Consider the following 112,404-nt stretch of genomic DNA (forward strand, 5'->3'; position numbering starts at 1 on the left):
ACAAGGAACAGTAGCAGAGAAGACTCGTAAGGTCTGTGCTCCAGGAAACCGTCCACGTTTGCTGAAGGAGTCACCAGCCCTACAAGGAGCCCGACGGCTGCCGAGCATGCCCTGCTTCACACCACAGGGGAGCAAAACACCTCCTGCGTTATGTGCCACGATCGTGGGCCCAGATCATGGGACACAAGGCCCTTTTACCCCACCTTCTTTAATCACAGGGAAGGGCATGAGCTCAAATTCTGAGCCTCTGTGGGACTATCCTATCTCGCAGCCAAAAAGCCGATGTACAGACCCAGCTGGCAGGCACAGGCACAGACACGAGGGCACACAGACGCAGGCAGGACAGGCAAAAAACGCACAGAAACGCAGACAACACCAAGGGTGAAGAGAATTTGGAGGAGGCTAGTGATGGAGCTGAAAACGGAGCAGGCATCGGTGCGTGATCCCGAGAGGCTGGAGCAGCGGAGGGCTCTGGGGGTGCAGCAGGACAAGAGCTGTGCAGGTATGCACGCAGAAGGACGCCTGCAGGGGAGGAGTTCTGATGCAGGGCAGATTTGGGTACAGGAGAGAACATGGCACAGGCTCGGGGGCGGGGGGAAGGAGAATAGGGAGCTCCAAGGGACAGAAAAGCTGGGATGTTTCAGCTGTTAGGTGTTAGCGCAGAAAGTGAAGGATTTTAGCTGGGGAGTTCATGACCAAAAGTGGTGGAAGGAAGAGGAACGATAGGCGGGAAGATCAGCAGGATTTGTCCGTCGCTTGCCGGCAGCGAGGTGCCCGCCGGCAGCGCTGCGCCTCGCGGGGACTTACGGCGTGGCGTTGAACTTCCTGCGCAAAAGGTAGTCGATGACGTCGGGGTCTGTCTGAAACAGCCTCCTTAGGACATCACGTTGCATTTCTGGAGAGACCTGGGAGGGATACACAGACACGCGTGCTCATGGCATCGCCTCCTCTCTGGAGGAAGACGAGCAGAGGAGCCAAGGGCAGCAAAAGGACTCCGGGTCAATACCTGCTCACAGACCCACGCTGCCGGTGCCGTGTCCCGCACACCAACGGGGCTCTCGGCAGGATCTCAGCCCCTGCTCTTCCCCCGCTAACCCCGGTCCTTCGGCTCCCTGTAGACCTGACAGTTGCTGCAAGGCTTTTTGGGGACCTGAAATGTCACATTCCCACAGAGCTGTAGGAAACGGACGGTTCTGGTATTTCTCGGGAATTTCCCAGGTTTTAGGGAGGATCATGCCCTTGCTGACCCCGGGGGGTTCTGCTGGGCTTTCAAAACAGCTGCACGGCCTCCACTGGGTTGTCCCCAAGGACAGCAGCCACATCAGCTGCGTGACCGCCTGGCGCCCACCTACATGGCATCCCCTGGGGACTGCTGCAGAGTGCCCGAGTCCACACCAAGCACCCGTGGTGCTCGAGCCGGTACCGTGCTGCACATCCACATCCTCTCCCGCTCAGCCGCCATGCCCGCCTCCAAGTCACCCCGCCGGTGTTCAGGTACTGCACTGCACTGCTCTCATCCTCCTCCACCAGCATCTCCCAGAGCGGCAGAGAGACGCACGGAGCCTGGAGAGGCGTCCCCGGTCTGTCGTGCCTCCCTGGCATCCACACTGCACCAGGGCAGAGCGGAGAGTGCAACAGCGAAGGCTTGAAGTCCACCTGGACAACCATGCGGAGCAGGATTCGGCCCGGAGAAGATGCAAGAGGCTCTTGCTGCTGCCTGCAAGTGCCCCGCGGGAGGGTGGGGAGAGGATGGGGCCAGACCCTTCCTAGAGGTGCCTGGGCACAGACCGAGGCGCAGCGGGGACAAGCTGCAGCAGGGGCACCTCTGACCAGGAGAAAACCCTTCCCCTGAGGGTGGTGCGGCCCTGGGACGGGACCCAGAAAGGTCAGAGCTCTCCATCCTTGGAAATAAAAGCAAACCCCAGCTGGATGCAGCCCTGATCTAGCTTTGAAGTGAGCCCTGATCTGGCTGGTCTGGAGGCCCCAGAGGTCTCTTTCCATACAAACCTTGATGTGACTCTAAAAGATGCTTTTGGGAACCCCAGGTCGATGCATCCTCTAAGACAGGATGAGCACTCCCTGCCTCACACTGATGGTCCACATCATCCAGCAAAGAGTAGATCCGAAGCGATCCCGTCCTCACTGCCCTCACCAGCTCTCCCCACGTCCGCCCGAGGCTGTGGCACCTCCACCCCACGCCATCGCCTTCCAGCTCCTTCCCTCTTCTCGGGTCTCCCATTTTTTTTCTCTTCTTTCCCCCCTCACTGGGACTTTAGGGGAGAAACAGGACTGAGGTGCCACTCCTGCAATTGCTCTTGGCCAGTTCTTTCCTGTCCCAAATGAGCTCAGTCAGACGTCACCAGGGTGGAAAGCAACAGAGAAGACAGGACCTCTTCATGGCGTGACCCTCAGCTCTGCCTTTACGATGCCAGTAACAAGCCATCACAAATTAACATTTACACCTGGCATGAGGAATGAATTTTCAGCCGACTCGAGTCACCTGCTGCTAAATGGGGCTGTGAATATATCCTTCCTTCTGCTGCCACTAGAAATGAGTTCAGAGGGGAAGGCAAGGTCTAGAGAAGCCACCCTGAGAAAGCCTCACCTACCATGAACAAGGTCTGGTAGTGCTCAATCAACCGCTGGAGCACCAGTATGATGGCAGCGCTGTCTTCAAAGTTCATGGCACCGGCGTCTTTCTCTCCAGGCTTCTCTTTCTGAAGGATGTTGGGACCAAAGATCATGGCCAAGTTTGAAACTGTCATTTTATTCCCAGGAATCTAGCAAGCAAGCACAAAAAGAAATTGCAGATCATAGGTGCACCAGCATGAGGTGTCCCAGGACAGCCTCACCCACCCCAGAGCAGGGACACGAGCTGCTGAGTGAGGCCGGGCGTTGATCTGGGTCCAGGCTGGTCCTCTCCGAGCTGGTGGCAGGGCCAGCATGAAGGGTTTGTGGTGCCGGAGCGCGTGCTCACCCCCCCTCCTTGCATCAGGGCCTCCATTCCCATCTACCTCACTTTCATAACCCCTTCCAGAAGGTAACAACCAATATTTCTATATCGTCTTACAATATGGGACAAAAATCAGTCTCTTTGAATCACCAGGAGACTTGGAGCTCGAATTGTCCAGAGAAACCAAAATCAACCTCCACGCGTGATGGTAAGTCCTTCATGAAAGTTGGAGGTGGAAAAACAGAATTAGTCCACAAGAAATGCTCCTTGCGCTGCCTACGGACACACAGCCAGGTCTCTCTGGGGTTACTGCAACCCAGAAAATCACTTAGCTGGACTGAGAGCAACCCCGACCTGCCACGGACAAGGGCATTTATCAACAATTTGGTTTTGCCAAAGGATTCACCCAGGCTTGCAAGAAGCTCTGCTGGGTTTTAACCAACAAAGTTTGAGCAACCGTTTCTTCGTGCAGTCAACCCGTTCGGGCCAGCCTTACCTCCTGGCCGTCAGGGCCCCAGGAGCTCTCGGCGTGCCGAGCCACCTCGCCGAGGAACCGCAGGAGCCGGTGCAGCGTGTCACTGTGGCAGGGGGGCAGCAGGAAGAGCAGCAGCTGGAGGACGGCCAGCTGCGCCGGGCCCTCCATGGCTAGGCAGAGAGCAGCCCGTTAATTAGTGCGGTTCCCAGCCCGGTAGGCACTTCCAGCTGGACAGCCCTCGTTTACATCCACGGTAACGAGCTCTGGAGGGAGCCAGACTGGCGTCTTACCCTTCATCCCATCCATGCAGGGATAAGCTCTCTGGGAGACCCCAGCAAGGGCTGCGATGTGATTGCATTGGGTATTGTGCAGCCTCATAGTCAAAGACTGTCCTAGACCAGAGGGATTATAATCCCATTATCAAAAAAAAAAAAAAAAAAAAAGGGCAGACTGCAGGAACTGCACATGGCAGTGCCAGGCAGCACATCGCCAATCCCGCTGCTGTCAAGTGCTTTTGGCAAAGAAGGGTGGTGAGGAAGGATCTGGGAGCCAAACGTTTGAAAAATGGTACGTGGTGTGGTGTGGTGTGAATTCATGCAGTCCATTTGGCCTTTTTATTAACAGTGACGGCAAGGGGAAAGAAAGTCACCTCGCTGCAGCGACAGTGATGCTGCGCTGGCAAGGGAGGAGGACAGGGAGAGAGCAAACAGCCAGCCAAGGCTAGAGAGAGTGACAAAAAAAAGAGGAGGGTATGATGCAAGAGGGACGTTCAAAGCTTGCGTGATGGATGAGAGGTCAGAAAGAGCAGCGGATGGGGGACCGCGTGGTCCCGTATCCTGCTCTGCTGCTGGCTGCGAGAGGAGGCTCCTTAGATCACTTATACAGGGAAAATTGGCAAGAGCTTCTGGTTCGGGTGTGAGGATCACAAACCCGGCGTGAGCTGAAGATCCGCTCAGGTCACACACGCCAGCAGCGCCAAGAAAACAGGCAACGGCAGTAGCGTGTCATGGAGCACGTAACTAAACCACAGCCCTGCAACCTGCTGAAGGTCGTGTCCACCACACAGCTGGACGGGCTCAGAAAGCGGCTGGAATAGAAATCCTGTAAAGGCCACAAGACGCTAATGAGAGTTCAGGCTCAGGTTACCTGGAGACCACTGGAAGGTGGAATATTGGAGGAAACAACGCTGTTTTTAGACACTCCTCTGAGTAAGAGACCTGGCTGCTCCTGGAGATGGGACAGCGGTCCAGACCAACTTTGCTCCAGCCACGTGTGCCCACCCGTAGGCTAAGCCTGGAAGACACGGCTGTAGCCTGTACGCATCACTCCGAAAACCCTGTATTTCAGTATTGTGAATATTCTGCAGTTCTGCTTGGCTTTTTGGGGCAAATGGCAATGGCAATCTTTATTAACCTTCTCATCTCCCAGGAAGAAAAACATGAAGCCCATCTTCTAGCCACAGCAACACCAATTTCCACCGGGGAAGGCACAGAGAAGGTAGCTCCCAACCATTTGCTCCCAACCATTTGGGAACCTGACAGTTCCCAACCATCTGCTTTACGCTGTGCCCTAAAAGTCCTTGTATGACAAAGGTGCGTCATTTAGTCTTCTGTCTTTTAGACTGCAGACTTGTAGGAGAAATACTGTCACTTCACATTCAGAGAAAGATGAAAATATAACAGAAGTAACAGCTTGGCAGATCCGGACAAGGGTTACAGGCTCCTGACCCAGAGGGAGAACATCCGACGTTGCTGGGGCCGGGTCAAAGCTGGGGCCGGCAGCGACTCAACCCCGTCCAGGGCATAGCCACAGGCAGAGGGAAGGTGCCGCGGGGCAACGTGCCGGGCAGCAGCCGTCGCACAACCTCCCGCTCCTTCACCGCCACCCACGCTGGCCGACACCACCCCGGCCACGTCACACGCAAACAGGGAACAGAACCGTCCACAGACACAGAGAAACCAAACGGGGGTGACCGCTGCTAAAATACGAAGATGCCGAGTCAATGGGTTAACGCGGCTTCTGCAGAGACGTCCTGCTGTTCAGACCTCCTGCAGCTCTCTGGTGGGTCAAGGACAGGGGCGAGGGGGGCTGCTTCGGTCTCCCTGGATTTCTAGAAGGTTTTGGGCAAAGGATCTCATTTAGAGTTTTGAGGTAAAAGAAGCAGCTGTGACATAGGAAGAAGATCTTCTGGGGGACAAAGAATTAATTAAAAAATGGGAAACACAGGGCAGGAGCAACTCGCACAGTGTTTGCTGTTCGCAGCTTGTGCTGTTCAACGTGTTCCTTAATGAGCTTGAAAAGGAAGACAGCAGTGGCAGGAAGAAACCTTTGGAAGCAGCGGCCTGGCCTGGTCTTCTCTCCAGCTTTAGATGGTGGTTCCTTCCCTGCATCTTTCTTCTCCACGCTCTTTACAAGCAGTGAGACCGTCAAGCAGTGAGACCATCTTCTGAGGTCAGCGACCTCACCCCAAATGCCCTGTGCCCAGACCCTGCAGGTTCATCACCCTGCAGGCTTCTGGGGAGTGGGACACAGGCAAACACCCAGCCCTTGTCCTCCAAAAGCATCTGCCTCTCCTAAAAGGACGAGGAGGAGTGATCCAACTTGAGAGGAATCTCAGCTTTTGCTGACTCTTTCCTGGCAGACTAAGTTTATCCCTGTGCTCCAGGATCTCCTTCTTCATCACAGACTCTCCCATCTTGTCAGGTGTGGGCATCCCAGCTTCCAGATTCCCTCTAGAGCCTTTCTGTAGACGGCTCTTACAAAACACTGAAGGAGGTGGCAGCTCAAATTATTGTCGATTTGCAAACTAGCTGATTTGGAAGCTCCTACCAAACATAACGCAAATCCCACACCTAGGACTCTAAATAAAAGACACCAAAGTAAAGACAGCACAGCCGCTTCCAGCTGGGGTGCAGCACTGGCCTGCTTTTCCCGTGGGATGCTATCGTCTTCTGTTTCTCCCCTTCGATCCAGGTCTCTCCTGCCCCTGCAGAGATGCACAGCTAGAAGAGACGGGCGCTGCCGCCAGCCTTCCATCTCCACCACCAGCCAGGTTTCCCGATCTCCCTAAGGAGACCACGTGCCGCCAGTCTCAGGAGATATTTATCCTGAAGAAACTCAGTGCTACGTGCCCACAACGAGAAGACACACCTTTGCTCTGGGGCGATTTCAGCAAGGACAGGCTGGTTTACGCTCCTGCTTTGCAGTGCAGGTGTGCTGGATGCTCAAATGCCTGAGCTTGAGGGTGGAAGATTGCCTCGTACGTTCTCCTAAATCCCTGTACACCCCTGTTCCCCCCACCACGTGCCCTCTCTTGCTCCCTGGCATGGCACAGCCCGATGGCAGGCCCGTTGGTGCGTAGCTGCTCGCTGTTGATGTGGAAGCAGGCATTCAAGGATTTGGGTTTGGAGAATCAGCTCCGAGGAGAGAAGGATGGCAAAAGGGAGGCAAAGAGACGGTGAAGGAGACCAAAGAAAGAGTGATGCTGGAAGCTGTGGAGACTCCCTAAAAACTCAGTCACCCGAAATATGGAGGGTGGGGGACCTGGGTAGAGCGTTTGCAGAGACGCCCGTACAGGCAGTGCAAACCGCTGGGCTGAGCCCCTGCGCAGCACGCTGAATCGTGCTGGGACCCGGTGCTCAGCCAGGTCGTTGCACAAGAAGAAAATGCCCTTTTTTCCCGTACAAAACCAAACGCGGTGGGTGGGCTGTGCAGAGTGAGAACAACGCAGCCCAGGTACTCACAGGCTGTGCTGAGGAAGGCTGCATAGAGCTCTCTGGGAATCAGTGAATCCGGCATGTCCCGAAGAAACTCTTTGAGCAGAGCAGCCACATCATGAACGCTTTGATGCTCATCCAAGAAAACATCCAGTCCTCGGTCAAACTCTTCCCTCAGCTTAAAGATGGAAGAAAGGAGAAGAATAAAAGCAACGGTCAGTTCTTCCTCTTTCTACGAGTCACGCTGTCAGAACTGTCCCGTACAGAGCTACTGCAATGGCAGGACAGGAGGGCTGGCTACTCCCAACGTCCCCCTGAGGCAGGGCACCCCCAGAGAAGGCATGCCGGAGCCCAGGAGCCTGCTGCTGCCCAGAGGATGGGCCACAGGACCAGAAGGACCTGCTGGCTGGTGAAGGGAGCCCAGCGGGGCCTCTGAAGTGCCAGCCAGGGCATGGAGGCTCATCTGATAAAGGCAGCTTGGAGAGATGAAGCCTGCTTTCCACGGCTGGGAGAAGGACCCAGCAGCAGGTCACAGGCTGTGATCCAGCATGTGCCTGTGATGCTTGAGACCCCTCCATGTCAATGTCTGCTTTATTCATTCCCCGCCCATACAAGCATCTGTCCTTCGGACACGGTGCTGCTGCAGAGGATGCAGTACGTGTCTCACTTTACCTGCTGAACTCTTTTCTTGGAGCTCCCAACCCGGAAGATGCCCACGGTTTGGAGACCTGGGAGACAGACAGGTTAGTGCTCTGCATTTCCACAGCTCCCTGCCGCCCCGACTACTCCTTGGAGCACCTCAACATCATGGCAGTGGTTCTCTTGCGCTGCACGCGAGGCAGTGCGTGCTTCCCCACTCCTGGCAGAGGGGGTAAAAAGGAAGGTTTTGGAGCTGTAGGATCTTCTGGGGTTGATGGTCTGTGGGTCGGAGAGGAGAACTCACCTGTGCAGTCACTCGGAGCTAGATGCTGGATTTGCAGGGGGAGTTAAGGTCACAGCGCACCAGGAGATGGGTCGCTGATACCCGCAGTGACATTCGCTTCTCAGCCCAGACGCTACACCCAGCCCAGAGGACTCTCCCCGGGCAGCTCTTCAGGAGCGTGCCCTGCCCCAGGAATCAGCTGCCTCCTCCCACCTCGGGGACGGCCGGGCCCAAATGCCCCAGCCCACCAGGTATGATGGGTTTTACCAGCCTCCTGTGGGACAGGCCCTCTGGCTGGAGAGACACGCGTATTTACCGTGCGTTTCAATGTGTCTGCAACATCTGTCCACAATCCGCGGGACCTGCCAGGTGATGGGGTTGAGGCTCAACATCTTTTTCTTGCCCAGGCTTCTCCGTGGATCCAGCTCGTGGGGGTGCGACAACTGCAGTGCCTCCAGCAGCTTGGAAGTGTTGTCACTGAGGTCAGTGATGGAGTCCACGGACATTGCCCCCTGAGACGGAGCAGAGGTGATTCGCAGGGTGGCAGGAACAATCCCACAAGATCCCAGTCCACCATCATTGCTGTGACCTCAGAAGTCTGTGGAAAAGGGAGGCATCACCTCCAAACGTACACAGAGGTCTACAGAGCCTGTCTCCATGGTTCTCTTGCAACCCCAGACCTTTCATCTCCCATGCATTTGTTTATGCGCACTGCTCCTACTGTCAGGTGTTTCTAAACCCAGCCTTCCTACTGCACGCAGGCACGGGGAAGGAGGAAACGTCCCCAGACCTTTCACCTTCGACTGCGCAATATCCTGGATTTAGTTACCTGTATTGGAGCTGCTTTACACCGGGGGTTACAGACACTTAGCAAGAGGCAGGCGTGGGTCTCTACTCCAAAGAGATGAGGCAAACCACAGCCAGCCTAATACCCACCTTGCCTCGCAGGAAACAGGACTGAAGCCAAGAAGGTGGCCAAGGCTGACCAGCCACACCACCTTCCTTGCCCTTTGGTAGTCAATACAGAAAGCGGAGACCGGTTCAGCGGCACGGCCGATGTCCCCACGGCAGCGAGGGGTCTCTCCCTGCTGCGCGGCCAGGGACCCGACATGACCCACCATCGACGGCCACAACTTCTGGTGGGAATTCCGCAAGCGCGGGGCCCAGTCTCCACCTGCGACGTTGCCAAACAGGCAACGCCGTTTCACGGAGCAGTCATATCTGTTCACAGTGCTGCTCACCACGATGCGAGGCAACGGAGGAGCAGGAAAATCCACGCCACTGATGATGAATCTCCTCCTATCCCTATCTGCCTCTGGCTGCCTGGCCACGTCCTTCTGGAAACGTTGGCTCCGTAAGAGCTGAGCTAGTAAAGCCTGTCCCAGCCCTCACAGTCCATCTCTTGGGGGAAGTAGGGGCACCCCATTTCCCTGAGGGCAGACCGGGACCGACCCAGCATGCAGCACGAATAACTCACATTCGTTAAGAAAAGACCCTGGGAAACCATAGTTATTACTGAAGCCAGAGCCTCCCCCAACCTGCAGCACCATCGCAGCGCAGCCCGTCTTTGCAATCGTACCCTTCGCTGGCTCCAGGAGCTGTTGTCGAGAAAAGCTGGGGAAAGCGGCTCCTCCGGGAAGACCCCGGAGGGTACCAGGCCACGGCTCCTGCCCATCGGGGACCTCTTCTGCCTCTGAGCCCGAAAGCTCGTCACCGTCGCTTCCACCTCCAGGCAGAGCCGGCGGTTCTTCTTCAGTGCTTCCTGCAGTTGCTTGTAGGCACGGTCATTGGCGATGACTTGGAAGAGCGGGATCCCAAAAGTCTGAGGAGAGCAGTCTAGGGAAAAACACGGGAGAAAGGGAAAAGTATGGCTAGCAGGAAAATCAAGAGGGAGCTGCACCAGCACAGCCCAGCTGCCAGGGGCACGCATGCACGCCTGGATAAAATAATTAACCAACAGGAGGGAATACCGGGATACTGTAAAGGTAACCACCAGCAGGAGAGTGAAGAGGACAACGTGTAAAACCGATTGAATACGTGACAAGAAGATCTGTAGCTTGAAGCCAGGACGGCAGTCCTGTAACTATCAGTGCCCTTGCATGTCCTGGCCCCTCCTGCTCCTCATCCCGCTCCCCAGGAGCCAGGAGTGCCTGGGGTGGGTGGGAAGAGCAGAGCATCCCCAATGGCCCTGGGCAAACCCAAAGGGGAGCTGCTGCCCCTGGAAAGCCCCGGGGCATTGCGTGGTGGGACTCAGGGTGCAGGGCAGGGAGCTGAGCGGGGAGGGCACAGTGTGGGAGGCAGCGTGCTGGAGGAAGGGGAAGGAGACGCTGGGGAGGTGGCAGGAAAGCTGGCCACCATCAACGTGCTTGCTGCAGCCTGTCCCAGTGTTTCCTGAACTTCCCTTCCTTTTATTGGTTACAGCCTCATGAAGATGCCATAGCGTCTATGAAGCGGAGGCTTCATAAATCACCAGAAATATTTGCTATGAAAGATTCTTACCAAATCATAACCTCCAGTCTTCTATAGGGTTTGCGTCAGCTATGTCTGTTCGAGAGTGACAGTCTTGGTATTAATGGCATTTTTCCCAAATAACTTTCCCCCTCCATCCCTCCTTGCAGATGCAAGGAGAGCTCTCCTTACGTCCAGCCTCCACACCACCCTGGGCCAAGGGGTTTGGCAACCGGAGTACAAGAGAGAGAAACCCATTTTGTAAAGTATCAGGCTGCTGCCCAATAATTTCCTGGAGTGGACTTTGTACTGGTGTGAAGAAAATGAGGAATTGCTCATTCCCAGCTGGCTGCGCCCTACACTTCTGGTGTCCCCAGGTTTGCGGCTGATGTCCTTCAAGGGACAATAAAACAGAACTCGAAGCAGTGAGACCAGGGGTAAAATGGGCAGACAGAAATATTCAGATGTGTACGTCTTTACAAATGCACGTTCACGGACACACGCATTTCGTCCACACACATATGCATCCCTTCCAGACTCTGGCATGCTTGCGCGCGTCTCGTTACACCCCGCTCCGGAGAACAGCGAAACAACATGGGACAAAGCACCTTGCTGAGTTTGGGCACCTCCCAGCTCGGCCCCATCAAAATCCACCAATTCCGTTTGAGAGCAGGGACCAAAACCTGGTTAAAAGGGCGGCTGCTCACCTTTCTTCTCCTTTGAAAAGCTCTCCAGTTTCTGGCGGATAGATTTACTGCGCTTAGGTCCAACTACGAGGAGAAAAGAAAGCAAAGGTTCTGCATCATTAGGCTGTTTTAGCACAGTCTTCCCTTAAAGACATTTGCCTTTCTGCACCCTCGCAGGCAGAGCACGGCCACGGGCAGAGGGACGCTGTGGGCCTGACGTGGCCCTGGCCCAGAGAGGATGCATGAGGCCACGGGGGATGGCACGGTGGGCACCAGCTACCGGGGGAAACAGCCCCAGAGATGGGCCGCCATCCTCCCAAAGTGGAGGAAGGGACCCCTCCACGCTCAGGCACCTGAGCCTGGAGGTGTCTTTAACCCCATAGCCATGGGTTAAAGACACCCCGGCCGTGGGATTCACCCCACCTGGCTCAGACCACAGCCCTGCAAACCTCCCTCCCTCCCGGCTTACTGATGCCTTACTATCCAGATGAGCAACCCAGCAACGCACAAAACCACAGGTCAGGGCACGTGAACCATCAGGCGGCCAGCAAATGCTCTGGCGTTACAAAACAGAGGCAAAACGACCCGCAGCTGCTCTTCCTGGTGGCATCCTAGCTTGCCATGCCCCAGAGGAGACGCCTGGTGCTGCAACAGCTACCAAATGCTGTCTCTGTATTCGTATAGTCTATATACATGACTCTGGATTAATGACGACGTCCTAGCAATTACTTAATGACTCAGAAAGCTACGCTAATTCATCCTCAAGAGGTCTGGTCTCGACACTGGAAAAAGAAATAGAGCCCCAGAAAAGCTTTTGTGAGTGTGTTACAGAGCATAGACAAATAAAGTTAGACAAAACACATGCCACCAGAAATCCCGTACTGGTCCCAGGGAGGCAAGCCCTGCTCCTAAGCATTCCCCACGTTGCACATCCAGGGACAGCAGTCGGCAGCAGTGAACTGAAAACTCATTCACTGCCCACCCTAAATCCTTCCAGGACACATCACCCTGTTCTGGCTTGTGCTCCTTATTCCTGAGGAATTCTCTTCCTAGAAAAGGCTTATATAATTGTTTGGGTTATCTTGTAAGACTTAGAAGAAAGCTATGAAAATTGGTATGAGCAACATGTGCAGCCTACGTTAACTATTCTGCAGCACCGTACATGTTGTTTCATTCAAGTGACCAGATAGCAGGAAGATGAAGAAGAACAACATGGAGACAAAAACCACCCAGCGAAGGAAACAAAAGGCCAGCAAAACTCCACTGTTTCAGCAGAGAGTTAGGAGGGGTGACGCAGTGTGCTGAGGCTGAGCATCAGCATAACTCTCCACTCCTAAAGCTGTGCAGATGCTCCTACGGGAAACAAACCATGAGGCAGCAGGTAACAAAGAAACCGTGAGGATCCCCCTGCCCAGAAAGCCTGAGCCGGTATCTCCACGACAGAGTAACGCATATGAGCCACGACAAACCTAGGAGATGAGGACACCTTCTTTTCACTGAGATGCATTACAGCAAGCTTGATGCTGTGCATCCTTCAAAGATCTCGTTTTTCTTGGTCATCTCCTGCTTGAACCACAGACTTGTTCCTGCAGACTTGGCCAAAACGAGGTGTCGTGCCCATGCCGCGTTTGCTCTCTAGCTCAGGAGGGTCATCCTGAAGGAGGCTTGTTTGCTGTCAGGTCTGAGATGCTGCAGAAGTTTGTTGGGATTGAATGAGGTAAAGAGTCTCAGAAGGAAAAGAGCAGCCCAGAGGGTATCATCAAAGCTGAAGGTTGCCCCAAAGGATGGTTCACAAGGGGACGCACACCCCGTGATCCTCATCGTCTAGGTATCTGGAGATACGAGGATTAAAAGAGGTGCTGAACACCTTTTCCTTGAGGAAAACAGTAACAACTGTGCAATGGCTGTTTGTTAACGGAGGCAGGAACTTCACGTGGGTAGACGTTGGGGAGCGAGCACAGACAGGTCGATGGGCCCAAATGGAGACCGTGTAGCCCAAATTCAGGCGTTCCCAAACATCATGAACTTCCCTTTAAAACGCAGGGGAGGAAAATGATGTTGCAAGTGCAATAGTTTCATAGCTAATCCTCAGCATCTTACATTGACTCCCAGCCAACTAACCGCCAAAAGAGCAATTAGCAGGTAGAAATCTAAAGGATACAAAGGTGGACTAAAGGAAGGAGGGATTCCCTGACAGCAACCGCTTCCTTCAAACAGCAGGGGAGCATGAGAGCGATGTCCAAAATACACACAGCAATGAGATCAGGACTTTGCAGTCCCCCACGCTTATCCCGCAGGAAGAGAGGAGCCCATCGGACAAAAGGCAGCACACTTAACAGCAAGGAAGGAAATACTTTTTTTTTTTTTTTTTTGCAGTGTAGTGGTCCCTAGAGAAGCTACTGCTGTGGGGTATCACTGAAAATGGGATCACAACAGCTCAAAATAAGAAAAAAAAAGAAAAGGAACCAGGATGTTTGTGGTCAGAGTCCCGCAGGGACTTAAAGGCAGTCTGTGGTGACTGGTGCTGCAGCCCTGGGGGAACTGGGAGGTCTGGGAATGAGAGGGGAGCTTCTTCTCTTTCACTCTTCTTGAAGCCATTTCATTGCATGAAATCTTCCGAATAATAATTAAGACAGGAAGCCAAACTTGGATGTCGCCCCGAGCAAGTACTTGCTGTCCAGTGTGAGGCTGAGCATTAGGCAATGCTCCTCCCGTGGGACAGGTCCCCAGAGACGGGGGGGCTCCACGCGTGGGAGGTCCCAGCCCCACAGCCCTGCTGCGAGCGGCTGGTGGGGCTGGAGACCCTCGAGCCCCCTTTGCACCCGCACTGCTGGGACCGTGCGACCCTAGGGCTGGTGAGCTGCGCGTCTCCTGCCCTACTGGGATGCCAAAATACGGCCCAGGGCAGAGGAGGCATTTCAAGGTGGTCTGTCCACTCCTGAGGAACGAGTAAATTTGGGAAGGAGTCCGCTGATCCCCAACTCACTGTGGTCGCTTGGTTTGATGCGTAGACGTCGGGGGATGCAGGCAGCTATGGGAACCCAGACAACGCCTGTTTGTCTATGTAGGCCAGGACAGAGGAGCTCAGCCCCTGTGGAGCTTCTACATTTATCTGCCCACTCATTTCAGTAGCACATCTTCCAGCCTTGCATAAGCCCCATCCCAGCATCAGGACTTTGTGCTCGATATTAATCCAAAAAGCCACACTTGTCCTATCCCAATGGCATTAAGATAGTCCTAGCGGAAGACCTTGCCAAGTCATATTGCATCTGGTTTGGATTAGGGGGATCAGAGGCAGACAACAGGCAAGGTCATATTCTCACACTCCTACGGACACACAAACCCTCCTCAAAAGGCTGATTAGGCCTTCGAGACTCAGACCAAAGCAGGGAACAAAAAATAAAATGGACCAAAACGTGTCACAAATGTCTTTCCATAAACATCATCCCTTGTTACAAAGCGTGGGCACGGGGATGAGGATCAATAATGGCTCCGACCTCAGCCCTCCCTCGGCAGGAGCCGTCCTCTCCCATCCTCTACCTGTAGCCAGTCTGAGATCTCCAACAAGCAGCTTCTCCTGCAGCTGGTAGAGGGCAATCTCTTGCAGACTGGCTCTTTCCAACTCCGAAAGGTTGTGCAGAGGCACAGGCTGCATTTTGGTGCTTTGTCCTGGCAGAAGAGCTGAGGTAAAGGTCCTCTGAAAAACATACATATATAAAAATAAGAGAGTCAGGAGCACATCGCAGAGACGCCTGCTTTAGGGGAGAAGCTGCTGAAAATGCCACAGGGTGTCTTTGCAAGTGCAGGAGGCACCTGGCCCTCTTACACCTCTCCGAAGAGCCAGCCGATCTGTAGGTGCCCCGGCCACACCACCTCACTTTGACCTTCCAAGCAAAGGCCTTGGAGGCATCAGGGGGAACGTGAGGGACCTCAGCCCTGGCTCCCAAGACCCCACAAGCTCCCTGAGGCACCTCAGTGCTTGGCAGAGAGCTCCCTGGCCAATTCTGGCTGCCATCTGTTTTCACATGGAGCCCAACACCATCAGGCTCACGTACACAAGACGGGGCACATCCTGGCTAGCCGGGGAAGGGACTGTGGTCCCGATGCTGGGACTTGGCCATTCTTCACCATGGGAATATAGTTCCTGGCTGGCATCAGCCTTGAGACCACGCTCCACGTGAGCAAAGTCAGGGTGGAGGCAAGTCCGACCATCTCCTTACCAAACCTAGAAGGCACAACGTGTTCCGAAGCGCAGCGAAAGCTCGTGCGAGGGAAACGGCAGTAAGGAGCGCTTCGCCCCGCTTGGTCTGACACCTTGTCTAACGCATTGCTCGTCCCACCTGGGAGCTGCTCAGCAACACGCACACAGACGAAGCCAGGGGCTCCATCCCAGCGTGTCCTCACGTTGCGCGCGCAGACCCAACCCTCAGCGGCAGGTATTGGCGGCGGCATTGGGATCAACTCTGGATACGTTCAGACTTGGACTTCCTTTGCCTTCCTACCCCCCTAAGAAGCGGCACCTAACGAAAAGCTCCTCCTGCCTGCTGGGGCAACCTGAGCCTTTCCCAGCTCCCCCCAGACACCCCCCGCTTTGCTTCGCCCCTGCCCTCCAGCGAACTCCACCAAGTCAGGGGGCCTGAACCTTTTGGCATCACGTCAACAGGTCCCAGCAGCCCATCTTCACAGGAATCCGCTGAACGCTGCTCCCCGCTGCTCCCCGCCAGCCCGACCGCCGCTCACCGCAAGCAGCACCGTGGGCTCTGGGTGGAAAGGGCCTGGGACGAGGTACCAGCCTCAGACCGGCCCCTGGAGGATGCTGTGCAGATGCACACCCCTCCTCTCCCTCACCCACCCCCCACCACACACTGGGTGCCCCGGTACCGGGAGCAACTGAGGAGCAGTGCCCTCCTGAGACAGCCTCGAATGGCTCTGGCTCGGGCTGGTCCCTGGTGGCTGTTCAGGCGGGGACGCGGGGACGCCGGGGCCGTGCGGACGCTGCCGCTCCCGCGCTCCTCCAGCGTGCTCCGTCAGGCGGGGGGAGGCTGGACAGACGCTTCCCGCCCTGCAGAAAGGTGGGTGCAGCAGTTCCCCTCCAGTGTGGGTGAAGAGAAGAGAGCTTTGGGGTTTTCTTTTTTCAGTCATAAAAACTTCTGAAGCCTAAAAAGCAGCACACATCCCACTAAATAAGACTTACAGTCCCCTTTCATTCACAAGCTCTTCTTCTCTGCCTTTTCCCCCCATTTTAAATTGGTTTATTTCTTAATTTAATACTTAACACTGAGCTTCATCTCTTGTAAATCAGACACTTCCAGCACCGCCCGGTGCTGCCGAAGCCTCACCAACGCCTTTCCCCCAGCACCGGCTGGACCGCAGCCCACAGCCCCACGCAGGCCACGGCCAAGCGCCAGACGCCCCGTGCCCTCTCCCGCAACTTTGGGGAGCTCTCCCGGTCGTTTGCAGCCTCCCGGAGAGGCCACGCAGGGACCCGCGCCGGCTCCCGGCTCCTCGCCCTGCACCAACCTGTGTGCCCGCTCCGGTGCCGAGGGCAGAGAGGCTGCGGCCGCTCCCCCGGCCCCCAGCCTGCCGCAGCACACGACGCCTCTGCGGCACCCGGAGAACCCGGCCACGGTCCAAAGAGCAAAAAGCAGCAATAAACAGAAGACAGGACCAAGGTTATCAGCATGTGCACAGAAAAGATGTGGTCAGAATACAGGCTCCGAAAGGAGCCTTCCCAAAGAGGGCTTTAAGGCATTAATGAAAAATAAATGCCTGGAAATCTCCTAGAGCCAGCGATAAGGGTGAGAACAGCCAGGAGTGCGGCAAGGCAGCCTGCACCGGCTCGTCTGTCAGCATCACAGAACCACAGAATCGTACAGGTTGGAAAAGACCTTTAAGATCATCGAGTCCAACCGTAAACCTAACACTGCCAAGCCCACCACTACACCATGTCCCTGAGCACCACATCTACACGGCTTTTAAATACCTCCAGGGATGGTGACTCCACCACTCCCCTGGGCAGCCTGTCCCAATGCTGGACAACCCTTTCGGTGAAGACATTGTTCCTAATACCCAACCTAAACCTCCCCTGGAGCAACTTGAGGCCATTTCCTCTCGTCCTGTCACTTGTTACCTGGGAGAAGAGACCGACCCCACCTCTCTCCAGCCTCCTTCCAGGCAGTTGCAGAGAGCGATGAGGTCTCCCCTCAGCCTCCTTTTCTCCAGGCTGAGCAACCAGCCTCCGCACAGCACTGGCTGCCCACCTCCATCCCTGTGCTGGGGAGGGCTGTTTTCTGGGACAGTGTTTCTTTTGGCCAGGTTTTCAATTTCTAAAGATATTTAGAAAGTTACATAAATTAAAAAACAAAAAAAAAGTATAAAAAGAGTTGTTATGAACTCCCCAGAAGGGCACACCAAAAAGGGAACTCAGCTAAAGACAAAGATAGCCTTGAAACATTTGACGCGTATTACAAAAAGCACAAACCTCAGCATAGGCGCGGTGACAAACGTGCGCTGCAGCACAGCCACGCGCCTGGCACAGCTCAGCACCTCGGGACGATGAAAACTGGGGTACGCGGGTGCCTACGGCTGTCTCATACACCGGACGCAGGGGTGAATCACCCAGGAAAAGCCGCTGCGATCCTACCGACACGGCAGCTCGTTCTGCAGGCAGCCAGAGGCAGCACCGACCCCCCCAGAGCCTGGAGCTCAGGGGATGCGTTAGCGAAGGGGCCAGGGAGTCACCGTACCCGGTTACATTTTAGGTGAGGCACAGCCCACGGAGGCATCTGTGTCTTGCTTGAAAAGGGGCTTTTTCATTATTAAATCATTGAACAACACCAGGAGCTGTTCTTTAGGCTCTGCAGCTCGCTTCGGCCTCCCCTCAGCTTTCTGCCCCTCCACGCGCTCCCTCGCACGGCAAGCTCAGCGATCGGCATTGAATGCAATACATGGCTTTTTATAACTTTCATCCTGCAGGAAAAAAAAAATCTGTGGAAGGAAGAAGCAGCCCTTTGGGAACGTATTTTATTTACTTTCTCAACGCGGCTGCATGTAAGAGGTCCGTCAAGCTAAAATAACTCAGTGGTCCTACCAAGCTTTGCAGACGGAGATCCTGGGTGCGAGCTCCCCTGGGAGAGCCTGGGTGGGAGAAGGGGGCACAGGTAAAGTGTTGGCTTTGACAGGTAGGAACATCTCCACTTGCCAGCAATAGCTCAGGTGTTTCTGCCACGCCAGAAATGAGGGGCGAGCGGAGGCGGTGCCTGAGCAGGAGCCTCCCGGCAGGACGGGAGCCGCTCTGCTGCCAGCAGATGCTGCGGATGGACAGACAAGCCCCCGAGACAGACACACCGAAGGAAATTACCTTTCTGCAGATGAAGCTCACAGCCCCTGCCTCAGCCGGAGGGATGGTCGGAGCGGAGTCACGGAGGATGCGGCCGCCTTGGGGCAAGGAGGAGGAAACCCGGTTAGGAGAGGGAGCAGAACAGAGGGAAAGCAGGAAGGAGAAGTCAGGGCAAGCTGCTGCTTACCTGGCCCTACCGTAAGCGCTGGGAGAACAGCCCTATAAAACGCCACCAGCGCTAGCTTTCCGACAAACTCGTGCTTCAGCTGTTAACCCCGAAAAATCTGGCCTTACTTCTTGCAACAAGCGTGTATTTATGCTCACGGGAGCAAGCCAGATGGGGACCACCACCGACAGCTTCAAACTCCCCGACGGCAGCGCAGCGGCTCGGAGGGTGGCCCTGCGCCGAGAGGGCAACGCCCTGCAGAGCCCCGCTGGGCAGCGGGGCGGCCGGAGAGCTCGCTCCAGCCTGGGCGGGCACCGGTGCTCCCCGCAAGGAGGAAAACACCCACGGGCAGCGGGGCAAAGCCAGAGTGCCGCAAATCCTCCTTCAGAGGGGGATGCCGTAGAATGAATCTTACTAACTCGAAAACAGAAATAAAATGCCTTCCGCTGGGAGCGTTAACATAGCGATTCTTCTCTGCAATGACTTCCCCTGCTTATTTTTAGGACGAGGGCTTATTTAAGGAAATCTCATGGGAAAGGCTCAGCTCAGCCACCCCTTCTATTCCCAAGGAGCTGCAGTTGCTCCCCCATTTTCAGCAGCAAAGTCACCCTCTTCCCAAGTTGGAACGAAGGGCTGACGGTTACCTGCCTCATTTTCCTCTCGCAGCACGACCAGCGGCAGCCTGGGCTCTCTTCTCTTCCTTCAAGATGATGGTTTTCACGTGGCCCGCAGAGCAGCTGGGAGAACCTTCCCTGCCTGCTGGCGGGACAAGCGGTGAAGGGACGGAGAGGAGACGCTGCAGCTGAACGCGGCCGAGGGGAGGAGAGGGGTGATGAGAACGTAAATTTTCTGCCAAAAGAAATGAGAGCCAGAAACACTGCGCGGAGAGAGAGAGGGCAAGGTTAGATGGGAAGGAACAGCACTTCCCACGCCCGACAGCGTTTGTGCCTTGGCAGGGGATCAATCATTGCTCAATCTATCTCCTCTGTCTCCATGCTTTCCCCACCCTTACCTACCAGTCCCCAGGACGCCGACCGAAGCATCAGCTGTTCTGGCAAATGAAACCTGAATGGTTTTTGGTGCCTGGGTGCTGGCCGATGAGGGCCAGCGGATGATTTTCACCTTGGCTCTCCATGCAGACCTCTCAACCGCTCCATCACAGCATCTTCACGGTGACCGAGTCTCCAGCGCGGGCAGGCACGGGCAGGCTGGGCCATGCACAGGGCTGCCCTCCGCACCCACGATGGGGCTGAGGGACCGCAGGGGCCCCCTGCAAAGCTCTGGCACTGAAGAGCTCACAGACCTGATGGGACAGATGTACAGCTAGCATCTGGTACGACGTGTTGTACGTGGCGGTTACGGACCCCAAAGAGCCCTACAAATCTACGGCAACCCGCAAGACATGCGTGTTAACACCCAAAATTGGCACCTCCTTGCACGTCAACACGCCCACGAGCGCCTCGGGGACCGCAGCCGGGCTCCTGGTCCGTGCCATGGTGGTGATCGGGGCGCAACAGCGCGTTCCCCGGGCAGAGCCGTGCTGCCCCAGCTCTGCCCAGTCCCGCTGCAGCCTTGGCCGCAGCTGGGGAGAAGCTGAGCTGAGGACACGATGCAGAGCCCTGGGAAGCCATCCAGTGACTGCTCGGCGGGGGTCTGCATGCAGCACAGAAGAGGCTGACTGCCAGCACGAGGTTTAATGAAGGACTATCTCTGCTCCCACGCCCGAAGAGAAGGGAAACATATGCCGCCCCTGCCTTTGCTCCAGCCTTGCCCACCGAGACACACGCCAGGTCACAGCACCGGGGTGACAGGCCTCATCTAGGACTTGTCTCACTGCCGCTGATGCTAACAGGAGAGCTGTCCTCTCAGCAAAGGGTCCCCCAGCCCACCCGAGGACTCAGCTGTCCCTCAATAGCTGGAGCTGCTGTCCTGGTGCCAGGAAGAGTCCTGAGCGGGATGTCTGCTCACTGGTGGCCCTCCCGTCCCCAGCGGGACTGCTAGCACCACTTCCATCGCAGTTCAAACCCTGGGATGCTCCCACGCGCTCACTGACGAGCGCGAGGCAATTGCTGGCTCCTGCCCTCCGGGGCGTTGCAGTCCCTCACAATGTTCTGCTGGCGCTCGGATGCCCACACCGTGACGCATCCCATCCCAGGCCCAGCTCTTGTGCCTCCAGAGCATCTTTCTCCAGGAGGGTCTGGGTTATCCGCAGGCTCCCTTTTAAACTGGACACCTCCTGTTCATTTGGGACCCGGCTCTGCCGCTGCCGGCTGCCCGAGGGATCTCTGCATCTCCTGGCCCAGCAGGCACCGGTTGCCACCGGCCGTCTTGCCTCCTTCCCCACAGCAGCTGCGTTTTGAGAGGCCCCAGCCAGGCTTGCAGCTTCCTCCAAAGCGTGCAGCCATTGCACGGGAACCCCCTTGCAGGCTGCTGCACCTTTGTGGAGGCTGCTGCGTTCCCGTTTTCTCTGTGCATCGCCTCATTGCCCATCTTTGTCACCAAATATAAACTTGTGTTGCTGTGCTGCACCAGATGTCCGGCCCAAACACTGCCATGATCAGCAAATTCCATCTGCTTTAAAGAAGGAAGGAGGAGGTCGCAGACTGTGAATTCACTGCCTGTTGAGTAAAACCTCAAAAGAAGCTGGAGAGGAAGCAGGGAACGTTTCGTAGCCGTTTGCCACTGACCACTTGCTGGCCCGATATTTGTGAACGCTCTGGAAATTTACTACAAGGACGGTGAAGCCCCATGTTGGCAGAGGACTTGGGCTGGAGCTCCTCCTTTCCTGTAGCAGCCAACGTAAGCTAGGTGAGAAAAAGAAAGCAGCAGGGCCAAGATTTGCCCATAAAAAAACCCGTTTATTCCTTAAAAACACAATGTTCATCTGCAGTGACACAGCTATTCAGAACATTTCTTTAGAAGGGTTTTCATCTGCTTCCAGCGTTGCAAGCCTTCGGTGCCAGGAGCAAGGAGAGCGGGCAGCCCGGTCCCGACAGAAAGGTTCCTTTCACCCATTCCCGCTGCCTGCACCCAAGCGAGCTGCTCCAGGAGGCACCCGCCCCCAGAGCCCTCCGGAGACAGAGCGTTTGGCACCTGCAGCGGCATCCCGCTTGCCTCCTCGCTGTCCGGGGAGCCCAACGGCAGAACAGATTTCTCCTGGTGGCAAAGAGCACACAAGGTTTCAGGGAAACCTCCGTCCCTCTGGAAGGGCCTTGGTAAAGAAAGCCTGGAGAGGGGAAGAAGCAGGACCCAGCACCCATCTGGCCCTTCCTTGCTTTTCCAGCACAGAGCCATCGCTCCGTAGGTCCCAGCTCCGCTCCCTCCTGCTGCCCCACAGAACAACCTTGCCCGGTCCACCGTGAAACTGCAGAAGACAGCCTCGGCCACACCAGCTCCCACAGGATGGGTCTCTCGCTGGCCAAGGTGGCCTGTCCAAATCACAGCTCCCACCCCGCACCCCACACTCCGGAGGACCGGGGCATGACGAGTCCTTCTGCCGCATCAGCTTCCACGTTTTAGGTTAAATCCAGCCGCCGCGCCCCGCTCATCCAGCCGATCTCCTCTGCACGCAGAGTCAAGGACGTGCCTTTCCTGACTCCTGTGTGCTCTGACCGTGTCTGCCCTCTGGGCTCTCAAACAGTCCCGTTTTCTAAGGTTTCTTTCCTCATTTTCCTAAGGAGAGGCCTCTGCTGAACACGGACTACCCTGTCCTCTCTCCGCCCGGCTGAACACTGAAGGGATGGGGCAACGGTGACCAGCTCCTGCCCGGCGCAGCAGGCGCGTCTCCTCTGTGACTGCCCCACCTCCCCAGGTGCCCGCGCATAGCAGGTACGAGGCTCTGCAAGTGGAACCGAACAATGACGGGGACGATGGTTCATCTAGCTTGGGGGAGGCACCAAGGTTACATCGGCCTACGCGCTGCATCAAAACTGCTTCCATAAAGAAAAAAAGACGGGTCGTTGTCATAGGAGACTCTCTCCTGAAGGGAACAGAAGGCCCAATATACAGATCGGACCCACTTCTCGGGGAAGTCTGCTGCCTGCCTGGGGCCTGGGTTGAAGATGTGAAGAGAAAGCTTCCTACCCTGGTACGGCCCTCAGATTATTATCCATTATGGATTTTTCAGGTAGGCAGCAATGAAGTTGCAATAAGAAGTCCAAGGGCAATCAAGTGAGACTTCAGGGCCTTGGGACGAGGGGTTAAAGGATCAGTAGTGTTCCCCTCTACCCTTCCAGTTGCAGGGAACGACGAGGGGAGAAACAGGCAGAGCCAGCGGATCAGTACCTGGCTCCGAGCCTGGTGTCACCAGCAGAATTGGGGTTTTTCTGATCATGGGTGGGTCTACACTACACCAGGCTGCTGGCGACAGAGGGGGTGCACCTGTCTCAAAGGGGGAAAGGATCTTTGCACAGGAGTCAGCAGAGCTCACTGAAAGAGCTTTAAACTAGATTTGAAGGGGGAAAAGGGATAAAACCAGGCTCGCTAGAGATAAGCCTGGGGGTGGCACGCCAATGTTTGAGGGACGGTGTGCTAGCAAGGTCCTTCCATCTGCTCCACAATGTGCTGAGTACACTGGAGCACGTTTGAAACGTCCCCGTACTATTGTGCGCAGCACCTTAGCCATCTCGCTGGGGGTAGGGGATGGAGATCCAGGCGGCAGCAAAGACAAGGGTTGTTGATGTGTTAGAAACCACAGAAGTGCCCGAGAACAGTCACATAGGAATTAGGGCTTCTCCCCCCAAAAAGGTGGCGGGATCAACAGCCCAACTGAAGTGCATCCACACCAACGCACACAGCACGGGCAACAAACAGGAGGAGCTGGAAGCCGTTGTGCAGCTGGAGAACTATGATATAGTTGCCATCACGGAAACATGGTGGGCTGGCTCACACAACTGGAGTGCTGCAATGGACGGCTATAAGCTCTTCAGAAGGGACAGGCAAGGAAGGAGAGGCGGTGGGGTAGCCCTGCATGTCAGGGAGCGTTTTGACTGTCTAGAGCTTGACGATCCAGCTGGCGGCCGGTCACAATACAGGGCTCGGTGCTGGGGCCAGTCCTGTTTAATATCTTCATCAATGGTCTGGACCAGGGGATCGAGCGCACCCTCAGTGAGTTTGCAGATGACACCAAGTTGTGCGGGAGTGTTGATCTACTGAGGGGAGGAAGGCTCTGCAGAGGGACCTGGACAGCCTGGATCGATGGGCCGAGGCATTTTACCCTACATCTTACTAACCTTCTGCAGAGGGTTGGGGAGGAGCCTGGCATTTACCGAGAACACGAGGAACAGCCTTTGGGAAGATTCAGGAGGAGAAAAGTCTGTGCTGCTTGAAGCACTTTCAGAAGCTCGGTCTCCAAAGCAAAGTGGGTGAAGCAATCTGGTGGTAAGCCATTACTAAAACAGAGGTCTGATGTAGGCTCTCTGCTCCACCCAGATCAATGAAAATTAAATACCCTTCCCATGCAAAAAAGTATTTACAGACTGACTCTGCAACGCACAGACCACCAGTGGCACTGCCAGCATCACACTCGGCTCCTAGTGACACTGCCTTCATCTTAGCTTAACTGTTGAACCACTAGTAGAGAAAATAGCATGAAAAAGAACCAACCGTTTGGCTCAGAGAACTCCGAGTCATCTAAATCTTCTTCTGTTTTTAATTTAAAACCTCAGTTTTTAATCATAGAAATGTCTAAAAAAATGGGGTTTTTTTCCTTTTTGTGGTCCTAGAAACCGGAAAATGCCTCTCTGTTGTTGCTTCAGAGGACAGTCTATGGCTGTTCCTACCAGTAAAAAGAAGGTACAGGATGAGAGACTTGGGCACACAAAACACATACAACATTGGCAAAACACACAGTCAACACGCTGTCCTTAAAAATATCAGACATGAACTTTTTTCACAAAATATATTGAACAGCACTTGCCCATTAACAAATAACTGATCAAAGAAGCTACAGAACTTGAAGTTTCTTCCAGTGCTGCTCTGGACTTACAGTTTCACTTACATATTATACCACCCAAGTCCGTGATGCGTGCAAGATAATCATCATGAACAGAGGTAAGAGGCATCCCAGGTCTTCTTGGCGTACATATCCTGCTGTTGTTTTCAGCGTTAAGTCAAAGCTCAAGTCATTTTCAATCCATCAAAGCCACAAAACTTCCACCTTTTCTCTAGGCTGGCCCCAACCCCACTCAGCTCCTGCCGGAACGTGTTCTGGAGCCGAGTCATGAGAACTTCCACTTCCGCGGTGCAAATCTGTGAAAACAGAAGGAAAATGTCACTAAAAATGAAGGCACTTTTGGTCACGGAAGCCCTGTAATGACTGGCAATATTCAAGCTCAAACACATTTAATTGCTAAAGTACACCTCGGCTTTCCCTAGACGTCCTGTCCAAATACTCATGGTGATAATCTTGGGACGGCAGGAGTTGTGTACTGTCACACTTCGGGGTGAGATGGCTGCAGATATAACAAACACCAGAAATAAGGGTAAAAGGACTGTCCTAATTTTTTCCACTGTGAAATGCAAGATAATAGATTAAAAACTCCCAAGCATTTAAGTAACGGAACGGTGAGTACTTTTACCATCGCTTCAAGAATAGAGTGCTCGGTTACTGGGTACAGAAATCAGGGACGTGGGGAATTTATATTCACATTCCGCACAGCCACAAGCATTCATCTACAGCGCAGCTACCATGTCCCCAACAGCACAGGAGTTGCTCAAACAGAGCTAAGATACAAGATCCGGAGGTTACACCGCTGCAGAAAAGAAACCTAAACATATAAGGTGGACAGATTTGCTAGAGTGGGTCAGACCAAAGGCTTGTCAAACCAGACTCCTGATTCAGGTAGTGACCCATGGTGGAGAATGATCCACCCAGTTCCTGCCCCAACCAGACCAGAGCGCTGGCGCAGGCCCGGGGATGTCACCCTGCCGCCTTTCAAGATGACTGGTGGCACCTTTCTTCAGGAAGCACTCTCTGCGGTAGCTTTATAAGCTTCCGTAACATGGCGAGTGGTAGGAAGCATAACGTGTTACGTGGTTTTCTCATACAGCTGCATCTTACTTCTAAAAACACTGGCAAAGTTACGTGTTGCCTCACCGCTGTGCCCTGTAAGAGCTGAAACGAAAGCCTCTGTAGGGTTTTCATGGGGTTGAAGCAGTGCACGTACCTGCCAGCGTCTTCACCCAGTCACACACCAGCTATACAATCTGCATCAAAAGTCAATCGCACATAGGCGGGCAGGCCCGTAAACTTGACTGCTCAGGCATTTACTAGATACAAGTAAAGTTCAGCAAGTGAAAAAACTTTTAAGATGCTGCAAGTTAACAGTTTCAGGACATATAAAGAGTGCAAAGGCTGTGTCCACCTTATATTCAATTGCCTGCTATGGTTTTCTTATGGCAGCAGAAAAATTAAAACCTTATTTGTTATATGCAGAAGAATTCACGATTGCTTCTGCTGTGTATTTGGGACTGCTTTGACACACGTTCAGAGCTATCTCTGCACAATAACCTCATCACCTGCTGGTTAGGCAGAGCATTTTTGGATAAAAACATGGATATTTTCCAACAGTGCAGCGCAATGTGACATCCTTTGTACGTGTCCTGTTGATCTACCACAGTCGCTGTCTCTGTTTTTAACTCCCTTTACAGCTTGCAGAGTTTGTAGCTCTGTAGTTGCGGCACTGAGTTTCCAGGGCTGTGCTTTAAGCCAGGTATAGACAGCGCACCTCCTGCTGATGTTTCATTTTCACCCTTGCCACAGTGGATTCAGTTTGACTGCTCTGTATCGTCAAGCCTGATCCCACTTCATGGTCTCCCATTCAACGCATAACTGGATCTTCCAGGAGATAATCTTGGGTCGCTTCCCCTACCATCCTTCCAAACTCACGTTTGACTCTGACCTTCTCAAGGAGGCATTACATTGTTCTTTTGATTCACTTACTTTCTGCGTCTGCCAGCATGAATTAGTTTTCAGCTAGCACTTAGCTAGGGAGAAAAGGTTTTTCCTTCCAAGAGTGCAGGGCACCACTTACCCCAGGGAAGACAATGTACACAGAAAGTATGTTCAGTTTTAAGCCTTCATTAGCGCAAGCGCATTCCTCCGAAATCCCTTTGGCAGTAATTGCAGGTCCACAGTTTTCAAAATGTGTGCAACATGTGGCAAAGATCAAGAGCACCTGCTTTGCAAGATGGATTTGCATTGGATGGATGCGCTTTTGTCATCACGCTGTTTTGCAGTCAGGCAGAAACAACAGTCCAAGTTTTGAGAGAGACAGAAAGAGCACAAGCTCAGGCTGGCAATGGGTTTGGTAAGGCAGAGGTCCAACCTAAGACACGAAACAGAGAGCGGACACCCCAGGAGGAGCATCGTCTACACTGCTCAGCACCTGCGACGCTCACAGTGCTGCCGAGGCTTTCTGTAAGGACTGTTTCATGGCTTCAAACCACCCTTGGTCTTAATTTCTGCACTGTCTGCTGACCTGCTGGCCTTCTTGGAGAGACTGATGGGCAGGGAACAGGAGAATGATATTCCTCTTCCTTTCCTGCTGGCAGCTTCAAGAAACCAGGTTCTGCTCTCAAGTGCTCCCCCCACTCCTACCCCACCTCAAGCCCAAAGATCTGCTAGACGTTAAAAGCCACACGCCCAACTAATACCTAGCTCCTGCAATAATCAAGAGGGAGACAAAAGAGCTAAGACGTAACCTGAAGAACAAATGGGAAGACTTCCTTTCAAGTGACCGCGCACAAAAGACTTGTGCAAGTCAGCAGGCTGATGTGTTTACCTGAGTGTCAGCAAACAATGAAAAAGACTGATGCCATTCCGGAGGTTAAAGGGTGCGCTTTTCACAGGGCTTTTCTGCTAAGCTTATTGTAGAAACCTCCAGTAGCCCTTTTCTACACTGTGGATCCCAAAGAGGAAGTACCAGAAGTCAGATGAACAATATGATGGCATTTCTTTAGGAGCTCCAAGGAAAATAAAGGCAGCTGTTCACCTCATAGACAAATTCAGAACTAGAATGAGAAGATAAATTATTAAATATGTCTTTAAAGGGCTGGAGCGATCCTGGACGACACAGGCCAACGAGCCGTGCTTTCTTAAAATGGGGAAAATTAAACAGTAAGTTATAAACAAAGGCAGCTGAAAAAGTTCCAATCACAAGAGATGGTTCCCCTGCTGGTAAGTCTCCTGCTCCTGGGGCACTTGAAGGAAAGACAACCGAAGAACGGTATGGCAGAGGAGCGAGATGTAATTTCCTTGAGCATTCAGAAGCCTTTGCACAGTCCCTCCCCATTTACTCTGAAAAGGAGTCTGAAGCCAGCGATACACAGAAATACCGCAGGAAAGAGCAGCTTCTTGTTGTTCTAAAGAAAACGCAGGAGCGCTGCTCTTGTTATTGCCCCTCCTGACCCCTGCACCCAGGACTCAATCCCCCCACTTAGCACAGACCCCTGTAGCAGGGACTGTGATTCAGCATTTATGCTTTTGTAGTATCAGGCCCTTGCACAGCACCTTCCTAAAAATGACTTCACTGACAGTATCAAAACAGAGACAGAAAAAGCTCAGTGAAGGGCTACAAGACCAGAAATGTGGAAAAACGTTGCTCAGAGACACAAAAACACTATGACTGTTCAGTTTAGAGATAATATATACAACCAGTGGCACGGCAGATGTTAGAAGATAAACAGTAGGCAAGAGGCAGGGTGGTTGCTCTTTTCCTTAGAGGTCATAAGGATAAGGGAAACAGAGGCAGCAAACTTAAACAGAATAAACAAAAATACATTTTAGATGGAGATTTTAAAGATGGAATTCACTGCTGCAAAATACACTTACTGTCAAAGGGTTTTCTTGAATTACGAGCAGGATTACACATGAACATCTGCGGCGAGACCATCACCTGTATTTATGTTCACATTCAGCTGTGTGAGGGCTAAGCCAGAAGCTGGGCTGCTTTGAGCAACCTGATCTAGTGAAAGGGGGCCCTGCCCACGGCAGCGGGTGGACTGGATGATCTTGAAAGGTCCCTCCCAACCCAAACCCTTCTGTGATTCTAAGAAAGTTCACCCCTTCCCTTGTCCTCTTCCAGCAAATTATTCCAGCTAATACACACCAGTTCCTCCTGTCCAAGCCCCGCACCGTCCCCAGGGAGGGAGTGAAGCTCTTTACCAGCCACACAGACCGAACGCACTCGGGGCACAAACACGCTGCCCAGGCTGGCTCAGGGAACTGGAGGTGCTGGTACACCTACTTTGCTGTCCAGACGCTGCAGGTAGGAACAGATGTACTCTATGCTTGCTCCAAATGGGTGCACGTGAAGAAACGTCGAAATTATTCCTGGGGAAAGGAACACCACAAACATCATTCTCAGGAGACAAAAGCCAGCCGAGAACACCAGCTCTCTGTTACTAGTGGCACAGCACAGAGGGATCTAAGTGGGCATTTTTGGTTTTAAGTACAGTGAGGTTTGGCTCATAGACTGCAGAGGAAACAACAGCTAACCAATGCGGCTGGTCAGCACTTAAAACAGACCTCACCGCTCTCACTCTTTGCCCAGTACTGGTAACGTGCCCAGTGACGAACCACACTGAGATTATCACACACATGGGGATGCAGGGCCCAAGGAGAGGGAAAGCAGAGCTCTCCTCCAGCTGTACCGTCAAAGGCCAAGGAGCAGGAAAAGACAGAAGTCAAATGGGGAGCGCAGCAGTGGCACGTGTGTCCCACCCCAACAGTTTTGCAGCACCCGGTTAAATAGAGCAACCCACGTTTGCACCCTGTCACGAAGAGATTCCTTTCCAGCTCATGGACAGGTCTGTATATCAAAAAGACTGACTTGCATTTCTGAGCACCATCTGCAGACAAAGGCTGTGCCTTTGGTTTTCCCCAAAGTCCCTTCCCTCTCAATGCAGGAACCAGCCCATGATCTGGCACAAACAGATCCATCTGGATAACAATAAATGATTTATTGTTATTCTCAGATCAGATGTAGAGGGATGGCTAAGGAGAACTTGGCTGAGTAACAATTAGCTAAAGAAAATGCCTTGTCCCATCAAGACAAGGACTTCTGTTCCTCCTTTTCAATGCTCCAGAAAATCCCCAACTACCCAGTGCCGTGGGCTGAAAAGTCATAGCAGCCATGTTCGGTTATTTTTCAATAGTACTAGGAATAGGCAAGGGGAAAGGAAACAAAAAGGGTAGCAGATACACCTGCGCTCTAAATCAGAGGTCACCAATCCCTTTGTGAGCATCACTTCAAAATGCTGGCCATATTTCTCATCCCAGTGAGCCTGGCCTTCTCTCCCTGCCACCTTTCTCCACCCTTCCTTCCTCTCTGGCTACAGCTTCTAAGCTAGAAGAGCTTATCTGCTTGGGGTCCAAGGCACCCCACGCCTGACCTAACGGTGTGCCTTACTGCTGTGTGCGTCCCCACGTCACCCACGCTGTGAGGTGCTGCAATGCTCAAGCTGATTAAAGTCTTAGAGCCTGTGACACTGCTTAGGATCCCGTAAGGCTGATTAGGCTCTAACCGAACGCAGACAGACCCTCCTCTGTAACTTACTGCCCTTCAGCGATGCCTCCCAGAAGAGCAACTTGCACTCCAGTACGCGCTGAGCTGGACTGTCACTACACACAAGCCCCCTCTGCATGCGTGTGGTTTGACTGAAAGGTGCGCAGCACAAGATTTCCACACGAGCAATGCACAAGGTGAAACCCTGACCCCACCGAGGCTCGAGGCTTTCCTCGGTTCCAGGACTCCCATCGCCATTGGCATAACCAAAGGAACAAGAGGTGGCCAGTGGGAGCTGCGAGGCCACCTTGAAGTAAGTCCCACTCAGTTCAGGTCTCCAGCATTGTCACCAAGCCCATCGAAAGAACTTACCAACTAACAGAACTTCTCGTTCAGATTTCACAGGACTAGTGCTCAGTGTCTTCTCAACCGGACATTCCTTCTCCTGGCTGCACGCACAAACTCTGGATGTACTGCTCTCCTGCCAAAAAACCACAGGGCCCGTTCCACACACCAGCAGCACAGCAGGCTCCCTGACGCATCAAGCAGCGCCTTGCTCAGTCTTGACAGAGTCTGTATTTTTGTTTTCCTGTTTCCGTGAGTCACTGCATTCATCGCATTGCCATAGCTACTGTTGGTTTTGCAAAATGCTTCCACCAAAGCACAGCGATGTTCATGCTGCTGCGTCCGGATTATCAGGTTACATTAAAAGCCCATGAAGTTATGCGAGGCACCACAGCACACACTTTATCAGCCCTGTTCACTGGTATGACGTCTGCTCTAGAAGGGCCTTAGTTTATATAATAAAAGAAAAAACAGACTAGAAAGCAAGCCTTGCAGTGACTAATTCAGATGCAGATGTTTATTTCTCAGATGCCTAAACTGAGGCAATATGATTAACCAAGTGCCTAATGGCTGCACAGGGTTTAGGATCAGACTGTCCTTGACTTGAGTTTGCGGTACTGAATTAAAACAGAACTTTGCATAATTTATTATCCCCAAAATAAACACAATACTGCCAGTGATGCAAAGACTTGGTGGGTGCATTAAAAGCAGGACTTTCTTTTATTCCTAAGTTTTATGTGGAATTCCAGTAATCTGAGCTACAGACATCTATAACTGGAAATAGCCTCCAGTCACTAGTGAAATGGGCTGGACTTGGGCCAATAACAAAGATAGAATTCAATGGCCCCTTGGGTTTGCTGCTTAGCTTCTTAGGCCAGCCCAGTTCTCAACTACACAGGACAAACTCTGCAGTCCTGGCCTAAGCAGGCTATAATTGCTTCTGCAGGAGAAAGTAAAGGTCTGCACTGCGGAAACGGAGCTAGCTTCAGGCTGACACAGGGACTGCAGTTCAGCCAGCAGTGTGATACCAGAAACGCACTGCCTGCTTTCTCTTGGAGGTCCAACAGATATTTTTGAAGGCTAGTTGAAATAACAGTGCAACCAACTATCTTGCACACCAAACCCCATTTCTACATCACAGTGTTGCAAATACCTACTGTTCTTCCAGCCAGAAGCTGCTAGCAATGGACAACTCGATGATTTTAATCTGCACGTAGAGACAGTCTGTATGTACCGCACTTATACACTTCACGACAAACCAAAGTTTAAAATATGGCTCATTTTACAATGAGGTGTAATTACTTCCCTCAGTAAGATATTCTGACTAAAGTAGCAGAAAAGAAACTCTTGGACTTACATTCCCTTGACAATCAATTGCATCTCTCTCCTTGTCCTCTTCATCTGCTATGCTTTGCTACATACAGGTAAAGAAAAGGAAGATTATTGATAATAGGCTGTTATTTCTGTTCTTTGATACCAGGCACTGAAGCTCCTGCACTGAAGATTACTGGGATACAAAGCCATTTTTAATCACCAGAAAGACATTTATTATCTTCCCAGCTCATGGCACAAAAAGGTGGGGCTAAAGATTGAAAATCTGAGACAAGACAAGACCTCGGATTTGGCTCTATGGTCCTCAGTGAGAAGTGCTACGTAATGTTTCTTGTCTGTCTGTGTAATTGTGACTGTGCTATAACAGGAGAGGACCAAGCAACTTTAGATTCATGCATGGGTCCGCAATCAAAAGAGAGAGTGGATCACATCTGAGAAGAAACAGTATGTATTTATGTTTAGAATAAATCCAACACGCATAAGAATATTATAACACCGACAAAACCTTTCAATTCAATAGTGTTTTATGGAGGTCAGATAAAAACACGTCCCTAAAATGCAAATCTAAAAATCAATGTTTGATAATTGAGACCCTGTTTTCTTATCTTTTAAAGCTCGGCTTGCAGAAGAACACATTTCAGCTGCAATACCACTGTATACTATAAAACAAAAGTTAATCTTTCATTGATACAGTTGCTTATGTAGATGGTCTCCCTGGTACATGAAGCAATCAGGAAGTTCATTACCGATATACATCCCCCAACGTGGCAGGTACTTTGTCTAGCTTTCCAAAGACGACTGCTCCTAAGCCAGGGCTAGGCATCTTCTACCCTCTGTCCTTCACTGCGCTCATGAGGGACCATGAAATCCAAGGACTGCATTCGCTACTGAGAATAAGGAAGCACCGAGATGGCACATACCTGCTCCTTCAGGTTTTCTAACAATGTTTCTATTTTTAGTTTGTCTTCTTTCACTTTTTCTAGCTCAGCTTCTCTCTTTTTGTATTCATCTTGTACTTTCAAAAGATGCTGGAAGAGAAAAGATAAACTCAGTTCTTAACCTGCTTTTCACCTCCTACTATTTAAAGAACATAAAATGAATAAGGGCTTTTCCATGAAGACCAGACAGATCATATTCAGAACAATTAAAGGTTAAGTATACAACAAGAAGAAATCTTTTCTACAATGTACCTTAGGAACGTCTTTGCCTACTAGCATACAAAAAAAGCATGACTTTGTAAACATGGGGCAGTAATTCCATCATCAACAAACCTTCCCTGTCCCTGAAATAAAGCATGTGCCGTGCACTCGACTGCGGGCCTGACCCATGGTAAAGGCAACTCCTCCTCTGCCCCAGTCTGGTTCACGCTACAAACAGTCAGCACACGGGAAAGAGCAGCACAGAAACAAGGGACCTGGGGAAGTCACCTTAAAGTCTTCCTAGATCTCTAGCCCCACATTAACACGGAGGTGCCTTGCAACGCAAGAAAATACTCTGAAACAGCTATTAGATAAGGAGATTTGCACTATTATTTGCACAACTCCACACTGCGGGAAAATGCGATGACTGCTGCCCACCCTGGGCATCAGCCCAGCAGCGCAGGGTGCTTGCAACAAACACCACAGCGAGCGGCGCGCTCCCTTGCCTGGCAAAGCTCAGGAGAAAGGCTGGGTAGTGAACCACAGCCCACGCCTCACAGGTAAGCAGAATGACATTCTCGGGCCCAACCTGGTGTCTCTCAAGGAGAGCCAAACTGTGGTTGTGTATAACAGTCTGCTGGCAGAGCAAAATTGTTGAATCAAGTAAAATCTTGAATGCGGCCATAGGGAAAGCAGAGGAGTACAAAAACCTAACTAAACAAACCAACACAGGCGACAGAGGAAAAGTATGATTGATCTCCCACTACAGCCAGAAGAAAACAGTGCTCAGCAAACTGCTAACAGCAGCGGGCCTCCCAGAAACAGGCAAGATGAAGTCACCAGGAGGAGAAAAGTTTAACTACTAATACGGCAAAGGCACTAGCCTAGCAGCTTTCCTAAGTCAAACCAGGATACATAAATATATATATATTTCAGTGAATGCTTTCTTCCATGCTTAAAACAGCCCTGATCAGTTGTTTAATATTTTTCTCCCTCAACTAGGAAAAAAAAAAAAGAAAAAAAAAGATTCGTAATCCTATTCATTAACAGTTACAAACAAACTTTTTCATCTAGGCAGTTCCTCCAGAGTATTCCCCCAGCACCATTCATGCTTGTAGCAGTGTAAAGAGAAATTTGACCTGCCTGACACCTGCGAAAAGGGAAATCTGTTATGTCCTGCAATTCCTGCCATTTCCTCCCGCACTGAAGGCTGACGGTGACTACCGAAGTCTTTTCCTGCCAGCTCCAACATCGCAAACACCAGTGCTGTCAGTTCATGTGTCACGTCCATCCAGAGAACAACCACAGCCTTCACAGCATTCCTGCAGGTTCTTATTTTAACGAAGTGCTTCCCTGAACTATTATATGCTCTACACGCTTGGTTATCAGTCTGGCTTAATACCCCAAGGGCTACTGTTAAGGTTTACGAGGACACAAACTGCTCGATATTCAGCCCAGGGAAACCCCAAAGAACAAGACATGCCCTACACATTGCTGTGAGAATGAAAGCCCAGTGAAGTTCAGCAAAGGTGTCAAAGCAAGCTTGGGATTTCCCACTTTCTTGCTCATGCTGGTAACCAGGATCTCACGTGGTTACGGAGCAGGTAAGCACAGACTCAGTACTTGAGAAGTCACAGTGTAGTCAAGCAAAGAGCACACAAGGAATCCATAAACTATGGATTGTTTCCATGTGACTTATCAGTTCATACGCAACCACTGTTTTGAATGTTTGGTTGTTTGGGGTTTTTTTTGGCAACACTGGAAATGACGGAAAGTTGCTCCTGTTTGCCAGTTTTGATCCCACTGAAAAACAAAATGCCTTTGCTTGTGTTTCTGCTCCACATCACAGCCCCTTGCCCTTGCAGCAAGGTCATAGCTATAGAAAAGTCCGGGCCCACCTTCTGCATCCCCTGCAGAGCCTGCTGGAGAAGCTTCATCTGCTGCTCCTTGGTTGTGTCTTCATCCCTGCTCGCTTTGCCTTGCTCCTGCTTTAGCAGTTCCACCTCGTTCCGGTAGGCATCCAGCTGCCAGCGCAGACTGTCGTTTTCTTCTTTCAGGGCTTCCACCTGTGATACCAGCGCTGGAGGACAAGGCAGGCAGGGATCAAAAGTCAAAGAACTGGGGGCAAGAAGTCCTTGGGTGCTCTCCCCCAATGCACAGTGTCTCCGCAGCTCCCACCGCCCAGTTACAAATCCAGAGTACCAAAATGAATTTGTCCCAACCACTGTTTGCAACGTCTCTTTAGAAAACAAGCTCCTCTGGACAAAGAGCACCTCTCAGTGGTGAATGCAGTATTTAAGTTGGATGACAAAACCAAAAAAAAAAGGCAAAAAAAACCATATTGGGGTGAAATGACCATGCTGGCAAGGAAGCAGATTTCCTAACCAGCAAAGCTGAAAGACTCTGGGACAGGCTCGACCGGCACCTTCAGCCAGAAGAATGTCTCCATCAAGTCATGGGATGAAACACCTGCATCCGTCTGCTGTCTGCACAGGGCTTGATAAATTCAGGAATGGGATTATATAACGTTACGGCTGCACAGACAGCTTCAGCAGGTTTCAAAACATACCCATGATGTGGAGGGCATAGCCTGACATCCCATAGCCTTGCTATTTACCTCTGGCACTCGGGCCATGGCCAGAGCGTGTGGAGGTACGTTTGCCTGGGACTCGCACACTGCACTCAGAAGACAGGGAAGACAGACAAGACACGCCGCATGGGAAGAGGGTGGGTTTTATCTAATTGCCCCCACTCATTCTCCCAGCCAGTGAATAGTGTTGGACCCCACTCTGCGCAGCCAGACATTTCAAAAGGAAGGACAGTAGATCAAAAACTGCTTTCCTCATATCAGAAAACCAAGGTGGTTTTTTAATTGACTCCCTAAAATGGATCGGGACAAAAAAAGGCAGTTTCCATGCCACACAACCTTCATGATGGCATTTCCTGAGCCCCTGCTCTTTATGAATGCAAAGAGCCGACAGACTTTGCCTGGTCATTTGGCCGCCGGGTCTGCTCTTTGCTCCCATTCACCATCTGGCCACACAGAGCAGGGCCAGGCAAGGACGTTCTCTAAGCTTCTACTACAGCTGAGACACAGGCAACCGTGCCTGTACGCTGCACTGGCAAGCTCAGGAGCAACGAGGGGGAGGCGGGACCACTGCCGAGCAAGAAAAGCCTTCCAACGGCAACCTATAAATAGCTCTGGCATAGCCCACGGCAGTGGGAAACGTACCTGAACGTCACTGAAACACTCATGTAGTCAACAAGATTTGTGCCGATTTGCCAGTGAAATGCTCAGTAACAGCAGGAAAAAGCTGCGGTGTTTCTGAGACAGTGCAGGTGTCTCAGCAAGGCACCTTTTGAGAAGTGGAGGTGTCTGAATAAGCACATGTCCTCCTGCTGCTTTCAGGAAAGGGAATTCAGAAGGAAGAAAAGACTAGATGTTTTTAGCAGAAACGTTTGGAGAGATGGGCCTTTCATAGTTTTCCGAGGCAGAAGACAGCTTAGGGACAAACTACATTGCTTAGGACAAATGTAAGGACCTGGCTACTTCTCTTCAGATGATCTAAGCAAAGCATGATGAGCAAAAGTCAGAGCATTTAGAGTCTGGTAAAACAGACCACAGAAAAATTTTGCTTAGACGGGGTCAGGGGTTGGTGGCAAGAGGGCACCTGGAAAATGCTTTGGAGGCATTACAATGTTAGTTCAGCTCGAACAGAAAGGTTGCTAAGGCAGGCTCCTCCCAGGTTATCATCCAAAGAGAATAAACTGGAAGCAACCTGGACCAAAGACATGGCAGCATGTGAGAAACAACAGTTCTAAGCAGCCCTGGAACAGTTCAACTGGGGCAGACAGCTTTGCCAGCCTCTGCCACCCCCGAAGGACGCTATGGTCCTCAGCAGTGCGTTACCAGAGTCACAACCAGGGCTGTCTGCTGATGCCTAGGACCAGATTCAAGCCGTTTAGGAAATGGTAGCAGGAAGAGAGAAAGAATGGGACAGTGAATAAATCTAAGCAATTCACAGAGGGGGAGAGAGTGGAGAGGCAAAAGATCCTAACGGGTACAACAAGGCAGACCCCAAACCAGTAGAGGCTCACCAACCTAGAAAGGGCCTGGAGGGCATTAGGAGGACTCAATAGCTGGTGTCCCTTGTCCTCCATGACACCCGAAGGAATCCCAGACAGACCGACAGGATACGAGCATCTTGGTGCCTGCACGCTGGACAGACCATGTGGAGACACATCCTGGTGCCTGACTACTGGACCGGCTACTTGGGGACACAGTTTAACGCTTGTGAGTATACGGCTGCATGAGTATTTGTGTGAACCAGTAAGATCAGTATGGCTCCACTTTTCTTTCTCCCCTTGTATAACGAGTTGGCATTGAGATTCACCGTGTTGTTGTTGCAACACTAGGACATCAGAGTTCCCACACAACCTTCATGATGGCATTTCCTAAGCTGACTTTGTAACCTCAATATCCAGGAAAGTCCTTCAATGCATTTCTGGACTATTCATCTTATTTCCTGCAGACAAAGGGAGAAGGGGTATTTGGACAGTGCAGTTCTCATGTCAGTCCCAGCCAAGGGCATTTCAAGCTGTGCGATACAGCAGCACTCAGCTGACCGCACAGCCCTGCGCCAAGACTACAGCCACGTCTACCACCACACACTCTTGCTGCTCCCTCTCCGAGCGCCGCTGCTCAGAGCTCCGCTGAAGCCCAGCACCTTGGGATGGGAACCCGCTGCTGTGTGAATGTGTCTCCGGTGCTGGGCAGGCATCAGCGGTGCACTGAAACGGGACAGCTCAGGTCGACAGCGGTGCAGCTGCACAAGCAGGGTGCTCCGCACAGAGCAGCCGTGCAAATGACCTCAGCCGCGCACCGCTGTGCCTGGGCCGTTACCGGCAGACGTGGCAGGGAGCTTACAGCTCCTCCATGTACATCTCCGAGAACCCCGCACGTCTCCCTAGGCACTGCGGTTCAGACACAGCTTTAGGTGACCCTGACCATCGCAGGGAGGAGTGACAAACACTGGCTACAGAACCAGGCACCAAGAGGAGAACAACTCCGGTAACTGCCGTTGATTTCGCTCTGCCTGTGACAATTTTGGGGTACAGAACAGTCAGAATGGGGCTCCTGAAAGAAACCAGTGAAGAGACAAGTACTTTGTTTATGAGCTGTAAAAAGTGATTTTACCTGATTCTTCTGTTTCTTTCATCTCTGATGGATCTTCTATTTCTTCATCAGACATTTCCATTTCCTCCTCTCTTCGAATACCCATTAGTTCATCATTATGAATGTTACGAATTTCCTAAGGTTCAGAAAGTAGAGGGTTTTTTTAAATACAGATTACAAGGAACAGATTGGTTGGATAAAAAGATGCTGAAATGTAAGTCTGCAAAATGCAACTCCATGATATAAGAAAGGGGAAATGATAAAAAAAAATTTGGCACAGACTATTAGATCAAGGACAATACTTAGCATGAGTCAATCTGTCAACGCTACTGGTATTACCGACCCTTCCATCTCCCTGCTACTCTTTGCCCCAGGGCAGGCACCTAGCCTTGCCCACAGTGCAGACTCTTGGTGAACCCTCTCCCCACATCTGCCCGGCTTGATGTCCACACGCCTCTCCGACATTCAGCGCTGCCCAACCTCACGTCACTACCTCGTGTCTGCTTGCTTGCAGCACGCACCTAGACCAGTAACTCCGTGCCGCCACGAACCGCTATCAGTGCTGTCCCCTGCCCCACACACCCCAGGGCTGTGCCGCTCTTACCCCGATGCCATTCTGCCCTGCCTCTTCCCTGCCGGGCTCCTACCGCACGCTCTCCTGCTCAGCGCCCGCGAGGGATGCCCCCGCTGAGCGAGCAGTGCCTTGGTTCAGCCATCACCGACAAGCGTGCCTGACTGAGGTCAGCCCTGCCGTGCAAACCGTGAGAAACCGTGCTAGGCCTTATCTTCTCAGGAGCTAACAGTACCAGCCTGAGCTGGGACTAGACCAAACTACAGCTGCTACAGCTGCACGCCCTGCACGTACTCCAAAGGGGGTTTGACTGTGAGTCCATCCCTTGACACCCCTAGCCCCCCAGCCCACTGAGCTCTCCGGTACGGCAGCAGGCTGCAGGGCGGTGATCCTCCCTGAGCAGGGATGCCTCTCAAGGTTACCCCTCCAGGCTGAGAGGCCCTTTACCTGGCATCTGATATCTATAACGAGGTAAGCGACATTTTACATTACGCCTGAAAGCATATCGTATGCTAGCAACATTTTTTTATATATCTGTCTATCTATCTCTCCAGCAATAGCTTAATTATAAGTGTAGTAAGTAGCAGAGTGTTTGACCACTGTCAAATTACTGTTTAATTACCATTCAGTTATTCAATAATCACCATTTGATTACCATTTAATGATCATTCCATCATCGATTAATTATCATTTGATCATTGTTTAATCATCAATAAAACCCTTTTAGTTAACCCCACAACCATGACTTCATGACTTAACAATTCACCTGTGACAGCATCTCCACCGGTGATGTCCCCCCGAGGCTGCTAGCTGCCATCTCCCTGGCATTTCCTTCTCCTGCCATACAACATATCCTGCATCTTCCAAGCAGTGGCCTACAAGGTGCCCGGTACTACCTCGTCATGCACTTCTCTTGCCCTGCTGCAGCACGATTGCCCCCATGACCCGTAGCGCTGCCCACTCTGTTCCTCCCTGCTCCGTGCCTCAGCCACGCAGCCGCACGGCTACAACAACAAAACCTACCTGAGACAGAGGGCATGCAGTTAGAGGCAGGAATTGCAAGTACGCAGATAGAGGCCAGAGGCTGCCCAGCCACCTCCCGGCCCTTACCAATCCTGGTGCATTTTGGGGCTTCTCTCCCAGCTCCCCTCGTGCCAGCCACCGGTGCTCAGCCTGCACCACAGCGACTCTCCCTCCAGCTGCCGGGATCCGCTCCGCTCTCTGTCACAGCCTTGGTCCACATTTGGGATCAGAAAGGAACAGAGGTCCTATCCCTCACTCCTGCCTGTGTGTGTCCTTTCTGCTCTGTTCACCTTGTCCAGGCAGGGCCGGCCAACCCCACCTGCTCCTCTGGACAAGATCCCCTGCTCCGTCCTCTGCTCCGGCCAGCTCACGCTGGGCAGAGACGGAGCTCTGCACAGACACGCATCAGTCCGTTTCAAGGCAAGGAAACACCTAGCTCAGCCTCTCCATCCCCTCTGCAGAGCAGGACAAGCAACATGCAGAAGTCAGTTAGTCAAGGAGATGGAGATGTCAAGAATACTTACTAGAGGCTAGCACAGGCGGCCAAGTGTCCCTGCCCGATGTCAGTATACCACAACTTCACTTGGATTATACACCCCAGAAACAGCCATAGGAGAAAAGATAGAGAAGATTTGCTTATGAAATAAAATTAGCGTCTAGCTCTTTGTAGATTTTATTCTAATGGCCTGAAACATTCAAAAACTCTGCTTGCCACCACTGAGCACACGTCCACCAAGAGCAGCCAACGGGGAAAACGACCATGCTTTCAGCTTGGATGAATGGACACCTTGGGGGCAGCAACGGGGAAAGGGCAAGAACAAGACAGATCCGAGCGTGACAGGCAGCGCCGGCTACACTTCCAAAGCAACTGCTGCCTGCCCTAGAGAGCACCCATAAAATGGCAGCTGGGTTGAAGATCAGAGGAAAATCTTCCCCCCGTCTTTAACGGACTCTGCTCAACAGCTGAAAGCCTAAAGTGGCCTCGAAGCTGGAGAAGGCTGCGCAGAGCACAGCGGGGCCAGGCTTGGCTGGGCTGCGCAGCAGGCTATGCCATGGTCCACCAGCGCCCTGACTGCGCCCAAGGGAGAGCCCTGGATGGGAGAGGAAAAAGCATCAGAGAAACCAAATACTCGAGTGAGGCCCTTCCTAAGCAAGGGAATATGCTGGCTGGTAGCTACCGTAGCACGGTGGTTCACCAGGTCTCAAGCTTCCGTGGCTTCTTAATGAGCTGCCTGCAGCTACAGGACTTGCCGGACTTCCTAGCCTAACACCCCCAACACATAGCCGTTCCCTGAGCTGCCCGCCAGGCTTTTCTCCGATGCGGTGACCCACAGGATTAAATTCTGCTAAAAGCTGTACCAAGAAGATGCATCTTGTGGGTCCACCTTCCTTTAACAGAAGGCCCTAAGCTGGGGGAGCCCAGCAGGCTGAGCCCAGCAGCAAGGGAAGGGGCCTCACCAGTGGTCTCACAGCCTCTTCCCACGGGGAGAACTTACCTTCAAACACAAGACAGCTCCAAATGGAGAGAGTGTCCCCACCCCAGTCACAGTAAGCAAGCTCAGTAAGCAGGAAAGAACAGGAGCGCTAGGGCTCAAAGTAGAGGCATCACCCGAATCAGACTCTCCACCTGGCTTACCAGGTATAAAACAAAATGTTAGCTCCTCCTTTAGCTACTACGAAAGGTTTGACTCAGTGGGATTTGGAAAGAAAGTCCCAGAAGTGCAGTCTCACGGGGAGATCACAGCTGGAAACTTCCCAGGAACACACAGTCATTTAGAGTTTTCCAGCGCTGTGAAGGATCGATCATCTGCTTTTTACCAGAAGGCCACTGGCTGGGTATTATCTAACTCTACAGACTTCTCTCAGGTCGCAGCTATGTGGGGAGGTGGCCTGCATATACCCGACCTCGTGGTGATCACTGATCACCAGCCTGTCCGCTTCACCCAGACTTACTTTTGATATTAAATAATCTTAAAGGTGAAAGATGACTTCTGGCTTTGCTGGGATAGATTTGTTTTCCAAGTTTGTAATAAGGAACACGATACCTGAGAAAAACACAGAACCACAAGAAGATTTACGCTAGAGGGAAGGGATGCCATGCAGAGGACCTGGACAGGCTGGAGGGGTGGGCCCGTGTGAACCTCATGAGGTTCAACAAGGCCAAGTGCGAGGTCCTGCACCTGGGCCAGGGCAATCCCCACCACCAGCACGGGCTGGGGGACGGATGGGCTGGGAGCAGCCCTGCGGAGGAGGACTTGGGGCTGCTGGTGGGTGAAAAACTGGACGTGAGCCAGCAACGTGCGCTCGCAGCCCAACCGTGTCCTGGGCGCATCACCCGCAGCGTGGCCAGCAGGTGGAGGGAGGGGATTCTGCCCCTCTGCTCCGCTCTGCTGAGACCCCCTGGAGCACTGCGTCCAGCTCGGGGGTCCCCAGCACCAGGAGGACATGGAGCTGTCGGAGCGGGCCCAGAGGAGGCCACGGAAATGGTCCGAGGGCTGGAACCCCTCTGCTAGGAAGAAAGGCCGAGAGAGTTGGGGTTGTTCAGCCTGGAGGAGAGAAGGCTCCACGGGGAGACCTTATTGCGGCATTTCAATATATAACATGCAGAGAGGATATTGTGTCACTAAATTTGTACACCCCACAACGGCCTTTCAATATATAAAGGGGACTTACAAGAAAGACGGAGAGAGACTTTTTACCAAGGCCTGTAGGGGCAACTGCTTTAAACTAAAAGAGGGCAGGTTTAGACTGGACATAAGGAAGAAATGTTTTACAATGAGGGTGGTGAGACAGCGGACCAGGTTGCCCAGAGAAGCTGTGGATGCCCCATCCCTGGAAGCGTTCAAGGTCGGGTTGGACGGGGCTTTGCGCAAGCTCATCTAGTGAAAGATGTCCCTGCCCATGGCAGGGGGGTTGGACTACATGGTCTTTGAAGGTCCCTCCCAACCCAAACCCTTCCGTGATTCTGTGGTTCCATGCATAAGCAGTCTGGAAGACAAATCTTGTAAGAAGCCGTATGAAAGTTCCTAACAGAAATAACAGAACCAAACAGAAAACTTCATCATGTTTCTGCTTTGCAAAGTTCAATGTTCTTTATTACTATACCATGAAGGTTAAGAAAGCAAAGCCCATGTAGCTCTTATACGTGACCTCTTTCTCTACAGAAAGAAGAATGATACATGTACAGTCTCTTTCCAGAAAAGCAATTTCTCCTGTCTATAAGTCATACTCTTATATCTGTTATTTATGCCTTTGCAGATGAGATCTATGGAGAGAGGCTTAATCAGCTACTTAACGCACTTTTTTCTGTTCGTTAATGTTGCACATGCATTGGAATATCAATGTGTCACCATTTCATTAAAGATTAACGTTGACATACACTAGAAAATAAGGATAATGTACCTCACAAACATTTTGCACTAACACCCAAGAGTGCTGGACTGATTACCGTTTCACCAAAAGCAACCCTGTAAGATCGCTCCTATATGAAAGTATATAGTGATCTGCTGCTTTCATTTCCATGCCCTGGCTGAGACAATCCCATCTCTTTCACAGAAACTAACATGCCTCGGAGAGTAACAGGTTTCTTTTTAGACACTCATTAGTACAGGCTCAGTTAAAAAAAGTTGGTATTTTAACACAGTTAAGACTAACAACCCAGACTAATCTTTTCCGAGGTCATTTAAGCAAACCTGTTCTGTTTCCCACTGGGACAAAACCAGGAGGATCCATGTGGGTCTGAGACACGGTGCCTAGCACTGCATGAGGAAACGGTGATACCTTAGAAAACACCTCCGGAGCTATCGCAAGTGATGCTCTGTGAGCTTGGTGTTCTTGCAGAGTCATAGCTACCCAATGAAATCACTAAACCCATTTAACACTCATTTTCCAATACAAATGCATTGGAAATGGAATATTTTAAAATATTTGCATGGCATTTCTTCTTCCCTGTTCTGAGCACTGGCAGGAAAGAAGCGATGATGGAAGGCATTTCTTCTAGACGCATCAGAATACCCCACATGGCACTGATGTGCTGCACAGTGCCTTTAGTATAGCCTAGCCTTCAAATTCCTAATAGAAATCAGCGTACACGCCTGACGGACCGGCACGCTGCGGGGATTTGGGTAGAATGTATGTGCTCTCCAGCTTGGGGCTCTACTTTTGAGACAGACACCTGAATATTGCAGAGAAGGAGTAGCTGAACAGCGTTTCAGCATTGTACTAAAAGAGTAACTGAAGAAGATGCTGTGGTTGAAAGCTAACCTTGCTCTTTATTTGCTACTCTACAGCTTGCATATGAAAGTCCTTTTCCCTAGGAATAAACAAGCACTTCGGAATATGCTTGTCTTTTACCACCGCCTTCACCTGGCTGGGCTGTCATGAAGCATCTCCAGACTTTCAGCTCTACCTAATCTACACAGACAGGCACAGGCACGCTCCTGCAAGATGGTTGTGTGCTAGAAGTACTGAGTGCAATCCACAACTGGGAGCCAAAAAACCGGTCTTCCAGAGAATTACTGGGCAACATTAGGCAAACACTCCTCCACTCGGTGCCTCCCCTTTCCCCATCTCAAGAGGGCACATTCACTACGGGCTGCACAGGGCTCTGGGAAGACACATGACAAGGTCCAGCAGTCAGCAACCTTTGCTTTCCAAGCAAGGGAACCGAAACAAAGAAAAATGAAAATCCAAAGCTATCAGGCAGAGTAGGATTTCTCACCCAGCCCTGACTAATCGGCAGTGTGTGCAGACAAGACCCTCTCGGCTGTTTACACATCTGTCAGGGGAACACTTCGACAATGGTGCCAAACGCCCAACTGCTTTCCAGTCCCTCGGTCACGGCTGCCATCCTATGCATCCAGATTGATATTCCCAGCATGGCTTTGCTGAGCGCTGGCAACCCACTGGGCTGGAAACCTTCTTAAGGTTACGCTGAGATGAGAAAGCATCCGCTTTGCCTTATTTCTGACATATAAATGAGAAGATCAGCTCCAAACTGTTAGCGTTTCTGCAGTGAATAAAGAATATTTCCAAACACAGCAGTGTCTCCCTGGGTTAGGATAAAAGGCAGGTATTTTTCATAGCAGTTCTTTTCTACACTTCAGATCCGGGTCCTGCTACTTTGAAGAAGTCTTTATTGTCAGTGGTAAAAACTGATTCAAGCTCTACCCTACTTTAAAAGCTTAATGAGCAAGAAAAATACAATTTCTTGCTCTTTCCCTCAAAACTATTCATACCCCAGGGTGACAATACTTCTTTACCACTTGGAGCATTAACCTTTCCAGGGAAGGGACACAGAAGTGAGACGAGCTCTGACTGGGAGACCCACCACGGGGCCCTTCCGCCACTCCTGGCAGCCCTCCGCGTTTCCAGGAGCACAGCTATCTCCTCCCGTCTCCCTCAGGCCAGACAAACGTCAAGGTGGGCTCCACTGCCAGATGCAGCCAAGCAATGTGACATCCCCACTACACAGGTGACAGAAGGCAGCGTGTTTCATCACAGACTCCAGGACAAACATCTCCCAAAACCATCCCTTTCCCAAGAGACGGCCTTTCTTCACCTTAGCTTTATTTTTTCTGACGTTGTGCCTGACTCCAATACGATTTGGTAAGATCGGATAAAGGACTGAGAACTATTCTTCCTCTTGCAGGAAGAGCAGTTTGAGTGGTATGCCTTCTTCTGTCAACCCCATCCTTGTCACCGCCTTCAAATCCTGTATTTCACTAGCAATGTCACTGCATGGGATAAATACACAAACACGAGAACGTTCTCCCTCAAGTTTTCCAGACTGTCCAGCTGCAATTATTTCCACCTCTCAAGTCTGTCAATAAAAATGTGATAAAACAGATCTCTGATGATGCTTAGGGTTTGTTGGTTTTTCTCTCTAACATCTCTCTAGAAATCCCTCTTGCTTTAACATTAAAAACAGCAGAAAACAGATCAATTATTATTATTATTGTGCACAACTTCAATCCGCATACAGATCTCAAGGTATTGCTACTAGTAACACAAATACCAAGAGAAAATTTATTACCTGTAACACAACAGACGACTGAGTAATTCCCATCTTACACTGTGAATTAAGGTGTTGTTATCCACGCGAGCATTGTGCAAACTTAACATCAATACCCTGACAAGAAAGAGACTGTGCTGGAGGAGGATCTAACACAATAAAAAATTACCAACCTCTGCTTGTTTGCACCACACGCTGATGTTCTTACGCTGAGCTTTCGTGAAATGGTCCCAAGCCTTTTGTTTGGAGGCAGAATGGTACACGGCCACTATCTGCTCGACTGTAGTATCAAATCAGCAGTCAAATCAGGCCAGAATATCATCCAGAGAGGGCGAACAAGAGGAGTAAAGGAGTAAAAAAGTGGAATCAGGCAGGTGGTTTGGCTAACCTTTTCTTATAACACTGTACTGTGCTGAAGCTACGCTCAGGAAAGGGACTCTGTGCCTGGAAAGAAAAGCATGGACTTCACCAGGCCAGCGTCAAATGCTCACAGAGTAACGATCAACTGGGGGAAACAGCATCTGCTCTCGACTGGAAAAAAGACAGGCACGCGTTGCGCTGAAAAATAGTCAAATACGCTGCGCAACACTGCCTATGAGTGTAGCAAGTACAGGCGGGTAGCACTCGCTCTCTAAAACGGGATGAAGAAGTACAACTGTGAAAGCTGGCACTGTGGATGTTCTTCTGCCCAGCGGGCGCAGTCCCAGAGAGCAGTGCCACAGCCTGAGCACGCTACACAAAAAGGATTCTGGTGTCAGCCAACAACTTTTTTTGTTCCTGAGATTTATTCCTTCTATTTCTCTAGAAAATTTGCAGAGGTTTTTGGAAATACAAAATGCCTCTCCTTGGATGAGAACTCACCCAACAGCAGAAAGCACATCTACCCGATTTTTTTTTTTTTTACGCTTGTGATGTTGTAGCAGGCATAATTCTTATAAAATAAAATCAGCTCTCTGCTACTTAGATTAACCCAAGAGTTGCCGAGATATCAGTGGGTGTTTTATAGAGCGGAGTTGCATGCTACTGTCTATTACTACTTACTCTGCAGTGCTTGCTGTATTTCCCTCTGGACCGTGTGCCCATGTTTTTTACCATGAACAGAATTTTAAAAAAAAATTTAAAAAAATCAAGTATCAAACAAGTAACAGCCAAAATTATCGAATATAAACCTGAAAGTGAAGAATGTTCACAAGCTAGCCAAGGGGCTCAAGGAGACTTAGTACAATGGTGGAGAAGGTACTCTGAAAGGCACTCTTAAAAAAAAAGTAAAAAAAAATTCAGACTTACTAAAGAAAGGATGTGTAAGAGGCAATGAATGGTTTGAGGAACTGTTGTAAATCACATCTTGGAACTAATATAGCCCATGCCTCTTTCTTGATTTCATGGTTTAATAAAGTACTGGGATTGGAAAGACCCAGGTTTGAAACGCTGTTCTGCAACAGGTTTTCAGTTGCGACTAAGAACAGGATGTTGGGAACACTGCTGCGTCCTACCTTTGGCGAATAAATCCTGTACACTTCGCTGAGGCACCAGATTACCAGGAACTTACCTTGTCCGTGCACAGAAGTGGAGTTGAAAAGATGACAGAACTACTAATAGACTATAATTAAAAGAGGAAAAAAATTAAGAATTCATTCTCTCCTCCCCCCCGACGTGGACTCTTACTCCAATAAGAAGTACCACAAGAAACTTTTGCCAAGTTAATGATATATGCTTATAAATTAACTGTAGCTGCACAGAAGCGATTGCTACTTCTTTTCCTGGAGCCCTTTTAGTGTGGCCTCTCTAGACTCTAGAAATTAAGCATCTTCCCTACAACAACAGACACCAACATTCAGCGCGGAAACACTACTCACACTGAACCAGAATCCCTGAGAGAGCAAGTTTGAATTTCTCTTTAGCTTCTTCCATCTCTTTCTCATGAGCTGCTTTCTCGTTCACTAGTCTGCGAATGTGGCTGTTGGCCGACTGGATCATGGAGTAGAAGTTGTTGGCAGTCCTCCTGTTCACTTCTCCACGCTCTATCCAGGTCAGCAAGGTCTGGATGGCTTCCAAGAACTTTGTGTCATCTGCAGCAAGAACGAACACCTTTACACCACAGAAATACAGGGTCGCCCACGCAGCTTTTAGATCCTTTCCCTGGCACTGCAGAACTGCTCTCTTTCAAAGGTCAACTTACTTCAGGCGGCTAATCACAATTTGTGAAAGCACGGTATTATCTGAATACAAAGCCATACAAAGGAAGGCAAGTCTAACGTCAAGCTGATGGAGCAAACCATCTGTTGAGGTGCAACAAGAGGAGGACCAACAGCTAGAAACCTACTGGAAAACTTCATATGCCTATTCAGATGTACTCTGTCATGAAAGAAAATATCCTCCAGCTCCAAAATAATCAGGCCACACACGGGTCTTAAGCTTCAAAGAAGGTCTTAGGACCTAGACTAGTCCTTTTAACATGAACAAAAATGATTTGGAAGAAATGGTTGTACTCAAGTATGGGTTTGCTTTTACAAAAGGACAAACCTGAAAAAGAGATGGCTAGGAGAGCTGCTGTGGGCAGGGTGAGGGCTCAGTCTGAATGGGCTCTGCAAGGTCTAGATGGCACCATCATTTCAGTTCCATAAGATGACCACTGCAGCACACAAATCTCTGCCCCAGCATCTGCACAGAAGGGTGGCCGTGGCCCGCAGAACCACTTACCTTTCAGTTTCTCAGCGACAACGCTGCACTCGTGGTCAGAGTAATGGACGACGGGAGGTGGGGAGGGCGGGCGGAAGCGCTCCTCTTCCAGCCTCCTGCGATGGCGCTCCTCTCGCGCCAGCATCCGCTGCTTACATTCCCACTCGTACAGATCATCCCGAGCCTGAGCAAAATCCACATGCAGGCGCCCAGTATCCTTCTTGTCAGTGCTGGAGCCCAGCCTGATGCGGTAGCCTGGCAGTGATGACAACAGTGTTCAGATGGGAGAGGCGACTTACCTTGGGCTCCAACCACCCACCAGTGCCCGCCTCACTCCTACAGAGCCAGAAAGCCCCTGAACAGAAGAGTTTACTGAAGAGTTTAGTGCACAGAGCGCGATGCTGGAGAAGGAAACCTTGTTAGGGGGTTTGCTGCTATCTGCCTGTTTTGCACGTGCTAGGCCAGACCTTACATGGGCTATTCCTCCTCTAAACGCTACCAAGTACTAGGTCTCGAATAGCAACTGTAATTGTACACAACCTCTTGGGCTGCGGGACTCAGCCCAGCCCGAGAGGGTTCACACGGGGAAGGCAGAACTGCCTGGGATCCACACTTTCGCAAACTTCAGAAGCTGGGGATGGGAAGGGGGAAATGAGAGGTGAGACATGGCAGAGAGGGCAGCAGATGGATGGTGGTAATCTTTGGAACAGCCCCCATCATCCGGTGGGAGCGGGAATAAGGTCAGCAAACGTGCATGTCCACTGTGTGGGAACTCTTCTCACCAGCACAGTTTGCAGGACTCCTTTTCTGGAGTTTCACATCAAACATGTTAGAAAGCTCTCCTCTGTGATTAAGAAAAGCACAGGTGGGATGTATGGAAGAAAATCAGAACTACAGAGAGACTTTGTACAAAGAACAAACCCAGAAACAACGCTTGCGTGTGGAGGACACTGATGACTGTGCACATGACCACGGCTCTGGGCAGGAGGAACTATAAGCAGAGAACGCTTGGAGCTAAAGAGGCTGGTTTGGCTACGTAGAACGGGTAACCGCAAAGAGAGACTGCTCCTACTAATGGGGCATTGCACGTCTAAGTCAATTCAACAGTCTCTGTAATGAGACGCAATGCTTACAATCAGTCAAAACAGACTACAGAGAAGTTTCCATTATTTTAAACAGCAAAGAGCATTTCCCTCGCTTATCTTGACAATCTTGTCTCTCTGGAGAGAGGACGGGCTTTGGAGGCAGTACGCTGGTTTGTTAACATACTGAAAGAATGCATTGGGAAGGGATTTTAGCATGGAAATAGAAAGTATTACTGTATTTTTCTAGAACGGTAAAGAGTCAGGCAAAGAGCCCAGGCTGCTCAGGGCAGATGTAACCAGCACAGCAAACGCGGGCTTGACTGGAAACGCGCAGTCTGCCAGCCACGCAGAGTCTGCAAACACCAACCGTGAGGTCTCTGTCCTCCCCGAAACAAACCTCTTAAAACCCTACGGATGCAGAACAGGGGCTCCCTAGGCAAAAGGAGCCCAGGTGTTTCAGCTCTGATGACTAACAGGGGGAAAAAATATCGATGACAGTCAAGCACACCTTCCAATTAACAAGCAACTGAAAGCAACTGCAAATTTTTATAGGACCCTTAAGCATTATCTGCAGAATCAGCTGGACATTCATCCAGGTAAGATGGGGATGGACTCTGATTGTACCTCATCCCAATATTATGTAGAGGTTTGCAGTACCCAAGGTAACAAAGCATTGCTATCTTTCCTATCAGGAGCTGTTCTCATGTATTTAAGCAGAAATGCAATAGCAGCAGAAAAAGAGGCAAACTGACACGACATTAGACAAATCTTCCAATTGCCACAAAGCCTATCATTATGGCTGTAAAGAAGCCGTTACATCTCTGTCCCAGAATTTTAAGCTGCCATCTGAGACAGAAATACACCTACCAGAAAGATAAAGCGCCTTGTCCACCATGAACTCCTCAGCAAAGCGGATATGACAGAAATTCTTCTTACTCTTTCGAATAGCTATGACTTCCCCACACTGTTCAAACACTTCCATAATGATCTGCTCGGTTCCATTTTCCGGCAGTCCTCCAACAAACACCGTCTTACACCCTGGGGGCCTCTCTCTTGTTGCTGGAGGGGGAAGATCTGAAGAGAGCAAGAGAGAGAAAGCAGACCAGGTTAGTTTTTGGTTTGTCAGCACACACTCCGTTCATCTGCCCACCTCCCCTCAGAGACGACCATACCTTCCTGGCTTCCTTCAAATGTACACCTAGCTACGCTGCATTCGACTTTACCAAGCAGTAGATCTATAGCACTGCTGAGGTGCTATACGAGAATAAGCACATTTACCGGCCTGTTTCCCAACAAAAGATCTCAGGAGCCCGAAGCCCTCCAAACACTCTCCCTAGCACAAGCAAAGGCTCACCAAGCTCCTGTCGTAGAACATGAGCAGCACCAGGACCTCAAAACTTTTATCATGGGAGGTGCTATACAAGCACAGCTTAAAGGACTATCCTAACGTAAAGAATACGTAGAAAACGTATACAGAGGATCCTAAAGGGCAAAAAGGTATACAGCAGTCTGAAAAGGGTACAAAAGTATTAATGTTAAGGGAAGGTCATGAACCAAATCTAGACGAAAAAGGTATTACGGAAGGAAGAGATGAAGGAGATGGGTATAGCCAAGAGGTGTAGAGGAATTAATGTTTTCTTTACTCATATGGCTAAAATGAACCACAGAACATAAAAGCAGGCTGAAAGTTAAGCCTAGCTTGCCAGAAGCAGGTTGCTGAGTATGCTCACTTACCCACCTGCAACATCGCAGCACACAAAAGAGACTGCAGGAGGCTGCTGTGACTTGGAGAAGTGTTTCTCCAGCACCGAACTCATTTCCATGCTCAGGTGCCCACCTGGCAGGTGCAGCGAGACCCTCCCAGCTCAGTACGTGAAAGCTGAGAAGGATTATGCGCTTGTTACCTGGTATTTCTTAATATCTGGAAAATCCTAAGTGAATTTCAGTGCTGAAATCCATTGCCACTGGTTAAGTTCACAGAACTACACCACTTACATATTTATTTAACAAAATAGTTGTATTACATCCTTTTAATTCTTTGGCATATTTCCAGCAAAGTTCTTCCAAAAGCAATTATTAGGATTACTTTCTTTTTGTTTGGAAACTGCTCCTTTTGGTTCCCACATGGAGCCTGACCACTGACTTGCTACAGCCTTATGAAACAACATACTTAACCTTCTTTTCTGTAAACCCCAGTTCTTCTCTGCCAACAGTTCCTTTTAACGTCCTACTCTTACTTCACAAGAACAGAAGCTGCAAGACAGTGCCCTTCGTCAGCACAGCCTCGTCCTGCCAGCCTCCCAGGTGGACAACAGGGAACGGACCAAACCTTGCCCCACGTGTAACAGGACACTGGAGGTCCCTCCTAAATCAGAAAAGCACAAAGAGCCAGGGAAGCCCAGCGGGCCAGCCTTGGCAGCGTTGACCAGACGTGATGTGGACCGAACACCTAACTTGTGGCAAGTTGCGTATTATCCACTCTGAGAGCAGCTTGCACAGTTCATGTTTTTCACGATACAGACAATAGAGGAAAGCCCCTTAAAGCCTACAAGTAGGAAAGCAAACTAAACAAGAGAAATGTGATTAAGAAAGCATGAAGAAGTGGAAAGAAAGTGGTCTACTCCGTTATGATATCTTCCCTCGTGCAATAGCCCATGCTCCCCAAAGCAGCATCAGGTCTCACAGTGATATTTGGAAAAATACTGACAAGCTCCAGCCTGGCTGGCTGCAGGAATAAAAATATTGATCCCTCTTAAGTTGAAGCAGATTGTCTCATGGCCACAACAGTTTGTTACTAATTCCCAGACCAGGAACTAGCTTCACACCACCATTTAGCAAATCAACTGTGCTGCAGCTGTGCACACTTCAGACTTACCTGCTTCAAGCTACACCCACAGACACAGATCCACACTACCTCTGAAAGGTATCTATGTAGATATCTTTCCACGAAGGTATCTGTGTAATAACTATGTTATAACTGTCCACATAGATATCTACGTAATAATTACAACTGAGACAATTGTCTAGGTTTCTTAAAAGAAACTAAGGGCTAAGGGATGAAAACAAGTTCCTTCAGAAGTATCGATTTATCTTGTAGGTAGACGTCTAGAATAGAAAAATCATAACCAAATACTGACCTCTCTCTTTCAGCTTTAAAGGGAGTCTGGAAGATTAATCCAGCTAGTAAACACTTATCCTGAGGTGGAACACACTTCGCCTAATTTTAGATACCCTGAACGTAGGTTTCCCCACAAGCTAGTCACTCTGTGCTCCCCTTATAATCACGGGAGAGCTGGGCAGCAGAGCCTGGGGAGATTTATCTTCCTCAAAAGCAGACAGTATTTCCTCAGATGAACTGCCCCAAACTCTACCAGCTGCTCTCCAGTGATGCCAAAGGGGCCGCAGGCTCCAAAGTGAAAGGTCCATGGTGAGGAAAGCCTAGAAAAAGAGGTAAGAGTAAGTCCATCTGGATCATCACAAGTTCATTCTGAGTGGCCATTCCTGGCAGTAAACTTTGTCAGGATTACCCTGACAAAGATAACGACAAGGTTGGTATGGGCAACATCATCTCTGCCATGCAAGTAAGTCACTGGGGAGAAAACACAGGCAGTAAGCGTCAGCACAGAATGCTTGAAGGGATGAAGAATGATTAACTAGGGATGAGAAACTGAATGGACGCTGAGGGATAAAGCTTCTTTTCCAAAGGGCCTGCACAGTTAAAATCCTTAGCAACAAAACTAGCATTAGGATCTATGCTTCCTTCTTTCTTATCTGTGGAAAACAAGGAAATATTCCTCTAATTTCCTGAGACAGAGTCACTGAGGTCTGAAATCACCTGTTATCTAGATTCTCCGAATGGGAAGACGGAGGTCAAACAGGTCTGCACGCTAACATACACGTACCAAAACACGACAGAACAAAACCAATGGCGTTGCAACACTCCCTCAGAGGCGTATGGGACTGTGACGATGGGATACGGCCGAGGTTTTGCCAAGCGCTCGGGAGGTATTACCATCGGGGCTGGCACCCATGTCCCACCACTATTCGTTTCTGCAGTGACCGCTGTGGGCCAAAGGTATTAATGCACTGAGAGGAGAGAGACTGAACCCTTCCCGTCCCGGCTGCTTTCCTTGGGGGTTGCCCTTGAAATGGCAATATTTAACACTGATTTTATTCCCCCCCTTCAGAGAACCAGCAGCGATAAGAGGTGCCGTGTCCGCCTGGACAGCCTACCACCTCCAGGGCTCCAGCTGGAGCAGGGCAATGAGTCAGAAGGCAAAGCACTGCCCTCAAACAGAGAGGTTTTAGCAGCTTGCCAAGAACAAGCAACCTGTAGACAAGAAGCAATCATTTTGTGAAAGTAACCGACCAAATTTAAGATGGTTTTCACATGGCAGTCTTGACCTTGGCCTTTTCACAAAGGCAGAACTGACCTTGAGACGAGTTCAGTGCTGTGCCTAGCCAGGGTTAGGGAGGCAAGACATTCAGAAAATGCCAAGCTGTGCAAGAGGAGAAAAATGGAGAAACAATTGCACTTGCTTCAGTTCGGAACCTAAACGAGAGTACTTAAACCTGTTAAAGTAGGACACAGAACAAAATTATTGTTGGAAGAAAAACGGGCAAGCTCCAAATGAAGCGAGGCAAGGGTATGTGCAGGAAGGACTGAAATTAGTGGCACAGCTCTGCGGTTCAATTGTGAGATATAGTGAAAAAAGAATACCATGGCTAAAATCAGAAATTACTTGGACCACAGAGTGCTCAAGGAGAGGATTTGGATAACACTAGAAATTAAGTATTTTTTAATATTCTAAAAAGACACCATGCTATGAAGAACTCTGTGACTATGACACCAAGTTTCTCAGATAAAAGCTGAAGAACAGATGTATTGATGATGATACTGCAAATGACAAGGCAATACATTTCATCAGGTAGTTCTTGAGGCCAGTAAGAATTGACACTTGAAATCCATGGGGCAGTAGTTTGCAAGTATTAAGGACATTAGAGAACAGCTAGCGCTAAAACAAATAATCTTGATGGAGCAACCACAAGCTGATCCACTTTAACTGAGATGAAAAGCTAAAAAAGCAATGTTTTTGCTGCAGGTTTTGTAACTGAAGAGGCCTTTATTTCATAGCAGCAACTTTAAGAAATTAAAGCAACTGGTCTGAAACGCTCTAAGGACTTGAATGTAATCGACGCTTCCAATAAATGAACTAGAACCTGTATGTCAAAGCAAGGAAAAAAAAAAGCCCTCCCTGCAAGCCTAACTGGATGAGGAATCACTCCAAACAGACTTCAGAAATACACATACAGAGTCTGCAACAAACAGGAAAGGAATCGAGTACCACAGAAAAGTACACGTTAGAAGCAGAAAGAGTGGGGGCAAAGTAAGTTTTGACCAAAAAAAGTAATCAAGATGATCTAGAACCTTTTCATGGAAATTAATACAAGCACCAAGAATTCCCTCAGCCAGAAAAATCCCAAAGTCCAAAAAACAAAGAACTGGGACAGACTGGATGCTAAGTATGTAACCGATAAATGTCTTCTAACAGCAATAGCTAGGGATATCCTCCAAAGCCAAGAAATGAGATGTACTTATCTCTATCACATCTACATTTTGTTGGCTATTTCACCCCCTTCCTCTTTCCCTGCACCAGCCCAGCCAACTGACTGGTAATGATGTTTTTTCTCCCCTCTGGTTTTTATAATAAAAGTGAGGAGAAAGTGTCAGTTAGCTAGTTTGAAGGGGATCCTTGTTTCTTGCTATAGCCTGGTGAGCCCTGACTGTCTGTTTCTTAAAGTTTTCTGTCTTATTTCCAACTGCCTCTACTCTCCTTCCACCACATTCTGCAAAACCCAGAGCACGGACTCCGCACAGACCACGCTGGCTGATCCAGTCTCCTTACCTCCAAGAGCTTTGAAGCCTTAGATGATACACGCAGGAATCATGCCATGAAGATTAGAGTTCAAATATCCAGGGACTGGAATGCTTTCTTTCCCAGCCCTTATCAATCTAACAACTGAAAAGGCTATTTACTGAAATGGCCAACACTCAGTGACAAGAATAGGCTTTTCCTATTGCTTTGTCACCTGCTTGCCAGCGTCTAGTCATAGTGACTCACCCCAGAGCAACGTAATGGCTCCTCTCTCATATACACTTTATATATATATATATATACACACACACACACATACACACACACACACATTCCTACACAGACAGACAGAAACAGGAGAAAACATAAATAGACAGTTACGTGGGTTAGGTGGGAAGAGAGTGCAGCTTTTGCAGTGAATGATCTCCTTCACAGCAGGCATGTCTGGAGGGATGGGAGGTGGGACTATCCCCAAGCCTGGCATCATGGGGTTGATCGGAGGGATTCCAGTCATCATCCCAAGCGCAGGATCAAAATCTAAATGGGGAAGAGAATGAGGGAGTCAGGCAGTGGTTTGGACTCATACAGTAACTGTTTATTCAGACAGCAAAGGGAGTACTCTCCCCACATATGCCAGTGAAAATGAGCTGAATAAACAACAACAGGGAGGGAACATCACAATACAACTCACCAGACCTTTAGATTTGTGCCCTTAAAACAACTATTTAAAAACTATTTCATTGTTGATTGTGTCAGCCAAATAAATTTTCTCTGCTCAAATAAACTACTTTCTTTTCCACTCTGTAGACACCATCTCCCATCTAGTGTCAAAACATTCCCCAGTAAGGTTTATCCACATAAATAAATCTGTGGCACATGGAAACAGCGTAAAACCTAACCCCGTTTGGTTTCATTACGTAGTTTAGTAGCGCAGACAGCTGTGACACAGGGTTAAGGGCATCATCTTGCAAACTAGACAAGTGTACCAACTTCAGCAGCTAAGAACATGCCAGAATAATTCTGGGTAAAACGCACAGAAGCATTTAAGGAAACACCGTATTACGTGCCTTACCCTGCTTAACTTGTTTCTAGGCTTTAGTTAACCCTCTGACTACACCTAAGTAGCATTTTACTTTGATTTTGCTCTTAGATTTGCCTCCAATGCCGAATAAAACTAAACAGAGCTGTCGAAGGAGGGGTATTATATCTGTTCAGAAGTTGCGAAGCCTGGGGAAGCAATACCTGCAGGCAACCAAAATGGAAAGAGTATGCCTAGAAGGCTCATGAGTCTGAGAATGTCAGCAGCTAAGCTGTAAGGACAACCAGTACCAGCAGGGCCAGCTGGTACGATCGGGGCGAGACCTCAGGAAGAACTCCCTCCTGCAAGCACACGACATCCCTACCCTCTACCACCACTACTCTCTTTGCAGAAGAAGCTCTGAACACCTCGGCCATCCCAAAATACCACAGGACACTACCACAGAACACGCAATCCCGAGCACTACAGAGCCTTTGAATCTGGCTGCTTGTTTCAGATGCAGAGGGATAAAATTAATTTTGCAAGGCACAGACAAAAGTTACAAACAGGCAGAACTGAGAGGTGCAGAGGCAGCATTTTGCTTTGATCCTAAGCTGGCGTCATTTCAGATGCTATTCATATCCCTAGGGCAGGCAGACATTTTTGTATTCCTCTCTTCACAACCACTACTTACAGTAATCTGGATGCAGGACAACTTTTAGTGCCCAGATTGGATGTTTGAGTTTGGTAGCTGAATTTTGTTTTCCTTTGTATTTTCAAATATTTTACCTGGGGCTACATTTATACACGCTTTATGTATGTCGCTTTGCCTGCCTAATTTGGATTTCCTTGCACTCGGTGCAAGCGTTGCTGTTCATTTTACACCACACATGAACAGTCACAGTAAGAACACAGATCTGAGGCAAATCCTCTGCCATGAAACAGGCGTTTCAGAGGAAGGCACAAGCAATCTTCCTGTAGCCAACTGTGAAATACAGATGTAGGGATACATGTGAATTGTATCCTTATCCACAGCCAGCTGCTGCTGGGATGGCCTGGTCTATGACACCTGGCTTGCAAAGTGTGACATTAAAGTTGCAGAATTTTCACATTTCAACTTTCATTAGTAGGTTTCAGAGATGACACTGTCAAAAAGATCAGGCAGACAGTGCTGTCTTCAGCTATTTTAAATAGCATTTTCACCTGTCTTAAAAAAAAATTTAAAAACGATGCAAGTCTATCTTTAGGTAGAGCCCCATTCCACAGCACAGGCAGCCTTACTGCTCCCTCTGATGGTGCTACACGACCCCCTGAAACACACTGCGTACGCGTTTCCAAAGGAAATGGGCTGTAAGGAATGACAAGGCTTGGCCTGAATGATCGAGGCTATACCTGTACAACTGCTGTCTCGGGGCACGGAGGTCTTTGAGCTGGGGCTTGGCCCACAGGCTCGGACCAGGGAAGAGAGGATGGGGAGAGGTTACCCCATCCCAGATCTCTGAGGTTTAAATTCACATATTGCTAAGTTGAAGTTTGAGATGAAGGTCACCTCATGGATGGCTGTGACCTTCAGTGAGAAAACTCACCAAAGATGTGAGGTAGCTGGAGAAAAACTGCAGGACTTAGTCCTGAGCAAGTAACATCCTGATCCAACCTGCGACAAAGGTATTGCCACTGAAAACTGAAGCGCCACAAGCACAGGACAGCCCCTTTCCTGAAGGGCTGGAAGAACACTTGCCAAAACCAGCATCCTGGCCTCCAACCTATCAACACACCTTTCAGATTTCCTAGGTTTGGGCTGGGATGCTCATTACTTCCCTCCCTTTTGGCCACATCTGTGCCAGTAAACTCAATTCCAGCTGTGAAGCGTTAGACCAGTCTCACAAATGCTGCTGGTCTGGGCCAGCCAGCCCCTGGGCATGCAGCAGGTACCAGAGCAGGCCCTGAAGTACCCCTCTGAGCAGCACAGAAGCCACCCCAGGACACCGGCTCTCCACAGCCTGTGCCCTGCTGCGCACAGCCTTGGTATCCTCCTGTTAAAGCACTCCTGAGACAGTAAATAAACTCTTCGTTTTCCTGGAGCTGTACTCCAAAGCATCAGCAGGGAGTGACCTGGACCTTGCCCACTGCTGCCCATCAAGAGCAACTGGAAAGAAGAGGAATAGCCAAAGCTCTCACGGCTGAGACAGCAGAGGATGGGAGATACACGGAGCACACAGTGATCTGCTGGAAAACGCAGAGACCCTTCAGAACATCCATGTCTTAGAGCCCAAGACGCCATCTGTCTTCCCAGCACAGTTTGATATACGTAGAAACACAAGAGATCAAGAGCACGACCTCAGTGCTGGCAGCAAGAGGGGCAAAACAAGGTGCGTTTTGGCCACCTCCCCACCGTCCCTGGCAGGGTGATGGCTGTTCTTCCCAGCCCTACAGCCAGAGGTGCCGGGGCTAACACTGGGCTACCTGCCACATGTCAAGGACAGGCAAGTGAACCCACTGCTACAACTTTTGCAAGCCTCTAAATTCAGTCCCTTCACATTTTATAATTCTTCATGCCAATGAGAGCAGTCTCACCTTGTCCTGGTAATTTGTTACTGCTTCAAGGTTAGCTGACAGCAACGGCTATGGATGCCAGTCAGAGAAAATCCTTAATGCAGGAACAGAGGAGCCTGGGGAATCCGATGGAGGAGAAAGCCAAGATGGGTGTTTCTCTGATTAAGCAAGACTTACAGCCTTCTAAAAGCATGAATGGATACACTTATCAGAAGCAAAAGAACTAGCAGGGTAATGAACTATCACGTTATACTGATAAGTAGAAAGTGTGTATGCAAGGGCAAACAGAGCCCGTGGTTGTTGGATTTGTGGCGAGCCCCACTGTTTATTGCTCAACCAATGTGCAAGACAACTTGCCAGCTTGCGTAGAGACCTACTTCTTCTGTTAAGAAGCTGAGCCCATGGTTACAGGCCAGCATGCAAGAGGCTTAAGCAGCAGATTCAGAAGAGCCAGTCTCCATTTTCAAGAACAGAAAAAGAAGAAAAAAGTCCTCAAGGACTCTAGAGTTCAAGAACATCAGGCCTGGCAGGTACTTCTTGGTGAAAGCTGTGATAACCTTTTTTATACAAAGCTGGCAGTAGCTGGATGGAGTGAAGGGTGCATTCATTTTAGACACTGAGGTCCTCTTAAAGCATCTCACAACTATATACTTTACTTCATCTGTAGGAACAGAAACTGGCTGGTAAATTCTTAAGCATTTTTAGACTTTTTTTTACTGTGACCTGAAACTTTAGTCCCACCTAGCTTTCAGAAAAGATGGCCCAAAGCACATCAAGCTTCCATTGTCTCTCATCTTTACAGATAGGACTGGTCTAAACTTCAAACCATCACTGTGCTTGGGAACTGATCCATACTCACCTGAGCATCCTGCTCTCTTGCAGCCAGATCAGAAAAAAAAAAAAACATTTTGCTCCTTCTAAAACATTCTGAGTTGTGTTGGGTGCAGACCTCCTGATCTCAAAAGGATCAAACAAACATCACTCAAAAGCCTTCCCCTATTCTTACAGCAGGGAATGGGAGACTGGCTTCAAATTTGTGTACTCTCCTAGGACAGACTTCTATTGATTTTTACTTGACAGAAGCATGGGAGCAGGAGAATGACATGAAAACAACACCCCTACAGCAAAGACAAATGTGAAACAAGGCCTAGGAGAGAGAAGAGTACAGGCTGCATGCAAAACTTACGGCAAGGTAAGTGATGCTGTTAGTTAAATATACTATCAGCTGCACAGCAAACTACCTGCTCTATGCCACAAGAGCAGAAATAGGACTGCAGAGTGCTGCCAACACAGACACTCCCTCCCCAGGTGAGCAGGCAATTATTCAGGCAGGAGACAGCATCCTTCTCAAGCGCTTAATGCAGTAAAGCACCGAAACAGTAATTTCATTTCAGGATTTTGATGCGCAAGCATCCTGCACTGCTGAGAAACCAGGTACAGCGCAGCTCTGTTCCTACAGGAGCTCTTTAACAAATCCTGGATAGGATGACTCACCCACGCACGTGTACTCCGGACTACGAGGTGGTGATTTCTGGAGCAGAAACCTTCATTAAGCTTCTGCCATATCCATTTTACTGCCCTACTGCTTTCCTCTTCATCTCCTTCCCACCCTTCCTTTTAAGCAGTTCCAGCTCAGCTTAGAATAATGTGTTACTTGGTACCACTGGTTTCCTGAGCTCTGCGTGGGACCCTCCTCCTGCTGGTCCACTGCAGAGTATCTAGAGGTACCCCACAATAACCACTGTTTGCATCAAAAAACACGTATTCTCATTTCCTCTGCAATCAGTATTAAAACACTGACCTCTAAATAAATCACTTGGAGACATTAATGCATTTCAAACACAGCTTATTAATGTTTTTTGTACGGGGTAGGCATTTATCTAACTCAACTGAATAGGTTCTTCTCAAAGACATGTTTGAAAGAAAAGGTGGGCACAGTCTGGATAAACTCACGTACCAGGCAGGAGGGGCTGTCCTGTCATCCCCATGGGAGCCATCCCTAGATTGTTCATCGCAGTGGTCCAGGCAGTTGGGTCTGACATTGGCAAGCCCATCGGAATGGAGTCGAGGCTTAGATTTCTGCCACCATCTGCTGAGAGGAAAAAAGTGATTAAGAGCTTAGTGCGTATCTTAACTCTTCTGCAGGGCATACATTGCCCAGCAAGGCTCTGCAGCATCAGCATCCAAAACCAGATTTGAACCTAACACACAGGAAAGAGCCAAATGAAAAAAAACACAGTTCTGTCCCTCTCGAGCAGACAACATTTTACGGAAGCAAGGTCTATGAAAACACTGCCTTCCAAGAGCGTCTAAATAAATTATGGTTTATCCACTACAGTCAACAGCTCTAAGGGGCCTTAAAGGAACACCGATTAAATGTAAGGAGTACGCTTTGATTCCTCCCAAGAGATTTATGAACAAAGGACAAACATTCAGCAGGTATAAATTGTTGTAACTGCCCTGGATTTAACAGTGATGGCCAGCCTGTTCCAGCAGGGAGTACGTCCACTGCCATTTGAAGACATTTCTCCTCCACACTAGAAGGGGAAACGAAGCAAAGAACAACGCCTTGCTGCTGACAGCAGCAGTACCAGTGTTATTTACTCAAGGTCTAGCAGAGTTATCTGGCAATCCAGGCGGAACCATTAACATTCGTATAACATGGCTTAATTAAGCATTCACATCTTCTTCAGTGATTTAGCTGGGTCAGCCACGCCTTTAGCTGGTTACTTCCAGGGACCACCAAGACACATGCTTGTTCTTTTTGTTTGCACAAGTTTTAACTAGAGCTGCCCAAATGCAAAATATCTGATTTCAAAGAGGAAAAAAAAATGCTTAGCACAAGGTTAACTCCGCACAGGGAAAAAAACCCAACAGATCCAAAAAACAATCCCCACACAAACTTTTTTTTCTTGTGGAAAAACACAGAAGGGCTCATCCAGTTCAAAAAAGCCAACAGCCAGTGCCCAGGGCGTTGTTCTGCTACGGAAAAAGACAGAGCTCGAGATAGCTGCCCAAATCAGAGCAGGGACACTAAACCTGGCCACCAGCAGTCCCAGAGCTGTCTCACATGCCATCTTCCTGATGAAGCTTTCATAAAATGAATGCTTGTGTGAAATTCAGAATTTCCATTTCCCACCCCGTTCCACCACTCCTCTCTTCTTGGCCTCAGAGAAGGGACAAGAGATCAGTTCATCATCCTGAGATGCCACCTCTACGTCCCCGCTGAGAATTCTCCCTCTGCACTGACCCATCTTCTGCTAACCACCCAACCCACGTATCACTTGGGCCATCTCCGTAATCCTCATCTCCCACGCTCAACTTAAATGAAGCACTGCCAAGGTCAAACACCTAGCCTTGGCTTCATCCTTCCCTCCTGTCACTGCCAGTCATAGAATCACAGGATTGTTAGGTTGAAAAGACCTTTAAGATCATCGAGTCCAACCATTAACCTAACACTGCCAAGCCCACCACTACACCATGTCCCTAAGCACCACATCTACACAGCTTTTAAATACCTCCAGGGATCATGACTCAACCACTCCCCTGGGCAGCCTGTTCCAGCGCTTGATAACCCTTTCGGTGAAGACATTTTTCCTAATATCCAACCTAAACCTCCCCTGGCGCAACTGGAGGCCATTTCCTCTCGTCCTGTCACTTGTTACCTGGGAGAAGAGACCGACCCCACCTCTCTCCAGCCTCCTTTCAGGCAGTTGCAGAGAGTGATGAGGTCTCCCCTCAGCCTCCTTTTCTCCAGGCTGAACAACCCCAGTTCCTCAGCCGCTCCCCATCAGCCTTGTGCTCCAGACCCTTCCCCAGCTCCGTTGCCCTTCTCTGGACACGCTCCAGCCCCTCCATGTCTCTCTGGGAGTGAGGGGCCCAACGCTGAACACAGCATTCGAGGTGCGGCCTCACCAGTGCCCAGTACAGGGGACGATCACTGCCCCAGTCCTGCTGGCCACACTATTTCTGACACAAGCCAGGATGCTGTTGGCCTTCTTGGCCACCTGGGCACACTGCTGGCTCACATTCAGGCAGCTGTCGACCAACACCCCCAGGTCCTTTTCCGCCGGGCACTTTCCAGCCGCTCTTCCCCAAGCCTGCAGCGTTGCATGGGGTTGCTGTGACCCAAGTGCAGGACCCGGCCCTGAGCCTTGTTGAACCCCACACAGTTGGCCCCAGCCCATCGATCCAGGCTGTCCAGGTCCCTCTGCAGAGCCTTCCTCCCCTCAGATCAACGCTCCCGCACAACTTGGTGTCATCTGCAAACTCACTGAGGGTGCACTCGATCCCCTGGTCCAGACCATTGATGAAGATATTAAACAGGACTGGCCCCAGCACCGAGCCCTGGGGACACCACTGGTGACCGGCCACCAGCTGGATTGAACTCCATCCCCCACCACTCTTTGGGCCCGGCCATCCAGCCAGTTCTTTACCCAGCAAAGAGTACACCCGTCCAAGCCATGAGCAGCCAGTTTCTCCAGGAGAATGCTGTGGGAAACCGTGTCAAAGGCTTTACTGAAGTCCAGGTAGACAACATCCACAGCCTTTCCCTCATCCACTAAGCGAGTCACCTTGTCACAGAAGGAGATCAGGTTGGTCAAGCAGGACCTGCCTTTCATAATCCCATGCTGACGGGGCCTGATCCCCTGGTTGTCCTGTACATGCCATGTGATGGCACTCAAGATGATCTGCTCCATAACCTTCGCCGGCACCGAGGTTAGACTGAGAGCCCTGTAGTTCCCCGGATCGTCCTTCCGGCCTTTCTTGTAGATGGGCGTCACATTTGCTGACCTCCAGTCAACTGGGACCTCCCCGGTGAGCCAGGACTGCTGGTAAAGGTTGAAAGTGGCTTGGTGAGCGCTGCCGCCAGCTCCCTCAGTACCCTTGGGGGGATCCCATCCGGCCCCATAGACTTGTGCATGTCTAGACTGTGCATGTAGCAGGTCGCTAACCATTTCCCCATGGATAATGGGGGCTTCATTCTGCTCCCCATCCCTGTCTTCCGGCTCAGGGAGCTGGGTACCCCGAGAACAGCTGGTTTTACAATTAAAGACTGAGGCAAAGAAGGCATTAAGTACCTCAGCCTTTTCCTCAGCCTTTGTCACTGTGTTTCCCCCCACGTCCAATAAAGGATGGAGAATCTCCTTAGCCCTCCTTTTGTTGCTAATATCTTTATAGAAACATTTTTTTATTGTCTTTCACGGCAGTAGCCAGATTAAGTTCTAGTTGGGCTTTGGCCCTTCTAATTTTCTCCCTGCGTAACCTCACGACATCCTTGTAGTCCCACCACCCTTTGCAGTCGTCACCCATTTCACTTTTTACGTCAGCCAAGCTCTATGCACTAGCACAATGCCCACACTGGAGTTAACCTAAGTACAAAAAACCACCTGCACACCTCTGGCTTTTTCCTTATCTGACAGATGTCATTGATCGGGGGAAAACAGAACATCCTTTGAAATAGCTCAGACCTGATGCTCAATAGTCAGCAGACTTAGTGTCAAGTCAAATACGAATTAAAGCAGCATGAATAGAAGAACATACTACACCCCAAAAAAGGAAAATTCATCTCTCTAGCTGTCAATGATTAAATCTAACTTCAAGCATGGTTTTTGGAGTAAAACACTATTCTAGGTTCATAGCAATGTGTTGCAATATAGTTAGATAGATGGCAACGCGACAGGCAGGACCTACGGCACATCACAGCCTGTGAACAAAGGAAATGGGTACTTAATTACAGCATTTGTTCACCAGCCAGAGGCAGTAACACTATTGCGAACTCAACAGACCACACTAACTCGCGTTTTATTATGACAACATGCTCACCCACTGCTTTTTAAGTGGGAAAAACATGCACAAGAACATCCATTTTTGCCTCAACATAAGAACACTAATGAATTTATTCCTTTCAGATTTGTATAAATCCTCAGCATTTTCTACTTACTTAAAGGGGGCTGATAAGAAAGATGGGGACAGACTTTTTAGTAGGGCCTGTTGCGATAGGACACGGGGTAATGGTTTTAAACTAAAAGAGGGGAGATTCAGCCGTGATATAAGGAAGAAATATTTTACGCTGAGGGTGGTAAAACACTGGCCCAGGTTGCCCAGAGAGGTGGCAGATGCCCCATCCCTGGAAACATTCAAGGTCAGGTTGGATGGGGCTCTGAGCAACCTGATCTAGTTGAAGGTGTCCCTGCTCATGGCAGGGTGGTGGAGTAGATGACCTTGAAAGGTCCCTTCCCACCCAAACCATTCTAGGATTCTATGATCTCCCTCAGTCATGTTTCAAACAATCAGCTCTTGTGACCCGTGGCCCACCTCTCCTGAAAAAAATCCATGCTGAGCTGTCCCAGTTTTGTAACTCCTTTGTTTCAGGAGATCTGGGACAAGCCTGAACTTCAGTTATCACCATTCGTCTGTCAATGTGAGAGCACACAGGCTACCAGGTCGGGCAAAAAGAGGGAGAAACAAAGGACACCAAAGAGAAATGGGATTGCTGACTTGGCAGTTGCTAGTTTAAAAGAAAGAAATGAAATCAAATATTAAAAAAGGAAGCACCAACATGAAAGCCAAAACACCCAAGAGAAGGCAGCAATGCAGTAAGGTCACGGATCATCCCACTGCACATGGGTGGAAAGCTGAGAGCTCCCTTGCTGTCCGGCAAGTGTCTATCCAGAAGAGACTGCACCGGGGTGACACACAAAACAGTGCTTCGCCTACCTATCCCAAGGACACCTGCCCCAGTCCAGAACCATATGTATTATTCAACAAGTAAGATCACTGCATGTTATTCAAGTTGTGCAAGGTCCTGGTCTTGCATCTCTGCGTCCAGATGCCCAAATGAAAACAACATTTTCATTTCGCAATCACAATGCGGGCAGCTGAAGGTTGTGCCAGAACAACCCACAGCCCTCTGCAAGGCTGCCCCGACCGCAGAAGTCCTGCCAGCAGGGTCAGGGTACTGAAAGTCGCCCTGTTACAGTGCACTCCACAGCTCAGCCTGAAGAACTTGGATATTCACCATTTCCAACAGTAACGATCCGATTTTGGTACTTAAAAAGCAGATCTGCACTGAAACAATCCAGTACAGGAGAAACACAGGTTGTCTGTGTATCCAGCACACACAAGAGGCACTTGAGACATTTAAGGACCTCCAGGTGTCTAAAGGAAACATGCAAAATAATGAAAGGAACAAAATAAACTCCTGGCTGTACCCACTTCCAAGAGTCCTAGATGCCTCCTTTGGGGCAGGTGACAGTCCCAGGGGCTACATCTACATTACCTGCACTCACAAGCGGACTTAAGTCTCCCATCAGCTGGGATACATCTGATAGCAGAGAGGCAGAAACCACCACCTCCTTCCCAGAGGGACAAAGAAGGTTTCCTCCCAAGTCCTCCTCCTCCTGCACCTCTGAACAGGCCTCACATCTGCTTCGCACACCTCTGGGAGCGGCACCCAAGCGCAAGGTACATACATTTGGAAGGCGAGGTACTCGCATGCCATCAATATGTTACCTGAATCCCAAGGGAAACACTTGGGCTGTCATGGCTCCAAGGGACCCCTGATGTTCATAGCTTCTTGGTACAGAACAGGGAGGTCACAATTTTGTAGCACATGACATTACACATTGCAAAACCGAAGTCACAGTTACGTCTTGTTCCACCGCTGGCCAAATCTCTACAAGGAGATGAGAAAGCTATCTTCTTGCTGACTGCACCACAGAGACAACAGGATCCCAAAAAAGGAAAAGGAGTCCTGCTTTGGCTGCAAGGAGATATCTTAGGGTAATTAATCTTAGCTGAATCAAGAAATTAGGATGTAGAAGGGTGAACACGGCATACATTTGTAACCAAAAAAAGCTTATCAGAGATAATCTAGAGAGAAAAATAGAAAGCAGCTGCAAAAAAAGAGTATTTTCAAGGGATTATAAAGGAGACGGTTCGTTCAGACACAAATGAGAAGGGGAAGGACAGGGAGGGAGGAGGAGACACATGAGGAGGACAGCATAAGCCCTCCGTCAAGAGGCTAAGCCCCACACTCCCAGTGGAGCTCTCCTGTGCTCTCACTATCAGCACCTCAAAACCATCCCTAAACCGTGCTGGACTATTAGCTGTGAAGTTCTGGATTTTCCTTCAAGTTTCCTTTAAAGGATTTTTCTCTTCAGGGAAACAGAGTTGGACTTTCTCTCTACCCAGCTACATTTCAACCTCTCTTTCTGCAACTGCGTGCTTTGCACATCGCCTTCCCTCAGCGAGATGGCCTTCTGCTGCAAAACGGCACCTCTGCCTTCGGCCCAGCCTGGTCCTTCCCCTCCTGCACCAGGCTTCTCTCGATGGAAAAGTTACACAACTACATCCCCCAGACTGCTGTTTACACGACGTACGTAACACCTCGTCTTCATGGCACGAGCAGATGCCACGTTTCCCCAGTCACACTGGTGGGACTGCACTTTACAACCACAACATAATCTGCAAATACATTACTCCGTCTGTTTCCAATCACTCTGAGAGAAATACAGGGAAAATTTCTTAGATACCAGCTTCAGTAAGACTCCTAGATCTGATATTACATCATCATAAGCTATTATGGTCCATTAACAATTTGCTTTTATTACATTATCTTAAACATTAATGTCTCCAGTCATTCAGGCTGATCTGCCTTATTATGCTTTTCATTATGGTCATTATTTTAATATTGAGATATTGTCCGATTAGAAAAAAAGGACAAATCTATTGGGACAGGTATAGAGATTCCACAATGCTTAAAATAATAATAATAATACCACCAAAGTTGCTTTTATTTCGCACAGAAACAGCAACGAGCACTCACCCAAAGCCATGCAAGCATGGAACCATGAATACTGGTCTGACTGCAAGCAGTACCAGACCACAACTTCATTTCCCTCTGTCCACCTTCTGCATTAGCACCTTAGCACAGCAGCTCTTTTCGGTCTACAGTTATGCGGATGCCTTCTCTATTGCCAGCCACCGAGCTGCTACTCAGCTCACCTGGAGGAACGTTTGCTCTCTTCCTCTTCTTGCCTGGATCGCTTCCATTCTCGGCTGGGCTTTCCGACACCCACGGGCCAGCAGCGCTGCCGAACTGCAGAGATTTGTTGTTGCTGGCAGGATCAAAGGACAGATGGTTTAAGCCTAAAAGAGAAAAATACCCTCAGAGGCTTTCTTTAAATTAGCTTGCGATGCTTCAGGATCACAGCAATAAGAGAAACGCCCAGTCCCAGGTACAAGCAGCCCTTCAGGCCCCCAGAGGAATCGTGTCCCCTGCTCACCATCCCCAGCTACGCCTGATCTTAGCGTTACACTGATACCACTTTAAAATACAACTCTCAAACATTAATCCCAACACCCACACAAATCAAAGTGTTTGATACTGTAAACCAGGGGTGCATCTCCCCTGTGTTGCACAGTATTCCATGTTTGGAAACTCAGAGGCCAGAATTTTTTTCTATTTATTCCAATCCAGGAATACATTTTTAATAGTTACTTAAGGTTTACGCAATTTGTCACCACTTGTGAATTCACCTGGAATTATTTACTAGCAAAAAACAAGGCACATCTTAGATGATCTTCAAAAACATAAGGTGCTATTGCAATTTTTATTCAAGGAGGCTGGCAAGCAGTCGCCCCCCTCTGTAGCCAAGGAAGGGTGCTCTGTAACGCGCATCCCCGAAGAGGGGAGCTCACAGACCCAGCCGACGGGACCCAACTCCTCCTCAGTCAAACGATGGATCCACTATGAGTCCAGACAAACTTCCTCAGCCGCAGGGCTCAAGTTCCCTCTCCCCTACCCCGCAGCACAGGAACAGGTTTTCCTTTGCAGGCACCGGCCTGCCTCCGATTCCCACTCCGTCAGTCCTCAGCCACACCACCGCCAGCCGCCCCGCGCACTGGGCACGGGCTGACGAGAGCTGCGGAACACGCTGGCAGTGCCTCCATACGCTCATTTTAAGAAGCACAGCACTCAAAGACAGAGCGCCTCGAGTCCTGTTATAAAGCACACTCTGAAATGTCAAGTAACCAGTAGCCTGAACATTACTCAGAAACTACTTTGCTCATCACTCGGATAAAGTTTTTTTGTGTTTCCTGGAGGTTTTGAGTTTTTCCTCATTCACAAACGTTCCCATCCCTACACAGGACAAGTTACTTCAGTGTCGAGCCCAAGTTTCACAAGAAATATCCAAGCGTGTGTTTACCACACAATTAAAGAAAAAGCAACAGTTAAGAAGAAGAAGTAAGGAGAAATACGATGAAGCAGAAAAAAAGCTGCCAGAAGTAAACGCTGGCTGGTGTGATGGCTTTCGCGCCGCCTCCCAAACGTCCAAGCACTTAAGCGACACGGAGCTGAAGCGTGGATGCTCACGCGGCCGGGAGAGGCGAGCAGCGGCCTCAGAGCCGGCTGCGTTTGAAGAGCATCCATTGCACCACGCTCAGGCTGCGCACGCTGGGGCTCCCACGGTCCCCGCTGCCAGGATCCAGCGTCAGCCCACGAGCCGCTGAGCCTCGTTGCTAACACTTGTGTTTGGACAGGTCACAACCCCAGAAGCAAATCAAGAGAAGGCAGATGGGTGCACTGCAACGTCTCGCTGTCTCAGTACAAAAGGTTTAGTACAAAAGACTTCTACATAACTACTTAGGCTGTCAGTCAAAGAAAAGTTGCAGGGGGAAAACAAATTGTTCTAAAACAAAATGTTCAACATGTCAGAAGAAAAGGAAGTTTCAGAAAACCCCTAAAATGAAGGAGCAAGCACAAGGAAGAACGTCCAGTTGTAATGCTGACAGCATAGGGTCCTGCCAGACTCCTACAACCTGATGACTGTAGTTCTCAGATGGTTTCTTCTCCTGAAATAGCTTCTTTGGAGTTTAATTCCTGACATTCCCCCACCCGGCTGACCAAAGTTGTAACTAGATATTCAGTGGCCTCTTCAACATCCCTGAGAAGGTGTCTGTATCCTCACCTTCCGCTTCCCAGGAGGCAAGGCTGATCAATGTGGACCGAACCTCGCTCCTGTCAAGGCCCATCACCAGGAGAGAAACTCAAAGGGGAACCAGAACAGCCACCATGGGGAGCAGGAAACCTGGATTTTGGTCTCTGCTCCCATCTTCTCTCCTGTGAGCACCCCGAGTACAGTTTCAGGCGTCTATAAGAGCTCTGAAGCCCGATGTTGTTTTCCAGCATCATCCTGCTACAGCCAACTAGTTGTTTAAATGGTTACAGGATCTCCCTATGCGATCCTAGTCGCCCTGTAATGAAAATCAAAGGATTTATAGGAAAACTCAGCTATGAAGGAAGAAAAAAAAAAAAAACTGCAGAGGAACAGAGCTTGCTGAGGTGGTAGTTGATACAGTGGAAGTGGGGAAAGGAGTAAGGTTTTTTTGACATGAAGCATTTGAATGAGACAGCTTTAAAGGAATGGACAGTTGGGGTTACAAAAAAAAGATTTGAGAAAATATCGTTTGGAGCTTTTTTTAAGACCACAAGAGAGCATTTCTAAGGAGAAATAAAACAAAACTGGTATTACAGAAGCTCAACCATATAGCTCAACAAAAACAAGGCAAAACCTGTCCACCGCATCCGAGTTGGGGAGCAGGGAAAGCAACCGTCACAATTTCAGGTCATCTCCCGTTCAGTCACATGGGGGTCAAAAGGCTTTAATGGACAATTCACAAAACTGGGCAAAATTGGGGATCTCTAGGGGATATCATGAAACAGAGCAAAAAGGTGATTGGATCCTTGAGCAACCGACAACTATATAAAGTAAGAAAAGCTAATTATGCAGATTTGAACCAAAGAGGATTGAAGAAAAATTGCTTTGCAGCTTCCAGTGTATTTCCTAATTCAAGGTATTACATCCATTTCAGAGTAATTCTGTGCTAAACCACCTCTTAGACGATCACCCTCCACAGATCCGTGGTGGACAAGTTGCAGGTGACGGTCAGTTAATCACATTTATTGCCAGCAGAATGCGGTCCCAACCATTCCTGGCTCCCTAAAATGGTCTGTTTCTTAAAACTACAGGTAACAAGAAAAAACTACTTTGTAAATAATTCCAAATTACCGGAGGCTTCAAACATAACGCTTCAAGTATGCAATTAATCACAGCAAGTTTTAGAGAGGTATACTGCCCTTAATTGAGCACCGAGTTCATTATCCACCTTCTGTCATATTCAGCACTTGCAGGGATGCAAGACTGAAGCAACATGAAAATATCCAGTTTGATTTATCTTTGTCTCAGCAAACTCACTCTGAAGAGTCAATGCAAAAAAAAAAAAAACCAAACAAATACTTTTTGTGGACCTGTATAAAGTGATAAAAATAGCTAAATTTCTACTAAGGCATGCCTATGTTCCTGGGGGGCAAAAATCAGCAGAACTACAGGAGTACCAAAGATGACAGTTATGCCACCCCAATGCACTGACGGGCCGAGGGATTTGTACCAAACCTTTCTCTAGGCACACTGCAGCATCGTGATTTCTATTCGAGAGGATTCCAATTCCAAGAACTTGTTAACAAACATGGTTGCTGCGTACGGCTGTAAATAGACAACAGAGTGGATACAGAGAGCCTGAAGGGGCTCTTCTCTTAGCTACTGAAAGGTGAGAACGCAAGAAGAAGCCAAAAAAATAAGTACTATTCGGCTGGCAACAACAATAGTCACGCCCGGCTATGCAAGACGCCTACAATGCTGTTTCTTAAATACCCCAAAGTCAAAATATCACTGAGGTCATCGGGGATCAGGAAAACAAATCTCGAATGCAGCACATTAAAAATAGAGAGAGGCCGTGCGCAGCAAAGAAACAGGGAGAACGGAAAAGGAGCAATCGTAAGATTTACCTCTATTATCCAGCTGATGGAAAAGGCAACATTAAACTTGAAAGTGTGTTTTCCCACCCTTGGGCATAGGGAAGGACGTGGACAAGCAGCGATCCAGCCAGACACCCGTGCCACCAGGCCTGAAACGGATAGACACCCTGCTCTGGCTGAAGACGACACGCCATACAGACACTCAGCATTAACCAACGCCTGAATGTTAATGCACACCACTCAGGCAATTGCTTTCTAACCCACCAGAGAGCAAAGGCAGCTACTTACTCCAATTATTTCCATCATCAGTTTGAGCTAGGATGCTTCATTATGCTCTGCGGTACAGGAGCAGCACTCAGATGCTGCATCTGCTCTGATGACTGTGCTGGGGAGGGAGGCAGCCGTCTCCAGCAGAGGTGAGCTAACAAGGAGTGAAAAACTACTTGTGTCCTCTGCAAAAAAATTTTAACAACATATTTTGGGGGAAAAAAAACCAAACAAACCAACCAAACAGATTTCTTAGCTACAGGACAGCACCCCTGCCAGTTCAGTCATGAGTCAAGCCGTAAGAAAGTGCCTGAACCAACAGAACAGCTCATGCCAGACCAGAAGGGAGGCAGCCCAGCTCCCTCCCAGCTGCCCAACACACCCCGTACGCCCCTGCCAGCCCTGGAGACCTCCTGTGATCTGATTCAGCTCACGCCCCGGGCAGAAATTAATGGAGCTCCTGGGAAGCGGATAATGTTCTGCTAAGATTAGTATATCCAAGTTGCTCACAGAAGGCTCCAACCCTAACCCGACATATATCGGAAGGAGCAGAAACAGACCTACAAATGCTCTTAAGTCTTCAGCAGTAGGTGCCGTGACCCTGACTATCCACCGCCTCCCCGTCGCAAACGAAGCACCGCAGAGCTGCAAACCAGCAGGCAACTTGCTACGGAGCAGCTGTGAGCCAGCAATGCCTCTCCTGCTTTCAGCATGCAGATTAACAAGAGAAGACCTATAAAGGGAGGAGAAGAAACCATGGTGACGGAGAACTGAACAGTAATTAATAAGTACATGTTTCTCATCTTATATCATTTCTACCTGAAAACATCCAGACCTCGGGTGCTGGCATTAAACACTGCCCCAAAGGCAGCTACCTGAAGAGCTATTACGAAAGAAAAGAAAGATATGTTCCTGGAATTCATCCAGCCCTGTGAAAAGCCCAGGAGGGCAGCTCAGTAATTAAAAGCATTCCTGAGGAATTCTCCTCCTGGTTATCTCCTGCATCAAAAGGTCAACCTGTTCATGACAACTTGTTTAAACAGCCTGCGAGGAGCAAGGGGAAGGGGAGGCTGGTGCAATTGCAAGTAAAACACTCTTGAACAGGCACAGGAACACGACTGCTGACTTGGTGACCAGACAGACGCTGTCCCAAAGCTCCCAGAGTTGTTCTCAAGTTAGGGTCACTAGCAGCAGCAGGCTACGCCTGCAGAACAGTCTCTTCCAGGCATTATATGTCATTAAGAAGAGATGGAGTAAGGAAATCTCAAATCAGCCTCAGTCTCTCCCTTCTCGGCAGATCCTCACCTTCACTACTGCTCTAAGAACCTGTCAAATCCGCTCTGCAGCACAGGGGCGAGTTTGCAGCGCTGGCACCAACCTCTAGCAGTAAACACGCATGCAGGAGCTGCTGTGTGTGCCCAAGGACCAGCAGCAGAGCTCGGAAAACACCCTCCAAAATGAGTACTGCAAAGTCTGAAACAGGACCGGTTGCCTAAAAGGACGAAGTTCATCACATGCAAGAGGATGAGGTGGATATGAGTTGCAACCCGACAAGGAACATGGAGACGTGTTCACCCTGTGTTACCTGCCAACGTCCTGGGCTGAGCAGCAGGCCAGGAATTGCTGGGTGCCCACCCACAAAGTTGACTTTTTCAAAGGAACAGTCACACCAGAAAAGGCTGCAGTGAAGTAAGAGCCAGTTCTTCATTTGGACATGCATTTATCAAAGCAGTCACACAAGTTTTTAATCTGATGTCACTTAATTCAAAGCCAGTCTTCCTTGCCAGCAAGAAAAGGCCTATTGCAGAGTTAAAACTGTCAGGTTATGTGATAAAAGCTCATTTGCACGCACACAGCAGCAGAGAGAGACAGTGACGGACGGGGAAACCTGAATAATACCTGACTCAACTCCTCCCAGGCCTATCACAGGAGAGCCATCAGTCCCTTAAAGCCCACATCCACAAGCCTGGAGGAGCACAATGGCAGGCAGGAAGCCAAGTTACAGACACACAGGAAGGACACCCTGATGGGCCCTCTCGCAGGGCAGTCCCAGGAGAGCCCCAGCCCCCATCCCGGGGCTGTCCCGGGAGAGCCCCAGCCCCAGCCCCCATCCTGGGGCTGTCCCGGGAGAGCCCCAGCCCCAGCCCCCATCCCGGGGCTGTCCCGGGAGAGCCCCAGCCCCACCATCCCAGCATGAAACCCATCCAGATGAGTTAAAGCCAAAGCACCTTTCAGACTCGTACACCAGATGGCCGTGGCATTGTGCAGAGGGACCTAAAGGAGGAGTCTCCATACCTTCAAGGCACCTCTCTTCATACAATACAGAGGGAACCCTGACAACCACCTTTTGAACAGCTAGACTTAAAGTCTCATCTTCTAACACTACTTTAAAAGTTGATACCATTTTGGACATACTCCACTGCACTGCTCAAACACAGCCTTAAACCTTAAGATGAGAATGCCATCTTTAGGAGAGGAGTTCCTCCTCCAGCTTGGACATGCAGGCATACTGACTCCAAACTGTGTCAAAACTAAACGCCACCCAAACAGGTAGCAGTTTGTAATGCATCTCGTGTCCTGCTGAATTACTGGGACCCGTGTTTGTGACACTTCAAATTTCCCACCACAGCGTCTCACGTAGTCTCAACCTGCCACTTCAGCGGCTTTTCCCCACATGCAAGGGGATACCAAGGCCTCCAAGAAAAGCATTGTTCTCACCAGTCACACAGCTCTGAGGGCCCTGACAAAAAGCCTGTCCCCTGTCATACACCAGATGACACCGTACACGCGCTGACGTTTCCTCCCAGTGCTACAGCCCTGGGTTTCACTGTGATTCTTCCTCTCTACTCTCCCCAGAGAACCTGGGGGAGGGCTTGAGTTTGGGGGGTTTGTTGTTGGTTTTAAACAAAGTAAACTGAGGAAACTATTTTCCTGTTCGATTTTTTGGGGTCACGCTTACCATGGTGGAGCTGCGGCATCCAGACACAGTGTTTTCTGTCAGGGTCACGCTCTCCTGAATGCTGTAAGAAGTCACACAGGATCAACTCTGCAAGTTGGGCCAATGCTTCTAAGTTTTCTAATTTTGGATGAAAACAAAGAGCCGGAGCTCTGCAGTTACATGGTTGTCTGCTCTTCTAGACGACATTTTGCAGGCCTACAAATCTTCAAGATCACCTAAACATTGACACCTTAAGCCAGCCACTGAAAACTTTTGCAAGCCACGACATGTTGTAGCATACCTGCCTATTTTCCTTGCAAAGAACACTGCTGTCCCATATACCCCTGAAGAACAGCAAGAAATGATTTGCCAGCATATGGACCGAGGCTTCAACTGCAAGCTTATGAAGCTGACTTTTAATTTGCTACTTAACAGGCAGCAAATATAAAGAATGCTAAACAGGCATAATACGATCACGGTGCGCCATGCCAGGAACATAACATGCCGCTGCAGTCCACGCAAGCCATGGGCAAGAGTCCTGCTGAAAGCCCCTGTGAGCTGGAATTACAATAATCAAGTTATGCCATCAAAAGGGGATGCACTCGTAACAGCTGTGGCATTGCCAGGAGAAATAAAACAGCAACCTGGACACACTGTACAGCTGGAGCTTTTGGAGCCCCATGTAGACACTAGAAAGAGGCAGCTGTTACAAGAATGCTATAAAACCAAAAGCAAGACTCTTACCCAGCAGTCACAGAACAGGATTCAACCGATGTTGCAGCAGAGGATGGGGTCACCCTAAGCTCCCCTGAGAGGGGGGACAACAGTTACCCTGACAGCCAACAGCTATCTGCCTGGCCAGAGTTCAGAGTACAATTCCTCTCACCTAGGAACATTTCAAATCAACCCACATTTGGTCACAGGAACCACGCCGCTGCAGTGGCGACAACTCTTCAGTCACTACAGGGCAAGACAACTGGCCAGCTCAGACATGCTGCCTCGGGGAGAAATGAATCCCCGACCCACAGTCGGGCACCTCAAAACAGCAAAGCTGCTGGAGGACAGGCCAGCTGTGATGCAAGACTTAGAGCTGATCAGCCACAGACTTCTACCTGCTCGGTATGAATGACAGCAGGACACGACGCTGCTAATACTGTTCCAACAGCTCACCAAGAAACGCAAAGCACAATCCACAGGGCAAGAGATACACACGGCAAAAACGACAAAGAACTACCCTTGGCGTCGTGTTCTTTGATAAAGAGGCAAAGCTGAACAGAATATTTTGGATCACATTGCAATGTCTTGCACTCCATCAATTAACTTTTGTGTTCAAAATAGACTCAAAACTACTGGGAATATCACTAGCGGGTCCAAAGCTGTCTCAAATAAAGCAAAACTCTGCGCAAGAATTCAGATCAGAACGGAGAGGTGAGTGGGGACTCACTGGGAAACCCAACCCTTCCCTTCTCTAGAAGCAAATCACAGAATATTTCTCACTGGGAGGGATCTCTGGTGATCGTCTAGTCCAACCCCGCTGCTCACAGCAGTGTCAGCTCCTGCAGGTTGCTCAGGGCACTGGCCAGTTGGGTCCTGAATATCTCCAAGGACAGAGACTCCACCACCTCCCCGGATAACCCGTTCCAGTGCCTGGCCACCCTCACAGCAAGCAAAGTTTTCTCACGTTTAGTTGAATTTCCTGTATTTTGATCATGTGCCCTCTGACTTTTCACTGGGCACCACTGAGAAGACTCTGACTTCATCGTCTTCACTCTTTCCCATCAATGTGTATTTGAACACACTGATAAGACTCCCTCTGCCCCCACTCCAAGCCTTCTCTTCTCCCGGTTAAACAATCCCAGCTCGCTCAGACTCTCCTCGCTAACAGATACTCCAATCGGGCTTTCTCCAGAGCATCCATGACTCTCTTGTACTGGGGAGCCCAGAACTGGACACAGCACTCCAGATGTGGCCTCACCAGTGCCGAGGGGAAGGATCCCTCCCTGGACCTGCTGGCAACGCTCAACCCAACACAGCCCAGGATGCCGCTGACCTCCTTTGCCGCAAGGGTATACTGTTGGCTCGTCTTCAACTTGATGTCAACCAGAACACTCAAGACTTTTTCCACAAAGCTGCTTTCCAGCATTTTGTCCCCAGCACGTGCCGGTGCATGGGGTCATTTTTCCCCAAGGTGGGGGCCTCTCATGATAAGAACTGCCGAAGGGTGACAGTACGATAAGTTCAGTGGAGCGTTTTTGGGGGGAAGTCAGGTGAGGTCCAGTGTGAGATCAATGACTACCTAAAGGATGAGGATGCGTTCAGCTCAGCATTAAACAAATGCATTTCTAACTACCAATACGCATGCACTGCCTGCGAGAGATGTGGGCAAAACCTAGCAAAAGCATCATAAAGGCAACCAGAGACACTCCTGGGAGAACGGACTGTGGACTTGCTCCAGCCACTTCATGAATATCCCACTTCCAAAAAATTTATTATTTATGGGCTCTCCATTAAATGTAATCAGATATGCTCTCTAACAGATGCAACACATGATCCCCAGACGTGAATGCAGCAACATTTTTTGTGCTGGTACAAATTCATGGTGTCAGATTAATGCTCAAAAGGTGACCACGCAGGGTGTGATTAAGGCACTGGTACCAGGAATCCAGATCCAGGCTCACCATCTCATCAAGCCATGGCTCAGGTCACCCTGTTTGAGAGACCACACCAAGATCAGCGAAGAGCTCACAGTTAAAACCCGCGTGCGTTCCCACTGGAGGATTTGGTTTTGTTTTCAACCTCAAGCCATGTCACAACGGTCACATCTTACAGAACAATCCTAAAACAGCCACACCAGTACAATGAAGGGACGAGAGTACGAATGAAACCAAAAATTATTCTATTGCTCTCAGATTTCCAGAATAAGCAAATTACTTTCCTACAGCCTTTTTTCCAGTTGATACTTCACAGGCCAGCGATGCACTTTGAGGCAGTGCCGAGGCAGCAAGGGTTCCTTCCTGTGAATCCCTGCATTAGGATGTAAGATTTAAAGAGCTAAAATGCAACCGCTTCAGATCAAGCTTTGTGTCCGAAAACATTTCCAAACTGCACGAGGAAAGGAGGAAAGTTTGTACCCCTGCTGTGAAACTTCATTCCAATTTACAGCTTTTTTTCTTCCAAGCCAATTATTTCTCAACACAAGAACTGGTTTAGAGCTACCCTTCTCATTTGACATGCTCCTCCGTAGTGCCTAAACCTCTTCAAAAGGTAGAAATAGGACTTTCTTGGTTTTAAAGCTGACCCTCTGCATTTGCAGCTTCAGTATGGCATGCAGAGCACGTGGTACGAGTGCTCTGGAAAAGAAGCCCACTGTCGTGCTTACACAGCCTCAGACAAGGATTCCACAAGTCAGAAATATTCAGAAGTTACAGAAAATGGAAGTTGATGAGATCATGAACTGCAACATATTTTTCTCTGCAGGCACAAGCTGGAAACTGAGTAGCTCCTTCACAAGCCATAAACAAAAATGAACATATTTTCTGGGTAGCGTCATCTAGAAACAGCACTAGAGAGGATGCAGTTATTCTTAGTCCCACTCACACGACAGATCCTGGTAGCTCCTCCAGCAAGGACTTCCAGGATCCCAAGACTTAATTCCAAGGTACTTTGCCCTGTTTTGCTCCAGGCTCTGTGAGCAGAGAAAGCCAGGAGCTACCACTGACGGTCGCCGAGTCGCCTTCATCTATAGAAACTGCCATTTACCTCGTGACGCAGGTCTGGCCCTCTGCGAGGGTGGCTGTGGTGAGCAGTAGAAGTCCCTGGGCACAGCTGCCAGCCCCAAGAGCCTGCCTGCGGCCAGGAACAGGGTACCTGTCAGCCAGCAGCTGGAAGGCTCTGGGTGGAGGAACCCACGCGACTCGAAGCGGGCAGCCTTGTCCTTGCCTGCGGGTCTCCAGGGCCCCCCGAGACGGGACGAGCTACCATCCACAGGCACCTTATGGCACACTCAATGCAGAGAAGCAAAACGTCTTGGGAAAGCTTTGCTCTCACTTCCCCAAGACAGAGAAAGAGTAAATGACCCACGAAAGAAAAGGGCAGTATTGAAAAGTGGGCAACGGAAGCAGTACAAAAACTGGGCACCTTGCTTGCTGCTCTCTTGCAGCATGGAGTTTGCTCCAAGAATTCCACCAAGTCAGAGAGAAGATTTCCAATGCACTTTACAGTAAGAAACTCCTCATTATGTCAGATTTTCCACCCTAATATTGGTAAATGCCACGGACAGCAGCCACCTTCAGAATCGATTGCCTCTCTTCTATCATTTCTGCGAACTGCCGTTCAGCTTCACCTCCAACCACATCCCACTGGATACAAAGAATGCGCAGAGAAGAAAGCTGAAGCTGCAGAAAAACTTTTCTCCTGGGCACAAAGCAGGATAAAAGCTGACAGAATCAGTGAGGCACAAGCACTTTTCCTTCATGCCGACCTTAATGAAGCGTCCTTGGCTATTTGGAGCTGGTCTATCAGGAGGGAAGGGCCCACCAGCACAGGAGCAAGACTCGGGGTTTTACTCAGAGCCAGCCAGGAAAGGCAGAAATCAGGCGATTTCTGCATTTGTAGTGAAGTGCCGTGCAGAAGCTGGGGGGGGGAGGAGAAAAATTCGGGTTTTCAGTGAGCGTCAGACCGGTGTCAGCATTTCTAGAGAGCCATGTGTGGCACGGGCGTTAGTGTGCCCTTCACCTCCAAGTACACCCAGTACATGTCTGCAGGGATTTTCAGAAGAATGAATTTTTAGGAGCAAGATATCAGGAGCCGCCATAATGCAGCGACTAAACATTTTTTAAAAAACAACTTGGACTAGAAGATTCCTCACTAGAAAAATGGATGGGGGAAAAACAGTGAAGATGCTTAAAGCAGGAAATGACTGTCAGCAAGTCCTCGCACACAGCAGCAGCGGGTTGCTGCAGGTGGCCTTCGTCTCTGGAAATAGATGCCGAGCTGTGTCCTTCGGGAAGACGCGCGGCAGTCTCCCGCTGTCCTAAACAGCATTAAGAGCGCACAGCCCCGCCTAGCCCTTTGGGCAGGTATTGATTCGGGTCTGCGCTGATGCTATATACGGCTGTAGCTTTCACAGCACACGTTTAGAAAGGGCCTGGATAGAGAGAGGAGAGATCTCAATGTTCCAGGCATAAATCAAGGGAGGGTAGATACTTCCCCGGGTCCCGTGCCAGACCCTGGACAGGACTTCATTTTCCAACCGCTAGTTCCTGCAAACAGAGCTCGGCCATTTGCTTAAATGACCAGTGGAAAAAAATAAATCAGAAATAGTCAACAACGTGAACCGAAAAGCAGTGGTTTACAGGTCATTCCTATTACTGAGAGCTGAATGTGCTGACAACACTTCCACCCAAAACGCAGGTTTGCACAGCTCGCTGTGCAAGGCTCCTATGACTTAGAGAAAAACAGCACCCCAAGAGGGCTTCCACTTCAGGATTTTTGCAAAATCTTTCCTGCTGGGTTTACTAACGTTCAATCAGATGACCACAGGAGCTCTGCCCACAAGCCTAGCACTGCTTCAGAGGCTCACAAACCAGTTCACCCGGGGCCAGACAAGGGAACCTCATGCTCCGACAGCAACCTCACGCTGCTGCCCGTCACACACTCAAGGGTTTTCTGGACGTCCAACTAGTTAATAAAGAGCAGGTACACAAATCTCTCCCCAGTAACTCAAAGAAAAAAAAAAAAAACTAGTAACAGGTACTCTGCCACTTTCACATACCTAAAAGCATTTTAATGATACACTTAAAAAGCCCACGTAGATTATGCCCACTCATCAAACTTCTCTCTTACCCAGCATCAAGAGGAACTTAAGAAATGGGCTGACACAGGCTTTACTATAAATATGGATTTACCTTTTGCCAACATTGGCAAATATATGAAATAAGCATTGCTAAGCCTGAACAGGGGCCCCTTTTCTTTTCTGCGTGTTTAGAAATGCAATTTAGAAATAAACTGGATTCCAGGATACAATCTGCCATCTGATCACATACTGCTTTTTTTCAGCTCTAAAGAAACACACTTTGGAAGAAACCATAGTACATAGCATCTGCAGTAGTCAATCAGAAAACACAGAGAAAACAGCAAGGAAGGGAAAGGAGAGAAGATGCCGAGGCTTTGAAGTTCCATTTCGATACCAACCATTTGCTTTCCGAGACTAGTTCCCAGGTTCAAAAACTCCTGTTGGGCTTGTGCACTCTTTTCTACTGAACTCCGGGCTTAAGCGTCATGGTTAGAGCTTTACAATCATCAGTTCGATCCAGAAGCTGCCTAGGCACACTGATGAGACCAGCAGACTTTTGATAGTTACTTCTGTCAACTCCATATAGTCCTAAATGCTAACAACACTAACGAGACGTTATCGGAGAAACGCACTTTCGAGAAAAGCACACAAAACACGTACTTCACCTGCGTACTGCACGAGAAACATGGCAAGATGCTGATCATATTTCAGTATTTCAGCCAGCTTTCCTGCCGCTCCCCGCTTGTTTATTTGCTTAAAAGACGGAGTCCAGGGTTGAGCTCCCACGCTTAGTGCGGCTCCACGCAAGCCTCCAAGCTCCAGCTCCAAGCACAAAAGGGAAGTTGGGTCCTAACGATGGTAAAACCGCCACCGCGCTGCCCCGCAGGCGGGCAGCGACAGCCCAGGCATCGAGAGCACAGGCTGGGACTGGAGCTGGCAAACGGCGGCTGCATGTGTCACCATCAGTCTCCAGTGACGGACACTGATAGGCACATTCTAGGCCGTGGGGGACGGAGGTGGACAAGCAGGTGGAGAAGCGATTAGCAGCCAGTACATCTGAATTTGCAAGGGATTTCATACATCAATGCTTTGAAGCGCTGGCATGCAGTTAAATAAACCCTGTTTGCATGCCTGAGATTAGTTGCCTTTGCACAGAAAGATTAAGTTCTGGTAATCCTCGATGGCAAGAGGCACACCACTCGCTTTCCTTGATTCTGGAAGCTTGTACTCAAAAGAAATATTAACTTCAGACAAGCTAATTATTCTAGCAGGGCACTGTCAAAATTAAAAAAAAAAAAAGAGACACACAGAGTCCCTTTCTTCTTTGACCCTGAACACACAGCGTTCAGCAATACCAAAGGGCTACCTGCAGTGTTCTCAAGTGAATGGCATATTTTCACAAATATATATCCACAGCAGCAACAACACAGAGACTTGATCAAGGGGTGTATGAGCTGTGCCATTTGCTTACCGCGGTAACCCAAAACAAAGGAAAAAAATTCTTTACCAGTGTGCGTACGCACATACGCCTGTATGCCGGCACAGACCCAGACACTCAACCCTCCTTGCCACCCCACGGGCAGCCCTCGGCAGCCACCCAGCCATCATGCCAAAAACTAAATATTCCACGGCGTGTTTTTAGGATGTTCACATGGCTCTGTCAAACCACCTTCCCTCTCAACACGTTGTCTAGAAATTGTTTTGCGCTAACACTGGGACTGACGGGGCGAGCAGCTCGTCCTCCGTCGCCTGGGGTGCAGAGCTCCAGGCTCAGAGGGGACATGCCCAACCCCAGGCAGCTCATCGGTCACATCCCCCCCATCCCGCCAACCTCACTCACAGCACACCCGGAGAGCAGTACCTGCCGCTGCGGAACAAATGCTCAAAAGCTCACATTTGCAGAAATACATTTCTGAAAGGCTAGGAGAAGAAACGTGTCAGGCAAAGAGATGCGGGACTAACTGCACAGATCTACCAGGGGGAAAAAAGGGGAAGAAGGGAAAAAAAATAAATAAATAAAAAAAGAGGGAAGTCCCAAAGAAAACTCTGGCAGAGTCAGCAATCAGGATGATCAGAAAGTCCTAGCACAAAAACCCAGAGCAAGGGGCCGAGAGCCTCGCAGAGAGGCAGCACCAGCACGAGGACCTGAACAGCTTCATCTCAGCCAGAGCAGCTGGATGCAGGGGAAGGTGCCGCTTTGGGACGGACACGCTGGCACCTGAAGAATGTCAGCAGAAAAGTTGGGGATTAGGGGAGAAATCTCACACCATCTTTGGAAGGTGCACAGAATGCCCGTCTCCAGCAACACCTTATCTTTGAAATTACTCGGCGATTGAACTTCACTCCTTCTACGAGCTCAAGTCACCAGTACCAAAAACATGACCTTAAACTAAGAAACCTGACCTTACAGTGGCTCAGACAGACCTTTCAACACCTTAACGGAGGGGGCTTTTTAATGAGATGTTACAAAATCCCTCAAACAAAGCATTAAGAAAAAGAAAAACCAACCAGTCAGCTTCCAGAGCAGGAAAGAGGTGAAAGGCTGGAGTAAGAAGGAACGCAAGTTTGCTGGACAAACTCCCACCCCCTGCATTTTACCCATCATCTCGCGGCTCTGCTGCAATGTTCTGCAGGCCAGAAAAATACAACGTCTAATTATTGTAGCTGTGCAAGTGAAGTACGGGGGAGCTAGAAAGTGTGTGGACTAATGAATAACCCACCCAAGGACTAACACGTTTGCGTAACAAACGTGGCACTACAGAACAAAAGCATTTCTACGCAGCAGGATCTGAATATACGTTGCTGTTAACAGCTGGACCTCACACACACGACCAAAACATCAGCAAAATAATTAAAGACCGTAAGAAACACATAAATATGTTTTAGTGTAATGCTTAAGGAACCGAATAAATGTGTGCACACACATATACATGAACCAAAGGATCTTTACGGAGTGGGGCTGTGGGAGCGTTACAGCCCACTGGCAGCTGTGGTTATGGGTGTGAGCGTGCCCGAAGCTAACAGTGCTTCCCACGTACAGTCTGGCTGCAGCGGAACGGATCTGGTGCAAGCCCAGTTACACGGCTGGGCACGGCTGAGCCTGCCCGGTGCTCAGCAGAGAGAGAACACAACCGGCTACACCCAAGCGGCTACAAGCTGCTGCCACCTTTATCCCCCTCTTTGCAAACCAACCACTCCTGGAGCATCAGAAGGGGCCGGTGTAACAGTCAGTCAGTTCGATAATTTCTTTAAATACAACTCATTTCTTCCTCCCTCCTGTACCACCTTGTGACATTTTAATTACCACCGCACCCAAAAGGCAGCCCGGAGACTTCCCCCCCAGAAGAAACCTTTCAAAGCAGCTTCCCCGCCACCCAAAGGGCCACCGAGGTGCAGAGCACTGGAGATGCCGCCACCACCAGCGGGTCCCTCGACGCTCTGCAGACTCCCACGGGGGGGTGCTGGATGTGCCACCCAAAGACGTCCCGCTGCCGAGGCCGGGTACGTGCCCTACGGAGCGGCCGGACCGACCCGGCGGCCAGCACCCCCGCCCGGGGCCGGGAAGGACAGCTGGCGGAGCCCGGCGAGCCCGGCGGCGAGGGGAGGGCGCTGCGGCCTGGGCGGCGGCAGGAGAAACCCCGCGGGCGGGGGCCAGCACCGGCTGCCGCCCCTCCGCTCTACGAACGGGGGCACCTGGCAGCAGCGACCCGCTAAAAACGGAGCGCACGCCGGGGCCCCGCCGCTCCAGGCCCAGACCGGAGCCGCCGCCGCGCTCCCCACAGCCTGCCGCGGCGGGCAGCGCCGGGCCGCGGGCGCAGCAGGCCAGCCCCGCGCCGCCATTCGGCCGCACCCGCCGGGGTTGTCCTGGGGCCGAGCCGCGCCGCCCGGGCACAGCGAGGCCCGGAGCCCCCCGCTCCCCCGGCCCGGCCCGGCCCGGCCCGGCCCCGCCCGCCCTCACTCACCGCCCGGCCCGGGCCCGCTCCCGCTCCCGGCGCCGCCACAGCCGCGCTCCGCGAACATCCGCACCGCCCCCCCGCGCGCCCCGCCGCGGCCGCCCATTGGCTGCCGCCTCGCTAGGGGGCGGGGCGCTGCGCGCACAGCACGCCGGGACGGTGGCGGCCTCGGCCGGCGCGCGGCCCCGGGGTCTCCGCCCGGCGGGTACCGGCCTGGGCCCGGGCCTCCCCTGCGGCCGCGGTGGAGCAGCGGGGCCGGCCCTGCAGCCCTCCCCCCGCGTCCCTCTGCGCCCGCCGCGGCCCCGGCAGCGTCGTTCTGCCCCCCCCCCCCCCGCCCCATGTCCTCCCTCTGCGGCTCCCGGGGCACCACCGGCCCCGTCCCAGCGGCAGCTCCCGGGGAGCTACGGCCGCCTGCCCCCGTCCTGGCCCCCAGCACAGCTCCGCGTCCCCCGGCGGATACGGAGGAGCGACGGGCTGGAGAGCCCCAGACCGGCGGGGTTGGCGCGGGCCAGGGCCCTGGCTGCCGGCAGCGCGGTGCGGGCCGCTGCACCGGCCCCGGGCAGAGCCGGCCCCGGGCAGAGCCGGCCCCGGGCCGCCCGCCCGGAGCAGCCGCCCCCCGGCTGCAGCCCCCAGCGCCCCCGGGTTACGAGAACAGAGGCCAGGGTGGCAGAAATGCGGTTTATTCAGCAAGCGGGGGAAGCGCTCTCCGCCCTTCCTCTGCCCCCCTCGGGGCAGTAAGAATCCGTCCCTCCTCACGCCATGGCCTCGGCTGCGCCTGCCCTCGTCCAGCCGCGCTCCTGCGGCCTCCCCAGAGCCCCTGGGCGACGCACGGCCCTCGGCACCCGCAGCGGCACCCGCAGCGGCACCGCACTGCTGGGGCAGCAGCGGTGGCGGGAGCAGGGGGACAGATGCTTTCTGGGACAAGAGGTGAAAGCCGGCACGGTCTCACGGGGAACGGCTGCCGGTCCGTGCTATCCCAGCGGGATCTGGAGGTGTCTTGCAGGAACAGAGACCCAGCTACTCCAGCCTGCGAGCACCCCCCCAGCCCGAGGCCTGGAGAGAGAGGAGACGCAGGCCGGCGCCGGAGTGCGGGTGCTTAGCAAGGGATGCTCCGCTGCAGGGAGCTGCTCTGCTTCCAGCTGCACCGCCTCCTCCACCCGCACAAGAGCTTGGCAGAAGCGTCTCTTCTCCCATCCAAGCCACCGCCCTGCGTCTCTGCGGCACGAGGAGGCTGCCCGAGCCGCGATCCCCACCGGGGATGGGGACGCCGCGGTGGCTGCGGGCCCGCGCAGCCAGGGCTCCCGCTCCCGTTGCTCGCGCGGTTCCCGATCTGCAGCGTCACCTGGTTCTGCGCCCCGGCACAAACGCAGCCGATGGCTTGGCCCCGCTCCGGGGCCGCGGGCAGCAGAACCACAGCGGAGGCGGCGGGCAGCGAGCTCGGGAAGCAGCAAGAGGCCCACGTGCAAAGCGTCTCCGGTCACACCGGGCACCCGCCCGCGAGGCTCCCTGCGGGAAGCGTGCCGGAGGGAGGCAGAGGACGGCTTCGGCGTTACCAGAGGCTCAGTGAGGATGGGTCGGCTTTGCAAAGCAGCAGCCGGTGGAGCTCAGGCTTCACCGAGAATAGGCAGCAAACACATCGTACAGACGGATGATGTGTTGATCCCCAGGACTGAGTCAGACTGGATCCACCTACTAGATCCACCTACGAGGCATCAGGCCGCCCACAGAGCCAGGACTGCTCTGTACAGGCCTTCTCTCGGGCTCGTTCCACGTTGTACAGCTAGCAACGGCATCCGCCATGTGGTACTTGGTCTCGGGCCTTCCCAGGCGGAGGTGAACGCCACAGAGGGCCTGTTGCTTGGGGCTTTTTTTTAAAGGCACTTGTATTTTTGCCTCTTGCTCTAGGATGGGGAAGGCCCCAGGACCAAGGCAGGTTCTGGATGCATGCTGGATATGGCCTTGAGCCTTCATGTCTACCGGTGGGGCAAATGACAGAGGTGGAAACCACTGCTATTTTATGCATAGCACCCTCATTTTCAGATTAGGGTACGTTCTTAGCTAAGAAACCTCTTTTACAGGAAATTTTCTTGCCACATGGATTAAATGGACGTGATTTTACGAGAAGCAATTAAATATCATCATCGCCTCCGGCAGGGTCAGCAGCCTGGCCACCGCTGCAGTGTGGCTGGGCATGCAGAAGCGCTGTGTGCTCCCAGCGTACAGGGACCCTCGCGGTCCCAAATCCAGCCCCCCAGCCCTGGTGGGACAAAGCAGCCCTCCTGCAGGGGGTTTTCCCTGGCTCCACGGCAGCCGTTCCCCCTGCTCCTTCGCCGCGGCTCCGCGTTCAGGCGGTTACTCATTAACTGCCTTTACAGCCCAAGCCAAACAGCGACAGCACAGCCCGTGCTGCCCCGCAGCTCTCCCAGGCGGGCAGCGCCCAGGGCTGCTCTGCGCTCGCCGTGCCAGCTCCGGTGCCGGTACAGCTGCTGCCAGGGAACAGCGGGAGCCCTCTCTGCATCCCCCCTGCCCGGCAGAGACCCCAGACCCAAACCCCTCACCTCTGCCTCGGGTGGGCACAGCCCGGCGTGGGGGTGACCCTGCCGTCTCTCTGGCTGCGGGTTTGGCCGCAGCTTTGGGGGATGGCCCAGGCTGCGGCTGTAGGATCGTGAGTTCGGTTTAGGAGCGGCAGCGACTGGGAGCGCCTGTGGTCCAGATTTAGGACATGCACACACCTCCCAGCCTCTGCTGCCCGGGCCAAGAGCCAAAGGACAGAGCCAACGCTGTGCGAGCAGCCCTGCCCCGGGCGCCTGGGGCTCGTCCCCCGGAGAGCTGGCGCTGCAGGCAGAGGGGAGGGCAGGCAGATCCCAGATCTGGGCAGGGAAGAGCCAGGCAGCGATGGCTGAAGGGTCTTAGCCTGTGGAGCGGGTGCTGAGGGCTTGGTCCCAGGAGACACGAGGCTGCTCTCGCTGAGGCTCTCCGGGCAAAATCTAACGTGGGCCATGCACCTGCAGTTTGGGGTGCCTGGGGCCGGTGCCAAACGGGCCGTGCTGCGGCTCTGCAGGGCTGGGGGCATGCCGGAACACGGCCACGCTGATGCCTGGGAATTAGCATCCAGATTGGTCCCACCCTGTCTGTGATCTCCTCCGCAGCTGGCAGGCCCCGAGTTCATGGTCGCGATGCAGGAGATGAGCCGGAAAGCCGGTGACAGCCGCTCCTTACTGTGTCAGTCCTGGAGCCGCAGGCAGGACACGGTGGGGAGAGACTTGGTGCCTCTGCCAGGGAAACGGCGGCCCTTCCCCAGGTGGAGGAGGACTCTCTTCTTCACGCCTGCAGCCAGCTGGGAGAGCTGCAGCCGCACGTCCTTCTGCCAGTAGGAGTAGAGCAGGGGGTTCAGGAGGGAGTTGCACAGTCCCAGCAGCCAGAGGTAATTCTCAATGACTTTGTAGGGGAAGCACTCGGGACAGGCAGTTTGCACGATGCTGGCGATGAAGAATGGCAACCAGGACAGCGTGAAGCACCCGATGAGCACAGCAACAGTGCGCATGGCCTTCATGTCGCTGGTGGTGCGGGACGGGGGGCAGCCCCCCGCCAGCCCTGCGTGCTCCACTTCCCGGATATGCTGCACGTGCACAGAGGCAATTTTCAGCATGTCACAGTAGAGATAAATGAAGAGAAAGAGCGCTGGGAAGAAGCCGACGCAGAAGACGGTGAGCATGTAGGTGGGGTGGACGACTCCGAAGAAGGAGCACTTCTCGTGGGTGGAGATCTTCTGAAAGCCCGGGGTGAGGACTGGGAGGAAGCCGATGATGGCAGCAACCAGCCAGAGCCCCACCAAGCGCACCCCGACCCGCAGGCCTGTCACCAGCTGGAAATAGTGGAAAGGCTTCCTGATTGCCAGGTGCCTGTCGCACGCAACCAGAATCAGGGATAGGATAGAGGCAGCAGAAGAGGAGGTCACGAAAGCCATTCTCAGGACACAGAAGATCTGGGGAGGATAAAAGGGCTGGGAAAACTCATCCATGACCAGACCCACGACCGTGAAGCCAACCATGGCATCCGCAACGGCGAGATTAAGGACAAAATAGAGCCCCTTGGAGCCGCTCTTCTGGATGAGTTGGAGGAGAGCGATGGCCACCAGCGTGTTGGCAGTGATGATGAGCGAGGCCAGCACAGCGAGGATGGCTCCCAGGGCCGAGCTAGCCATGGTTGTCCCCGGTGGGGCACAGCCCAAGGACGGCACGTCCCCAACAGGGTTCTAGGGCATCCCTCACCTGGGGCTTCTGGGCACGTACGGCTCAGCAGCCAGGCAGCGGCGGGCGCAGCCCCTCGCTCTCGGGTGGTGCGGCGAAAGCCCCGGGTGTCGCGGCGTCTCTCGGGCTGGGGAGCAGAGCTCTGCTGAGCAGCTGCCTGCCGGAAGGGACCGGTGCACTCACAGCACCCGCTGTGCCCACGGAGGTCCCTCCCCTCCAGCCACGTTTCCAGACAACCCTGGAGCAGGCGGGTGAGCAGCGAGCGCCTGGGCAGGAAGCTGCCACGATGGCACAGGGGGTGGTGGACATCCCCCAGGCAGGCACCAAGGACCCGAGCAGAGCCAGTGCCCTGCTTTGACACGGGTGCTGGAACACGCAAAGAGAGTTCCCAACGCCCAGCCCCACCGGTATGCGTAGGTGGCACAGCTCGTGGGGCTCCTGCGGGGTCACTGCCAGACCCAGGGCAGCCTCTTCCCGCAGGGACCGGGGGAACGCCACCGATCCCTTCCCGGAGCAGCGGCCGTGAAAGCGACCTGGTTATAACGGGGAAAAGTACTGACAAGAGATGTCTGCTAAAATACAGATGGAGAAAACGTCTGCCAGCCTGGGCAGCCGGCACGTCCTCGGCAGGCGCAGGTGGGAGACTGCAACGCCCTTGATAAGCGCGGCAGGGAGCCCCGGGCTTCCTCCGCAAGCCCAGAACACAGACGCTGCCATAGCCTACAAAGGGCCCTCCCGAGCAAGCCGGAGCCAGCAGCAGCTGTTCCAGGAGCTGGTGTCCTCTGCCCACTTGCGGATCCACGTAAAAGCAAGCGGCTACCTACCCGAAGCGAGCCCCTCTCTCTCCCACAGCTCCCCCTGCGTGAACTTCTCTGCGTGATCCTTCGGACCCGCCTGGCTGACCCCAGGCTCCATGACACGGATCGCCTCCAAAAGAGACTTCATCCGCCATCGATCGACCTCGCTCCTGGGAGCGGCTTAATGAACTGTACCATAGTACTTTGAATGAAATATATATACTTGCTACTAATACTAAAAAAAAAAAATTATATATACACACTTGCTTTACTCATAAGTGTATTTACCTTACTAATAGTAACTTGTAACAAAGAAATTCACGGAAACAAAGCCTCCGCATCCTTGTGTGTTACAGAATCCTACGAACCCCCTGTCATGTCCTTTAGGCTCCCGCGGGGTGGGTAACCCTCGGGGCTGTGACCGCGACCGCTCCATCCCTTTAAACAAAGTGCCACAAGCCACCTCTCCTGCCTCATGAGCTGGAAAAATCCGAGCTGCCAGGAAACGGGGCAGGTTCGAGCCTTCCTCTGTCAAACAGTAACCCGAGGAGCGCGGGCGGACGGGAGAGGCCGAGAGCGGGGCCGGGGCAGGACGCGGGCACTGCGGTGGGGGGGAAAGACGCAGCAGACGTACGAACTGTGGCCGCTACGGATGGAGCCGGGGAGCGGGAAAGCCCCTTGGGAACGCCCGGGGTCTGCACTGCAGGTGGCCAAGGAAGGGCTCCAGTGGCCTTACACCCTTCCAGCTCCTCCCCTTTCGTGTGCCCAGGGAGACATTTGGGGGGTCTTAGCTCTGATGGGGGAGAGGGTCCAAACGCCACGGCACGAGATCGAGGTGGAGAGGGGCTTAGACAGAGAGAGGAGAAGTGGCCGGACAGCTGGGCGCATCCCCGTGAGCACCTCCTTGCCCCGTCCCATACGTAGTGCGGCGGTAGCTCACCGTGACCGGGCGGTCCTGCTCTGCAGGGGCTCCTCCATCCCACCCCACCAGGACACAGCGGGTATCTCCACAGGACCTGCTCAGCAGCAGCGGTGTCCAGGTGGCGAGACCACAGCTGGTTCAGCAGCCATCACTGGCGGCGATTCCTCCTTCCCCGTGCCCCTCGGCAGCTCAACGCCACCCGCTTTCCCAGTGACAACCCCAAATACTTCAAATCATGACCTTTATGAGACCCCAACAGGCATTTCCCTTTTATCCTGCATCAGTCTACCTGCTTTGATGGCTTTCGTAAAGGACTTAATCAAAAGCCTTTTGGAAACCCAGACAGACTAGATTAACTCCAGCTTCCTGGTCCACATACTTGCGGACTCCTTCAGAAACCTCCCAGCAGATTTGAAGTCTGGATTCCTCCTCTTCCTCATCCATCAGCCATTGCCCTTCCAGCACATCGTAGTCATTTATGTCTCAAGTCTTCATTAGAGTTTCTACCAGTGTGGCAAAGACGTCGCGGTCACTGGCTGGTAGTTTTCTGCAAAAAAAACCTTTTTTTGAACCCCGTCCACGCTTTTGACAGTTCCCTAACGTGAGGAGAACTTTAAACGAGAGGGCTACAAGCAAGAGCTTTGGCCTTTTCATCCTCAGGTCCCCCAGCAATTTGGGATGCAGGCCCAGCCCCCTGCTCACGTTCATGGAACGCCCTGTCCCACCACCTCCTCTGCCAACGTCACAGCTTGAGACCTACCCCCAAGCCTCCCCATCAGAAGCCTCCAACAGAGAAAGCCCTCTGAGCTCTTCCAAGTAAAACCAGACAACCTTCAGCTTGCCTACTACAGTCTTCGCTTTTTTGAGCAGCCCTTTCGCTCCTCGATTGCCCGCCAGCCCCAAGGACCCCCTGGAAGGCTTCTCCCTTCTATTGGAAAGAGGACGTGCCCTCAGATTTGGGGCTTTATCTTGGTTAGCGGATGCCTTTGGTCCCTCTTTTGGTGTTGGCCTTGTTCACTGCCATTTTTCTATTTAATGTCCCAGGGACCATGGATATTTCTACTTTCCACATTTGGGTAGGCCTTTGTTTTCCAGGGTGCCTTGAATACCACCTCTGTGTCAGAGTTAAACCACGTGGACCTTTCCGTGGGTGCGTGGGGAAGGTCCCTTCCAGTGTCCATCTTCGGTGGGATATATATGTACCCTCTCCACTGCAGACTCTAACACTCATGCCTACGCTGTCTTCACAGTGCTTGCAATCATTTTTCAGCCACTGAAGGCAGCAAGATGTCGGTGGCTTCGGGGCACGACCACGGCCCACACTGCTGACTGGGGCAGCCCTGGCTGCGGCAGCCCAGGCACCGCCGCCTCCTGGGGCAGCAGCAGGATCTGCGTCGACACGTGCTTGACATAAGGAGGTACACAGACTGCTCAGCTCTGCTCTCACACGTTACTTGGCACGGCACAGAAAAGCTTAGAAAGAGAAAGACGTAAGCTTCAGCACATAGGACAAACAGATGTTTAGGGAGTGCTTCTAGGAAGGACATCCTGAGGCAATGAACCTCCTCAGAAAAGGCCAGATCTCCAGCAGCGCTACCCCCTCACACAAGCGGTTCCAATGCCGTTTATGGGTTGGCATTTTTGCTTTTAAAACACCTACCAAAATACTAATCTTCTACCAACTGAGACACCCGAAGTGACTCAGCTTTTCCTCCCTGTCGGCTGCAAAGGCAAGATGCTTTCGGGATGAAGGGCTTTACGACCCACCACCTTCAGGAAAGACCTGGCGCGGCGCCGAGGCGTGCTCACAACCAGCCGCCACCTCACCGCCACATCCGCAGAGATCGCCAGCGCCGTACCTTTACCCGCAGTTACTATTGACAGAGCGAGGCAGAGTGACATGTGGCAACATTTACGACAGCCAGTGCAAGCAAAGCTCAGATAAGGGACGTCTCCAGGGGCTGGGGACCACTCAGCAAGCGGAAGGAATATCTCCAAAGCCATCCAGGGGAGCTGATCCAAAGGGAGGAGGAAGAGGGGAAAGCAGAGCCTCTCGCCAGCACCTGACAGCTGAGAAATGCCAACAGCGAAGTGGCCGTGGGGACGCTCCTCCGGCATTGCTGAGGAGCTCCTCGTAGCAGCCTGAAGAACGTGGGCAGGATAGCAACTGCAAGTACCGAAGAACTGTCAGAGGCTCAGTCCAAAAATTAACAGCAGCAGCAGCATCCCATGGGGCTGCACAGAAGAAACGGCTCCAGAACCAAAGTGACAGAAACACTGAAGAAAACCAAAAGAATGTAAGGAACTGCAGTGAAAATACATCTCTCAAATTGACTCGTATTCATCCACCACGTATTTATTCACTTTGTAAAATTTAGAAATTCTTTTCAAGAGTAAAGCCGGGTGAGGCCCATGAACCTTGTCCACTTTCAGTCCACTGCTCCCCATTTCTGGTAGCTTGTAAGTATAGTTTAACTCTGAAAATGATCCTCCCAGCCTACTGAGCTGTGGCCCTGCAGTAATACCTCTGTTCAAGGCATGATTTAAGTCGTGATTTAAGTCCAAGAGCTTATTGGAGTCACCTTCCTTATGCTTGCAGCTGCTCCAAGGCAGCTATGCCTTTGCAAAATCACAGCAAACAATTCTCTCTCATTTGTCCGGGCTGCACTTGGCTGAACGTCCCTTGTGCAATTTGCACAGAGAAAATCTCAGCTTACAGCACACCCAGACAGGAAGCGCTGCTGTGTGTCACAGGGGACCTTCCTCCAAACTAAAGCCACCCCACAAAGAGGAGAGGGAGCAGGAACATAAGAGCTGTTTGCTTTCGTAGCCATACACATTTAAAAAAAAAAAAAAAAAAACAGAAGAGGATGACCAAAATATCTTGCTTCATGTTCTGCTTAGCACTAGCAATGTTAGAACCACTATTTTAAAGCAGTGGGACATCTGAGTTCAGCTTTAAATCACATTACCTCGCTTTAAAAATTATATAGGCAAAAATAATATAAGCAATAAGGTGAAGAGACTGAGGTTTTGCAAACCTGAGCTAAGAGTGCACCACCATAATCTTCTGACACTAACAATTAAACTTTGGGTTAGCAACATTTCTATTGTAGTGAATCCTAAAGATTGCCTTTATATATATACTTGGGGAAAAAAGATATATATAGCATGCTGAAAAAATAGCTTGTTCTCGCCAAGGGCAGACACGTCTGCTCTGGAATACACCCGCAGTAAATCTGCACAAACACAAACACAAGCCATCCAGTCAATAAATAATTTAATGAGGTTACAGTTCTGCAAGAAAACATGACAGCACCCCTTCCCAGCCTCACCCCGCAGGCACGGCAGAAAAACGCACACGAGCCAAACAACAAACCACAGCTGCACCAAAAGGCCACGGGAATGCACAGATCTTCACAGAAGATATCGCTTTGGGCCCAGACACTTGTACGCTGTCAATACTTGCCTCCGTGTGAGAAAACATGCAGCACCCACCATCAGCCTCCCGGTTACACTTCAGCCAGCTCATGCTCCAGGGACCATGCAGTTGGGGGAGGAGGAGAGCCCAGACCCACAGGTACCAAAACATCAAAACACGGGGATGGTGAAATGAAGAGGAAGGCTGCAGCAAAGCTCTCTGCTGCAAGTCTTGAAGATGACTCATGAAATGAAGCCAGCTGTCAGAATGGAAGTCGCTTCAACTGCTCGTATGTGATAAAAAACTGAAGGGAACATCAAGGAATCGTGCCAAATAGATAAGGCAGCTGCACCGGGCCTCCCGACATGACCAGGCCATGCCTGGCAAGGCCAGGCAGGGACAGCATCAGCACAGTACGGCTGAAGACCAGGGTGGGGAAGCCGCTCTTCCGGGCAGCATAAACTGATCTGCACAGGCAGAAGAGAGAGCTGTGGGACAAGAGCCACCAGGAGAGGGAAGAGACTGACCCAGAAGCAAACTGGCCCAGGCTTGCCTAGGCCCTTGAGAAAGAGAGGTGGCTCTAACCCCAGACCAGGACTTCTTTAAAATTAATTATGCACACAATTTCAGAGGGCGAGAAGGATCTAGTAAAGCAACACGGCAGCTCTGGTTCTGCAGAGCAGGTCAGCACCCGTCTCAGAGCAGCAGAACGTTCCCCAGGCTTCCCTCATGGAACAGGAGCCGATCCAGAAACCGCAGCACCTCCAGGAGCTCAGGCCAAAGGGAAAGTCTCAAGCCAAGCGCTCGAGAGCGCTCACTCTACAGGAAACCGCCTGTGCTGCTGCACTGGAAGTCCCTGCGCTGGCCACCTACAGAGCTGGTAGAAGCAGCAGTCACAACCAGTGGCATTTTTTGGCACTTGAACCAGCAGCAGCCACATCATAGCTTATGTCTGTCCAAGCAGGACAGGGAGCCGGTTTGGGCTGCCGCAGGGAAGACAAAGAGGTGCCCCATCAAGGTGTCTGCCCTGCACTTCCCTTTACAGCTTGGTTTTCCCCTGCCTGTCCGTACCCATGACCTCCCAGCAGCACACTGAAGGATACAATGATGTTCCAGGGACCAAGCCGAAGCCAGTTGGGCCAGAAACCTTTATAGAGCGCAAAGAAGCCCTCACTCTTCCATGTCTGGGAGGAGAGAAGAGACAGATCAATTACGAGACACACCAGGTCTATGCTCTGCCCATCTCCCCAATGCCACATGTGATGTAACGGCCCTTTACAGCTGCTGCAGTAAGCAGACAGGCCAGTGGAGATGCAGTTCAGTTCTGTGAAGCGTCACTTACAGCCTATGAACCTAATCAAACCGCATCGCTGACAGAGTTTTGTCCCATAACGTTGGGAGTATGCTCAAGCTGATGGCGACCTCAGGAAAGTAACTCTAGGCCCTTCTCTGGTTTGTCTCAAACCCTCACTGACAAGCATGTTCTGTCACTGTAGAACCTAACTGCTCACATCAGTGGTGTGTGGTGCTGGAATCTGGCCAGCCTCCTAAAGACAGGGATTTGCCCACCTCCCTCTCCTCCTTACCTTCACAAGACCGTCCAGAGTGCCCTTATAGAGCTCCGTGCTGCCCACTATTGCCCTCTGGTTCATCATCCGCGTCCGCACCACGTCCACAGGGTTGGAGGCAATGGCCCCAGCCAGCCCACATGTAAAACTGGAACTACAGACACACCAAAACAGGAGAGAAGAACAGCTCTGAACTCAGACTCAGACAGGCCTTGATGTAAGCACAAGAAGTATCTTTCACTGGATTTTATGAAAGGCGTTTAGCAATAAACATTAGCTACACTACCTGTTCCCACCCAGAAAACAGGCAGAGGCAGGAACCATACCACCTCAGGACCCCAGAGAGCTAGGGGACCAGAAACGCTCAGCTTTGTCTAACCAAGACCCTCGTCGGAGCCCACTGCTGGGTCTCCGCAGGAGCAGCCTGCAGTCCAGCAAGTATCTCCGGGTGCTGTAAAGGTGACACAGACCTGAGGGCAGCCTCTTGAAAGCGCACATCCTTCTCACCAGAGCAAACATTTCTTCGGGGCGGGGAAGGAGGGAGGAAGACCAAAGGCAGCAAGAGGGAGCATGCAGCTGCTAGTCTCCTCCCTCCACGTATGGTCTAGTGCTTGTCACCTTCAGCCCACAGCAGGCAAACCCAAGAGAAGCACTGCAGCACCTCCAGCTAAAGTGTCTGCCAGAAGAATAGGAAAATGTAGGTGAAAAAAGACTTTGGGAGGTCTCTAGCCCACCCCCTGCTCAGAGCAGGCTGACTTCAAAACGTGGTCAGGTTGCTCAGGGTCTTGTCAGCTTTGCAAGCCTCTGTTCATCTCACAAAGCTCTTCCAGCAATGGCTGCAAGCTGACAGTGTCTGTACAGGTGAGGACCTCGGACTGGAGCAGCTCTTTCAACTGATCGCTACAGGCAGTCACACACCCGGAACTCCTGCCTTGTTCATAGCAGGGCAGACATGGAGCAACAGCACTTCTGGTCATCAGCGAGCTGAAATCAAGCTGACATTTCACATCACCAAAGGATTTCTGCCAGGCTCCTTCTCCAGGGAGGTCTCTCTGGGGATACTGGCTGGTCATTCTGAGCTGCTCCAGTTGACACAGCAGATCCCTCAGAACTATCAAGCCTGTTCTCTGCAGCTCCAGAGCACTTGCTCTATAAATAGGTCTCACCCCGAATCCCACCTTGCTCCTCTGCTTCACACACCCCTGCCAAGCCTGGACAGCGCAGCAGCTGCACCAAATACTCACACAAAGTGGGCAAAGATGGTGTCACCCATCAGGCCTGACAGAATTAAGTGCTTCTTGGTGATGTCGTAGACTGGCAGTTCCACCCCGACCACGATGGCAGCTCTCTGAGCTGTTGGCACAACACCCTGCAGAGCACAAACGTCAGTCACAAGCAGAAACCGCTGCCTGGGGACTGCAGCTAGTACAACATCTCCTCCCTGCTTCCTCTCGGGGGCCTTTTGCTGACAATCTACCTTGTATCCTCCTTGCCCTATCTTGCAGCCGTAGCTCTTCAGGCAGACCAGCTCACTGGCTCCCAGCTTTACTCCAAAGCTAAGGAGGATTCCTCCACCCTGGCAGCATTACCCCAGCTAGATTAACCACACGCTGCTTCTCTCCTCCCAGCCACTAGCACAGAGGAATCAGGCTATAATCCACTCGTCCTCCCCCACTGAACAGCGCCCACCAATTTCAATACCAGAAAAGATTCTGCACCACAGGAAGAGCAGCTGCTTAAGGAGCCAGGTGGGGCTCCAGGTCCTCCTTGCTACATAACAGCAGAGAGAGTCTGCTTTGTTAAGGCTTTTGGTTTAGGAAGTTTTAATGTATTAAAAGAGTTGCTGCTGGCAGGACATTGATCTGGGAACTGGCAAGACAATTACTGGAACAACTATGAGCTTAGGTAAGAGGAATCAGCTACCTTCTGTCTGAGAAATATCCCAGCAAACCCCTCATCAAGAACCAGATAAAAATATGTGCAAATTTTTATTGGCTTGCAGAACAAGGAGAACATGGCAGCAATGCGGGGTTGGGCCATTTCACAGGAACCGTAACACCATCCAAGTAATTCAGGGAGACCCATGGCGTCACAAGAGCGCTCCAGGGTCACTGGGACCCTTGAAGCGACCCTTCAGTGTGGCCGAATTATGAGCCAGCCCATCAGGACAGCCAGCTTTCTCACCACACAAAACCAGAATAACTGTAGGAAGCAGAAGTACTTCTCAGGTTTATGGCTCCTGCTGTCCCCATCCCGCTGTGCTAATGCGGCGCCTGACAGCCTCCTCCTGGGTTCCTGCCTAACGCAGTCCTGGCACAGCCAGCTCGAGCATCCCCACAAGATGAGTGCCAGAACTGGTGAGCACAAATGTCTTCGCCTCAACGTGAGGGAAGACTGGAGGGAGGAGACAGTGGTTGTCCCGGACCAGAGAGCGGCGAGACCAGCTTGATCACTAGAATCCACCTTGAGCCTGATCTGTCCCTGCACCGTGTCCTGTCTGCAGCACACATCAGCAACACAGAGGGTTTCCGTTTCTTTTCTAGTCTCTCTTCCCCTCTTGTGTGTCTTTGTCTAGAGAGCAGAAAATCTCAAAGCAAATATTGTGTCAACACTGGCAGTTGATTGACTCCTCCTCCCCTTCCCACACAGGACACTGCAACAGCTATCTTTCTGTAAAGGACTTCAGTGACCAAAAGAGGGAGAAATCGGACTGTTGCCTGGAAAAAAAAGCATTGGGATTCTATCGTTCCCATACCTGACCTTGCAACTCAGCAGCCTGCTAGATAACAGCATATGGAAGACTTGTAATGGAAGGACAAAGTGAGGTTCTCTAACAAAAGCCGAAGTTAACCGGCTAAAACTGCTAAAATCCAAACAGTGAGACTTGAGCACTGGTAACTCTCACCTGCCTTCAAGCCCAAGAGCCTTACAGCACCAGCTTCCCCAGAAGCCACCCCTCTGTCCTACTCCTTGCCTGCTCAGAGGGCAAGTTTCAAGGGGTCTGAGACTGGGTAGGTGGGGACACAGGGAAAATTTGTCCCTTTGGAACTTCAGAAAGCTACTGTATGTCACTAGGGTCTCTCGGGTTACTTGGAAGAATTCCTCTTCCTCCACATGAGGAGGTGCTCAGCCACTCATAGTCAGTGCTGGGTAAATTGCCCTGCTCACTGCGTGCAGGGTCACCTCCAATCGACTCCAAGATAAAGCTGGCTGAGCATCCTTCCTAAGGCAGGCCACGGGGAGGATCCAGCCCCCAGTGCTGGTCCATCCAAGGGACGCTCACGTATCTGAAACTTTATGCACACCAGCTTCAGTCCTGGAAACCAGGTCTGCCTGGCCCAGCGCTGATGCTGCCATAGCACAGACCCGATCTCCACCACAGACGTGCTTCTGTGTGTCTGGTATCCAGAAGCAGAACTTTGCTGCTACCCTTGGTTCACAGTTCTCTTCAAGAGCTGCACCTGGGTGTAGCAAACGAGTTGAGGAAGCTGTTAGTTCTGCTGCTAGTGGGGGGGTTCCAGCAGCTGGTGCTCACCCTCCAGAGGCCTCGGGTACCCTCCTGCTGGTAGATGTCGATGAAGCTGCCAATCATGCCACCCTGGAATAAACTGCCTTGAGCCTGCATTCGAATCTGAAAGAAACGTGAGAGTCAGGGGGACAACATGGGCGCCTGCCCCGGAGGGCAGAGATACCAGCTCAGTGGGCCTCCGGGCAGAAAGAGCAACGGAGCAACGCGGAGCAGACACCGCCATCCGTGTGTCCTCTCCCTGCAACCCATGCAGCAAACGATGACGGCGGGCAAAGAGCAGGGACTGCAACAGCGTGGAAGCACAGCGCAAAACTCAGACAAGACAGAGAAGTGACGGGCAAGGCCTTCCCACTCTGAAAGCAGTCCGAGAAAGTTGATCTACACAGGGAGAAGCGTGGGAAAGCTCTCCAGGCTCTCTTTGCTCAGAGCAGAGCTACCCTGACCCCAGTAACCCCGCAGTAGGGAATGGAGGGGACCAGGCAGTCCCCTCTGGACTCTGGTCACTCCACGTAACAGGTAGGACTTTGCAGCAGTGTCAGCAAAGCACAGCACGGCGACCAAAGGCAAAGGCGCCGAGGAGGTCTCATGAACAGCTGGCTACCACCCACTCACCTTACCCAGCTTTACTCCAAAGAGAACACAGCCTCCACCCCTTGCCATAACAAATTTCATGATCTTTAAGCGCTGCATTTTTAAAAACCCATTTATGGGGCTTCTGTTCCCATTCATGAAAAACCCAAATTAGCAGAACTGATGCCAGCAGTGGCTCAGAGAGCACCTCACTGCAGCTGGGAGAGATGCATCTTCAGTGGAAAGCAGCAGCTTCTACACGTCAAACCACAGCCAGCCAGGAGCCGTCTCTGGCCAGGCACACTTCTTACCTTCAGCACATCTGTCGGATTGGCGATTGCAGAGGAGATCACCCCTGAAACCACTCCGCAGATCACATTGATTAGCAACGTTTCATCTGCAATCAAGAAAAGAAAGTCAGATCCTAAAGATCTAAAGAGGAGGTGCACAGATTGCACTGAACAAGCAAGAAGCTGTGGGAAGAGCAGAGAAGCTCAGGTCGCAAATCACATGGTGAAGCTGCACGAGCAGAGGCTGGCCAGCTACCATCAGCTCGTGGCAGATCTGTCCCCACACCTGCCAGAAACAGAAAGCAGCAGGAACGCTCGGCGACACGCTCTCAGAGAGAAGCGGGTCTTACTGGTGAGTCTAGCTGATCAGACAAGGAAGAGACCGCGATACGTGAGAATTTTGAACAATTATCTGAGATTTCAGTGTCCAGGGATGCATTTCTCATGATGGAGACAAGCCAAGACAGAGGAAGACAGAGAGGGGCAACCCAACACTTCTCAAGGCAACCTGATACCAATTGGTTTTGATCTGGAGCCCCAGCTGGCCGCACTCAGAATATGTGGCCACCTCGAGAAAACAGAGAATAGGCGACCCAGGCAGAGACAGTTAGATGCAATTAGTTCCGAGGGGCGGGTGGAATAATCCAAGACTTCCAGGCCCAGTATTAGGGTGATGGTTATGTTGGGAAAAGGCACGGCCCTTTGCTGGTACTGACCACAGCACTTCCCAGAGGAGACCAGGCCACTGGCTGCCCCAGGCCTGTAGGGAGACAAACATTCAGACAACGGTACTCACAACTGGAAATGCCGCAACAGCAAGCGAGGAGAGACGGGCGGCCCAGCGTACACGCACAGAACCACGCACAGAGAGAGGTGTTACTGGAGAACAAAGCAGCCCCTGGAAAGAAGCTCTAGCACGCTGCACTTCCCAGTCCTCTCACCGGCCTGCTGACCGGCCCGGACCACCCATCTCACTTTCCCAGGTCGGAATGGCATTACAATATTCACTCATGTCACACCAGGGTTTAAAACCACGCGTGCAGATCTTGGTGCTCCTTCAGTGAACACGTACCAGACTTCTGCTGCTCCGCTCCCTAGGTAGGAGCCGCAGAGGCCCTCATTACCAGAGGTGTACAGGTCAAGAGCGTTCCCGGTGCCCCATCTCTGCGGTTGGAGCCAAAGCTAAAGAGCTGGGCAGTACGATTGCTATCCAGAAGTGCTGTGTTCAGGCACAAGGACTCAAAGGCTCCAGTAGGAAGACGGGAGAGACTCGCTACTGAAGCTTTCAATCCATGTGCCACATCTGATGTACAGATGGGACGTGATGTCTTCCCTGAGACTAATCAGAAAGGAGAGACGAGCCTGGGTCAGCGATACCTTTTTTTGGCTCTGACGTTGCAGAACAGCGATAAGGCTGGGGAAAGGACAGACCTGGCTGGAGGGGGAGGCGTTTGGCTAGGGACTGTGGGCAGTGCCGCGCACGGCGAGATTCACATCTGTACTGAAACCTATCCTTGCTATTACTGTACAAACAAAACCACAGTGCCAAGTAACGAGAACTCCATTTCTGTGGGAATCTATAGCTGGCAAGGACGGAGGAAGGAATGAGCAAAAGCACACCGCACAGAGAGCACGAGACTTGGCACGCGCCTCTGGCGAGACGAGAGGTGCCTGTACCGACATGTTTACCGACACTGACCTTCCATGCGATCTACAAAGAGCCGCTTCAAACTCTGGTAAATGCCAATCTTTATGGTGCCGTAAGACGCCTGTCTCAGCAACGCAGGGGCGATCCTGAGAGGGGGAACAAATGAAACCATTGAACCCTGCCAGCGCAGTGGTCCTCCTTGCAGCCCCAGCCCAAGGCACTCCCCATCAGCCCCCAAACTGCAAGGGGCAGAGCTTGGGCCAGGCACACCCCTGCCACGGCTCAGAGCTCCCAAGAGGCGCAGCTCTGTCAGGATAACAACCCCGGGTGCCCAGAAGCACCTCGGATTGCCCCCACGCACCCTCCAGTGCGGGAGGCTGGCACCCACGCAGCCCTCGGCCTTGCCACCCAAGTCCTCGCTCCCCACCTCGGGAAAACCGGGAGTCTCCAGCCTGCAGCAGCGCTGCTGCCCCAGCCCCGCTGCTCTCCCTGCGGGGCTCGGGGCCGGCTGGGATCCCGGGGGGCTCGCAGCGGCGTGTGGGCCCTGGGGGGCCCGGGGCGGGCAGTGGCGGGGCCCGGGGCGGGCGGAGGGGGGGCCCGGGAGGGCCCAGCGCTTACCCCGAGTAGAGGGCGCGGCCGCCCTCCTCACGGCAGATGCGGAAGAGGGCGTGGAACATGCCGCGGTACCGGACCTCGCGGAACCGCGCATCGGCGCTCTGGCCCTGCACCTGCAGGCGCGTCTTGGTGAGGTCCACGGGGAAGGTGCCTGCGGGGAGAGCGGCCGTCAGCGCCCCGCCGGCCCCGCGCCGCCCGCCCCGTCCCCCCGCCGCCTCACCGAACTCGGCCACGATGGAGGCGAGCCCGCCGTACACGAAGGGTTTCCAGTTCAGCGCGGACATGGCATGGCGGAGCGGGGCCGGCGGCGCTCCGGCCCGGACACCTCCCTCGCCGCTGCGCGCCCGCCCGGAACCGGAAATGCAGAGCGGCGCGGGGCGCGCGGGCGGGGCGCGGGGCGGGGCGAGCGCCCCCTGCCGGCCCCTCCCGGTGGCCGCCGCCCCCGGGGCAGCGGGAGCGGGACCGGCGCTGCGGCGACAGCGGCGACAGCGCCCGGCCGGGCGGCCGCAGGCAGAGGGTGCCCCCCCGCCCCGCTGCTCGGGGGCAAAGCCCCCCTCTGCCCCGCTCCTGCGGAGCCGGAGCGAGAGCGCGACCCGCAGCCGAGCTGTTACTGCCCACGGCAACCAGAGCCGGCCAAAACCCCCCCCGCCCTCCGCCGCTGCGCACCCCCCGTGCCGCCTCCGTCACCCGTGGGGTGCAGGTCGAGTCGGCCCGAACGCAGCGCGAGAAAAACGCGCGCCTTCCCCCGGTAGCAGAGAGGGGAAGGCTGCTCCCGCGGCCAGCTTCTGGTTAACGGGTAACTTTTATTACGATGTTTAAAACAAAAAAAACACCAGGACATGGCCCGGACACAGCAGCGCAGCCCTCGGGACCGTCACAGAAGCCCGGAGATGCGTCGGGTGGGCTCAGGACCCAAAGCCACCCACCCGTCTCTCCCCCACAGTGGAAGAAGGGGACAGCCCCACCGGGACCGGGCAATTTTGGGAAGGAGAGCGGCCTGCCGCTCCCAGCGGCCATCTTCACGCCGCAGCGCAGCATCCGGGCACAGCCACAAGTCCAACGCTGCAGGAAGGGCCGAAGGAGGCAACAAAACTCACGTCCCGGTCCGCAGCCCGAGGATGGAATGAGGAACCAAGCGGAAGGGGCTGGAGGTGAACGGTCCTGCCACGGCGTCCCCCCAAGAGGTGCAGGGAGGCTCTGCGCAGGTTTCTGGGTGGGCTCGGGGCCTCTCTCGGCCCCCGGTGTGCTCACCCCAGGGCTCAGCAGCGGCTGGAGCCCCTCGCAGAGCCCCGCTCCCTGTGCCGGGGATGGGGCTCCCTGGCACCGCGCTCCCGGGATCTGCCTCCCTCGGGACACTCTTCTCGCCGGCTGCTGTGCCCATCGCCCTTCCTGCCGGCCTCCTCTCGCTTCTCCCTCTCTTCCCACAAACCACTTTGTCCCCTCTGGTCCTGGCAGCTCTTTTCCCCTCTTCTCTCCGAAGGCCTCTGGTGCCTCCGCTCTTCCTCTTCTCGCTGCGTCCTGCTCACAGGCTTCCTCTCGGGGCCCTTCCAGGGCTGCTGGCTCCCGCTGGCGTAGCGCTCATAAGCCGGGTCCTCCTTCTCCTTCTTAATCTTGATTCTGGGGTGCGCCTCCTCTGCGGACACCGCCCTCTTGGCAGCCTGCGAGCTCTGCTTTTGCCGCTCCTGTCTGCTTTTCTCCTCATCTGAAATACAAGGTTCATCTTTCGGGACGGACAGTCCTGCAAGCGTCACCTCAACTCCCCACGCTCTGCCTAGCACCGTGGTGCCTTTCCAACTCCCCTCCCATTTTAAGTTCTCCCCCCTCCACCCAAGCTTCACAGCCTGTTTCCCCCCTCAGAGAGATCCTATTCCACTTCCAAACCCGAAGTTTTTCTCCTCCCGCTTGAGCCATCCTACTTCCTTCTTTAACACTCGCCACGCCACGTTCTTCCCAGCAAGGATCCCTCAGGCACTTCAGCGCAGCTTGGGATATCCAGCACCTTCCTTTCATTCTCTTTCCTCAGTAACATCCACGCAATAAGAACATCGTGATCTGCTCCGTGGAAATTCTCTTCTCCAGACCCAACAACTCTTTTCCCTCCTCACTCTCCTTTGCCCCTCTCATTTTTGTTCATCTCCCTGGAGCTCTGGAGCAACACCTCATCCCCACCCTTAGTTTTGTTGTCTATTTTCTTTCCTCCAACCCTTCCCTCAAACGAGGACTCCAGCCTGACGGACGTGCCCCTCCGCCCCACGCTTCGGCCCCATCCATCCCCTGCCCTCCTCCATGCCACGCAGCGCTGAGCTCCTCTCTCGAGGCAAGGCAGGAGCGCAGCAAAGACAGGTCTCAAACCCCGCCAGCACAAGGGCTCAGCTGTAGCTACAAGATGGCCCCGAATACCTGCTGCTGATACCCGTCCATCGCAGGCAGAACCCGGCTGTGGGAGGGAAGGTTCCTCTGCACGCCGTGCCACGAGCTCCAAGCCAATTTCAGAAGAACGGACACCCCCACCCCACCCCACGGTCGCCACACTTAACCGGCTCGTCCTGGGAGCTACAGCCCACCTCGGCTGGGTGCCGCCTGGAAGTCGTTAGCAAGCCGCAGTAAGCGGCTCCTACAGCAAGTCGCTGCTTCTAGCGCTCCGCTGGCTCTGGCAAGGGTAACTTTTCAAGATCTCTGCTGCACAGATGGAAAAAACCCCTAACAGCTTCCTAAAAATCCATCAGTATAGCTGCACAGGCTGGCGCTTTACATGGCACGTTTGTTCAAGTTCAAGTTGGATGTACTCTACATCTTTCCATTTTCTTCCAAAAAACGTAGAGCAACAAATCCTGCTGCGTCCACTGAGAACAGGAGGTACTCGGGCACTTGGGTGGTCTAACTCACGCTGCATTTCTAGGCCTACTTTTACAGAATCATAGAACAATTGGGGTTGGAAGGGACCTTTAAAGGTCATCTAGCCCAACCCCCCTACTTTATTTGGCCACAGAATCTCATCTCGATCTGCTGGTTCTATGTTCTACTCAATGCAGTTATCTCGCGTAGGCCGCATAACGGTCATTCCAGACACCTACAGCACTCCAGTCCTACAGTACCAGCATCCACATTTTAAGATTAAGTGGTGCTTTTCTTAAACCCTCCCTCTCCCTGTCCCCCATGGCACTGCTCCCCCTGCAGTAACCCTGCAGCCTGGCAGGCTTTTTTCCAGGAAAAATGCTATTATTGTCTGGAAGATATGGCTCTTCAGAGGCTGGGGGAGGACATTCATAGCTAAGGGCTAAATACAGGCACTCAGATACACCTCAGGAGATCACAAAGTAAAGCCTGGACGTTCGGGCTGCAGCTCTTTCTCAGAGCACACCCGTCCTTGGTGTTCCCCTGAGCAGAGGCCCCTCGCGAGGCTGAGGGCTCTGTGCAGACACTCCCACCCGGGGCCAAGACTGGCAGGAACACACCTCACCTTTTTGCTTTTTTACGGGCACATCATCATCTTCCGACAGGGAATCGGATGACGTATGAGGTGGCGTTTTAACTCCACAACCCTTTGCATGGAGGGCTTTTGTGACATCATCTAAGTCATCAGAGTCCTTGGGGGGCCGATAGTTGGCCACATGGTCCACTCGAATCGTCCTTCCTTTGATCTACGAGAGGAGTCACGCTGTTAGCGAAGGCACAGACCAGCTCACCACGCGCTGCAGGTCGCCACTGACCTGTGCTGTCAGGGCTCCTGTTTGACGTGAAGCAGCACCTCGGGAGCCATGGCAGGCAGGCCGGCCCGCGTCCCAGGCTGCCTCACTCACCTTGATCCCATTGAAGTTGTCGACAGCGAGAATGGTGCTCCTCTGGTCCTCATAGCACAGAAAGCAAAAGCCTTTGGATTTTCCAGTCTTCTTGTCCCGCACCAGGTTAATGTTGACGACCTCCCCGTACCTGCGACACACTCTTAGCACCCGGGGCAGCGGCAGGGGCACGGCGGGCCCGGGGGGCTGCGGCACTTACTGCGAGAACACGCAGATGACATCCCCCTCCGTCAGCTCGTAGTGCAGCCCGCCTGCGGCGAGAGGGAGAGGGAGAGGAGGGAAGGGGGCACCGGCACCGCGCAGGCCCGGCCCGGCCCCGGCCCCGGTCCCACCACCGCCCCGGCCCGGCCCGGCCCATACCGACGAAGATCCAGGCGCTGTCCTTGTATTCCGCGTGCCACGAGACCGCCTCCTGCACGCCCAGCTCCGCCTCCCGCGCGTTCAGCTCGTTGATCAGCTTCACCTTCGTCAGGGGGCTGAGGGCGAGGGCACGGTCAGCACCGGGAGCGGAGCGCGGGGGGCGGCCGGGCCTCCCCTCCCTCCGCGCCCCGCAGACCTACTTCATGGTGGCGGCGCCGCACACTGCGCCTGCGCCCGCCGCCGCGCATGCGCGCCGCGCTCCGCTCCCCCCTCCGCCCGAGCCGAGCCGAGCCGAGCGTTGCCGAACCGAGCCGAGCCGAGCCGAGCGTTGCCGAGCGTAGCCGAACCGAGCCGAGCGGAGCCGCGCAAAGCAACACCCAGAGCTGACTGGAGCCGCAGAGACTTTATTGGGGTGACCGTGACAGGGGCGGCGGGAGCCCCGCTCAGCACGGGCAGGAGTTTTTACCGTTGGCGTCGTGCGTGGGCTCCAGCCGGCGGGCCTGGCCCGGCCGCCCCTCCAGGTCCCGGCAGAGCAGCGACCGCTGCACCTTCAGCCGGCAGGCCAGGCACATGAAAATGGCGTCCACGTTCTGGCTCTCCTTAGGGTCCTTGGCCGAGGTCTCAAACAAAAGCATGTTGTGAGCGTCGGCGAACTTCAGGGCCATGCTGGATGGCACTTGGATCAGGTCTTTCAAGTCACACTTGTTCCCAACGAGCACCCTGGGGACAAGGGGGGGCACTGCGTGCCCGTTGCACTCCTCGATCCACATCTTGAGGTTGGTGAAGGAGGTCATCTTTGTGACGTCGTAAACGAAGACGACGGCGTGCACGTTGCGGTAGTAATGCTCTACCATGCTCTTCCGAAACCTCTCCTGGCCAGCCGTGTCCCACACTTGCACCTAGGAAGCAAAGCAGACGAGAAAGAAGGCTACAGGAGCGCCGAGTGTCCGCCCCGGGCAGGGCCTGCTGCTCGAGGAGCAGGCTGGCTTGTTGAAAAGATGCAGGAGGGCTTCCTGCTGCGCCATCTTTGAGAGCAGTGCCGCGGCCCTGAGGCAGGGCGCAGGCAAGGTGAGCCTCGCAGAGAGGGGCAATCTCTTATTAGACAAACCAGGACTGATGGATGAGTTACACAAGCCGTTGGGCCTATGCCGACACCGCCCGAGGGTGTATAGGCCAGCACACGTGCTTGTGTAATTCAACCAAGCAAGCCCAGCTCATCTAGTAAGAGAGGTCACGTCAGCACTTTCACTCACTTTCAATATTCACTGGCAAGTGCAAGGCTCTGCGCAGCATATCCCATTTCTCAGCCGCTGCAGCTGATCCTGTATATTCAAGAGAATTGGCAGCACACTTTTCAGCAAGAAAAGTCCCTGCCTGGTGACTTACCTGACTTTGTAACACCTTGCCAGGCAGCCCTCCTACAGCTCTCTGCTGCTGGACTGCTCCCTGCTTCTCATCCTCTTCCCGATGCACTTGACCACCATCCCCACCACAGAAACGAACCGCACAAAGCACTTCTCGTTTCAGAAACATTCTTGCGCCAGATCAGGACATTTGTCCGCCTAATCCTACGCCATAAAAGAGAACCCCGACAATTACACAGTGGTACGTACAGAGGAGTCAGGGCAAAGGGAAGATGAGAAGGGGGAGCCACCCTTTGTGTGAGAGAGCAGCGGGAGGGCATGGAGCTCTGGGGATGGGTGAGGAGCCAAATGAGAGCTTGCGGGTGAGGATTAAAGAGCAGACCGGCATGGGTGACATTGTAGTGGGTGTCTGCTGTAGGCCGCCTGACCAGGAAGAACAAGGGGATGAGGTGCTCTGCAGACAGATAGGAGCAGCCTCATGTTTGCAGGCCCTGGTCCTCGTGGAGGACTTCAACCACCCCGATAGCTGCTGGAAGGACAACACAGCAGGGCACAAGCAATCCAGGAGGTTCCTGGAGAGCATTGATGACAACTTCCTGACCCAAGTGACAGAGGAGCCAACAAACTCCTGGGCTGGATGAGCAGACAGTGAGGTGGACTGGAAACTGGCTGAACGTCTGGGCCTAGAAGGTGGTGATCAGTGACACAAAGTCTCATTGATCACTGGTAACTAGCAGTGTACCCCAGGGTTCAATACTGGGCCCAGTCCTGTTCAACACCTTCATTAATGATCTGGATGGTGGGGCAGATTGCCCCCTCAGCAAGTGTGCAGATGACACCAAACAGGGAGGAGCGTGGCTAGGATGCGAGATGGTCGTGCTGCCACCCAGAGGGACCTCAACAGGCTGGAGAAAGGCACCGACAGGAACCTCATGAAGTTCAACAAAGAGAAGCGCCAAGTCCTGCCCCTGGGGAGGAAGAACTCCAGGCACCAGTATACGCTGGGGACCACCCAGCTGGAAAGCAGCTTTGCAGAAAAGGACCTGGGGGTCCTGGTGGACACCAGGTTGAACATGAGCCAGCAGCGCGCCCTTGCAGCAAAGGCGGTGAATGGTATCCTGGGCTGCGTTAAACAAAGCATTGCCAGCAGGCCGAAGGAGGTGATCCATCCCCTTTACTCAGTGCTGGTGAGGCCACACCTGGAGTGCTGTGTTCAGTTCTGGGCTCCCCAGTACAGGAGAGGCATGGACCGGAGAGAGTCCAGCAAAGGGCCACGAGGATGATGAAGGGACTGGAGTATCTCTCCTGTGAGGAAAGACCGGAAGAGCTGGGACTGTTCGGCCTGAAGCAGAGAAGGCTCGGGGGGGAATCTTACCAATGTGTAGATATGTGAAGGGAGACTATGAAGAGGTTGGAGCTCGGCTCTTTTCAGTGGTGCCCAGTGCCAGGACCGGAGGCAGTGGGCACACCCTGAAACACAGGAGGTTCCCTCTGAACATCAGGAAGCACCTTTCACTGTGAGGGTGACCGAGCACTGGCACAGGTTGCCCAGGGAGGCTGTGGATTCTCCATCCTTGGAGATATTCAAAAGCCATCTGGACAGGGTCCTGGGCAACCAGCTCTGGGCTGCCCTGCTTCAGCAGGGGGTTGGAGCAGGTGACCTCCAGAGATCCCTTCCAACCCACGCTTTGCTGTTAGTCTGTGATTCTGTGAGTTCTGCTGGCCCTTGTAGGTAATGTCTTGAAGCCTGGAACTGGCAATTTCTAAGCAAGCATCTGTGGTTAATCCAAATCACCCTGTACCCTACCAAGACAGCGCCTGCCCCGGAGTCTTTCAGAGTGGAAAAATGCTGGCAAAGAAGAGCCGCTGCTCATCCGTTGCCCTGCCAGTCTCTCCTGGGCTGTTCCATCTGGGCAGAGCAGGAGAGGGAGGGTACCTCGCCCACCTCTCACCTCCCCTCTTGGACGCGTGGTCCCAGGAAAAGGCCAGTTTGCTGCATTGCCTCCCACTCCTGCCTGCTGGAGCACAAATAATATGCAAAGGTAGAAAGCCTGGCAACGTTTTCCGGCTCGTGGCAGTAAGACAGGCTTCATGCCAGCCTGCGCTACGGCTCACAACAACACAGCTATGTGGCGGGGAGGGCAGGGGGGAAAATGAGCACCTCTCCTCTTAAAGGAGAGAGAGAAAAACATTCATGGACGGTTTAAAAGCACAACTAAAGTTCTTACCCACCAATAGTAGCTCTAATTTCACTGTGATTAGTCCCTCAACTTTTGGTCACCCATCTGTCAGCAAAATAGCAATATTTGCTCCTTCCGGCAGTCAGTCTCGCACACAGACGGCTGTCGGTGCTGATCCACCTAACCAGGCGGGCCAAGCTCAGCTGCAAACTGTGCTCCCCAGGCTGCTTCCTACCAGCCGCCGTTGATCTGCGGATCTGCTCTGACAGATCAGCCAGAGCTCTCCAGGTTTGGGCTGATGCGTTTCTTACAGGTGTCACGCTGGCCTTCGTACAGCAAATTCGTCCTATTCTAGTTCTGCTGAAATCGCACCCTCCCGGTGCTCGCTGACAGCAGTCTCCAGCATTAGTAACACAGCTGCCAAGCCCACTGCAACCAGCTCGTGCCAGCTCCCGGCCTTCCAGCGCAGCCGCTGCCAGCCTACAACCATCTGCTCCCCCGAAAACACATTGCTTTCTGCATGCGGCTCCTTCCCCCGGCTCCCTGCAGCTTTGCCTCGCTTTTGGTCCAGCTTCTGAAGCTGGAGGCCGCCCTGATGCTTTGAGGACCCGGTCGCGCTGGCTGTCGGGAGAGCAGGAGGACAGCAGCGTAACCGGCGACCGGGCAGCAGAGACGGGCTCAGAAAGCGGCTCTGCGAGACGGGGCCGAGGAACCTTCCCCGTCCCCCCCCTCCAGTTGGGCTGGCAACAGCAGAGCCCCCGAGAGGCCTTCGGGGCGCGGAGGGGCAGCCCCGGGGCAGGGGCCGGGCTTGGGGCCGGGCCCGCTGCCGTCGCTGCCCGGGGGCGGCGCGGCTGCCGCCGTGGCCCACCTTGATGCGCTCCCCCTCGATCTCCACCGTCTTCTCGCGGAAGTCCACGCCGATGGTGGCCTCGGTCTTGTCGGGGAAGGTGCCCCCGCAGAAGCGGAAGGTCAGGCACGTCTTGCCCACGTTGGAGTCTCCGATCACGATGATCTTAAAGATGCGGGTCTGCACGTAGGGCTCCAGCGAGGACTCGGGGCCCGGCGGCCGCCCGCCGCCGCCCGCCGCCATCCCGCCTCGCCGCCGCCGCCTCACCGTCTCATGGGGCCGCGCCGCCCCGCGCACCGGCTACGGCACCGGCACGGCTCCGCCCCGCGCACCGGCACCGGCACCGCACGGCTCCGCCCCGCGCACCGGCACCCGGCACAGCACGGCCCCGCCCCGCGCACCGGCTACGGCACCGGCACGGCCCCGCCCCGCGCACCGGCACCGGCACCGGCACCGCACGGCTCCGCCCCACGCACCGGTACGGCCCCGGCCCGGCCCCGCGCAGCCGCACGGCGCCACGTGCTGTCCCCGCCGGGCCCCAGGCTGCGGGGATTCGCCCGGGCACGGGGACCCGGTCAGCCCCCCGCGCCGAGCGACAGATCCGGCGACAAACCGCCTTCGCGGCCCGGGCCGGCCCGGGCATCCCGCCGGCTGCCGGCCCGGGCCGGCTGGGGACCGGCGGGGCAGCAGGCAGCGAGACGGGTCACCTCCCGGAGGGAGGGGGACCAGGCCAGGGCCAGTGGTGGGAGCAGGGTGGGGCAGGACCAGAAGCTGGGGGACAGAAACACCCACACGCTCAGAAGCTGAGAGACGCCAACGTGCTCGCTCCCCCCATGGCTGGCCATGCCAGAAGGACCCTCTGTGTCCGGCTCGGCAGCCACAGCCACCGGGGCTGCCGGCCCCGGGTTTCAGGCGTGTGCCGGTAGCGCGCAGAAGAGCCCACGCAGGCGGCGCACGGATGCTCCGGCACGGATGGAGCTGCCCGCGCCGGTGCTGGCAGGGGGACGTGCGGCAGCTCCTGCCAGAGGTGAGCCGGGCCTCCAGCCCTTCTCCCTGGCTTCCTAGGGCTGCGCTGGCACTCCCGCCAGCTGCCGTCAGCGTCAGAGATGACGGGGAACGGGATGCGGTCTCTCTCGTCCCCATCCTTCGCGGGTGGAGCAGGGCAGCAGGCGCCTCTGCCCGTGCTGGCAGCCAGCACTCATGGCGTGAGGGCATGGAGGTCTGCAGCGTGAAGCGCGCGTGCAGGGATGGCAGGAGCAAGGGGTACCAGGTAAAACCGCACAGGGAAGAGGAGTAGCACCGCAGGAGCGGGCTGAGGGGACCTGGCTTTCTTCTCATGAGTAATCTGAAATAGGCTGGACAGTGTGCTGCGGCACAGGGAAGGCATCGTGGAGAACCGCAAGGGCCATAGGAGGAGAAGCAGCACGGTCTGCCCTTCCCCCTGCT

The 112,404-nt window shown here is 52.2% G+C and overlaps 6 protein-coding genes across 9 annotated transcripts in view; all 6 read right to left on the reverse strand.

Annotated features, from left to right (window-relative positions):
- Nucleotides 1-18,792, reverse strand: part of ARHGAP36 (Rho GTPase activating protein 36) — a 21,547-nt gene extending 2,755 nt beyond the window's left edge. The window contains exons 1-11 of the mRNA XM_072876736.1: nt 18,727-18,792; nt 18,561-18,637; nt 14,741-14,897; nt 11,222-11,284; nt 9,646-9,902; nt 8,383-8,578; nt 7,817-7,872; nt 7,172-7,322; nt 3,450-3,598; nt 2,610-2,780; nt 808-905 (exon numbers count right to left, since the gene is read on the reverse strand). Of these exons, the coding sequence (XP_072732837.1) occupies nt 808-905; nt 2,610-2,780; nt 3,450-3,598; nt 7,172-7,322; nt 7,817-7,872; nt 8,383-8,578; nt 9,646-9,902; nt 11,222-11,284; nt 14,741-14,855 (1,256 nt within the window). The 5' untranslated portion in view covers nt 14,856-14,897; nt 18,561-18,637; nt 18,727-18,792. The remainder of the gene's footprint in view (nt 1-807; nt 906-2,609; nt 2,781-3,449; nt 3,599-7,171; nt 7,323-7,816; nt 7,873-8,382; nt 8,579-9,645; nt 9,903-11,221; nt 11,285-14,740; nt 14,898-18,560; nt 18,638-18,726) is intronic.
- A 5,524-nt stretch (nt 18,793-24,316) lies between these two features.
- ENOX2 (ecto-NOX disulfide-thiol exchanger 2) lies at nt 24,317-84,899 on the reverse strand. 3 transcript variants are annotated; one of them, XR_012044722.1, is made up of 16 exons: nt 84,807-84,899; nt 68,032-68,175; nt 60,980-61,114; nt 55,833-55,988; nt 50,443-50,649; nt 48,512-48,745; nt 47,668-47,880; nt 45,985-46,091; nt 38,226-38,340; nt 34,927-35,108; nt 32,810-32,917; nt 31,915-31,971; nt 30,585-30,693; nt 28,953-29,038; nt 27,489-27,717; nt 24,820-24,954 (listed from the first exon to the last, which is right to left on the reverse strand). XR_012044722.1 is itself a non-coding variant. In XM_072876735.1 (15 exons), the coding sequence occupies exons 1-15, from the start codon at nt 84,862-84,864 to the stop codon at nt 24,823-24,825; spliced, it is 2,040 nt and encodes a 679-aa protein (XP_072732836.1). In that variant the 5' UTR covers nt 84,865-84,899; the 3' UTR covers nt 24,317-24,822. The 3 variants fall into 3 exon arrangements, 2 of the variants coding, with proteins under 2 accessions (XP_072732836.1, XP_072732834.1); XM_072876735.1 differs by lacking the exon at nt 27,489-27,717 and having other exon boundaries at nt 24,317-24,954; nt 60,980-61,111; XM_072876733.1 differs by lacking the exon at nt 27,489-27,717 and having other exon boundaries at nt 24,318-24,954.
- Nucleotides 84,900-88,020: 3,121 nt separating this feature from the next.
- Nucleotides 88,021-89,001, reverse strand: GPR119 (G protein-coupled receptor 119). Its single transcript, XM_072876702.1, has one exon. It carries the CDS (start codon nt 88,999-89,001, stop codon nt 88,021-88,023), a length of 981 nt encoding a protein of 326 aa, XP_072732803.1.
- A 5,016-nt stretch (nt 89,002-94,017) lies between these two features.
- SLC25A14 (solute carrier family 25 member 14) lies at nt 94,018-102,756 on the reverse strand. Of its 2 annotated transcripts, XM_072876703.1 has the most exons (9): nt 102,628-102,756; nt 102,411-102,558; nt 101,844-101,938; nt 100,166-100,251; nt 99,291-99,386; nt 97,000-97,124; nt 95,774-95,909; nt 95,291-95,371; nt 94,018-94,491 (listed from the first exon to the last, which is right to left on the reverse strand). In XM_072876703.1, exons 1-9 carry the CDS (start codon nt 102,689-102,691, stop codon nt 94,450-94,452), a joined length of 873 nt encoding a protein of 290 aa, XP_072732804.1. In that variant the 5' UTR covers nt 102,692-102,756; the 3' UTR covers nt 94,018-94,449. The 2 variants fall into 2 exon arrangements, 1 of the variants encoding a protein (XP_072732804.1); XR_012044719.1 differs by lacking the exons at nt 94,018-94,491; nt 95,291-95,371 and adding an exon at nt 96,226-96,431.
- A 434-nt stretch (nt 102,757-103,190) lies between these two features.
- On the reverse strand, nt 103,191-106,798 carry RBMX2 (RNA binding motif protein X-linked 2). Its single transcript, XM_072877391.1, has 6 exons — nt 106,768-106,798; nt 106,568-106,683; nt 106,407-106,458; nt 106,208-106,337; nt 105,868-106,048; nt 103,191-104,109 (listed from the first exon to the last, which is right to left on the reverse strand). Exons 1-6 carry the CDS (start codon nt 106,770-106,772, stop codon nt 103,667-103,669), a joined length of 927 nt encoding a protein of 308 aa, XP_072733492.1. The 5' UTR covers nt 106,773-106,798; the 3' UTR covers nt 103,191-103,666.
- A 212-nt stretch (nt 106,799-107,010) lies between these two features.
- RAB33A (RAB33A, member RAS oncogene family) lies at nt 107,011-111,532 on the reverse strand. The gene is made up of 2 exons (XM_072877392.1): nt 110,980-111,532; nt 107,011-107,466 (listed from the first exon to the last, which is right to left on the reverse strand). The coding sequence occupies exons 1-2, from the start codon at nt 111,199-111,201 to the stop codon at nt 107,011-107,013; spliced, it is 678 nt and encodes a 225-aa protein (XP_072733493.1). The 5' UTR covers nt 111,202-111,532.
- Nucleotides 111,533-112,404: the final 872 nt, after the last annotated feature.

Source organism: Ciconia boyciana, chromosome 12, assembly GCF_034638445.1.
Source record: "Ciconia boyciana chromosome 12, ASM3463844v1, whole genome shotgun sequence".
Taxonomy (NCBI): domain Eukaryota; kingdom Metazoa; phylum Chordata; class Aves; order Ciconiiformes; family Ciconiidae; genus Ciconia; species Ciconia boyciana.

Bases quoted from the DNA above. Each gene is read 5' to 3' on its own strand.
- ENOX2 (XM_072876733.1), bottom strand. From the start codon at position 84,864: ATGTTCGCGGAGCGCGGCTGTGGCGGCGCCGGGAGCGGGAGCGGGCCC. The intron at 48,746-50,442 runs GTAGGTGTATTT...CATCACTGCCAG, and splicing joins CAAGGCGCTTTATCTTTCTG to GCTACCGCATCAGGCTGGGC. The intron at 32,918-34,926 runs GTGGGCCCGGAC...TTTCTCTTCCAG, and splicing joins CTCTGCAGGGGATGCAGAAG to CATCTTTTGAAAGTACAAGA.
- GPR119 (XM_072876702.1), bottom strand. From the start codon at position 89,001: ATGGCTAGCTCGGCCCTGGGAGCCATCCTCGCTGTGCTGGCCTCGCTC.
- SLC25A14 (XM_072876703.1), bottom strand. From the start codon at position 102,691: ATGTCCGCGCTGAACTGGAAACCCTTCGTGTACGGCGGGCTCGCCTCC. The intron at 102,559-102,627 runs GTGAGGCGGCGG...CTCTCCCCGCAG, and splicing joins CTCCATCGTGGCCGAGTTCG to GCACCTTCCCCGTGGACCTC. The intron at 94,492-95,290 runs GTATCCTTCAGT...TGTTCCCTTCAG, and splicing joins TTGGTCCCTGGAACATCATT to TTTTTTATCACATACGAGCA.
- RBMX2 (XM_072877391.1), bottom strand. The intron at 106,459-106,567 runs GTATGGGCCGGG...CTCTCGCCGCAG, and splicing joins CAGCGCCTGGATCTTCGTCG to GCGGGCTGCACTACGAGCTG. The intron at 104,110-105,867 runs GTGAGGTGTGTT...CTTGTATTTCAG, and splicing joins GCCCGTAAAAAAGCAAAAAG to ATGAGGAGAAAAGCAGACAG.
- RAB33A (XM_072877392.1), bottom strand. From the start codon at position 111,201: ATGGCGGCGGGCGGCGGCGGGCGGCCGCCGGGCCCCGAGTCCTCGCTG. The intron at 107,467-110,979 runs GTGGGCCACGGC...TTTGCTTCCTAG, and splicing joins TCGAGGGGGAGCGCATCAAG to GTGCAAGTGTGGGACACGGC.